The sequence below is a fragment of the Glycine soja genome, chromosome 8, assembly GCF_004193775.1.
Source record: "Glycine soja cultivar W05 chromosome 8, ASM419377v2, whole genome shotgun sequence".
Lineage (NCBI taxonomy): Eukaryota > Viridiplantae > Streptophyta > Magnoliopsida > Fabales > Fabaceae > Glycine > Glycine soja.
This window is the reverse complement of record NC_041009.1, coordinates 2,542,149-2,661,854: the sequence shown is the minus strand read 5'-3', so window position 1 is coordinate 2,661,854 and position 119,706 is coordinate 2,542,149. Positions and strand designations below refer to the sequence as shown.

Here is a 119,706-nt window from a genome sequence, read left to right as displayed (position 1 = left end):
ATATTGATTAACATTTGTCTCAAACTATATATCAACATTGACTAGTGTACGTTTTCTGAAAAAGGTTAGCTTTGGGATATGCCTTGAATTTGAGAGGAACTACTTTTTTCCTCAAAAACTTTGTCGTACCTAGCAAAAAAAAAAAGAAGAAGATATAATTATACCTTTACTATTTGATTGCAACTAAGTAGCCAAAATTTGAATGGCGTTGGATAAATCATAATTACTGAGGATATATTTAACTGGCTGTTTTTGGTTCTTTATCAACCGAGAATTATAAATACTAGGAGAGCTGTATTAGAATCTGCAAACTCACTCATCCTATTTATTTCTTGAAAACTCGTATCCGTCACTCTCTCCGCACCGGCGCCTACACTCTTTTATACATTTTAAAATGAAAATATTAGTCAAAAGTCAATTTTAAAAAAAAAATACATATTCAATATTATACACTTTCTAAAATTCAACTACATTTATAATCTCGGCGAAGTCAAACAAGACATTTGCATAATCTCATATTTATAAGTCGTAATTCAAATTCTCACTCGTATTTTTTACATGAGGTAAAAAAATATATCTTTCATTAGTATTTTTTGAACTTGGAGGCACTATTTCCCCCTCCCTAAATTTATTTCAGCACGCAAAAATTTTAACCAAATTTTAATAATACCACTCTAAATTCAATGGTAATAGAAAGGTATTTTACCAAAGTAATGTAATTTGATTTAAAAATTAATAGTTTTTAATATAATTTTTAAAATTTTACTGATTGCGTGTGTAAATGTGTAAATCAAATTTTAGATGTATAATCTAAATAAAGGTAAGTTACATATTTTAAATACGATTTAATAAATTAAATTTATATATATTTAAGATACTATTATTTTTTAATCAACTGGCACGGCTTATTCTATAAAAAAAAATTATAAGTCATTCACTCATTCGTGTCGTATATAATTCTTATGAATAGCAATTATCTAAGCCGTGCATGGTATATGACTTAAATATTATTTTATTAAAATAATACATGTGAGCCGTATTCCAAACTTAACATAATAAGCAGTTGATTTATATTGATAATTTTTTCTCTGAAGTAATAAGGCCTCAAATTCAAACTTTATACATAAAATAAATTTTTGTTAAGATACTTAAGTGTTATTTGGATAAATATTTTCGTAAATATTTATGGTATAAAAAATAAAAAAGGTAAAATAAATTTATTTTTTTAATAAATAAAATTAAATTATGCACTTTAATTTCTGAAAAAGTTAAATGAGAGAATTTTTACAAAATTTATATACATCAATTGATTTTTTAACTTATAGGTTAAATTCAGTTTATTGTACCTTCTATCTTTTTCTCTCTCTTATAAATACTTATGGATAAGTATATTCAAGTTGTTCTTAATCTTATTTTGATGTGAATGTTTTTTATTCAAATAAGACTAGTTCTCACAAATGAAAATTATGATCTTAATTAAATCGAAAATTTTCTATCCCACGCATCAATACTCAATTTCAAACACCTAGCTAATAGACACTAATATTTTGTTATACCAACTTCATATTTATTTTTATTTTTTTCTTTCTGTATTTTATCATATTATATCTCATGATTCTATAAGTCATACATTCCATATAAGTGCATGACTTATATTTTAAAAGTTTACATCGTAATATGACTTTGTGCAAGATCAGATATTCCATATATATACAATTTATATAATTAAATTAGTGATTTTAAAAAAACACTAATTATTGGTATTTTCAATTTTTTTAGACGATAATTTTGAAATTAAATTATTTTGGGACAAAGATAATATTTATTTGAACTCTTTCGTACCTAAAAAATTATATATTTATTTAAAATGGATACACTAAACATACCCTTCCTTAAAAAACAAAAAACTAAATACACCCTAGAATTCAAATCTAAATGAGTTATGACTTTTGAAAAGTGAAGTTGTAACATTGTCTTTGACATTATCCCGATAAAGTCAGCTAAGTGACTCTCATTTATTTGAAATTTGATCGATCGGAGGGTAAATAAAAAAGTGTTTATTAACACATTCTGTATTCAATCACTTTATTATTCAACTAATTTTTTTAATCAATAGTTATTTCTTTCTTACGTATATAATTAAAATATCTATTTAACGTACAATGTTATAGCTCTCGCCTCTGAGTTGAATTAATTCATTTTTTCTATAATCATATGGTGGATAACATATTAAGAATTTAAGACGACATCAGAGGAGATGACACAGAGGTTTGTGCAGGCCTGACGACAACATTTTAGCTTTGCGAGAATTGGATTGATTGCATGGTGATCCCTAAAAAAATTAGATAATGTATATAATAATTATTTTGGTTTAGTAAAAAAAATAGTTCATAAAAAACAACATAATTATATTAAGACTTGACTTTTTTTTTTTTGAGGATCTTGACTATGTTTTTAGTTCTTGCCTGGGAATTGTGGAATTGGCTTGTACTCTTTCTCAACTGCAAAATATTTACATTTTTTTTCTTTTAAAAGAATAAAATAAATTAGTTTTAGTATCTTATAAATTGTTCTATTATGTTATTGGTATGTGTCTTTAATTTTAATTGTTAAGTGATCACGTAATAAGCATAAATTATAAAAAAAAGATTGTTTAAGATCTAACGAGTTTGAACCATTGGAATTCTAAGATTGCCAACAAAATTTCATATTCAAATTCTACTCATCACAAAATCACTTAACCGTTGAAACTAACGTTAGAGACTAAAATTAAAACTGAAAAAATTATGAGACTAAAAACAATAAAATAAAAATAGGAACTAAAAACAGAAATTAAGATAAAACGAGAGACATAACTCAATAAATAACTGATTATTATAAAATTCTCCAACAATCAATAAATTTGGATTAGAGAAAATTGATGGTGTATATGAAAAAGCCCATAATTAAAATTGTTATTCTTTCCGAATTAGAATATAAGAAAAAAAATATACACGTGATGGATTAAAATATGATTTTTTTAAACTATTTTTTATTTATTTTTCCTTATATTTTAATCTTTTGATCCAAAGAGTATGAAAGAGGATTTGAAACCGTTCTCTTTCTAGAATATATATAATGCCGCAAGTAGTATTTCTCCCAATCTAGGGACAGTTTTGAAGGTTGTGAATTTGCATAATTACAACAGTTACACAGTAATAACTAAATTTGAATTTGGAGGCTCATGGTCGCTAGCTAAACCTAGCTACACTGCTAGGCTGCTAGCTACAAGATCTGATCTAAAGTGCCAGAACAAATTAGGGAGGAGCATAAGAAAATCAAAACATTGCATCATTTTGCAAACGAGAAACAAATTAAAGCTAAAGGAATGAACTGGCTATAGACAACATCATTTTGCACCATCATACTTCTCACGTGGCTACCCTTTTAGGCAACCGACCCAATCCTCTCAATTTCTCTCGAACCACAACCACTTTCTTTGTCCCCTTTTCTAAATCTTCATTTTACCATCCATAAACTTTTTGTTTTCCTATCGATCCATGCCTTTGTGCGTGACTTCGTGATTATTACATATTCTTCATAAATAAATTAAATGAATGTAAAGAGTAAGAAAACTCATGCACACATCTTCATAAATAATGTTAATATCTTGTTTTGATCAGAAAGTTATATACTCTAAACAGTTTATGACACAATATATATATATAGAATAAAAATAGTTATGTTTAACATCTTAAAAACAAAATAAAAATCTTAAAAATAATAGAGTTATTCGATCTCAATTTTGTCACGAAGCAAAAGAAATATTCCATTTTTGTCTAGAATATGGATCATGAGTTCATCAACAACTAAGAACCAACCAACCCATCATGATCGCCATGCATGCGGACCCTCCACATCATAACTGTCTCTACTCGAAAAATAACCCTACATATATATAGCTCTGCCATGAAAGATACACACACAATATATAGCTAGCCCACAGGAATGGCCTCTGTCCACCCTGCAAGTAACAAATTAAGGCACAGGCATAGAATATTCTTCTCTTTCACCATACAGGCAACCTATCTATATATTATAGCTAGAGGTATATGATAGTTTTATAAAGGGCTATTTTACCACCAAGTGGTTGTATCAATTACGTTGGAATTGTTAGTATTTTGAGTTTGAGTTTTAAATATGTAATTACATTAAATGTTTAGAATAAGAATTTTGTCTTGCATAATAATCTTGCCTAAGTTAAGAATAATTTCCTTCAATAAAGATAACAATGACCTATACAAAAAAAGAGAGCTGATTTTTGATGATTTGCTCAACCAACTGTTGGCTTTTATTTCTCAAGTTGGTTTGACATGTCCCCCTAACCCCTCACAAGTCACAAGGGTTGATCCTTATGCTCCACGCATGGGCTTCAGGCAATTCCTAATGTGTGCCACCAATGCTTTCATACATGGCTATAACAAGAGATAGGGCTCACTTGCCCACCCATCATTCTCTCCCACCTTTAAGGTCTACACTTGGCGGGGCCACACCCTTAATTTCTCAACTCGTCGTGGGTATCATATCAGTTAGTCATGCATGCAATGCCCATTATATATACTCTATACATGTGTTATTGGAGAACTCATATTGAATGATATGACGAAAATAATAATGCATATAAATAAGGGATAGTATACTTACATCATAATTCATAAGTTAGCTTTCACTTGGCGGGGCGGGGTCGGACCCATGTAGGAAGGAGGGGGGCTTTGGTCCCCCCTGATTTTTTTTACAATTTTAAAAAATAATATATTAGTATTTAAGTTATATTTATTTATTTTAAAGAATATTGATTTGTTATTAAGTAAATAAATCTAATTTAAAACTGAATATTATATTTTTTTCAAAATTTAAATTATTGTAATTAGTTTTTACCTCTTAATATTATTTTTAAAATTATAAAATTAATAGTAATTTTTTTTAAGAAATCTTATGTCAATATATTTTATCAAATTTAGTTATTATATAATCAATTTTTATCTCGTAACTTTTTTAAATTATAAAATTAATGGTAATGTTATCTTTTTTAATAAACTTGGATTTAAATATTATATTTCATTAAATTTTAGTTATTATATAATTAATATCTAATTTTTAAACTCTATTTTCTTGTGACTAAAGGAATTCTTATTTTTTAAATCTTATATAAAGAAAAACTGATAAAAAAAACTCATAAACAAGTGTTATTGATTGTTATAAGTGTTAAATTATGAAACAATAACAGTTGTTATACTTACAAATTGTCAAAGATGAAAAAAATACTATACCACACGAAAGAAATATATTTTTAATTTTACATATTTTATTTAATATTTTAATAATGATACCACACTTCCTAATAAGATGAAAGATGATTTTTTTATTGAATGTTTCTTAGTATAAATTGGAAAAAAATTGTTGAAAACTTAATAATTATTAATTATTTTTGTAACATATAAAAAAACGTTATGTGTTTTTTCTTTGGACAAAACGTTATGTATTTTAATAAATTATTGATATAATCTAACATGTATGAAAATTAATGATATATAATTATTGGATTGTTTTTTTCTATTAGCCCCTCTCTCATGGTCCGCCCCTGGCGGGGCCACATCCTTTTTTTCACACATACATATATGGCTTTCTTTTACTACAGCTCCCTCCATTTGGTATGGTGTGAAAGGTACGATGGGTACATTGTAGAGATTTTGAATGTGCATCATGTACAATTTTAAAATGCCTTTTTCCTGCTGATGTTTTCTCAGGGATAAATGAGTTGAAACTAAGAAACTTTTAAAAAGTAGACTACGTCCCCACGGACACAACACAATACCAAAGTTTTATTTACAGATCAATGAAAAGGAGGAATGCTATATGTTATGAGAAATTGTTTAAGAAGCAAAGCATGAAAGGAGTTTGATTTTCATTAACATTGGTGATGTCTTTTTTGCTTGGGTTGACTCTCTCTTTTATAATTTTATAATTGTTGAAGTGAACTTGACTTAGACTTGATGTTAAAAATCTTTATTAGTCATGTTTTTTTATATTTTCTTGATTTTTTTTTTTCTTTTAATCTATTCTTTTTATATTTGCAAGCCATAAATAATAAAAATATCAATTCCTATTATTTAAGTAAAAAATAAATACTAAATAAATATTTTTAAAAATATTTTCAATATATTTTATTATAAAAAAATAACTAATATTTAGTCGTTTTTAAGGAAAAGGAGGAATGCTATGTGTTATGAGAAATTGTTTAAGAAGCAAAGCATGAAACGAGTTTGATTTTCATCAACATTGATGATGTCTTTTTTGTTTGGGTTAACTCTCTCTTTTATAATTTTATAATTGTTGAAGTGAACTTGAACTTGATGTTAAAAATCTTTATTAGTCATGTTTTTTATATTTTCTTGATTTTTTTTTCTTTTAATCTATTCTTTTTATATCTGCAAGACATAAATAATAAAAATATCAATTCCTATTATTTAAGTTAAAAATAAATACTAAATAAATATTTTTAATATATTTTTTTTATAAAAAAATAACTAATATTTAGTCGTTATTAAGACTGATTCATTGCTATTCTTTAATCAAATCACTAGCTGCGATAAATAGATTATAACAAAAGTAGCTGATTTTTCCAAAAGAAAATCCATTTTCTCTCTACATCTCTTTTTTCAACTTGTTTCAATGTTGTTGTTTTTTGTCTCATTTAACATTAAGATTTCATTTTTACCCTTTTATGATGTCAGCGATAAGCTACATAGGTTTAGTTTTTGGTCCATTGGATTTGGTGGTAACGTAGTTCGTTTGTAGTAGACCGAAACAAAAAGGTAGGTAAGCCCAAAATATAGGCGGAATATAGGTTTATGGTTTCGGATTGCCGTCGGCTTAATGAAGTCCAATCCGAAACGAAAAAGGTTCGAAGCATGCTTACTACATCTCCAATGGGAGATATCAATAGGAAATTTTAATTATCTTTTTTATTATTTAGTATTATATCACTCTTAAGATTTCTAATTTTTTTTATTCTAATATTATATCTTATTTTAATATCTTAAACTATTTTTTAGATCTTATAAAAAACTTATTTTTTGATATTTATGTTAAAATAATTTAAAAAATTAATTAATGTTTTTTAATTTTATGTGTCCCCTCTCTTAGTTTTTTTTTTCCCTTCATTCTCTGTACCATCCTCTCTCCTCCTTCATTTCTCATTTTTTTTCCTTTCCTTCCCCAACCCCTTGCTCCTTTTCTCCCTTTTTTCTTTTCCGGTCCTCACCCTCCTCCCACCCATTCCTTCTTCCGCCACCCACCGCCCTCTCTGTGTGCCCCTCCTCTTTCCCCACACCCCTCCCCTCTCCGTGCATCCCTTCCCTTTGTGCTCTTTTTTGCGTTGATGAATAGGGAGAGGAAATGGACCTAAGAGGACATCACTCCTCCGTTCTTTCGAAGACAGTGATGTTTCCTCTCTATATTTTTTTTTTCATTTTTAATCGTTCGTGATTTGAGAACTATGTTAGTGTTGTTGTTGTGTATTTGGTTGTTTTTCTCTTTCTTTTTTTTTTTTCTGCTGCTAGCAGTTGCTTCCTACTAGTATAATGTGGGGAAAGAGAGTAAAAAATAATTTTTTTAAAAATTATTGCAAATCTTGAAAGTTTTTATAGAAGAATTGGATCTCCATGTGGAGATCCAACGAAATTTTCCAACAATGGATTTTATTAAGATAAACAAATCTTGAGGGTAAAATCTACTTTTTATTGGAGATGAACTTAGAACCTCATAAAAAAAAAGTATGATTAGGGGAAAAAAAATTCAATTAAATCTCTTGATTTAGTATTACAGAATTTACAATAATTTATACATTCTGCTCAATCGAAATAGATCATTCACATCACAAATAAAATGAAAATATCCCTATAAAACTAAATTTGTTTGAAGAAACCCACTTTAATGAACTCTAAGTATCCTGTTGTGATGACTCGTTAACTAAAAATAGGTATAAAAAAAATCTTTTGACTTCACACAATATAATAATGTATTTATAGATAATGTCTTTTCGAACTCAAATTACACTAATTTTTAATTGGACTAATGCCACCTAGCATATCCGGATTTAGTTTTAGGTATTCGATTTGACTCACTAGAAAATAACGATATATTCATCCTTAATTTAGAATGAAATATTTTTCTTTATCCAAAGTCATCCTGGCATCCTAACACATCATTTGCGAAAGTGAGAATAGTCCCTACTCATGACATGACATACCATCCAGGCATCCACCCGAACTCATGTATACCTCAAGAATAACAAAACATGCATCCGCAATTCACGTGCCCAAAGGTGTCAAGTCCATCGCGTTATCCACAAAGCCCATTGCGATCTGAACCCAGGTGGGTTCACATGGAAAGTTTATTTTACTCATTCTAATTCCTAATATTTAAATCATGCTCTCATAACTCAATTGATTATCCCATTATTAAAAAAACATGATTAAATTACAAGAAAACATATCCTTAAATTCTTCATCCAAAATGCATTTAATTGCATTAGAAAAATAAGAGATATTGACATGGTGTTTAAAATGAAGAATGATTTATGTATCACTATTCTTTAATAATATATAAAAAGTTCAATTTTTAATTCTTGTACCTAAAAATGATTCTATTACTAAATTTTTTTTTGTAGTATGATATTGTAACCTGTTTAAAGGTAATTTCTTAACTCTTTAAAATTTTTTTAGTATAAAAGTAAAATTTTAAATAAATTTACAAGATACACCTTAATAGTCCTAATAATCATCAAAGAAACTTGTGTTATACTAATACGAAACATACAAATACAGAGGACAAGGACACATGAAGGCACAACGCACGAAGTGAGAAGGAGAAAGAAAGAATACATAGCAATGAAATTCGGAATGAAAAATTGACTTATTGGTCGCCATAAATACAAAAAGGGAAGGAAAAAGAAAACTAACTCGGAGGTAACTTGGAAAAGGGGAAAGAAATATGGAACAATGTTTAGAGGTAGCGTTAATGGTAGGTGTACGGAAAAAGTCATTTCATGGAATAATGTTAGGTTGTTCCAAAACAAAGAAAAGAAATATATGGTCCTAATAGCCATTGCCATTGCCGAGAGGGTGTTGGTTTATGGTGGGCACGCAATGGTACCTATACTAGCGTCTTGTCCAAATTGGAAATACAGAAGGTCATCAATTCAATTCTCATAGTCATATATAGGTGGAACTAGTAGCAGTGCTATGATGGGCATGTAATGTAACCATACCAACTTTATAAAAAATGGAAAGGTGGAACTGGGAACAGTGCTATGATGGACTTGTATCACCTGCAAGAACAAGGTGTGACAAGTATACGGTTTGTGTATTCTATGTGGGAACCTTTTCCATTTTAGACTTTTAAATGTCACCAGATATATTTCTTTCTTTTCATAGGAGTCCTGTTAACGTGTGTTGATACTTGATAGTATAAGTTAAAAGAATTAAAACAATAAATGTTATTTACTAATTAAAATGATTCCATCTAAAAAAACAAAATAAATTTTGTGAGGTTTGCTAACACACTTATACGAGAATGAATATCTTAACAAATTATAATTAGATATTCTTTTAAAATATATTATACCCATACTTAAAAAATAAATATGTATACTTTAATAAATTCATACATATATATACATATATATATATATATATATATATATATATATATATATATATATATAATATTCTGATTTGTTTCTAATTCATGAACGGAGAAATTATTCCCCAACTTTAACCCTCGTAGTTTGTAATAAGTTTTGTTCTGAGAAGACTTTTTTTTTCTTTGATCATTTTGTTCATGGGCCTTTTTGTCTGTTTTTATTCTTAATTTGTACATTAAGTATTTTTTTTCCATATATACTATGATACATTATATTTACATACGGGCTTTTGTCTGTTTTTTGTTAGGCCTTTTAATTTTTTTATTAGTCTCTTTTTTATTTGGACAATAGATTTGTTTTTTACGTGTATTCAAAATCGTGTCACTTAGTCCAAATAGAAAATTAGTGGCTCGATTTAATAGTATTCATTAGACAGGTTGTCGTAAACAAGTTAACAAACATGCTTGTTGGTTTTTTTTTTTTTACGAGAGCTTGTAGGCATTGTTGATTCCTCTGTGGAGATAATAATTTCTTCGCAAATTGGTTTTTTTAAAAAATAATTTTGAACTCGTGTTATAATTTTTAATTTATGGGTTTGAAATTTAAATTATGCGACATTAAGTTTTTCTCCTCTGAAGAGGAAATTAATGAAATTATGAGTGGTTAGATAAGTTTCTTTTTTAAACACAAGTTTCTTACAATACATCATTTATCATCTTGATGCATTTTAAGCTATACTGACAATAATTTATTTAAACTCTGAAAAAATAATTAGCATTGAATAAAAATGTCTATGGTGAGTGGTGACATAGCAGGATTCGATTCGTAAATTCGATTCAAAATGATATAGTCAAAGCCGTATGTATGTGAGTAGGATTTCCGTAAATGTTTCAATTTCTGAATTTCATGACCTCAACGTTGATTCTCTCCCGCGACCAGCTCAGATTTCCGAACTATGCATCGAAGAGTTTAACTGCATGTAATTTTAACATAAATTTTACACATATAATTAATCAGAAGTCATATTTAATATATAACTTTTAAAATAATTATTATACAACTTAATAAATTTATTAAACATGAGGATTTCTAATTGAATCAGTATAATTATTTATTCATATTATATTCCATCAAGTTCTTTGATTTGAGAACTTGATAAAAAATTGGCGGTAAGTAATTTGTTTGCAGTTAGTAGACATGAAATTTTAGGGAAGATGATGAATGGCCTTTAACCCTGAATTGCTGGAGTAGTATGGTTACTAGATTACAAAATGGCGCAATAATCGTAAATAGCGACGTGTTCAGGGAAATTTTGTTTTCACCTGGATCGTTCCAGTCAGCCAAGTACTGGAAAGCCTAGTACAGCTAAGTTTGTCTTTGTAATTTTGATTTTGAACACCCAAAGTTTTTTATAATTTTGTTTGGTAAATACAATTCCAAGTTTTTAACAATTAACCACATTTAATCAATCATGGAAAAACCAAGCTTCTCTGCTACAATAAAATATACAACATATTGGTAGAGAGAATAGAGAGAGGACCCTATGATTTCTAAGTTGCAGAGAAACGACAGAAAAAACAAAGGGGGAGCTTGAATTAGTACACAAATAATTGAGGAAACAGTAAAACGAAACAATGAAAGAGAAAAAAGGGTGAAATAAAGAAAGAGCAAAGGGTTGCAGAGAACAGCATAGGTAGCTGTTGGGTGAGGAAAAGAACAACATTAATTGAACTAAAAGCTATCTTTTTATTGGCTCAGCTTCAACAGGGCTTCGTGCATTATTATTCGGTTTCTTTTTACGAGTGAAGAACATGGCCTATTGAAAGCTGAGAAAAATATAGAATGACACTGGTTTCATTCATTGGCTAGGAGTTAAACTAAGAAGCCAGCAAAGGAGGGTAAAACAGTTGCAGAGCGCAGAGGAAGTTAGGGAATGCCTTCACGAGACACGAGTGTGTCAGATGTTTTGGGACACTGAGGTATCTTTCTTTTTGAGGATACGTCGCTCCAGAGGACAGATGAAGATAGAGATTTCACTATGGGGCTCTTCTCTTCTCATCTCTTTCTCCCACTTTTGAATTTGATTCTACCAAGGTACTCCATCCTTTTACTTTTGTTAATTAATTAGTTTGCAATGTGAACCCCAACACCACAATGTAGCTCTCTTTTAATTTTTATATTCCATTATTATAATGTTGTTTTGATTTTGCTCACCATGCCTCCTCCAGATGCATGTTTTTTGTCATGTAATGCAGATTTCCACTAGGCGCTTTTCTTGTGTCTTGAAAAACTGTGTCTGTGACTGGGTTTTTCTTCGGTAGGCTTCACTTCTTCAACGTTCCCACTTGCACTAATATTATTCAAAGACCCAAGTAGTAGTAGCATTTGCATTTCCCTCACGCACCCAATGGGTAGAGCCATCAGGTGGTTGAAGGGGTTGTTTGGGATAAGGACAGACAGAGAGCGCAAAGAAAATTCAAATCACTCAGACAGAGATTCCCGAGGTCTATGTCATAATCCAACCACCATTCCACCCAATATTTCACCTGCAGAGGCCGCTTGGCTTCAATCCTTCTACTCAGAAACTGAGAAGGAGCAGAATAAGCATGCTATTGCAGTTGCTGCAGCCACTGCAGCAGCCGCAGATGCCGCAGTGGCTGCAGCACAGGCCGCCGTGGCAGTGGTTAGACTAACCAGCCACGGCAACAGCAGAGACACCACGTTTGGTGGTGCTGGACAAGAAAGGTTGGCTGTTGTCAAGATTCAAACCGTGTTTAGAGGATATTTGGTAAGTTTGCCTTTCTCCAACTACAGAGACAAAAAAAAAAGGACTGTTTTTGGCTGAAATTGAACTAGTCATATGCAAATTCTAGGCTTTTAATTAGCTTTCAGTTAGATTAGATATAGATCATATAATTCTGTAACATGTTCAGACCAGAGATATTTTGATTTGATCAAAATATTTAATTATTATGTGAAATGCACGTACTAAGATACTAATTATACTGATACAAGAGACTGTTCTTTGGGTTTTCTAAATAGGCAAGGAAGGCATTGAGAGCCTTAAAAGGATTGGTCAAGTTACAAGCACTTGTGAGAGGGTACTTAGTGCGGAAGCAGGCAGCAGCAACCCTGCATAGTATGCAGGCTCTAATTAGAGCTCAAGCAACAGTAAGGTCTAAGAAATCTCGCAATGAAGCTCATAGGTTTCAAACACAAGCGCGAAGATCCATGGTACTAGACAACATAGATTTTAGATGAATTCCTGTCCACTGTTATGTAAATTGCATAGTTATGTTTATTATTTATTGGTTGGAATGTTTTGCAGGAGAGATTTGATGACATAAAGAGTGTGTACATAGCTCCCATCCAAAGCAGAAGGCTATCATCTTCTTTTGATGCCACAATGAACAATGCAAACAGTGTTGATGGGAGCCCCAAAATAGTGGAAGTGGACACTGGCAGTGGCAGGCCAAAGTCAAGGTCTCGCAGGAGCAACACCTCAATGTCAGATTTTGGTGATGACCCATCATCATTCCAGGCACTTCCTTCTCCTCTCCCATTTGCTCATTTGTCCATACCAAACCTCAGGAATTACCACAACTCAGAGTGGGGCTTAACAGGAGAAGAGTGCAGATTCTCCACAGCACAAAGCACTCCACGCTTCACCACCAACTCTTGTAGTTGTGGAGGATCTGTTGTTGTTGCTGCACCTACGAATATGAGTATGAGTATGACACCTAAAAGTGTTTGCACCGAGAACAACTTCTTCTATGGGCAGTATCATGACAATTTTCCAAACTACATGGCCAGCACTCAGTCTTTCAAGGCCAAACTGAGGTCTCATAGTGCTCCAAAGCAACGCCCCGATCCAGCTGGGCCAAAGAAGAGGCTTACCCTCAACGAGATGATGGAGTCTAGGTGTAGTTTAAGTGGGACTAGAATGCAAAGGTCTTGCTCTCAGATTCAAGAAGCTATCAGTTTTAAGAATGCTGTCATGAGTAAGCTTCAGAAGTCTGCAGAAATTGGAAGGGACACAGAATTGAACTTTTCCAACCAAAGGAGGTGGTGATTGGTGAAACTTAGTGATAGAGTTAGCTTTCTTTTCACATTGTTAGTAATAGTTGTGTTCTGTGTGTTTCTGCGCCCCATGATTGGCAATTTCAGAACATATGGTGGGTAGGAAACAGGGGAGTCAAGACAAAATAGAAGGAGAACAATTAGAAGGTCCCCAATGTAATTTGCTTATGGAATTATCTTCATATATTGTCATTATAATCAAATGCTACAGCAATTAATTTTCATCTTCATAGTTGAGTTTGTTTTGTTACACCACGTAATTCCTCGATTTAAACAAGGTTTACGAACAGAAAATATGGATGTAAAAAGTGAGGTCATTGGATTCCCAGGTTTAAAAATAACAACTTGTTATCCAAATGGAGGGACATTCAGTTTGAACAAGTCAACTCGATTCTACCCATAAAACAGCAAAGTTCATATGGAAGTGTTTGAGTGGTTCGGATCTACGCACACCCCTAACTAACAACATTTTACACTAAATTTTGTTGACATTGACATATCATTGAGATCAGGAATGCTTTACAACAAAGCTAAATTGTTTTTTTTCCCCCAACAATTTATTAGTTCAAGATTTGCCTAAAATGGTGATTGTTAAATAATTTATTTCACGAAAAAGCAAAGATTTATAGTAATTTATAAATACTAATAAAAAGTCATGCCTGTGAGATTTAAACTGCACAGTGTGAAGTTATTTATAATGATTGCAGAGGATCCTTTTCGTTAGTTCAACCTATTCAATCGCAACTATAATTAACAATTAATGATAGGGAATCTTGAATGTCAGGGAATGCAGGTTAGTGGTCATCTCTTCTGATTCATCGCATTCACTCGTACTATAATTGGACGTTAGCTGCCATATGTGGTATCTTCATCTTCAAATTTTTTTTAATTGTTTTGAATTTTACTGTAGGGGTAAGGGTGTGTCTTCGTTTTTGATTGCTTGTTATGTTGATGCATGTTGCTTAGATAATAATCCCCAAAATTGTACCGTTCTTTCCAAGTACTATAGTACAGTATTTTTTTCTCCTTAAATCTCTTTTTAACTTCCTTCGTACACACTGCAGCCAGTAATTCTAACCTACTAGTATTAATTAACAGCTAGTTGTAGCAGAAACGTTACATGCATTCATTGGCTACATTCGGTAAATGGAATGCACATGCAATCAGTAGCAATATTGAAGATGTGAATACATGTCTGTAATCCGTTCCTGTTCCCATTCGTAATCCGTTTTTCTCCGTTGCGATGCAGATTCATCCGATTATTTTCACTCAAGTGAATGTCTAGGTAACACGGTTATACCATAAAAATTCCTTCTAATTACTATTTTGGATGGTACAAATAATGGGGTTAAAGCATTTTATTCTCTCAAATTATTACACCTATTCATGGCAATTTTTTTATCTCTCTAGTTGAATTTTCCAGCCTCACGTGTTAAATGACGTATAAGATGTACATGCTTAGAAAATAAATAGGATCATTTAGTTCTGTTTTTGTTTTTTGTTTAAAGGCTTTTTTGTTTTCACCTTTAATTATAAAATTGTCATCTTATTTTTTTAGTTTTTTTTATGCTTTCAAAGGTTTATATATAGGAAACAGAAAAACTAAAAATAAAAACTATTTTCATTGTTTACTATACAAATATTTGAATTCAAGAAATAAATTGAAAACAAAATGTACTAATACATCTTATTTTATAAAATTCATTATAACTTTTTCTTTTCATTCAATTTCATTAGTAGTTAATTACTTAATTTTAATGAAATCATCTGCACATGGTGTGCATATGGCTTTTGGTTAAAAAAATGTCTAAAAGACAGAAAGGTACTACTGTCAAAATTTACCTTCGAACAGGGAATATTCCGTTGACAAATTGGAGAAAAACAATCAGAAAAAACATTAGGATAACAGGACAACTAAAACTAATTTTGCACGATTCAAACATACTTAAGAAAGAATAAGAGAATAGGCTATGCATCGATTACAGTTTATTTTAATCACTGAAAGGAAGATTAAAATGAAGAAGAATATTTGTAATATATCAGCCATTTATTTGTTTGAATCGCAGTTTGGTCACGTTGAATGCCAGTACAATGTGAGAAGCGGATTGTATTCAACGTGTATTGGAAAGAAATGAAGCGTCTTAACTTTTATATATTATAAATAAATAGTATTAAATTAAATATTTAAGAGAAAAAAGTATTACTAAAGTACATTTAATGTAGTACTTTCTATCCAAATACTTATGGATGAAGTCAGAAATGTTTTTGTAAATAAAAAAAAAAATTTGGTGAATTCAAAATTGAGACAACAGAAAGTTGGATTTTTTTTTCTGCACTTCTAAGCAATATGGGAGTGCAGCAAGTAATTCGAGGAGCGCGTCTGTTCATTATTAATGTCAGCTACTCAACATAAGTGGGCCGAACCACTGCTAATTTAAGCCCATATTTCAAGAGCATGACCCCAAGGGAATTACTATTCTCACCCATTCTTTTCAACAACTGGCTAAAGGATAATTGTGTCCCTCCCTCCTTTTTTTCCTACACCTCCTTCTCCTCCTCCCTTTTTTCCCTACACCTCCTTCTCCTCCCCCCTACCCACTTTCCCCTTATTCTGCTGCACCCCCTTCCCTCTTTGACTCTTTCCCTATTTTTTTTTTTGCGATTCTACCTTCACACATTTTTTTTTATTATTATTTTTTTAATTTTGAATTCAATAGAATTACGATTTTATTGTATCTAAATCCAAATACAAAACAAATAAATTTATTTTATATTATTATCTAATCACAAACTATCCTAATATAATAATTTTACTAATTTTTTCATGAATACATTAAAAATATTTTATATTAATTGATCGTTTACAGTTACAATGCTTAACACTTAAAAAGTAGAAAATATTCGATGGTAATAGGCAGCAGTGCTTCATATTGATACACCAGTAAAGACCAAGTTTTTCAAGAGCGGTGGAAGCCTTATGAATTCTACTGGTTCAACCTATAATTTACTACCGTGATGGAGATGGCAGTAGCTCATTGATTAAAGATTTCATAGCAAGTGAAATTTTTCCCTCCACCAGTTGCTGACTTATGCATCACTTGTTAGAACCTTAAGCAATCATAAATCAGAGGCCGAGGCCATCAAAGTGTAATGAGAGAAATCCTTCCGGTTGAGCAGGGAAATATTTCTTGAACACAAAAATAGAATAATAAAAAGTTGCCCTTTTAATTTTATGATACATACGAAAATGATAAAATATAAGTGGCCGGGAAATAGAAATAATGATATATGATATCACGTTCATTGTCAAATTTTAATGAAGTGTGCCCAAAAATATTGTGGATCCCCCTCTCGGTCCCATTTTTACCAAAAGAAAGGTTAAAAAAAATGTGAAGCAGCTGGAAACTGCTAACGGCCGGAAAGGAATTGTGATTCTATAAGTGAAGCAACCGGGACACTATGAAATTGTAATTTATATATTTATACCTAAAAATTGTCTATGAAATCAAAGAGAGAGATTGATCCATTCAGAGCCATCAATATAGCTAAGTGAAATAAAAGGCTTAGCTTCCTCATCACTGAGCTCCCTTGACCATGATACTCTCCCCGCGTAGCTTGCTCCTGGTCCTGTGCATTTGTACTGTCCATAGAATACAGTCCTAGTACGTGGACCCAATAAACACCAAAACACATGGAAACAAATTAGAAACGCACTCACATGCGCATGCCAATGTGTCAATAGATCAAGCTGTGTCTGAGATTAGGTGGCTTTTTTAGACCCTATCTGCCTTATATCTATATAGAGAGACTTGTATGTAGTTTGGGGGTAGGAATCTCCCTATATTTACCTACCCTTTTTTCTCTTAAAACTGCTACAAATTTCTTATACTTTACAAAAGTTAATTTTCTAGCATTTTGTGTATAAGAAGGTTCATGAGCACAACACGTAGATTTCCACCACACATGACACGTGTTATTAGGTCACTTCTCTTCCTTATGCTGGTGGCACACTACTTTATACTCTAACTTGATATAACCAACAATGCCCTTATTCTAACATGAGAGAATAGACTCGTTCATTATTCTGATGTGGTACAATGGATAGGTGGAGAGTGATACAGGATACTAGAGGCTGACTAAGCATAAAACCATTGAGAATTTTTCTGCATAAAGAGCAAAAGGACAAACATTGGTGCCCCTACTAGTTACTATTGCAAAAGGTAATCCGGAACGGAACAACAAAACATACTCTTTCAACCTTATACTTTCCGTTAGAGAGAGAGATGACTCTGGTGAAATATACTCTTAACCTCACTTTTTTTTTTACTCTAATTTGACATTTTATACGAAACATAAAACAAAAGTGATTTGAGACAAATATTACACCAGTGCCTTTACACCATAGACTACTTTTAGTTAACAATTAATTAACTATTATGTGCATACACGTGTGTCTATACTCTGTGCGTGTCAAGATGAGAGATAGTTAAAAAAAAAAACTTACATTTCACGGTTAGGGTCGCCCCAGTTATACCAGCCTTTGGGAATGATGATGTTGTCCATGTAAGTGTAAGCAAAGACAACGCGAGAAAAGGGACCCCAAGCCCTTCCAAGGTAAAGTGCCCCTGAGCCCGTGACCTTACAGTGAACAAACGAGAAACCCGTGTCTTCTAATAAACTGTTCCTTCCTTGCGCTGTTAAGGCCCCTGTAAGTTGTGCTATGGCATGCACGTGACATCCCTAGTAATTAAGAGTTACCGATGTAATTATAACATAACATAAATAAATGGAATGGATATAGGGAGGGAAGAAGGAACAAATTAGATTCCATTTCAGGTTTATTTTATCGAATAATATAAGAAAAAATTGGTTAGGTTGTACTCCTTTGGCTTAAATTAATACCTACTAGACTATACTACAAATTCTCAGATTATTTAACAACAATAATTCAAGATCACAGCTGTACAATTGTGGAGAGAAAAATCTAACCTCAAAGAGAGAGAGAGCGTTGCCAAATATGAAATCAACAGAGCCTTCAATGTAGCAATCCTTATAGTAATGCCTACCAATATGATCATAGAGTGTGTCCTGTGCTCCTAAGAATTTGCAGCCTAGGAATACTGCTGTGTCTGCTGAAATTCTCAATGCCACTCCCTGCTTTCCAACTGCTCCTGGTGCTGGAATTGGGGCAGTGTTCTGTATGCAATTTGCACATTTATATTTGCTTGTAAAACACACAGATAGAGCAAGATTGGATTGGAGCTTGTCACTTACTTTGAATGTGATGTTCTTGGCTATGAAATAAGGTGAATTCACAGCAAAAGTTGCAGAACCATAGGTTCCTAATGGCTGGCTTTGAGCAGTGTCACCCCATTGAACAATGGTCTTATCTGCACCTTCTCCTTGTATTGTTACGAAGGATTTGAAAGGAGAAATATTAACTTTCTCCCTGTATAATTAAAGAAAAAAACACAAAAAAGAAGATATTTTCAATCAAATGTAATTCACAATTTGTTGACAATAAAACATAGAAGAAAACTTGCAAGTTGTGAAATAAGAATATAAAAAGAGGACAAGTGTGAAAGAAAGGACAGCTCATTAGGTGCAAAGTCTTCTGTAGTCCAAAGAGCAATTCTCGGGGCATTAGAATCACAAGGAAAAAGACACCCAAGTTATTATCACTCCCCTATGTACCACATCACACACACACAAAAAATTAATAATAATGAACATGGACAGGACAAACACCAAACCCCACGTCTCACATGAACAAAAGACCATAAACAAACAACACACAGCAAAAAGACTAGAATGTGGCCGAATTCAAGTGGTATAACAAGAAATATAATACTAGTGCTTACGTGTAAACCCCTGCATGCACCTTAATTACCACTCTCACTACATTGATGAATGGAAGGGAATCAATGGCTGCTTGAATTGACGAAAAACCTCCCTTACCATGCTTCTTAGAAACGTGCAAAGTGTGAGAAGGAAAAAGCTTATTCTTTGCTGTCCTAAAGACAGAATGTTTGAGGCCACCTACAAATTTCACCCATTTCATGAACTGTTGTTCTGAAAATTCGACTCTGGTCATGTTGGTGGATAAACCATTCCCTGGCTTAGGCCGAATTCCCTTGGTATGGCATTGTGTTGCACTGGGATTTTGTAGAAAAAGAATAACTACTAAACCATAGAAAATAAAATGCAAATTTGACATTCTCGAAGAGAATGTGAGCAAAAGAATGATACTAAGGTGGGGAATGTGGTTTGGAACTACAAAGTGCCGTGTAAATTGGCTTGTGTCACGGTTTATATACAAGTTAATATTACTTGTTTATAGGTGGGACTGGAAAGTGAAGCTGAATCAGAGAATCAATGACAGAGAGAGAGTTCACGGGTGCTTCTACTGACATCAATTGAGAGAGAGAGAGAGAGAGAGAGAGAGAGAAATGAACAATCTAAACCACAGGACAGGTTGCACTTTTTGCCTATAGAAATGTTGTTTGAATTTTATTTTTCATGTTTGGCCACTTTTACTTTGTTGTAATTGTTGTTGTTTGTTTGGTGCTGCCCGTGAGCCCCTCTCTTTCTGTTTGTGTGTGATCGTGAAATTATTCTTGTTGAGATGACGGGTCGTTTCAGATTGTGCTCCTAAGAATAGCATATCTTGTAAAATATATTTTACTCTGCTAACTTTTGTGCAGCTGCCTGCTTATAGTACTACCTACTTACCTTGAATCATCGCCGTCCAATTGTATATATAATTAAGTGCTTGTTCTTTAGTTCATTATTTCTATTTGAAAACTTCTAATGGCTGAGCTTGATTCCCAATTCTAAACTCAAAGTAGTTGGTGAATCAGAGAAGCACCATGGATTCCCAAGGAATAATTAGCAAAAAGTAACAAAGCAATGTTGAAGCCATAAGTTACAACTTCAATGACGTGATAGAACTCACTATAAGGCATAAATAGCCACTATTTGTTTGTGTTTTGGAGGACTATCAAATTTTGTTGTAAAGAAGTACTGGTTTTCTTTTTGGTAGATTCTAAGTGTACTTTATTTTTAATCCCACTATCATCAGTTAAGTGGCTTCTCTTGCTGGATCATTTTTGGTTCTTTTAAAAGTTTTTGTACACTATTAGCAAATCTTATCCAAACACAAATTAAATACTGCAATGAGAACTCTTCATTTTTTATAGGATGATGATTGCGGTACATTTTTTTTTGGTTACATGTTGATTGCGGTATATTTTTTTTGGTTACATGATGATTGCGGTATATGTACGAGAAAGCACTTATAATTCAAAGAAAGTGTTATTTTGTTACTTATAAAATAGTGCAGAGATTAAAGAATATAAGAGCAAAAACCGTATTAACTATTCTGATATAAAAAGCAAATTATATTTGTATTAACAGAATATTCGTTCCCCCAATAGAAGCCAACAAGCATTCAATGCGTGAATTAATTGATAATTATTTTAGTTTAATTAATAATATTGAGTTTAAGTCTATTATATGCCGTACAACTGTTTTAAATATTAGAAAGAAAAACTTTGGTATTTATAGTCATCTTACTCTTATGAGGATGACACCTCTAATCTGTGAAAAAAAAAATGCTAGCTAATAGCAAGAAACTTATGAAATTTCTTTAAGAAATAATACAGTGAAATTGTGCGAAGTATTAGGACGGCTGGAATTTATCCAAACCTTTAGGAAAGGAAAAGTAATCAAAGGGTTAATTCTTGATTGAAGGGCCCACTAACTAATAAGAGACAACTTATAATGCATTATGCATCATTCCAATGATTCCAATCACAAGGCGAATTACGCTATCTGTACCAGTCTATCAATGCTGATTTTGTTTTCTCTACAAATCCATTCAGACTCAACAGGTTTTTGAGTTTAAAAACCATGATCGAAATATAAACCATCGAAATTTCTCATTAAAATTTAACTAATTGGAGTGTTTGGGAATCATTGTTTTTGTTAAACTCTCTCAACGGTAAAAAAAAAAACTTTTTGACCTTTAACATGTTGATATCTTAAGCAAAGTTTTAGAGTTCTAATTTTGTCAATAAAAAAATAAAAGAATAAAATTGAAGAGAAGACATACTCTACTAAAAGTGCCAGCTAAAATTGATAATATTTTGTACTTATAATAATTTTTATGATTTGTAAATAGATACATCTAATACTCTTTTCTTTTTAAGAATTTTTTTGACAGATTAAAAAAAACATAATACTATTTCAGTCTAACTAATCCATTCTTCAACAATACATACACAGATAAATATTGGATATAAGTCTTGTGTAAAATAACCACACTCATTTGTATCTCTTTGTTTACGACATTATAAATAAATAGAGAATTATCCAAATTTAAAAAATATATATATATACTGATTTCCCAAGTATAAAACAAGTAAACGACCATATGATCAACAAATTGATCAAGTTACTATAGTAACAATTTAAACGATTAGGATTTAGGAGTTGAAGCAACAAGGTACGAATGTACCATAATGGCAACATGAGATTGCTTTTCAAAATCCAATGGCCACAAACTCCACTAACAGTATAACAGCAGCTACCTTTATTCTAAAAAAAATTGAATACTTTGAAGAGAAGCTAATCCACCAGAGTTTAGAAGGCAATCCACGGGGATAACAGAAGAGGCTGACTGATCTGAGTAGAGAAAGTCAAAATTTCTGTCACCAATGTTTTAATCAGTTATATCACACATTTAAGCAATTCCCAGATGGCAGATACACAGAAAATTAAATAAATAAATACTTGTAAAACCATCAGGGATCAGGCCTTTCTATGGGAGGACAGATTTGGGAATTGCTTTCCTCGTCCTCATTAGTGCTATCTAGACCCCCATTTAGTTTTAAAACAAGTTTATTTCAAAAATACCCTACGATAGAAATTCGTTTTATCAAAAAAAATATATTTTCATTGTGTATTTTTTCTCTCTCTCTTTTATACAACGAAAATATACAATGTTTTCGTTCAGGTTTTTTTATAATTATTAATTAAATAATAGATAGAGGATAAAAAAAAGTGGGAAATAAATTAACAATGTAATAAAGAAAAGTCATAAATATTTTAAAAAATAATCATTTATAAATCACTGAAATAAACCCCTAATTTTGATTGGAAAATAATACAATTTTTTTATAAAAAAACTTCATTTAAATTTTGTACTTAATTTATTAATTTTCTCTTACACTCATATTAAAACGCTAAAATATTTGCAATAAGCATCAATTTATTGTCCTTCCAATTCCAACGCTTTTGAAATTTGACCTCTTTTATTCAAAGATGAATGCAAAGTTCAGTAGTGAAAATAATAATTTTAATTCCAATAATATTACACTCCAATTTACAGCATATTAAAACCAAACATATAAATTGTCTTTTCCAACATATTTGAAGTTAGAGAATACTAGGCTTCTAATAATAAAAATTAATAATAAGGGTGGGATTAGGCTTCTTATAATAAAACTAATAATAAGTGGGTACTAATATTTATCATCAAAGAATCAATTAATTAAGTTAAATATTCATAAAAAAAACCTCCATTGCTATAATGATAGATCCAGAACCCTGAGTCAATGAGGGAAAATTATAAAAATTAAAACCAGTGAATTTAAATATATAAATATAAATGAAATAAAATACAAAATTATCAAGATTTTATTTGTTTTAAAAAACTTTATTTGTGAATTTTATAAAATGGTATATCAATGGTCTTATCCAACTAGAATATAATTATACTAATTGAAGTACAGACGTGATAAGAAGTCCTACAGATAAACTACATGTAATTTATAATGAAAAAGTGACAATTTGTTGTGTCTTATAGTTTGAATACATCTGGAACCAAAAATGAATGTAACATACAATTTCCACTACATTAAAAAAATAAAAGTATATAGGTTCCGTCCGTGACTTGCGATCTCCTGCTAGAGTGCTCCCTTATGCATGTGTTTCGTTGCTGAAGATGAGTCGTTGGAGACGCAACAAGGTCGCATCAACGAAGCTTGCAGTTTCCATCAGGAGCTGTTCACAATTCAGAATCTGAATGGTAATAAGGAGTTTCTCAAGTTCATCCAGGACTCAGTTTGTAGCCTTTGGGTGCTTTTGGCCGATATAGAAATTAAGAATGAATCGATTCGCGTAACATTGTTGCTCAAATTTAACCACTGGGGACACGTTTCTTAATAGGCAGCCAGTGCTTATGAGCAACCTCTCACATACTCACATACGTTATGTTTATTTTTATGATCGTCCTAATGATGTCTCCACAATTGTCCTTAAGTATGCCCGTCCGTAGGACCTTGTACTTATTTTCTTTTTCTCTACATATTCTATGAACATGGGGTGCTGTAAATCTGTAATCGCTTTTTTAAAACAAAAAACAAATTCAACCAAAATGATTTAAGGTCACAAATCGTTCCTATTTTTGCTATTTCGTGCGAATTTGAAATCAAGTAATACAGCATCATCTTCGTAGAATATTTCACATTGCAAGGCTTCCCATGTTATCAACATTAGTGAAGATATCTATTCAGGATTCCATTCAACCTTACATTAAATAAATGTTGCACATTATGAATATATTTAAGTTCGTAAGGGAAGTGATGCTGGGCTCAAATTTCACTATTTTTGAAGGAAATCTTTGACAGTATATTGTTTATAAATTATTTAAAATATACTCCAGCTTAAAATTGTTTCACTTTTAAATAGAACCATAAGGTAATTAAAAATGAAATCATATTTTTAAACTTAAAAGACTATGGTTGATTTTAATAAGTAAACTTTGTTTTTAGTAACTTCTCAATAACTTATAGTATTTCTTATATTTTCTTTCACTTCTATCATCAATATATTTATTTATTTTTCTTATTATCTTTCTAAAATAAATCATAATTTTATTATTTTTCTATGATTCACTTATTCTACACTTTTTAATTACTTCAATAATTAATTTCACCGGACACTTTTGATTTAATAACTTAATTTTTCGGCTTCTATTAACTTTCTGAATTCATCTAATTTTGCCGAACATAGCCAAAATGGCAACATTTCGATAATCCTCTTAACCTCACCTCATTTACTTGTATTTTCATGCCAGAACCGAAACTTCAGCATTCACAATTCACGTTTATACGAAGAAAGCACAGATTCATTTACCATCCCCACAAAGCATGCACAAAAAGTTACCATAAACTAAAATACATTGATCCAGAAATAAACGGCACCTGGCCGGCTAACGTTCCAAAATTCCCAAAATTAAAGAACATAAACACTGTAAAAGACTGTTTTCCAATTCTCCTGTTTCTAATACTCATTTATCGTATATTTGGATTTCAGGTGGGAGCCCCCTAATTGTCATGTTTGAGAATAAAATCAATTCGGAATTATGTTTGGTTAGACCCAAAAATATGTTTGAGTAAAATTTTGTCTACCTTGAGTTTGCAAACTTTAATCCAAACATGCACTTAATCAACTTCTTCCATCTTGCTACCCTCAGCATCGGCATCCTCCAGAGAAGGCGTGTCAGCATCAGCATCACCAGATCTTCATCAATGCTCAGTCCGAGCTTCAACATCCAGTGAATCCTGTTACCAAAAGTGTTGGGATAATCAAGGCTGAAGCCAGAAGTTAAAAGAGCTTTCTCAAAGAGCAATAGCACGAGATCCTTCACAGATTTGTCATTCTTGTCAGCATCTGCTCGCTTACTCAGCTCCTCCATGATGGGGTTCTCAGGGTTAATCTCCATTGTCTTCTTGCACGACATGTATCCAGCCATACTGCGGTCCCTCAATGCCTGTGCTTTCATAATCCTTTCCTTATTGGCTGTCCACCCATATTCACCAGTCACGAGACAGCAAGGAGAATCAACATGATCAGACACTACAACTTTTTCCACCTTGTCACCCAACACATCCTTGATCACATGGCAAAGACCATCAAATTTCTCCTTCAATTCTGCCTTCTTTTTCTTCTCATCTTCACTCTCATCAAGTTTCAGGCCTTCCTTGGTGGCAGAGAACAACTTCTTTCCCTCAAATTCCTTAAGCTGACCAACAGCATATTCATCAATAGCATCAACCATGTAGAGCACCTCATACCCCTTCTTCTTAAGCTTTTCAAGGAAAGGGGAATTCTCAACAGCTTTCTTGCTTTCGCCAGTAATGTAGTAGATGTCATTCTGTCCTTCCTTCAACCTGGTAGCATAGTCCTTGAGACTGGTCATCTCATCACCACTCTTAGTGGAATGATACCTGAGCAATTCGGCTAGCTTTGACTTGTTCTTAGAGAAGGCTTCATAAAACTTATTATAGTCCTTGTTCTCAGCAATTTCAAAGAACATCTCAATGTACTTCTTGACCAAGTTCTTCCTGATGACTTTTAGGATCTTGTTCTGCTGCAGCATTTCTCTAGAAATGTGGAGAGGAAGATCTTCAGAATCCACAATACCCTTAACAAAGCTAAGATATTCTGGCATCAACTCCTCACAGTTGTCCATGATGAAGACAGGACAGACATACAGTTTGATGTTTTTAGGCTTCTTCCTTGTGTCAAAGAGATCAAAAGGTGCCCTCTTGGGAATAAAGAGGATAGCCTTAAGCTCCAGCTGACCCTCAACAGAAAAGTGCTTAACAGCCAAATGCTCTTCCCAATCATTGGTAAGACTCTTATAAAAAGCAGCATATTCTTCTTTTGTAATCTCTTCAGGTTTCCTCCTCCAAATAGGCTTCTGCTTCTTCACCAATGACCACTCATGAGATACCTCCTTAATTGTCTTCTTTTTCTCCTCCCCCTTGTCCTTATCTTCATCTACATCTTCAACTTTACCCTCCTCATCTTTCTGCTCTTCCTCATCCTCATCATCAGAAATCTCGTTTTCAGTAGTCTTCTCAATCCAAAGAGAAATTGGATAGCTAATGAATTCAGAATGCTTCTTGATCAAGTCCTTCAGACGGTGTTCCTCAAGATACTCAAGTTGATCCTCCTTGAGAAACAAAGTTATCTTTGTTTTCCTACCAAGGTTCTCAGCAGATGTGTCCCTTGTCACAGTGAATGAGCCACCAGCATGGGACTCCCAGACATACTGCTCATCATCATTCTGTCTAGTGGTAACAAAATCCTTATCAGATACAAGATAAGCCGAGTAGAAACCAACACCAAACTGTCCTATCATGCTGACATCAGCACCAGCAGCCAGGGCTTCCATGAATTCCTTGGTCCCAGACCTTGCAAAGGTACCCAGGTTATTCACCAAATCTAGAACATAAAACGCACAAGCATTAGAGAAAACATACTAACATACACAGTGGGTGATAATCTGACTGAGACTAACAAACCATATAATCTTACCAGCCAATGTCAATACCGCTGTCAATGATAGACAATGTGTTGTTGGTCTTGTCAGGAATAATGTGGATGAAGAACTCTGGCTGAGCGTCAAGCTTGCTCTTGTCTGACAAACTCTCAAGTTGAATTTTGTCCAAAGCCTAAAGGTAAAAAATATGACAGGAATCAGATATAATGCTCAAAGAAAACCTAAAACAGCAAGCATTCCTATGTAACTCACATCCAATCCAAACCAACCAAACCACTACCTTCCAATTAAAGGAATATATTACCGCATCAATTTTGTCTAAAAGGCAATGAGTACAATACAGATCTAATCCAACTAAAACGCCACATACTACCCACATAATTCTCACAATACAGGGACGTTATGTTACGGAGCAACAATGGAAAAACAGAGTATGATAAACATGAACCCTATAATATAAGAATCTTAAATCAGAGGCATTGCTGATGAGCTCACTAAGGAAAATCTCCTTGTTGCTGTAGAAGGTGTTGATGATAAGACTAAGGAGCTGGTTGATCTCGGACTGGAAAGCAAACGTCTCAGTTTCTTCGTGAAAGAGGGAGAGTTGCAGCGAAGAACAAAAAGGAAGAATGCAATCAAGAGACGAAGAGGGTCTTAAGTCTTCTAGATCCTTCTACGGTCTAACTAATATCGCATTCCGCGGTCCCACTGCTATATTTTGGGGTCCACCTTATTTTCAACCCTTTGGCCGTGAATCTGGTTATTGCAAAACTTTATTTTTTTTTATTTAAATTTAAATTGCTCACCAAAGCATCCTTATTACATGGAGATTTTTTTAAAAAAATTAATTGAAAGTATTTTCAAATTAAGAGGCCTAGTATTTTAGTAAATGGAATATGTAAGATAAATATTTAATTTTATATTTTTCTGCCCAATCTCACCCGTGTTTAATGAATCTCGACCTCTTGATCCAAAAATGAATGTTAGCTTCCCAAAAAGAATAACATCACAATTTACTCTACATTGAAACTTCAAATTCAATTACTATTTCAAGTTCCAAGCTAAAAAATACCATAGGGTCTTGTATTTTGTTATTCGTGAATTAATGTGGCATTAGTTGGTTTGCATTTGCCAAAAATATATAGGTTCAGTTCAGGTGCCTTCAAAATTTTGAACCAACCTTTCCCCTGTTTTGTCTTTGTCTTTGTTTCGTAATGGCACTGGCGTCGTGGTTCCTGAAGATGAACCTATCGATGCTTTTGAGTCGTTGGAGACGCATCAACGACTGGAAGACGTTGTTAGATGTTTTGACTAGGTCTCGCTTTAGTTTACTATCAATTTTTTATAACTTCGTCAGAGGGTAGGAAGGCGTAAGAAATTGGCTGATTATGCTGCTGCTGCTTCTAGGAAGCGCGATCGTTCCCATATTGTTAGTTTTATTTTATAGTAATATTATATTTGTACTTAAAATTAATCTTTAACTTAATTTCAGAAACTCTAGGTTAACATTTATCAAACTAATTTCATGACTAAACACTTAATTAATTTTCACAACGTAATAAACTAAAGCTTGATTTTCAGTTAAAGGAATTGTCCACGTTTAATGTTTATCATATCTGAAACATGATTGTTTTTGAAAGAAATACAAGAGGATTCTTATAGGAAAACAATTCTTAACTAATTAAAAATAAATTAAATACTAGTAGCAATGTCAATTTGGGTTATTCTAAATTCTAATGCAACTTGTGAACTGTCAGTTACTATTGTGTTTGTTTCTTCTTTCCAATTATTCTTTCTGGTTACCCTGATGTCTTTAAGACGTGAAGCAACCTTACAAATTGATTGCCATATGAATACGACGTACGGGAGAAAACTACTTTTGTTTTTTAAGTGGAATCCAGATCTATTAGCCAAATATAACCGCAACATAAAATAGTCCACACGTTCATTTAGATAATCGAAGCCAGCACATGAGATAAGTATAAATGTTTGACTCGAATCAAACAATAAAATCTGGGATTATAAAAGGTAATCCCGCTTTATAAATACGTGCCTTAGATGCTGGGTTCTAAGATATAATTGTCTAAGGTCGACTATTGTATTCATTTTCATAACATATTACATTTTAACTAGAACTATAAAAAGTAATCCCGCACAAAAATTTGTTCCTTGTTTGATTTTACTATATATGGAACCAACATTTTTGTGATGTGCTGTACTTTTTTTTTCACAAAAAGATAATTATGATATTTCGTTGATAATCAAATTAGCAATACTTGCACGTAGAAACATGATCAAAATATTGGATATAAGTAAAAGATGAGATTACCTTAAGTACTAAAGCATCAACAACCCTATTGTCTTGTCTCCTCAAGAAACCTAACTTGTAGGTATGATTTCTGGCCAATAGCACCTTGCATTCACGAATGAGATACACCCACTTCAGATTCATCAAGGTTCTTCTGCTTCACTTTGTCAATAATTGCTTTGTTATACATCTCAAGAATAGTTATAATTAGGTGCCCAACTGTCTAACTTGTAATAATAGGAAGAAAAAAAACCATATAACACCTATGCGTACAAGGATCCATGGGGTTATTTTAATTTAATAAATGATTTCAGGTTTAAATCATAAAACTGTTATATATATTTTTATCCCTAAAGATTAAAGACAGTGTTAGGAATTTATAATAATTAACATATTTATTTAACCAACTAAACTAGATTTTCTTAATGTTATTGTCATGCTAAATATTAAGAGTTTATCACTTATAATTAATTAATGACTTTGAGTATGATTGACCTAATTGGAGGATATAAAATAATTGTATATAGTCATCAAATTATAAATTATATATATATATATATATATATAATAAATTTATTAAATTTTTCGTTAATTACTTAAAAATCATACAAATATGATTTATGGTTGGATGTGTATGATGATTAAATTTTTTATTTTATAGTTAAAAAAAATAATTGTAAACATATAGATTAAAAATGATGAGGCATAATATTAAAAATTGAATGATATGCAATTTATTTTATACACCAGAGCATTGCTATCTTATCGCTTGCAAGTTTCTTAATTATTTTAATTTCTCATTTTTGTTGCGCACTTATCTCTTCTTTTTTTGTTTGGACCAACTGATGGAACGCCAAAGTGATTGGCAGCGATTTTTGTTATTAATGAACAGAAAATGAAGCTCTCAAGGCTCTAGAGAACGAAGAAATACAAAGGTCTCCCAAGTCCCATCCCAATGCTAATTAAAACAAAACAAGCATGCCAAGACTAAAGAAAGAAATTATATATCATCATGACGAACCGTAAAAAACAGAAGATAATTTCTAGTATCACATCTGTAGTGCTGCTGATTATTTAGCTGTCAGCTTAACTGGATATGTATATTTATGATAATTTCCCATACTGATTAATGTTATACGTACGTTCTTGCTTCAGTTTTTTATTTTGAAGTGATCAATGATCAGTACAAGTGTACAACTAATGATCATAAACCTAGAATGTTTTGATTATCATGTGTAAAGCTCAAATTAACCCTCTTATATATCGTTGGCTGATTTTATCATGGTCTCAGTCTCTCATGTGAACTAATTTCGCACTTCATATGTATTCTACAGCTAGCCTGTTTTTCAATTATCACGAACAACTAACTAAAAAAGTCCTTGCATACATGTGCTAATTAGCAATCATATCATGCTAGTAATAATAATGAAACACAGGCCTGCTGGATCCTATCATCATGAAAAACAAATCAATTAGCTAGTAATAATATATACTAATGAACCATATGTATATTAATTAATTACCAACTAACAATACGACTTCATGTCAGAAAATTAAGCTGAAGGTGAGGGACTAAAAATTTTCCCTATTCTGTGCATGAAATAATAACCAAGCTCTAATTAACAAGGTTGGAGGATTTCAAAAGTTCTTCTGTATAGAAAAGGAAGTTCTGGAGCCTCCAAGGAAACTCCCTCTTTTAGTTAGCACTGCAGATACAAAAGTTGCTCTCGAAGCTTTCTTTGATATTGTAGCCTTTGGAGTGAACGATATTATTCTGTGGCAGCTGCTATCCAAGCCTCCCGCGAAGCTTTTGCATGATTTCATTTTCTTCCTATAAAATCTCTCTTTCTTCTTAGGAAGATCCTCTATGCTCTCCACGCTAGCTAGAGAACTGAAAGACTGAGCCTTGCCTTGATAAAACATAGACAAGCCTCTCCTGCACATGTGATAATATATATAAACTATTAATTCAACTCACCAATTCATAACATTAATTTCCAAAGAAGCTAGGAAATTGAATACAAGTTAAAACTAACAAGGCCTGCACATCATGCAGGAAATTGCTTACTTTATAGGGAGTTGATTCATTAGCTCTGATAGTTCAAATAAAGGACCGTTTGAATGCGATGATGAAGATGAAGTTGACAAATAAGATGATGCATCCTCAGCCAATTCTGATGAAGAAGATGGCCACACAGAGTTCATTGAATCTTCTGAGATTGATCCAATGGATATCGAATCGCTGATCGCATCATCATTCACATCCTCCTTAGCAACACAATTGGTGTTCCCAGCTTCAATATTACCATCCATGATACCCTTCACGTTCATTTGTACAAGAAGAAACAAAGAATAGAAGAAAGATGAAGAAGATCTCTCGTCTACTTTATGAAACGGAATAGCCCTTCAATTCATTGAGGAGCTTATCTATATATAATCTCACAGATTTGATTGGAGCGGTTACATTTAACATAAAATACATGGGTGGTCATATTTATAGGATTGATTATCAATAATCATGAATAAGTGGATAGCATTATTGTTTTTTTAAGTTTATCGATTATAACACTCTATCCTAAATATTGTCATTGTCAGATCACGTTATATCGTGCAAACTTAATACCCTTCTCTCACTTGTAGGGGATAAGGACTAAATTTGAAGACATCCATATCTTGAGTCACCCTGTTAACTTCTTTTCATTTTTGGCGTGTGAAACTGTGGTCCCCCCATCTCGCCAACTTTGCTTCTTAAAGCCATGGCAGATGGGTATATTCCTACCTTTTAATGCATAGTTTATCACACCATCCATATATTTTCATTTTATATAACATTATTAGTAAATTTTATTCTACTGCTATATGGCCTCAGATCATATGCTTGTAATGGTCACGTTGCCCTTTTTGCTGATTTTGGTTCTCAACTTTGGTTAGGAATGGGAACATAATGGTGCACGGTGCACCCACATTTTAAATATCATACAAGTAAAAATGTTGCAGTGTATCTTCAACTTAAATATAAATAAATATAATTAATTTTATTCTTATTTGATAACATTATTTTTAAAACATCATTCATTTAATTAATTATAAGACAAAATTACAAATTTGGTTTCCAAGTTTATCTTTAGTTTCAAATTTGATCTTCAGTAATTTAATTCACGAATTTGGTCCTCCTGTCTTGTAAAATCATGCAATGTTGATCTTTCATACCATAATTAGACGTTGACCGTTAACAAATGATATTGACCGTCACGTGTCACGTTCTTATTGAATAATGATTGTCACATGTCATATTCTGATTGAATGTGAACTCCATGAAAGATGAAATGCATTGTTATTTTCATTGATCAATCACAACATGACACGTGACAGTCATCATCCAACAAAAACATGACACGTGACCGTTAACATCACGGTCAACATCCAATTGTGACATGGGGAACCAACATTGCACGATTTTATAAGATAGGAGGACCAAATTGATAAATTAAATTATTGGGGGACCAAACCCAAAACTGAAGATAAATTGGGGGACAAAAATGTAATTTTGTCTAATTATAATTCTATTTTCAATGATTATTTTATATTCATGATAACAAATTATAATAAAAATATTTTTTATTTGAGATTAGTATGTCAACTAATTTAATTTTTTAATTAGTGTGAAATTAATTATTTTTATATATATATATGAGTTGAGAGAAAGTATAAATAAGAAAAAGAAATAATTGGGTGATTAAAAATATAAATAAATAAAATTAATTGTAAATTTCAACTTCCAAATATTTATAACAGCTTAGTATTAATTAATTGGTCATGCACCGTGTGTGCCACTGCTACCTGGTAAAAAGTACTCCCGAATCCCAGCTAACAATATTGTTTTGGCTTAAAACCTTCCTCTCCATTTCTATATTATCATGTATCAACCAACATCACATCTTGTTTCTTTTTTAAAACTATATACAAATAGAAATACTTTGACCTCGGACGTGTGAACTGTTCACGATAAACCTCACTTCTTCCACTTTTTTAGTTTCAAACAATACTTTGACCTCGAATTCTGTTTCTCTTTTTTGGTAGCTCAGTCATATGCTGCTGCTTACCTGACCTCTAAAATTCCCTTTACTCAATTTTCTTAGCTAACTAACTATTCAATCCACGTGTTTTACGACCCTTAAAACTCAAGGGCTGTATTGGCATATTCGAATTGGTTGAACGTTTTCCCCATCCCTCAGGCAGTATTGTGATAATGTAATAACCTTCATAACTAATACATTAATTATTGCTGAATAAACATAGATAAATCTGACAATTGATTTTAATTACATACTTCTGTTAGACATTTGATTATTACAAAATGTTTGTTAAGAAAAACCTTTCCTATTTAGAATGAGCTGGATTGGTACGTCCAATAAAGATATGTGAGTTTGTGAGGATAAGAAGGTTGACTTGGGTACATGTATGATGTGGTGATATTTGAATGGCAATGAAACGACGACCACATGATGTTATTGTATTGGCGCTGACAAGGGCAGGTAGGCCTCACAATATCTTGTTTAATTCAAGGGAAAATAGTATGATGTTTCTTCAGAATCCTTCATCTGCCCCACCACTGATTAGATTATGACCCTTTTCTCATTTTAATCCAATCAATTTAAAAATTTCTTAATAACAGTGACAAAGTTATTTAAATTATATTTAATAAATAGTCAAATTATTAATATTATTTTAAGATTATCACTTTTTATAAATACTTATTTTATGTTTAATGAATATGTTTTATTTTTAAAAAATATTATAATTTAAAATTATGCTAATAAATTATTATATTTTATTATATATTATTAATCGGGTCAGCGTCGAATTAAATGGGTCAAACCCAAAAAGATTAGGACTAATTTTTTTTTAGTTCAGAGCTTGATTACGGACCGATCTATGAAAAATGGTCTATTTTGCCAATCCTAGTCCAGGTTACAACCTCCCACGCAAACCAGACATCAAAATCCTTACAACGTACATATACACTCACGAATTTCGCTATCGATCTTAAAGTTTTCTTCATCATTCATTATTCGTTGGTCAGAAAATACACCACTAAGCTTTATTCCCCTTCTCCTGGAAACTATGGGCTGATGGATAAGATTCACGTACTTTTTTTATTCAAAACCTGTTGCCAACCAGTACCATATATAGTGATTAAATTCCAACTGATAGCCGGTTCGACCCAAAAACTGTTCATATAATAGTTCAAGTAACATGAGATATCGATTATCTTATCAAATCAAACCGAGTGGATTGGATTTAGACTCCTTTAAAATAAACAAATTAAATGTATAAAGTAAAAGAGTATGAATGCATTTAATTACTTATTTAAGATTGATCACTGAATCAAAAAAAATTAACGGTAGATCGATACAATATTAGTTTCTTATTTCACTCATTTATTCATTTGTTTCATGAAGGAGAAATAGCTGGGATAGTAAGGAAATAAATAAATGAGAAATAAAAAAAGTATAGGTCACTAGTTATTTCTATTGTATTTCTCAGCTCTTTTTATTCTCTCACACAAACACAAGCAAATGCATGTTAAGGGCTATGGGAATAATTGTTCGCATGAAAAAATAGGTTATTTTTTAAATGAATGTATAAAATTATGAGAGATAAAAGAATAATATGATATCAATTTTATCACTTTATCGGTTGTTCTTCTAGTTTTTACTATTCTACTCCTCTGGAAAAAAAGGTGGGTGTATACATTGCAACTTATCCATGACACAAGATTCACTCTAGCAATCTCACTTCTAATGAACGACCCAAATATGCATATAGAGATTGTCTTTTCGTTCGTGAATATGGTCGATCTAGCTTCCTCAATTTAATCCATGTAATATCAAAACAACAACTTACAGGCCCACTCACTAAAAATTTGCCTTAAAACCAATTTCAGTTCTTAATTTCCAAGTTAGGAATCTAAACATTTCGAGGGGAATATTATAAGTTAGTTAGATTATGGTTGGGTTAGTCAATTAGTTGCAATTAGTCAATTGGTTCTGAGATTCTTTGGGAAATTTACATAAGCAGGTGGTGGGCGTGTTCTTTCTGTAGATAACATGAGATAATAAAGGAATTTTATATATGGTTCAGATGGAAAAGGCATTTTTTGTTGCAGTGTGTTGCTGCTGTGTCTTGGATGCATTTCCGCTGCATATTGTTGCTTTGTAGCTTTTCGGTGAATGGTTTACACATTGTAATGGATGATATATAAGGGTATAGCAATTTGTTTGGGATGGGTAATTTGTTGGGCATGTCTTTACGGTTTTATTATTAGGCCAGCAAAGAATTGTTTGCTTTGTAATGACTTTGTGATTGCTTGCACACCTTGTGCTTCAATCACCTTCTTTTTTTAAAAAAAAAAAAAAAAAAGTAATTGTAATCAGTTTGTTAAGAATTGTTTTCTGTTGTAGCTATTATCTTCAGTTGCTCGTGTGTAAATATGCATACAGGACCACTTGGTGTGGGACTTAGGCTTTCACTTCAATAATGAAAACCTTCTATTATCTTCTTCTCCCGATCATGATATGACCAATGGTTCATATTTAAATTAGAATGTGTTTTTATTAATAAAAATAAAATAATTGTTTTTTATTTCTCGTAATAAATTATTAAAATAATTATAATTATTCTTTTATAATAAGTTAAATCAAACACATAATTTATTTTTATTAGGAAAATAACTTTGTAAAAGTTTTCTCTTTAAATATTTGGAGTTGTAGACATTTAAGGTGAGTTTAATTTAAAAGAATTAAAAATATGTGAAAATGAATTAAGATGAAAAAAGTGAAATACTTAAATTAAATTAAAATAAAATATAAATGTATGAAACTTATATTATTTTTTATCGCAAGTATTCCAAATGTATAAATTAATCAAACACTACCTTAAAGCAGAAAAGTAACTAACGAAAAGAACAAAAATGATGCTGATTGGTCCATAAATAAATAGGACTTTTGTCCTTTGTTCGAAAAAGGCTAAAGGCATAATTGAGTTTTTCACTGTGCTGTATATCATCCACCAAAGTAAACAATACCAAATGAACTATTCTGAACAGATCACCAACGACTACGAGAATAGCCATGGCCGTTTCCTGTAAAATTGTTCTTTGCCTAAAAACATAAACATGGAGAAAGAAAAGAAATGTTTTTTTTAAGAAAATAAATGTTGTCAATTAGAGAAAAATAACGACATTCTAAAATCCTAAGATATCTCAAACAAAATGGTATCATGTTAATCAGGGATTGTTTATTTTCTCTGACATCACAGCATATAGATTAGAAAATTGTATTTTGTAAATTTGACTCATACTCAATCGAACGATCATTATGCTTAGTCTAACAACAACAGTGCCGCGGGCCTAGGAGAAAGATTTTGAGGTTTTTTTTTTCGTAAATACATTTTTTCTTTTTTTTTAATCTACACTATTTTATAATTTAATTTGTAGTGTATATTATTTGAGACTTTCTTTTTTTTTTTAATTTAAAATATAAATATTATATTATATAATTTTTTTAATTGGTTTTAAAATTACTTATTTATTAAATTAAATTTTATAATTTTGTTTTTTAAAGAAAAAATATACAGATAAAAAAAGATAAAAAGATTAGATAAAATAATTTTTAAAACCAATTAAAAAAAAATATAATATAATATTTATATTTTATAATATTTTAAATTAAAAAAATAAAAAAATAAAAAAAGTCTCAAATAATATATATTCAAAATTAAATTGTAAAGTAGTATAGATTGAAAGAAAGTAAGAGAATAAAAATGTATTTAAGAAATCAAGATTTTGATTTTTGACTGAATCATCACTAGTAATCATAGCTTAAAATAAAAATTGCGATTCCTAATCACTAGTAATCTAAATACCCTTGAATTGGGATGTTAGATAGTAGTTGATGGGTAATTTTTGTTTAGATCAGCCGTAGTTGATGGATAACACATTCTTATATATTGTGTGTAGAACTGAATACGCGAGTAAGTCTGTTCCATGAAATCCGTATTTTTAACGGGTTTATTTTTTCGAGCCCACATAGTCTGTGAGTTTAACGGAGCATTTGATAAATAAAAAATAAAAAAAAATTATATTTTAAAATGTAAAATTTGACCCATCTTAAAAACTAATTATAAATTATTTAATAAAAAAATTATTTCTCTAAAATAATAACATGATTTACCTCTTAAGCTAACTAAAAATGATTTTAACTTTTTTTAAGATAAATGTATGTTGATGATTTCTTTTCATTCTTTTAACTTTTTTACGATATTTTTTAACTAGTTTAATAATTATGATCACAATATAAAATAATTTTATATTATCATTCACTCATAAATTTTTATTAGTATGATTTTTAAAAAAATTATTATAAAAAATAATATATTTATCATATATAATTATTTGTAATTTGATGATAATATAAAATTATTTTATATTTTTTTTCTCTTAAAATGCTGATTAATGTTTGTCTCTCTCATAAATATATATATATATATATATATTAAATGAGTTTAATATTTATATATAAAATAATTTTATATGATTATTTAATTATAAATTATTTTAAAAGTTGATAAAATTATTATATATAATGAATAATGATTGGGTTAAAGTGAAAGCCCAAAAACTGGAGAAATTCTCTCGAAACCAATTCACTTGTGAGACAGAGGAGAGTGAAATTTCGTGTGTAGGGGTGAAATCCGAATCAATACGTAAAACCAGTATCAGTTCATAACCATTTTAATCGTATTAAATACTATATTCTTTGATAAATGTATATTTCCAAACATCAAAGTATAAAAGTAAAATAATATAAGACTGCATAAAAAGAATTAAAAAAAATCATAAAGAAAAGCAGAGAGAAGGAACAAACATGCGAAACTGCGGAATCGAGAAAGATGTATAAACTGAATTGAATAATAAAACTGAGGACCGGCGCTTTTTCGCTGACACCCCAAGCAGCCTTGTATTGTGTTGCAGTCACATTATTAATTTCTCTGTCGCCAGCAAAATGCAAACGCAACATATAATTCAGAATAGCTGTTCCTTTACGTATTTTATTCCATTTTGGATGAGTTTGGTAAAATTAATTTTAATTAAAAGTGATGTAATTTAAGTTTTTATGCTTTTATTATGAAATTAAATTGTGAATAAAATTTAATATAATTTTTTTTATATAATATAAAATTATTTAATTCATAATTAATTATAAATAATTAATTTTGAAATCTTTAAAATGTAAAAATTGATTTAAAATCAATTTTAAATTTAAAATTAATTCTCGTGAAATCAAGCAATTACTTAATTCGTTCTAAAATTTACCCAGAAAATCATTCTAAAGAGATAATGAAATAATGAACAAATATTAACTATTTTTAAATATTACGATTACATAAAATAAGAATAGACATCATAAAAATCATACAGATTTTAAATAATTTTTTGTAATTTTAACGTTTTACAAATTTTAAATATAATCATTTGAAACAAGGAGGAAAACAATTTAGTTATAGAGTAAATATTTTACAGATTTTATAAATAAGATAATATATCACTACGGAATTTATCATATTAAATGTCATTAAAAGAAATTTGAATATTAAAAATTAATATTTCTAAAATTATTCAATATATAAAGTATTTGAAATGATTAAAACATTATTATTATTATTATTATTATTATTATTATTATTAAAATTAATAATAATAAGGATAATAATGAAAGTTCGTTTGGTTTTGGAATGTACTAAAAATTATCAATTTAATTTTTTAAACTTAGCTTTTTTATTTATCTATATTGTTATCCATTTGCTCGAAATATATAAATACCTTTCCAAAAAAAAAAGTGTGAAAACATTTACCTTGAATAATTATATTCAAAAATAAGCTAAAGAAAAATGAGAATGCCCAACATATGTTAGATTCCAAAATAAAAAATATTATCAATATATTCTTCCTTAATAATTTGTAATGTACTTTTATTATGGTTTAAAAAAAATTATAATTAACTGAGAATATTTTTTACAATAAAATTATGTTAGTATAATTATGTGGAAGATAAAAAAACAAAAATTTAATGTGATATTATAAAAACATAATATTATTATTATATAAATAATACTAGTAATAACAACTATAATTAATGAAGTTGTTCCTCTCATTTATTTATTTATGAATAAAAAGAAAAGAAAAATGTGCATTAGTGGACAAAACATATAATGTCCTCCTCGCCACTCTCGAGCTCCAATCTCTAGGCAGTAGACAGAGAGAAGCAGAGAAGAGAGACAATAGCCGTCACTTTCTGAACATTGGAACGTTAGGTTAATGGGTTGGGTTCGGTGAAACACCAACCTTTCCCAAGCCAAGTTTCACTTCACAACTCCTCAACACAAGAACTAAAGTTGTAGTAGTAGCTTCACTTCACTCACAACACAGCAATGCCCACTGGCTTCTCTCTCATCTTTGCGGCATCACTTTTCCTTTTGCTTCTCGGTTCGTACCTTCCTAATCCTAACCTTATGCATCTCTTTTTTCATTCCTACTCTGCTTCAAACAATGTCGGTTCTTCTATGTTTTTCCTTTAAATCAAATATACTAATTGATAACTCACTCTATTTCTGATATTTAACCGGTACTATTAGAAACTAGGTTTATGATTATGCATGCAGTTGGTGGAACTACCTACTTTCTTTACAAACCAACAACCATTGATTGTACTTGAGGGATGATGGAAAATGCTTGTTATTATAGAAATCTGTTTTAATTGACTTCTTCTTCAAAACCCTACTACCTTTCAACCGAGCTTGCGCTTCTTTTCAATCCGTGATACAGCTCATGTGTAAAGATCACTTGTTACCTCATAGTTTGCTTTATGTGATATCTTACCCCACATTGTGTTGTCTCGATTATAAAAAGACAAAACTTAGATACAGTTCCTTATGTCTTTTTTGTGATGCTCTCCTATTAGAGTTCAAGTTTCACCTCTCCATACCATTGATCTTTAATGCAAACCCTTATTATATACATTATGGGGGTTGAAACTCCAGTTCTGATCGGAGAACAATGCCAAAATACACATGGAACTGCATCTAAGTTTTGTCCTTGAAACAATGTAATGAGTAATGACCGAGTGTTTGGACTTGCAGATTGTTGCTCTGGGAGTTTTGTTGGGGTCTGCTATGGAAGAAGTGCTGATGACCTCCCTACACCTGACAAGGTGGCACAGTTGGTTCAACTTCATAAAATCAAATATGTCAGGATTTATGATTCTAATATACAGGTTCTGAAGGCCTTTGCAAACACTGGAATTGAGCTTATGATTGGGGTTCCAAATTCGGACTTGCTTTCATTCTCTCAGTTCCAATCTAATGCAGACTCTTGGCTGAAAAACAGCGTGCTTCCTTACTATCCGGCTACAAAGATCACATACATAACTGTCGGCGCCGAAGTCACTGAGAGTCCTAACAATGCATCTTCATTTGTAGTGCCTGCCATGACCAATGTGCTTACAGCACTCAAGAAACTTGGGCTGCACAAAAAGATTAAAGTTTCCAGCACCCATTCCCTTGGGGTTTTGTCGCGATCCTTCCCGCCTTCTGCTGGGGCTTTCAATAGCAGCCATGCACATTTCCTGAAGCCAATGCTAGAATTTCTTGCTGAAAATCAGTCACCTTTTATGATTGATATATATCCTTATTATGCCTACCGTGATTCCCGGAGTAAAGTGTCTTTAGACTATGCCCTGTTTGATGCATCCTCTGAAGTAATTGATCCAAACACTGGCTTGCTGTACACAAACATGTTTGATGCGCAGATTGATGCTATTTACTTTGCACTGATGGCCTTGAACTTCAGAACAATTAAGGTCATGGTCACTGAGACAGGTTGGCCTTCCAAAGGGTCTCCTAAGGAGACTGCTGCAACTCCTGATAATGCACAAACATATAATACTAATCTGATAAGGCATGTTATCAACAACACTGGTACTCCTGCAAAGCCTGGAGAGGAGCTAGATGTTTATATTTTCTCGTTGTTCAATGAAAATAGGAAGCCTGGTTTGGAATCTGAGAGGAACTGGGGATTATTTTATCCCGACCAGACAAGTGTTTATAGCCTAGATTTCACTGGACGGGGTGCAGTTGATATGACCACTGAGGCAAATATAACCAAGTCAAATGGAACCACATGGTGCATTGCTTCGAGTAAGGCCTCACAAATTGACTTGCAGAATGCCATAGATTGGGCCTGTGGTCCTGGCAACGTGGACTGTACAGCTATCCAGCCTAGCCAGCCTTGTTTTGAGCCAGATAACCTAGCTTCACATGCATCTTTTGCGTTTAATAGCTATTACCAGCAAAATGGGGCTTCTGATGTTGCGTGCAGTTTTGGAGGAACAGGTGTAAAAGTTGATAAGGATCCAAGTATGTTCATCACAACTCATCCCCAATACTGCATTTTATTTTGATTGTTTTTGTCATGTGCTGTATTTCCCAGAAACTATTGCATACACATGCTACATATGATTTGAAGAAAGCTAGTCAAAATGCAATTCATTTTAGTTGAAGAAAGTATTAATTTGTAGAGGGGCGTGTTTTATATGGGAGTGTTGTTTGATATCTGTCAAACAGGCTGCCATCATTGTTGTTGGTTGCATTATCAATGTTTCTGAAGGTCGTTTTATTTAATTGTCTATTTCTTTTTCTTGTCTGTTCTTAACAAAGTGTTACCATAGTCTGATAAACTAATTTGTCAATTCTGCAGGCTATGACAAGTGCATCTACATGAGAGCTGGGTAAGTTCAATATACGACATGATATTTAGTTTGTTCCTTTTTATTTGGATGACGTTAAATTATACAAATTCAATTTAGGACCTGATATGACATTTGGGTTTTTCTTCCATTTTGCTTTTGCAGAAGTAATAAAACTGTGACAAGCAATACAACAGCAATGTCCACTTCATCCTCTTCACTGAATGGAAATTCTTCGTCAATTTTTACTTTTCTTCTTGTAACTTGTCTCTTTGCTCTAATGCATATTCAACGATACTGACAAGATTGATTGTTGAAATTGCAGCATGATTTTGCTTTGTTGACAAGTATGCTGCGTTTGAAATGCATGGGGAAGGTAATGATTTAGTGGAGAGCTTTCATATGCTCTATGCTATGCATCAGAAAAGTGTAAACTCCGTTGCTGTTATATAAGAATTGTTTTTTCCACTGCATTAGAGCAATGATAGGCCAAAACTCTGTGGTACTAGTTTTGTGTGTCAAGTGATAAAAGAAAACAGCATGCAAAGATAATTGGACTTGTCATCGATAATTTATTTAACTATGCATGTGTTGCTGCACCTTATTGTCTCGTATTGTAACTTTGAAATATAAAAACTACTTTGTTCTTGAGATTATCTCGAGTCTTAGATAATTCCTAATATCACCAAGCAAGTAGATTAAAAAATTCTTGTGAATCGGTATCCCCTCCTCCTAATTTTTTTGTAACCAAAACTTATGAATCACCACATTCGTTAATTTAATTGACTAGTATGATTTTAAAAGCATATATTTATACTTATAACTACTTAGTCATTTTCTAATAGTGTTTCCTGATCTCAGTGGTTGGATTGTCAATAGGATGGCTCACCCTATTCTACCTTAACCTACGTGTAGAAAGATAGTCGTATCATCTAAATTGCATCTATTCAAGATAATACCAAACACATTTGTAAAAAAATAAAATGCATGCGCTTAAGTGTCAAGTTCAGAAAATAGAGTTGGACGTATAAGTTGCAGCCCACTAGGGAATAAGGTTGGTAAGGGTAAAGTTCAAGTCTATTTAAAGGGATAAACAAAAGTTCAAAGAAACAAATTTATATTTCAGAAGAATGTAGATTCAATTTTTGTTGTCAATTTGAAGACACGTTAGTAGATAATTTATAAGTACCTTTGGATTTTTCTTTGAGTCTTCAAGGAAGCTCCCACAATTAAACTCACCTAAACTTTCATATTTTAGAAAAATAAAAAAGTCTGTTTAAAGGTTCCACGAATTTGGTCTACAATCTTAATCACGTAAATATGAATGAATAAAAACATTTCAAAAAATATTTAACTGGTTTTAAAAAATTAAATTAGGCTGGCCAATACAAGCTAACCCACAAATCAAGTATTTTGATTTTCTTAATTTTAGTAGTTATATGAAGCGATTTATTTTGCCATGGTCGGCAGGTTTATACACACTCGTTGAATACAAGTTCATTTAAATGTAAACCTGTAGCGGGCTTAAGTAAACTGGGTCAAGCCAGTCTACATGTTTAACTTTAATGGGAAGACAATTTTTATTTTTATTTTTATTTTTTTAAAAATTCAAATAAAAATGTATATTTAGGAAAACAAACAATAAAATATAAGAAAATTAAGTTTTTGATATTTATTAATTTAGTTCTTTAATTTTAAAAAAATATTAATTTTAATAAATATTTATTAAAAAAATCAATCTACCTTTCCTTTCCCTCCAAAATTCAACTCACAAAACACATTTAAACAAGACATTGCATCGTTTGTGTCAATAGTCTTAACAACAAAACTAGATTTTAAAATGGAACACTACCAAGTATTTAAAATGGTTACTATGCTTTCTTTTTTTCGCTTAAAAAACAAGGTCATATCCAAGCCAAATTCCTCAACAACTTCAATAAGAATTGCCAATGCACAAACTCGTATTTAGGAACAAACCACGTAAGAATCCACTACACTTTCTTCTTACCTATACCAAAACCTCTAGCACAAAACAGATCACAATTCTCAGTATTGCACTTACTAGAGGTATGGAACAAGTTCCCTTGGATAAGTTTTAATGATAACAGCGATTCGGACATGATACAGGAAAATATTACTGATAACCTTACATACATGATCTCTACGTAGAACAATGTAGTTAATAACTTCGTTAACTAAAATAAAATTATTTGCATTCAGAGAAAAAGTAAAAGGAGTTAGGAGTACGGAGATATAAATATGAAGGATATCATCTGCCAGATAGATAAGAATCTGAAGAATTCTGATAAATGTGAGAAACATAATACCATAACATTAAAATTTTAAATCACTAATGTATACAGGGACCCCGCAAAGAAAAGTACAACGATAGAGAGTTATAGTCATAATTTCTCAAGCACCAAAACACTTTTTCTTGGCAACACGCACATGCCGTGACTTTTGATACCCACCCAACAATATTATTACACTGCAATCAAAGCATTACAGTCGAGGTCGATGCAAAAACTTGTACAGAAGCCAATGAAATATGCACGATAGCAAGACATAAATAGAGGATTAGAGACCCTGTTCAACGAGATAATCACCAAGCCTTTCCACTACCATGTTGCACTGACCCGGAGCCATTGGTTCGTCATAAATGCCAATGATCAAGGCCGCACCGGTCTTCTTCACAGTAACACCACCAGGACCCTAAATGATGGGGATAATTAAACACTGATATTACTTCTATAATGGCCAAGATATGCACTGAGAAGATATTTGCACTAACATGATCATCTTTCACTATTGAATAAAAAAAATTGAAAAAAAAAAGTTACTAAAAATTAAAATTGAAGGTAATGATTTTGCATCAGACGATTCCGGTACACAGTATTTAATTGTTGAGAGAATGCATATAATAATTACTCTGCACAGAGGTGTCTATGCACATAGGCATTTGATCGATATTGAAATGCAATTCTCAAACACATGGATGGATTCCGAAAATGAATTTTACATCAGATGGATTCCGAAAATGTGCAAAGGTTTAGAAAAGAGAGATATTTTGCTTATAAAATAATATGCAAGATACGGTTGCATAACTAAATTAGTGTATGTAAGTTCAATCCATGCTCATGTTACCCGAAAAAAAGAAAGAAATTTTGACTACATTATGGTGGTGAGAATTCACAATTATAAGGTTCCAAGTCAGTCTAGAGTTTATTGCAGGATTCTAATTCTATGAATCTATATATTGTAAAAAGAATAGAAAATGCATATCTTGTTGCAAGAGTCTAATTCTACGTATTACAAATGATAAGATAGAGAGTAGTAGTTACCTTCTTGCCTCGAATGACGGCACCAGGCTCGCCCTGGATGACCATGTATTTGGTGGCAGCGAGAAACAATCCAGTTGGAGCAAGTGATCCAGGCTCGTTAAAGTCATTCATGATAGCAGTTATTTCCTCAGCTTTGAACTACACCAAAATCAAACATAGTTGCACAGTATATAATCAACACTCTCAGGGATCGGCGAATCTAGAAGCGTTACCTGAGGGAAGTTGGCGCTCTGAGCCCAAACGCTGCCGTCGTGGCCGATAATAGCGGCGTGAGTGAGGTGGTTACCTTCGATTTCACACAGCAGGTGATCATCCACGTACGCTTGCCACGACATGATTCAGATTTTCTGATCGGAAAATCAACTGCTTCTCAGCTGCGTTCATATTACGCAACTATCTCTGCCTATAAATCCCTGTACACTGTACAGGAATCTCCTTTTCATTGTCCTATTTTCGCTCATTAAATACAAAAATGTGACATTATTAATTTAAACAACATTTCTTGCAAAAAATTACTTTTTCTTTATAATTTTAAATATTTATATTTTACCAAAAATGGAAATAAGTAATATAAAATTCACCAAAAAATAAACCGTGTAATCTCAAAACAATAATTTAAAGAAAAAGCTTAGTAGTGGCCACTGGCCAGCAATGGAATTGCCACTGTTGTGGCAGAGAATAACAAAAGAAACATGATAGGCGGTGAATGTAAAAAAATAAGAAAATGTTAAGTTTCTGAAATAATAATTGAAGAAACATATGGAAAAATTAACAATCGAAACGAAAAAAAAATGCGAAATAATATTTAAGAAACATTAAAAATTATTCAAAGATTAAATTAATCAGTAAGTTCTGAATTATTTGAGAATTTTTAATTTGATCTTTAAATTATAAAAAAAAAATATAATTAGGTTCTTCATCTTATAATTTTTTTATAAAAAAAATTAAATAATCATTTTTAAACTAATTCAAAGGATTTGATTATAAAAAACAATACAAGAGCAAGGCTCAATTATATAAATTTAGGAACCTATTTTAAAAAATCAAATTATTTGAGATGTGCTGATTACATTAATCTTATTAAAATAAACTATTTTTCTTAATAATTTTATTTAAGTTAAATAATATTTTAGTGAATAAAATATTTTTTCATGTAAGTTAAAAGTATTGGCAATAAAGTTCACATTAATCGAATCGAGACTCAAATGTGTTTGACAGTTTCAAAGTTAAAAAAGAAAAGGTTATCATTTTCTTTCCTTAAAAGGTTCAATGTCGCTTCACTTCCAATATTTTTTGTCTTTTCTCTTTACGGTTCCTTCCTTTTTCAAATAGCGACGTTCTATTATTTGCTGCCAGTAATTATCACTATCATTTACCGCGTTTGTACAATAATTTTTGGGTTTAAACCACACGATTTTTCTAACGAAAACAATCTTATTTCAACTAAATAAGAGGTCAATGTACAACAGATATATATATTTGAATGTATAATATTACATTTAACTTTGGTTAAATTAAAACAAGTTTATGTTAGATTATCCACGCGCTCCATGATATATTTGTATTATAATTCTAAGGCATAATTCCATTAAAAAAATTCCAAGGTGACTAAAGATTCATAAACACGAATACAAATATTCATACCTTAAGATTTTTATTTTAAGAGCGTTTAGTAGAGGAATTTTTTTTTTCATATTCAGGAATTGATTTTTGGGATTCATAAATTCTGAAAATTATAATTCTAAAAATGACTAAAATTTATTTGGTTGATCATAAATATATATTTTTACTGAAAATCATTAATATTCTTGAAAATGTTTCCATGTTTGCTTCCAATATATACACGTCAAATTTCATACAAAATAATTATAATTATATGTAAAATCATTACTCACATTAATAATTTCTTAAAACATAAAATATCTCTCCAACATGTCATCTATAATTGAAACTACAATAAATTTTTTAACAAATTTTATTTCAATATATACTAACATATAGTCCATAAGAAATTCATCCTTCTTTTTGTTGCAGAGTGTAGTATTGATTTATAGCTCAAAAGGATATATATATATATATATATATATATATATATATAAAGCTGTAGAAACAAAATTGTAAGAATAAATGTTATTATTCTATATAAAAGAAGATAAACATGTGATTGTCTAGTTTTTGTCAACCGATGACATAAACCAGAAATAATTTCCAATTGTATTGTTTTGCTTTGAACCTTGATGATTAATTATGATAATGATTCCCCTTAACATAAAGATTGTTGTTTACATTCTGTTTATTTAGAAAACTATTTATACTTGGGGGGCTTATTACTTATCATCTTATTATTTCTGATTAAAATTGCTTTTTATTTTTCAATTTCAATTCGAATGCTTCTCTCCATCAATTCCCATTATCTAATACTAGTAGTAGGAGGTTCGAGGGCTTTGGAAGGGGAGACCACTTTAGGATCTTGCAAGCAATAAGTATTGTCTCTCTTGACTTTAATGATTGAGCTGTTAAGCCCACCTGACTCACTTAACTCTACCCGTGTGTGGAATAAAAGAACGATATATTTATTTCCTCTGAATTACAGCTATTCAATATCAAACACATTTTAGTTACAAAAAATGTATGTACTATATACGCTAAGGTACATTTATTAAATAAATTGTCAACCCACCCAAACAGCAAGCATAGGGCGGGTAAAGTTTTGACCCGTTTAACTGCGGGACTACCCGAAACCTAATAACATGACAAATTAAATAAATCATTTTAAAAAGTTTTAACTAAATAATTTTTGGAGAAAAAGGGTCATTGTTCGCTGGAAACTGTCCACATGGACCACCTCAACTAAGAAAGTCCCAACCCGAACAAGCTTGGATTCGGGAACATCCATCGCTTTCTTTTCTTCATATGCCATAACGTCGAGCACAAAACAGACCACAATCCTCCACATTGCAATTTCCAAAGGTATGAACAAGTTCACTTGGTTATCATCTTCAAGCAATAATGATAATAGAGATTCCCACACCTTACATACATGATCTGCCATGCAGTACAATGAATGAATGACGGTGTCTGAATGTCTAAGAGCATCTTTTTGGAAGATGTTAAGATGAGATCTTGAGTTCAAGATTTGATCTGGTATCTTTTACTAAAGAGAGACATGGGATCATAGAGGATGAGGTCTTAACAGATTTTTTACCGTCTCTCTTCCTAACAGATTCTGAGGAAAGGAATAGAAATGAAAAAGGAAGAAGAGAATGAACTCCAAAATCCACATCAAACAATAAACAACAACAGCAACATATCACAGTTGAAAAACAAGAAAGTAAATAAATCCAATTACAAAATAATAAATACAAGAACAAATAAAAATGGAATCTTGTGAACATTGAGGTTCGTGGAGGGCATTGTGGAGCACAGCAGAGGTGGAGTGTGGTGGTGCCGCACGCTGCAGAGGAGGAGATTGGTGGCGCTGTGTGCCGTGCAGAGGTGGAGGTTGAGGGAGGGAAAGGGAAGGGCGGAGAGAAAATGGATTCTTGAAGAATATTATACACAATGATAACATTGATGTTAATTATGATGATGTAGATCAAGAAATTTTGTTTATGCATGTTATAATATTAGCTACTTAATTTTAATTTTAATATTAGTTATTTAATAATTAAAATATTTATAAATAATTACTTAAATTTAATTTAAAAATAATTGATAAAATATATTTAAGTGAAATTTATTATAAAATCCACAAAAAGTGACTCATTTAAATCTACCATTAGAAGGAAAAAATTAATTCAAATATGATCTTATAAGACCAACCAAAAAGTAATTTAAGATATTAAAATGAAATCCATCATTAAAAATGCTCTAATAAGTCAAACCAAGTTTGATTGTTGAAGGATTTCTAACGGCGGTTTCTTAAAGCAAAAGAATTTTGTTTTCACCAAACCCAAAGTGGGTGTTTGGATCCCAAACACGTAGATTCAGTATGTGAAAATCTGATGCAGTAACTTCAGCCTTGACGTGAGAATAAGGCCTGATTTTTACAGGCTAGACGCTCAACCAAACACACTATTATAAAAGAGCTTTAATGCATAAGTTCAACTGAGAAAATTATTTGCATCGGGGAAAAAGGGGGGCCGGAAGGAATACGGAAGTATAAATATGAAGGCTTTCTGCCAGATAGAATAAGCAAACTTTTGATAAATATGCCAACCATTATAACATAGCATTAAAATTTTAAAACCACTGTAATGTATACAGGTACCCCACTAAAAAAGTACAAAGATAGAGATTATAGTCATCATTTCTCAAGCATCAAACACTTTCTTCACTACACGCAGATCCCGTGACTTTTCATACTCACAAGATTATTACACTGCAATCAAAGCATTCCAGTCCAGGTCGATGCAAAAACTTGTACAGAAGCCAATGAAATATGCACGATAACAAGACATAAAGCAAAGATTAGAGACCCTGATCAATGAGGTAATCGCCAAGCCTTTCAACTACCATGTTGCATTGACCTGGAGTCATTGGTTCATCATAAATGCCAATGATCAAGGCCGCACCGGTCTTCTTCACAGTAACACCACCAGGACCCTGGATAATAAAGATAAAGACTGATATTACAACCATAATGGTCAAAATATGCACTTAGATACTGTGCAAGAAACACAACTGTTATATGTTCAGCTTTACCATTGAATCAAAGAATTTGAAAGGAATTATTAATTAAGATTAAAATTGAAGGTAACAATTTACCCAAGACAACCCCGGTATTTAATTGTTGAGACTTGAGAAGATGCATACAATAATTACTCTGCACAAAGGTGTCGTCTATGTATATTTGCATTTGCTACGCAATCCACAAACACATGGATGATGGATGGATTCCAAAATGTGCAAAGGTTTAGATAAATCATATGCAATATACAGGTGCATAATTAAATTACTGCAGTATACCTGCAATCTCCACCCCAAGTTCATGTTGCCCTTGACATCAACCCCAAAAAAAGGGCTGTAATTTTTTTCAATTGATTGTAGCACAGACAATGCTTTATTGCGTGATTCTAAAACTAATAATAATTTGAAATGCATATCTTCACAGATACTGTATCATCACATGAGTATATCAATTAGTAATATCGCATATTTGGATTCACATTGATGATCCAATATGACATTCAAATACCAACTTTCGTAGTTTTAGATAAATGTTCACATGTTTAGTTCCATGTTGAGTTATTGATTTTGGATTCAGAACCAGTTTGCATTAGATCAAAAAATTTATACTGAGTTTTACTACTGAATAAAATCATCCAAATATATATCATATCATTTCAGAATCAACTATGCAAATGCCCACCAAAACACACGTACTATGACACACAACACTACACAATCTGCAAATCCATGATCAGAATTCAAGCAAAGATCAGAAACAGTGGTTACCTTCTTCCCTCGAATGACAGCACCAGGCTCACCCTGGATGACCATGTATTTGGTGCCACCGATATACAATCCAGTTGGAGCAAGTGATCCAGGCTCATTAAAGTCATTATTGATGGCAGTTATTTCCTCAGGTTTGAACTGAATAAAAATCAATACATTAGAACAGATCAAGAAAAACAAAAAACAGATCCGTTACCATTGTTGCTGGCAAGTGGCAAGTACATAATCATAATCATCACAACTAATAATCTGCTTTTGTTGTTAATTAGTTAATTGTTAATTATCGGAGAAGATGAAGATGCAGTGAACTTCCATTGCTGATTGAGAAACAAGCCACAAGTTGAGAACTATTGTGCATGTTGAATATCCATAACAAGTGAGCATAGATCGGCGAATCTAGAAGCTTCCCTAAGGAAATAACAATAAATCGCGATCCGATTGGGAAAAAAGAGTTAAAGGAAAATGGAAAGCTTACCTGAGGGAAGTTGGTGCTCTGAGCCCAAACGCTTCCGTCTTGGCCGATGATAGCGGCGTGAGTGAGGTGGTTACCTTCGATTTCACACAGTAGGTGATCATCCACATACGCTTGCCACGACATAACTGAGAATTTCAGAGTGTTTGGCTACGAAGAAAATGGGTGAGGATTTTCTTTTCTTGGCTGCGTTGATTCCACGGAGCTATATGCCCCTATATAAATCGGTGTAACCGCGTTGAAATTACGCAAAGGCCCTCTACATTACCCTATTTTCGCTGTTCCTGGCTGGCAGATAAGAAAAGAGAGAAATAAATAAATAAAGATATGATTTTATAACTTTTATCATTATTTTTTCTATAAAAAAAAAATTACTAATAAATATGCGATTTGGAATGAGAAAGAAAAAGAAAAAGGTGTGAGGTCATTGAAGGGTAAACTTTCTCCTTTTCCTTTTTGAAATAGCGACGTGCTAATTCTAATATTTATCTCCTATGATTTGTCGTGTTTGGCGTAAAACACATAAACTCCAATCAAAATATATCCATACGTTAAGATTTTCACTTTTATGTGTGCTTCGGATTAAATTTGAAGAGTTGTAATTGTTTTGACATAGTGTTTGACTTTGAATGGAAATTTTACACAAAAGGACCCGGCAACTACTAAAATCCTAAAACAATTAATTATTTTAACTGCTTTTTGACATGATGTATTATTATACATAAAATGTGTTTAGATAAATTTTTAAATATTTTACGGTGTAATTACTTATTTGTGGAAGTTATTCTTTTCTTTATGGAAGTTTTTTTTTTTTACCTTCGAATGGAAGTATTAAAACTATTTTAAATTTTCTTCTAAAAACTTTTAAATTGCTAAAAAAATAACTTAGTTAAAAAAACTTTAACAAAAAAAAAAACTCATTCATATGAGAAATATGAAAAAAAATGAGATTTCAATTAATAATTAATTGTGAGCAATTAAATCATTTGAAGAATTAGTTAATTCAAAATCTTTGAGATTTATATGTGTTTTCTTACGAATATCTATCACAATCCAAAAAAAAAAAAAAGGAAACACCGCTTTTAGAAATCTAAAAATTAGTTTTTTATAAGACGTCTATAAATTAGTTGAGCTTTACTGGAAAAAAAAACATCTTTTAACAATTAAAGTGGGATGATTTCATTATTTCTTTTGATTTTAGGAGAATATTTTAAAATATATGTATAGAAATATTAAAGAGAAAACTGAATGGTATATCAACTCTTTAATTTTTAAATAATAAAAGTTATAGAAAATATAGTACAAAAATGGTTCACCAAAAAAATATATAGTAAAAATATTGCTGCGTGTCATCTAAAATAAGAGCAACTTATAGGGGGAAATAGAGTTCCTCAGTATTTCTTTAAAGAGAAAATAGAATAAAAAACAGGAAAAAAAAACATAAAAAAGGTTTTAAAATTTTAAGTTTTTATTTTATTTTCCCGTCAATCAAATTAAAAACAACTTAATGCAAATATATGTCTTCTTTTAATCAATTCATATATTCCATAAAAGCTCATAAATTATCTTACATTTTTATTTTTCTCTCTCTCTTTCTCATGCTTTTTCTCTTTCATTTTGTAACTCTTTTTACTTCTTTTTGAGCTAGTAAATCTAGAGAAAGGGAAGAGAGGGATGAAAAAAAAAGAGCCTAAATTAGATATTCCAGCATTCTTTTAGTTTCTTTTTTATTTATACAAACGTTTGGTCCCTCTTTTTATTTTTTTTAAGTTACATTTGATCCCTCTTTAAGAAGGAATGAATCATATATTTATATATATATATATATATATATATATATATATATATATATATATATATATAAGAGAAGAAGAAAATTAAAATTTCCTTCCACATTTTTTTTACTTTGCTTCCAAATTGTAAAGGTAGGTGAAAATATTTTATAAAATTAAAATACCAAAATGTCCTTGTAATTTTTTATCAAGGATATTTCTGTAATTTTATGTACATAATTTCCTCCTTATTCCCAATTTGATTAACAAAAAGAAATAAAAAGTTTAAACTTTCATTCCTTTCATTTTCTTTTATACCAAATAACTTATGAGTTTAATGATTATGATAATTTTATACTATAATTTAATTATAAATTATTATTGATATTATTTTTAAAGTAATTATATAAAGCTGTTTTATACTCTCATTATACAACCTACTTTTTCTTACCTTAAAAAATCAACATATTTTTTACTCTTTTTCTTTTATTTCACTCTCTTATATGAATCAAATATATATATCTTTATTTATGTGAATCACACCTAAAAAAATATATCTAATGTTATATATCACAAACGAAAAAAAAATGCCTCCTTTTGATAATTGATATCAAGATTTGTTTGTTAAGGTATACAGAAAATAGGGGTAAAAAACAAAATTTTGATATTTAAGTTGAATATAAAGTAAAAGAAAGAAAAAATTGAATTTTATTTCTAAAAGTCATTTGTCCCTTTTGTTATCTAAGTTTTTTCCCTCTCTACTTTCATTTGAACCAAACATATCATAAAAAAAATTAATCTACCAAGAAATAAAAAAAAAGCACCCTAATCCGATTTTCTAAGATAATTTGCAAACTAATTTTTATATTCATTCCATATTCTATCTTGTTTTTAGAGAGAGACGGTTGGTTCTAATTGTAAATTTTAGGTTATCTATTTATTTTAGTAATATATTCTTTTATTATGGTCCTTATAAATAGTTTTTTTTAAAGAAATTATAAAATTTCTTTTTAGATTATTATATTTTTTTATTGAGTAAAGTTCTTGTAATAAAGATGTCCATATTTAGCTTCCAAATAATTCAAGCAAATTTATCTCCTGTGTATGGACGAATCTATAAAGATATTAAAGGGAAGTCAATTCATTTCTCGCTCACAATTATTTAATAAATAATAAATTTTATAAAAATAATTACTATTAATTTTATAAATAAAATTAGAAATATGAACCACTACCAAAAATAAATAAATTAAGCAAACATTCTATATATAAAGGGTCTTCACTCCCGAGGAGGGGACCTACCCTTGGCCCCCTAGAGTCACTACTCTTATGATGCTTGTTCAAAACTAATTAAATAATGTTTGAAACCAAGGTGGCACAAGCTATGACTGAGGAAATTTGAAGCCGGGGGAGGAAGACAACAAGTTAGTCACTCATTTCCTCATCCCAATAAAAATAAGTACTTCTAGCAACATAGAAAAACAATTTTAGCATTTTGTTAACAATTTGTTGTTCTGATTTTCTTTCCCCATATGTTGTATGCATATGTTATTTTACCACCAACTTAAGAAGTAAGAAAAGGCAAATATTTTAAGAAAGAGCCGGATGAGTATTTAAAGGCATAAAGGGAAATGAAACTTAATCCAAACAACAACAAACAATTGCTTAATTCTCGTATGGTTATTGTCTGCAACAACTCCCAATTTAGGGTTGATATATAGTAGATACAATTAAAAAATATGAAAATAACAAAAGTATAGTATCCAAGAAACAAAAATGTTCCAAACATGATATATAAATCTAGCTAGGTCTAAAGACCTTGTTCAATGAGGTAATCTCCCAACCTCTCAACAACCATGTTGCATTGTCCAGGAGTCACAGGTTCCTCATAAATACCAAAAACTAAAGCTTGACCAGTTTTCTTTATGGTGATGCCTCCAGATCCCTACCAAAACAAACCAAAGATATTAGTTCCCTTAAACTTCAAAAATAATCCAAACTAAACATAAAATTCTACTCATCCAAATCAACTGTAACATAAATGTATAAAAAAGATTTAAGTCCTTTAAAGTGAGCAAGCGAGTAAAGTAAGAAAATTAGGGTATATAACTTTTTATTTTAAAAACGACTAGTTTTACAAGTTATTTTATTTTGTATTAAGGAGTAGTGTGCACCTTACAATCATACTTTACACATTTGTTAAAAAAAGGACACATTTATGTAAACAAATTATATTTATGGTGTTCAATACATAAATTTATTTTGGAGTCTTGGAAGTACATTTGAAACCTTGAGTATAGGTAGAAGTAAAGAAAAAAAACACATTAAATTTTTGCACATGAAAGTCCAATTATCAATAAAACGTACAATCATATATTAAAATATTTATAAAAACTCAGAGATAACAAGAAAATTACAAGTGTAAGATGGCATGACGTGATACCTTCTTTCCACGAATGACAGCTCCTGACTCTCCTTGGATGACCATGTATTTGGTTCCTGCAAGGTGCAAACCTGTAGGAGCAAGATAACCCGGTTCATCGAAATCTTTCATGATATCAGTGATTTCTTGAGATTTAATCTGCAGAAGAAGTAATAGATGAAAATGTTGTCGCAAGATAAAAAATAATGTTATATATATCAAAGAAGAGTAATGTTTGATTCACTTCATTTTGCTTTTTATTATATCCTATGTTACATGTAATATAGGGTAAAAGGAGAAGGAAATAAAAGGTTTTCTTACAATGGTTATTAAAAGAAGTATAATAATCAAGAATATGTAAAAAAAATCATCACACGTCAAATAAAAAGAAAGAAGAATGACAATAGAATACTTTTTAATACATTCTTTTAACATACAATTGAAATTTATTGAGACTCACAATAATATGAAGAAAAATTACTAAATAAGAGGTGAAAATTATGTCAATTTATGAGCATCAATTTTTTTAAACTAATTCTAAAGAGTGTGATTGCAACTTGCAAGTAGTAACTGTTAGATAAAAATAAAGCTAGAAGATACAACTAATAGCTTTTACTGAGATGAAAAAATTCACATCAAATTTGTCTCTAGACAAGGTTGGATATAATTATAGGCAGATCAACGAATGGATCCTGGTAGAATGAGCAAATAAAATGAAATGAAAAGTTATTACCTGAGGAAAAGAAGAGCTTTGAGCCCAAACAGAGCCATCATGGCCGATGATGGCAGCATCGGAGAGATGGTGGCCTGTGCCATCAATATCACACATCAAATGATCATCAACATAAGTTTGCCACGACATCTTGTTCTGTGTTTCTTCTTCTTAATTGTGGTGCTAGTATTGTGTTGTGTTGTGTTGTGATGCGTTTTGTATTTATCAACTTCAAATTTAGTTTTAAATAAGGGTTGGATCATGGATGAAGGGTGATGCCTCGCTTTACCATTTCTTTACCTCCATTCAAGTCTTGCCACCCATTCACATTCTCCTTCATTCTAGGATCTAACTCTCTCTATTTTCGTATTCCTATTCCTTTATGTCCACAAATAGATTAGAGATAGTTAATTCATCAACTGAATTACTCATCATCATTATTATTATTATTTAAAGTAAATTAATATGTTCATAAATAATTAAAGAATAAAATGCTACGAAGTTTATATTATGCCATGCAAAACAAATATTAAGATATGTGAATTTAATGTAGTGGTTCAAGTTATATTTCATTTGGACACGAGTTGTGATATTTATTTGTTTTTAATATGATGTTCCAATACCTTAAGTTAAGTATTTAAATGTTTTAAGTATTTCATATGAAAAGAGAAGTAAGCTTAAATGATTTTAATTTTATTTAAAGAATTAAGCAAAGACAAATATAAACAAATAAAAAATAAACAATGTAAATAGATGTCTTGATTTTTATTGGTAAGAAGAAAGAGAATAAAGACGATGAACTTCAATATTTTATGTGATAAGATCTTATGTTAATATTAAGAAATAAGAATGTAAAATGGGTCAACCCAATCCAACCTCTCAGTAATCCACCAGAAAACGGGTTGTGTTGAACTTATATTAAAAACTCATTAATAAATTATAAGATTTTTATTTAGATTTAAGGTAATGCATAGTATAACTGTTTTAAATTATTTTTAAATTATATTTTAAAGCATATTTTTAATCTTAATTTTGATGATTCAAGTCGGCCCAACGATTAATTTAGTCACAAGCGACCTGGGCACGAATCCAAAATTTAATCAAATTAAACTTATCAAACGGGTTATAGTTAATATAAACAACCTGTCATATAAAGTCTCTTTTTTTTTTTACCAATGACACATAAAGTCATAAACACTGATCCTATCACAAGTCCAGAGTTATGGCCCTAAATCACAGAAAGTGACTCACTGAAGACATTCATATCCCAATTTTAATAAAGAAAAGAAGCCTAACAAAATTTGGATATAGTTGAAACTTTTTTAAATAAAAAATACATGAAAATTCTATTAATTTAAACAAATGTAAAGTGCAAGTAAGAAGAGAGAAACCCCGTCAAAATTTTGAATATGCACCATTATGCTATCTGATCAAACTTTGCTTCATTTTTTAGCACTTGCACAGGGGCATGGATTCAGGAGTATTAAGAGTTTGAGGTGAAAACTGAAAACTACAGGGACTAGCTTTAATACCGAATACGAAAAAGTGTACATATCTAGAAAGAGAGGACAAAGTAATGAATTCAGAATCAACATTCGGCAATTAATTCATTGAAAACTATAAGGCTGTTCTCAAAAACAAAGTTCGATTTTCAAGGAACTGTCCAGCTTCATTTGTCAGTGGTGTCATGTCTATAACCAATAAGTGAAGATGAAACAGCTGATCAGGTAATTGCATCTATCCACCAAGTCGATAGGATCTTCCCCTGAAAGCAACTCCCGAACCCCTCTCTTGCTGAGGGTTATTAGCAGCCGGCCCACGGCTAATTGGTTGCACTCCAATTCTCCATCTTGCAATTAATTTATGTCTGGAAAATAACAGTTAAGGATGCAACAAAACTGGCTTCGAGTTTTTGGTCAAAAAGGAGTTAGAAATCATTGACTAAAGAATAAGAACACTGCTGTAGGTCCTGCCCCAACAATGCTGCAAAGAAGAATTGAGGAACAACCATCGAGTGTTTGGATGGAAGAGCTTGAAGAGGAAGTATAGGGTTTATGTTGGGTTCAGCTTCCCCAAAAAGTAAATAAATAAAGCTACATGAAAGTACAAACTAAAAATACTTAAAATGACAACAGTATACGCTTAACACCTTAAAGAACAGTAAACGAGAAGGATACACCCACATTGGAGTCTTCAAAATGTTCTTTCCACCTGCTAGTGGATGCAACACTGTAAAGAAGTAGTACAGATGTCCTGCAATGATACCTAAGAGGTCAGGTATAAGAGGCGATCCAAAAATAACATCCAAAGCCAGCATCGCCCATGGAAGATAGAAGGCCTGGGGAAAAAAAATAAGAAAAGGGTCCTATCAGACAATGAAAGATATACCTCATAGAGCTCCTGTAACAGATGCATAAGAACAAGACTAACTTACAGAAGATTGAAACATACCTTAAGTGCAACAAGCCCGTATATGTTGATTTGGGCATTTGGAAATTCTCTACTCCAAACATAAAGGAGCATAAAAACAAGTGGTACTGCCAAAAATGGGGACCAAAATATGGGGATAGCAGACAAAACCTATAATTGAGGAAATAAGATTGCAAAGAAAGAAATAGAAGTCAGGACACTAAGTTATAAATGAAACTACAAAGAAAGCAACTAGGAATGGAAAAATGGAGATAGTTTAATTTTAATAACGATTAAACACTTGATAATTTATCAGAACTTTGTCTCACCAAACCAGAACCACTAGAATAGATTCTACAAAATAAAGCTGCCACCATTTTGAAGGAAAATTGTTATATAAATAATCATAAGATGAAAAAGAAATGTAGATGATCACACATACCAATAGTGCAAAGGCACCAAATATCATCATCCACAAGAAATCAGCAGTCCGTCGATCAAATGGTCCTTTCTCAAGTTGGACACCATACCTTACTCTGTAGAATTTAAGAATTAATTCATTTATATAAACTTCTTGTTCAATATGCAAGAAAGCAGAGATTGTTGTTGCATACATTATCCTTGAATTACTTACATCATTAGGAGACGGATCCCAAAATTGATAGAGAATGGTCCAAGGAAAAATAAGTTTGTGAACAACCTCCAAACCTACAGATGATGTGAAGTTACAAAAGATTTACTAAACAGTTCAACTCAAAAAGAAAACACTAAATATTACACAAGGTTGTCAACAGCAAGTAAGCTTAAGGGAAATCATAAAATTCAGCAACAAAACTCTAATTTACTACTTATTAGTCAATTAGTCAAAAAGTCTCCCCTAACAATCTGCATCCTGTCGGTTACCAAAGGATTAAATCCTTGCCTGCTTAATGGAGCAGTGTAGTGAACAGTATCCACAGTGCCTCATTTACTTCTCCATATGTATCAGAAAATGTAGCCAAAAGTGATGCTATTGATTAGATAGAAATTTTCTACAGCAGTCTATAAAGTAGAGAGCATCTCTATGCAGCCCAAACAATCATTCGATACACATAAAAATAAAATAAAAAATGGATTGTTGACCTCAAAATTACATATATATGTAGCAAATAATATGATATACAAACAATCACGAAAATCTAGAATAATCTGGTTGGCAATTGGAGGGTAGTCTTTGGCTGAAAATCGGGTTATGTTACAAACAGTTCAGAGTAAAAATTTGGCTAATAACGTTTCTTATAATTTGGCAAATAACAAACACAAAAAGATCCTCAATCTGTCTTATAAATAAAAATTCTCCACATCAAAGACAAGCAGATAGGGATATCAAAAGGGGAGCTTCGGAGAATGAATGCAATACTTTGCAAAAGCATCAACGGCATATTTCTCATTTTTCTGATACTGATATGATGGAATTCTCACCTGAAAACCGTAGAACACTTTATCGTAGAATAGTGCAATGTAAGCTGGATGATATAATCCAAGATGGTAAGTTGCGGTAGCCAACAGGCAAACGGTGCCATATGCCTTCGTTATTGGCGGAAGAGAGTGATAAAACCTGAAAGCATGCAAATTTTGAAGCATTAAACAAAGGAATTGAAACAATTATAAAATGAACACCTAATCCCAGTATATTAATGAATGGAAACTGGTAATAACACGGTTAACTGATTACTTCTGTCACTACTGAAGCTGGAAAGCGCTCAAATTAGGTTTGGGAAAAGAGAAAACGTTCATACAAAAAACCTCTTCATCGACTTAAAATTGGTTATAATTAGACAGGAAAAGTTCGATAGGTCAAATTAATTATAATTAAAGAGATTCATCAACATTATATTTATTTGGACAATGATAAAAAGAAAAATGAAGGATCAAGAGAATTACTCCGCGGGAGAAGACATTGCTTACTGAGGAAGATAATGAAAAAAAACCAAAACCCTGATTCCAGTTAAGAATTCAGAATTTCAGATCTTCCTTGTAAAATCGTCTCCGTCTCCCTCAGACCCAGAAGCTTCCGTCCACCCTCCTCTCACGTGACCGCCGAAACCCGCAATGGCCCAATTTTATGTGGGCCGTTTTAAGACTACCACTTTCAATGGTACTTGCGTTTTACACCCATTCCCCCCTTTTTATGTTTTAATTGCCCATTATAACTCTTTTTTTAAAGAGATACACCCCTTAAAACTCCTTTTTGTTTTCTGGAAATATCTTTCTAGAATAAACATATATTACTCCATAAATGTATTTCTGGAACTATGTATTTATAGTTCTTGAAATACATTTCTAAAATAAGTATATATGTTATTTTGAAAAGACATTCTTGTATTAAAAAATGAACACTTATCTTAAATCTCATGTTTGTTAGTCTTATCTTTATCCTATCATTATTAATTTTTCAATCCTATTTAAAATCTTATTTTCATCCTATATTTATGTTTCTTAAAACCCTAATTTTGTACCTCATTCATTATATAATGATGTATATATTACATGTAACATTGCATATTTTTCTTCAAGTGGCATTGGGCAATTTTTTAAATGATTAGAGTATATAATTTTGGGGAGAGTTAGCAGCGCTCTCTAACGTACATTATTTTTTATTATTGCTTAATCTTTGTTGAAAATTACAATATTATAAGTAAAAAAAATGAAATTTACATAATTTTTTGAATTTCAATAAATTTTATTTAAACTAAAGGGTGTGTTTAAAGAATTGGGCTAGAGAATGTAATGTTAAACATTTCTCTGTGGCCCAATGGGCATCCATTATTGGTGCAATACACTAAATAAAACTAGGTCATTACATAAGGCGTGTTTTGAAGGATTACGAATGCTAATCATAGTTTTGCAATGGATTCAGTGCCACTGAAATGTCGTTGATTAAAGGAGTAGCATGCAAAGTAAAACAATGGTGGATTGGTGGGTCCAAGGAGAGGTGTTGTGTTGGACCCACACATGACTTATGAATCTTGAAGGGTTAAACCAAAGAGCAATGTGCAAAAATTTCAACCCAAAATAACCTGTCCATGGGAATGGGAAATTGTCACTGTAATGTATGTGCTTGCTATATAGCACCGCCCATACATTGATTCTCGACTTCTCGTATACGGTATACAAATCATTTATTCAAACCCTCGTTTTGGCATGCATTTAATAGTTGCGCTTGCTTGCAAGATATAGATAGGGGAGCTTTTCATGTCAAAGAGCTATTTCAATGATCAATATCTAAAATTAGTATTACTATTGATTAAAATTTATTTATATGCATGCCTAATATAATTTTTTTTATACTATTAACCCGATCAGAAATAATCGTTGTTGTAATTTTTAAAATAATTGTTACAAATTTAAATAAGTACATTATCACAATTTATGATTAAATAATAATATTAATTATTTTTATAATGTTAACACACATTTTATTTACTCTTTATGTTTAGTGAAGTTGTTTTATTATTATTTCCATTGAATTCAAACTCATCTTTAAAGAATATTAATTTGGTTAACCAGACAGACAAAGTAAGATACGGTTCGAATAAATAATGTATGCACTAATAAGATAACATCGAAATATATATTATTAATTATTAATTATTATGTAGGATAAATTTATTGATGTTTATAATAATTATTTTAAAAATTATATAAAAAATCATTTTTTTATTGATTGACAATATTATAAAACTATTATATGGCCGGTGCATGTCTCTTTTTTTGTTACAGTCTGCATATATATCCTCCAAGATAAATATGTTTTAGTTGAATATGATTATTTATGAATATCAATATTTTTCTATACTCGAGTCTTGAACTTGAAGTCAAAATTAAAATTAACTTAAAATAATCACACATTAATTGATTTACACAATTAATAATATTGATAATAAAAAATTTATTAAACTCATTACTCATGTGTTTTTTATTTTCTAAGTTCTATTTTTTAAAAAAAAAAAAAAACACTAAACTCAACTCAAACCAAACCAGCTTATTGGATTGGTTCATTTTAGATTAACATAAAAAATAAGTAATCCAAACTAATTAATTTTGATTGAATTAAATTTATGAGTTCAATATACATGCATCATCAATGTAAAGTTATTATATTATTAATCAATTAAAAAATATTTATTATATGTTATAAGATAATTATTGTAATATAATTATATTTACACTATCATTAGTTTCGTGCTTGATTTATATTGAATTTTTTGTGATGAAGGCGACCCCATTACAGCAAAGTGTGACCTGGACGGTGGAAATGAATTTGGGATGGGTTATTGTGTGCATGAAGATATTCATATATTTTGGTAGCGTAAAAAGGAAACAATTAACAAAGCGCTGAAAAGAGCCACACAACACGCTTGCCCCATTCTCAGTGACAGAGGCCCCCACAATTATTTGCAATGCAACACACTGCTCGCCTTCAATCAAAAACACAAAGTGCAAAAGTAATCATCAAAACAAAGAGATCAACTTAATTTTAATTTTAATTACACCCACATATAATTTATGTAATGGTTTTCTTCACAAATAATTCGACTGCTGGGACCTGGGAGTTATGTTAACACCATAATATTAATGATTTCAATGTAAACTAGTAAATCATGCTAATAATTTACCTCTGTTTCGATCAATTCTCTGTAAACATTAACGATAGAAGAAAATAAAGAAGTCAAATGAATTAATCATTTTTTTTATAAATTAAATCAACTTATGCATGTTAATTTTTATAGAATTTTCCATTTATTTTTTTCAGAACTGATGTTTATAAACTGATTATAACTTATAAAGTTAATTTATTTTACTTTCTTATTTTCTTCTTAAAAATTTATCCAATCATGTTCTCATTCTTTGTCGTTTAATTTGGATGAATTTCATTCAACTACCTAACAACTTAAAGACATGCTTGACTGTCAATCAATGCATATTATACGTGATACATTATGAGTAGTAGTTAACATGCGTCACTTCAGCCTAGGTTTAACTAATAATGAAAGCCAATAACTTGTTTCACTTGAAGAATATCCTAATTCTTTTTTTGGTTTGGATAAATTTAATTCAATTTCCTATCTACTTAAAAAGAAATTAATTCCAATAATAAAATCAATATTTGAATGTAATGTGTTATATGAATTGAATATAATTTATCTCTGTTGAAAATCTCACGTCGGGTGATTAACAAATATAATAAATGTTTATATAGCTGGATAAGTCATCCGTTTGTGAGCCGATTTTAAGAGGATCTTTCTTATGCTTTTGTTGCACAGTCTCCTTATAATAATAATATATAAAGATTACGTTATTGATAACCATCCCATATTGCCCCACTAAAGACGTGTGCATATGATACTGATCGGTTGGCTGAGGCTGACTACCTGGGGTCTGAGGTAGAGTACAATTTTTATTTTAAATTTTGTTGACTAGTAAAGATATTTATTTTAGGAGATCGACTAGTAAAGAATTTAGTTTTCAAACAAAAAAAATATATTGTATTTCATTAAAAGAGAAAGAGCAAAGTAGGTTGCCTGCAATTTATTTTAAAGTAATAATAATGAATAGAAGATACAGGATCTGAATTGGTGGATTGGTTTGTGGTAAGATTAAGAAGAAAGTGATGAATGTAAGAGAAGAAATAAAGGTGGGCGGGGTGGGGACAAAAACAGCTTGGTTGAGGGTGTCATCCCGTTGTCACTGCAAAGAAGGAAGACCTGCTTCTCTGGCTGCACTTACACTTTCTGTTTCTTTCACCAAAATTTAAGACATTCATTTCAGCTAATAGTTTAGTTTCCTCTACATTTTTTCTTTTATATATTTTAGTCAAATTTCTTTATTTGCCGATGCTATATATCTTTCTTGTTTATATTTTGTTAAACTTTGAGTATTTGTTTATTCGCACAATATCAGAAGATTTATCATATTCTAAAATTTATATTTCTAAACTAATTAAAATGAAAATGAAAAATATGTGATTAGACTCATTTTCTCGTACCCTCCTGACAAAAGAAAAAAAAAATATATACATATATGTGGAACTTGGTTGGTGTATCTTAATAATACCATTGTTCAATTGGCTGCGTCAACTCTTTAATTTATATGGATGTTCTGTCGATAATGAAGAATCACGGGGTGACTTGACTCTCGAAAAATAAGTTAAGAATCACATACAGGTGACAATGCGCAAATGATTGATCCAGGCTGTGCTGGGCTCATCGGATCTCATATCTAACCAGATATCAAAGAAAGAATGTCATCAACTACAAAAAATAAAAAATAAACAAAATTCCTTTTATATTATTTTTTAATATTTTCTTCATTTCTTAAAAAGTATCATATTATCACACAATTAAATAAAGAGAGAATAAACTTTTCTCAACAGATACAAAAGTAGGTGTTAAAAAAGATTATGCAAAATAATTAGAGATAATTTAACTTATTAGAATTGGATGGGTAATTGAGAATTAATATTCAATACTAGTTTACACTTTACACAACTCTTATGTTAAGAATTCATTGGCGCCGTGGTTAACAGAAAAATTAATAATACATGAATAAATTCCTAAGCTACGTGTATTGACAAATTATATATGTATTGTAGGGGTAATGTGATGAATAGTTTTGGAATTACTGAATTAGTGATGTAATCAAGGTTTGTTTATGATTTTCAAAATGTTTAAAAAGAACATATTGCTTAAATTCAAAATTTTAATTAAGGTAAAAAGTATTAAACACACTCTTTTAAATGTTTTAAATCATTTTAAGAAAACAAAAATATTATAATTTTTTAAAAATTAACATACTAAATATAAATTTCTATTTTACTTTTTTGTTTTCTTATCGGATACAATTAATGTATAAAATAGAAAATTAATATACACATATGAATAAAAAATTTATTAATTAAGATTTCATGAGATGGCAAAAGCCTTTAAGCCAGTAATACAATCACTATTTAAGAGGTCTAATTTTTCCACTATAAGATAATAAGTAATTATATGAATCTCATCTTCAAAATAAAATTATATAAATGTCATAGTAATGTAGATATTAAAAAAAATGTATTCATAAGTTAGAACACATTCAAGATAGAATGATAAATCTAAAAAAAAAAAGATAGAATAATAATTAAATTAAACTTTAGTCTAAAATGTTAAAGGGTTTTTTTACTGCTAAAATGTTAAAGGTTGATCTCAATAAAATTATGTTTGTTTTGGGTAAGGGAAGATTTAGAAAGAAAGGATTCAACAGAGATATTGTTTTTTTTTTATTATAGGGATTAGGGAAGAGAAGTTATAAAAATCTGTAGACCCCACTATATAGTATTTCCACTCACTCTCTCCATAAATTTGGACGGAAAGCACGTAAGAGGTGTAGCTTATATATTTTTTAAGAAAATACTACAGATTTACTTTAAAAACAACAAATAAATATTTTTAAAACAGAATCAATATTTTTTAATTAAAAAAATATCATAATTTTATATATATATATATATATATATATATATATATATATATATATAGTCCATTTATTTCCCTTTACTTTTTCATTCATTTAAACAAGTGATGCAATTTTTCTTTTTCTTTTTTATTCCTCCAAACAATTTTTTCTTTCTTTCTTTATTATCCGACACTTAATTATCCAAACATAACGGAATGACGTGAGAGAAAACTTTAGGTAGAAATAGACATGTAACTGTTTTATTTTAAAATGATAACATGTGAATATATGGTTGGGAATTGGGATAGGAAGAGCTGCTCCATGCTAAACTACCCAAGTGAGAATATAATTTTATAAACGATATTTTATTCAATATATTAAAAATATTAATAAAGGATCATTAAATATATTTTTAAATATTAATAATTAATTAAAATAAATTTATAATAAAATTTTGTTTTATTATAACAAAAAACTTATTTTCATTTCTTATTTAATGCATAAAACTTAAAAATCATTTTACAGTAATGAGACGATGATGAGAAGGAGAACGATCCTATCAGTTTACGAAAAATGGGAAGACCAATATAGAATATAGACCTTTGTCTATCCAACATTACCGATGCAAGTGGAATTAAGTTTAAATTCTTTAAGTAATGCAATGGAAATAAAACTTGTAAATAAAAGAATGTAGTTTAATGAAAGACTTTATTAAATACAAAGAAGATATTTTGTGTATACTTTATACAATGCTATTTTTTTAAATGAAGAGGCTAATGAATTACACAACAACGGTTCGAGGATAAAAACAATATTTTATACCTTTCTTAATTGAAAACTTTAAAAAATCACAGACCAATTTTTTTGGTCTAAAGTCCTTCTAAATAACATACATTAAGAAATCCTAAAAGAAATAAAAAAAAAATACCTTAAGAAAACAGACACGTCTTCTCTATAATATCTTACTAATTCCTTATTTGTGGTTGCATGCCTTACTAATTTATACTAATAAATAAAGGATATCTCTTTTAGTAATCACTTTTTGGTCTTCATTTTTATAAAGATTATTTTATCCTTTAAAGTTTATATTTTTTTTATTCATGTAATCAGCTGTGTTGTATAAATGACTCGTGAAAGTACTCACTTTATTATAAACTGTTTACTTCAAAACATAATAACTACCTATATTTTTAGTTTTTACAAAGCCACAACAAATATTTTACACTGCAATTTGAAGTAAGTTTTGGCGCAGCGTGCCAGAATGGCGGCAGCACAAGAAGACTCCAGTAGCATGGAGATGAACGATGCGAAGTCCTATTGTAGGAGCACCGAGGAGGATGACAAAAAAATGTGTATAAAATATTGTCTTTACAATTTTTGGTGGTTTTCAAGCAAAAATGATTTGTGCTAAAGTAATTAGCAAAACAAATGGAAAGGGATTGGATATTGGTGATTCACTAGTTTCTCGCTACTTTATCATTCTTTTTTTGGATTTCTCGCTACTTTATCATTCTTTTTTTGGATGGTAAGACAAGTAATTTTTAATTTGTGTTAATATCTTTTTTATATAATTATTTTTATCTCTTTTCTTGTTGTCATGTTCTTCTTTTGACAATGTACAATCATCTCTACAAAAGTTTTACATTTATTAGGAATTGTTTTAATTTGTTTACATAGTTTGCAATTTTTTTAAAGGTAGTTTGCAGTTTTTAAAAAAAATACTATTTACCTTTTGTAGAACAAAGAAAAAGAAAACAAAGATCATACATGTGTCATGTGTTATGTGTCATATGTCATGTCATTGTTTTGATAATGCTAGAATAAAGACCGGTTGTGTTATAAATATGGAAACAATTGACACAAAAGGAAAACAAAGATAGAGGATAACTAGGATAAAAAAAAAATAGTTATTGATTTGAGTTATTTATCTTATTTGAAAAATTGTGGTACATATTTATTGTGTGTGATATTCACTTATTTAAATTTACACAAGCTGTCACATTGACATTGTAGTTAAATTTAAATTGTTACACCAATATATGCTATATTCTTATTGTATTTGAATTTAAATTATGTTATCTTACTAGTTTGGAACAATACGTCTAAGCATATAAAAAGAATCATGTCTCTAAATTAGAAACAAACATAATATTAATCAATAATCAATAAATATTTTACAACATATCCAACAAACTTATAAAAAAAATATATAGTTAAAATATGAATTGAATATGAGAAATTATAAAACATCTCACGGTTCAATATTTTTTCTTTAAAATATTAATCATGTTCAAATTCATCAAAAAATTTCATGTGTCCTAACATAATTTAGTAATTTATGCTATTTTGTTAAAAATATGAGAAAAAAATGAGGTTTTTAAATATAAAAAAGGAAAAAAATATCAAGAATTAAATAATGAAATAAAGAAAAAAATAACAATAGAAAAATAAATTTTGAAAAGTGATATGAGATATTTGTGATAGAAATTATTGAGTTAGAAAAAAACATATAAATACTATTATATTATCTATTTACAATTTTTATTATAAATGATGATAAATAGTAGAAACATAAAAGTATATTCCTTTCATTCCTATTTAAAACATCCAAGTTCACATTTAGTAATTAATTTTTAATAAATTAAATAGTTCTACTACTATTATGTAGTTACAACGTATAATAGGAAAAATCATTACAATATATTAAATTTAACACAACAAAAATGTATTAGCATAATAAAAACACATTAAATTAGAAAAAATACCTCAAACTAATATACACATCATTGGAATATAATATATTAATTTTAGCATAATAAAAATTATATAAAATATCAAATTTAACATAATAAATTTACAAACACACATACGCGACGGTGTTTCCGCTAATAATAAATAATAGTAGCATTATTATGATGAGAAACGAGAAGGAAAAAATAATAGTAGTATTATTACAATTCTAAAGTCAGATTCTAGCACAATATAGATCGTCTGCCTCTCCAAATATGGATGGGTAAACATTTTTATAAAATATTTAAGTATTATATATTTTAAATTTTGTATTCATTTTTTTATAACTAAACTATTTTTTAAATTATTAATTTATTTCGTCTATTATAGATATATAGTTAAAAATATAAAATATAATTAATCATTTACAATTTCAACAAAATAAAAATTCATTTTAAGGATAAAAAAATTAATTTAAAGAAGGTGTATATAAGATAAGGTGGCATTATTAAAATAATTCTTCTTAATTTCAATGTCAGGTAGCAAAATATATTTTTTATTCATAGAAATGAAAGAGAATTTATATACCGCAAAGAGTGGGTTGATTGTGTGAATGCGAGAAATACTAGTTAGTGTGATAGAGTGATTTTGCCGCGAAAAGAGAAAAAAAAAAAGAAGATGGTGTTTTTAACCCCGAAGCGAAGCCAACAGCCATATTTGTAGTCCAGAAAGGTAGATGTTCCCGAAGCAGATTTGTAGTATCTGAGTCATGGATCCTTGCCCCTTCATTCGCCTCATTGTGGAATCCCTCGCTCTCAAACTCCCTTCCTCTCCGGCCAAACCCCCACCCCTCTCCGGCGTCCACCCTTCCACCACCCCCTGCTTCTGCAAAATCCGCATCAACACTTTCCCTTCTCACACCGCCATCCTCCCTCTCTCCTCCTCTGCCTCCTCCCCCGACACCACCACCTCCGCCCCCGCCTTCCACCTCGACCCCGCCGCACTCCGCCGCCTCTCCTCCAAGCCCCTCACCCTCACTCTCTCCGTCTACAACGGCCCAATGGGCCGCTCCTGCGGCGTCCGCGGTGCCAAGCTATTGGGCCGCCTCCACCTCACCATAAACCTCCCCGCTGCCCTCTCTCGCTCCAGCGCCAACACCTTCCACAACGGCTGGCTCAACCTCGGTGGGGGTGGGCCCCACAATAACAATAAACCCTCCGCCCAGCTTCATCTCGTTGTCCGGTCCGAACCGGACCCTCGCTTCGTCTTTCAGTTCGGAGGTGAACCGGAATGCAGCCCCGTGGTTTTCCAAATTCAGGGAAATATAAGACAGCCCGTTTTCAGTTGCAAGTTCAGCGCCGATCGCAACTACAGATCCCGGTCAGTCACTTTTTTGCTTGGGCCACGCCTTATTCAACTAAATTCATTTTCATGTTCTTTCTTTCTTTTTTCTGTTGAAAACTGACACTGCCGCTGCCCAATTTTCCTTCTCATCTGTCGTTTTCCTTTGGCTGGATCGTAATTTCAGTTTTGGAAACGGTAATTGACGTTACAGTTTTGACCTTTCCTTCACGTGAATACTGTTCCAGTTTTACAATTTTCATGCTTCAATTAAGTTGCCTTTAAACTTTTCTTTTCTTTTTTTGTTGAAAAGATAATACATACTATCGCTTTTATCTTTTAACCCTTCTGGTTTTGCCAAATTTTATGACGATTAACTTAAGGATTACGAACAAAAGACAATCTTCATTGAGACGACTTAGTGAAGACTAACTGCCTCCTCCACTTGAAACATAGTAATATCTATCTCATGATTTTAAACTAAACTCTCTTATTGACTTTTCTTTTCGTAATTACCGGCTTAGCAGTTTTTCGTGCAATTCAAGAATCCACTACTCAAATTTAATTTTGCACTTCTTTTCCTTTTCGCTTATACAGTTATACTTTACACTTTTTTGGTCCTTTACCTTTCAAGTGAAAAGCAAGCTCACATCCGAGACTACAACTAAATAATTCCATTTTAGAGCCAATAAATTAATAAATGGAATTTCCACTAACTGTTACTGCATGCCCATGTTCGGTAAAGCAGATAAGTTAAGATCTTCCAAACTTGAAAAGTGAAAACATATACTACCTAATACCTAGGATTCCTTCCCGTGCGACAGCAACTAGGCAGCAGTTACTGTATCTTACTGATTACAAGTTGATTAATTATCCTATCACTGTTTGACAATTTCATTATGTTTGTTAATCAATAATTATATACACATACACCCATTTTTCTCCTTCAGCTCTTTTTTTTTTCTTTCTATTTCTGTCTTTTTTTCCTATTACATTTTCTTTCTATTTCATAATGAGAAATTATTATATGTTTCAGAACTAGGTATCCAATCTTGTTGAATGACAGTAATTTACTTTTCTCTAATTGAAAACTCAGGTCTCTTCCATCAGATTTTACAAAGAATCGAAGTGGGTGGAGAAGATCCTCCACAGGTGAGAAAGAGCATCAAGGAAGGGACAGAAAGGGTTGGATGATAATGATTCATGATCTCTCTGGCTCACCAGTTGCTGCAGCCTCCATGGTGACACCGTTTGTCCCATCCCCTGGCTCGGATCGCGTGTCCCGATCGAACCCGGGTGCCTGGCTCATTCTCCGCCCCAACGGCGCCTCAGAGAGTAGCTGGAAGCCATGGGGTCGTCTCGAGGCGTGGCGAGAAAGAGGTCCCGTTGATGGCTTGGGCTACAAGGTTGAGCTTTTCTCTGACAATGGACCAGCCAATAGAATACCCATTGCCGAAGGCACAATGAGTGTCAAAAAGGGTGGCCAGTTCTGCATTGATTACAAGGTCATAAAGGATGCTGGATTGGGTTCAAGGTTGCCAGGGGAAGAAGGCTTTGTGATGGGTTCAACTGTGGATGGTGAAGGCAAAGTTAGCAAGCCTGTTGTGCAAGTTGGGGCGCAGCATGTCACGTGCATGGCTGATGCTGCTCTCTTCATTGCGCTCTCTGCTGCTATTGATCTTAGCATGGATGCTTGCAGACTTTTCTCACATAAACTTAGAAAAGAGCTTTGCCATCATGAACAGGATTCCTTTTCATAGCTTGCATCAAATGAAAAATTGGGTAATGTTCTTTTTCTTGCTAGTTGAGATTCATTTATATAAGAGATTAGTAACTCTCAACATATGTTACACGACTTAAGGATTCTGATCCTCTGACTACATTTTAAAGGGACATGGTTATCTTCCAACCCGTCACATGGTAGCATATGTTCCTAGCTGCTCTAGAGTGTAGAAGTGAGTTGTTTTGGTTTGAGCAGTCCAAAATTTCATCCCTCCTTCTGATTTTGTCTCACACATATATCTTGAACATTCTTTTTGCCTTCATCTGTGAGTGCTTGAAGTTGAAGCTTTAGCCGATTGATTTGGGTTGTTAATGTTCTTAGGCCTACCTCTACAGTTTGTTTCCTTGTAGCTAATCACAGTGTTGCATAAAGATATCGCAGGCAGTTGCTATAGTCCCTTCAAGTTGGGTTTTTTCAACAGGTTGCGTTAGGGGTGTGTGTGTGATTTAACAGCTGAACAACATTGTCCGGTTATTGGGTGTATAGATCTCAACGGAAGATTTGAAATGTACAAAAAGATTAAATGCACATGTCTGTTTGTAAATATTCGTTTAAATATCTGATTATAGTTCCATGTATTCTCTTATTAGATATTCAATGATTATGATTTATTTATTTATTTTGTACATCATTCTTATTTGGTTTGTATTGGTTTATTTATTACAAAAAATTAACCAGATTTTTTTTAAAATTTTTTTTATCAGAGGTTTCTAATATTAATTGAATTATGTAAAATATATTAAATTATTAAAGAAAATTATTTTTATAATATTAAATTAAAAATCTTGACAATGCTATTATATATAAATTTATGATTATTTATTTAATACTTGATAATATATATATTTTTAATTTTAAATATCAAGAATTAATTTATATATAAGTTTAATTAAAAAAAACATGTAGTTTAAGGTTTATTTACTACTTTTAAAAAGTATAAATAAAAAAATGAATTTAATTTAATAATAATGAATTGAATTGGATCCGATTATATTAAATCTTTTGGTTAATTCTTTTATATATGTAAAAACTTTTAATAAAAATATTTAATTAATATTATAGATTTTTTTTATCAATATGTAAAATTTATAATTATTTAAATAGAACTGGATCCGATTATATAAATTTAAAATTTAATTTAATCTAATCCATAAATATCTTTAGACTAATAGAATGTTACCGATGACGTTTAATTAAGTTAGTTGAATATAATATGTATATGTTATAAATTCTGGTATAGTGTTAAATTCAATAACTAATCAACCAGTACGTCATATAAATAATTGCTTTGAAGTTTAATAACCTTAGTTGTATTTTTTTTAAAATTATTATTTTAGTAAATTTTGTGTTATGTTTGCTCAAAAGTGGTTTTGCATTCATTCTTATATTATAAAATAGTTTTTTTTATATATTTTTATTAATGGATAATCCTTATATTTTATTTATCCTTATGATATATTAGTTCAGAACTGTTTAACATATTTTTGGTGAATAGTGTGTTTTAATCAATTGTTGAAGATTAATATTTTATACACATTAATTCAATATTTATTTTATTTTATTAACTCTCAAAATATTAGTTATTTTATTTTTTTAACTAATCATACTCTTAAAAATTCATATTTATCTTGAATTTGTTTTGTCATTCTTACATCTCAATTACTTACAATCTCAAATTATTTTATATTAAAGTTTGTTTGTCTCAAATTTTAGCTTCTCCATACTTATGTATATATATATATATTCACATTTTTTATGCTTTAAAATTATTTTTTGTATTTAACCATTCATATTGATTTATTGATTTAATTTTTTAATATGTATGTATATAAAATTTTATTTGAATCTATTAGGAAACACTTTTTATTATTTTAAAATATTTTAATTGATATTTTAAGTTTCTTATAAAAAAAAATAAAACATACAGTTTGCCAAACAGCAAAAGGCCTACTAATTTGTTATTCTTTTGTCATGAATATTCAGCATTTGCGTTGTAAAAAGTTTTCAATTTTGTCCCCTGAGGTTAAATATGTGTTTAAGTAAGCGTTTGTAAAATTATTTGTTAATATAATTAATTTTATTAAATTGATGTTAGTTAAAAATTAATTTTAAATTGAAGTAATTTATATTTAAATATTTTTATAATAAAAACAATAGTATATATATATTATTTAATTTAAAAATGATTTTAAATTTGTTTAGCTTAAAATTGATTTAAAATCCCAAAATAATTTCTTAACCTAAAATTAAATATTTAAAAGTTTTCATATATCACACTGACTAATATTTTAACATGATTTTAATTTTGACTTATGAACGTGAATCTATATATGAGCTGATGAACTACAGTTTTCTTTTTCCAGCCGAAAATATTCACGCTTGAGTGCTGACTACTGAGATGATTTTTGGTCTGGCCGTTAATGTTGGGCCTTGCCACGTTTCGTGTGCGCGAATGGCTGGCGGCGATTGTTGTTTCCATGGTCGAGAGTCGAAACCCATCCTAATTTTATTAAGAATTAATTAGGTGTTTGGAAGGAAGGTGGTAAAATTTATTTTATGATGTGTTTTACTATCAAATTAAGTTAAGAGTAAAATTTATTATAAAATTTTGTATTTATTCATAACTATTTCTATTTCAATTTAAAATTAATTTTTAATTCTTTTTTAATGTGAAATTAAACATATAAAAATATATCTAAAATTAATTCTGAACTTCAAATAAATTCTCCACTCCAACCCAAACAAGCACTAGATATTTTTTTTTTAATTTATTCATTTTTAATGGCATAAATGAATGTTTGGTTGCTCTACTATTTCATATTTTAATTCTTTATTTTTGTAAAAAAAAATCTATTTTTATTCTGTCAAATTTTAGTTAATCAATTTTTTTTTATTTTTAATTTCTCGTAGCAAACCTAAAAATGGAAAAAGGGCGCAAATTCAATTTCACATGTTAAACCATAGATAAAATTATATTTTAGGTAATTATAAATTTGGGTTAATTAATTAATTTTAAATATTTAGTTAACAATTAAAATAAATAATATAATAGTAAAAGGTAATCTATTAATAATAAAAATAGTGTAATCATTAAAACAAATATTTAACTTCCCTTTAATTTCATTTTATCATATCCCAAAAGAGCTATTATTATAAGCTAGTGACATAGGTTATAAGTTAGCTGACATTAATTTCTTGCCAAACATAATTTTAGTCGAATTTTGGAACCCATGAATGTTGCTGCTTTCAAAATCCATAAGCTCCAGCTTCATGTGATTACTGCAAAGCATCAAGCTTAATTAATGGAACCAGAACTAATAATGTCTTAATGATTTGCATGCCTTTTGACCACGAGAGATCATGCATAAGTTGGTTTGGCAGATTAATTTCATTGGCAAAGAATGTCTGATACTAAAAAAAAATAGTGTGAATAACTCTCACATATATTAAGGCAACTCGTGACGAAAATGACATCTGTGTTAAACATGCATTTTATTTACCGAGTTTTTCCATTTAAATATACGGTAGACTGTAGAGCATTAAGTGTGGGAACCGCTACAAAAGTATTCAAGAATCTGTCATATACTGGGGAACTTCAACAGCTCAACACAAAGAAGGAAAAAAAAACATAAATTCACAATCTGCTTCAACTGAATTCATCGAATAGCATAACCAACACATTTGTTTATATGAATTTTCTTGCTTATGTTCATCATGCTTAGTATCTTGTTTCACATCTTGCTATGTACGGATGATAACTTGAAATTCCTTGTTAATGAAAACAAAGACTATACGGATTATTCAAGAGAGGTTTGGGGATGAATATAATGGCTTGTCCGGTTATGAAGTGGTCACACGATCTTTCAAAATCCTAGTTCAAAACTTGTACTCCTTATCAGTGAAATTACATTTTCAGTTATGAAGAATGAAGATCATTGCTATCGATTTTTTTTTTCTTGACTATTAGTTGTAGAAGCCCTCGATAACTGTTTATGGGAAAACTACGTCTGCTAAAGTAGGATTTAGTTATTAGCATCAAGAGATTTTAGTGGCATTAGTTATGTTAGAGATACGACTTAAACTTTACCAGATTTTTTTCACTCAATACAACTTAAGCTATTAAGTAGTTATCTGAATCAATGATACTTCTTTTGAAATGTAAATCTATTCTCATTTTTATTTGCATTAGTTTCTGTCTAAATGTCAATTGTGTTACATAGCTAGAGCGCACAACCAAATGCATGTAGCATGTTGACAAGCCAACTCCTGGCAATGTTTTTTTGGCAAGGTAAAAGAAGCATTGACGTCACTTGCGTAATTTAGGTAACTTGTGAATTTGGTTAAGTAGTAGCCTATAGCATAAATGTGGTGTCAAGTTTCAGTAGTCACAACACATGAACACAAGCAAAGAAGTAGTAGGGCGTTGTCATATTTATGAGGGGAAAGAATCAGAATAGCGAATACACAATCTAAATTAAAAGTAAAAACCAGTGGCAATCAAATGAAGCAAGCAAGCATGCCACGAGACACATAAATTATCTTGTTTGTTAACACCATCATAGAAGTTTCTCAAATCAAGGCACATCTTATCCGTGCGGGCCAAGTATACCGAATCCATGAAGATCGAATAAAATAAGCAGAAAGCTGTGACTGTGACTATATATGAATTAAATTGATAGCAGCATTAATTAATGTAAAAGCCACGACCAACTAACCAAGCTGTAGTAGCCACCCAGCATCAGGGAGAAAAGGAACGTGAATTTGTGTGCTTAGACAAAGTTGCAGCCAGAGCAGCGCAAACAAGAGGTTTTGGAGTAGGAATTCTAAGACAATTGAGACTACCACCAGGGATTATAGAGCAGTCCGGTTGGGGTCTTTGCATATCCCTTCCAGGAATACAATTATCCGAGAAATCAAACCCCACACTGAATAGCCTTGAACATTCCTGGCTCAGCCCAGAGAAGAAGTTGTAAGCAACAGTTAGATTTAATAGGCTTCTCAAAGAGCATACCACATCGGATAACTCCCCAGAAAGCTTGTTATGTGCCAAATTAAGAACCTCTATGTCTTGCAAGCAACTCATAGTGTCAGGCAAATGGCCCATGAGTGAGTTGAAGCTCACATCAAAAACTTGCATCTCAGTGAAGATCCCTACTCCTTGTGGAATGCAACCTGTTAACTGGTTGTTAAGGAAGAGAATCTCCTTCAGTCCTGAACCCATGAAGCCAAAGCTGAAAGGGATGCTTCCACTCAACTTGTTGTTGGCCAAGTTGATGACTGAGGCAGGTGAATTTCCCAAACTGTCTGGAATTTCACCTCCAAAGTTGTTGTTGTTGAGGAATATAGCATCAAGTTTCTTGTTGAAGAGTTGATCAGGAAGTTGGCCTGAGAAGTTGTTGAATCTGAGGTCCAAGTAGATGAGGCTTGGCATGGAGAGAGTGACCATGGGGAAAGGGCCTGAGAGCTGGTTGTTGCTGAGGTCCAACTCTTGGAGTGAAGTGAGGTCCCTGAATGTGTCAGGGAGTGAGCCAGAAAACCTGTTACTGTTGAGATGGAAAAGAGTGATGTCAGAGAGCAAAGAGAGATCTTTGACAAGGGTCCCTTGGAGGTTTGCATGGTTGAGATCTATTCCTGCAACAATAGAAGACTCAGTTGCTGCTGTTGTGACAATTCCATTATCATCCTGAGAGTTTGCACAGAAGACACCTCTGTAGGAACACACATTGGGACCAACCCAAGTATCCAGAATCTTCAATGGGTCATCGGTCATGGCAGATTTCCATGCCTGGAGTGCTGTGAAGGCACTCTTGAGGTTTGATCCAGAGGGCCCTGGGGTGTTAACACTGCCCCCAATGCCAATGCCAACACCTATGCCACCTCTGCCACCAACACCAACACCAACACCAATGGCCCCTTTTGCTGCATTTGGATGGAGCAGGAGGAGGAGAAGGTGAAAAGTCAGGATCCAGGTGTTCTCCATTTGGAGCTCAAGACACTGATGGAATGCTCTTGAGCTTGTCCAAATCAAGTTTCTACATTGAAGACATAAATGGGCTCTTTGTTCATTCACCATTTTCTTTTCGAATGACACATAAATAACTCATTTAAATTGTTACATAAAGTTTGTTATTTTACTTATTTTATTATTACACACTTTCTTCTTCTTTTTTCTTGTTTCTCAATGTCAATGGTGTGAAAATAAAAGTGTTACTAAAAATTTAGTGTTTACATTATAAAATGCGTTTCGGCTGTAGCTTTAAATAAGCACAGGCGATGTTGACTTCTGTTGGATTAATATTTGTGGCTCTCAAACAACTACCAGTAAAATAAAATTAGGATACAATCATGTGCTAAGCCCTTTAATACATTTCGAAATGTTTCTAAATTGTACTAAATAATTTACCAAAAAATTTAGTAAATAATAATAATAATAATAATAATATGATTACAAATTTGCACTTACTATTAATTATCACTGTGAGATTATGAGAAATCTAAAGTCATGAAGAGCATAAATTTAAATATATGGACAATTTTAATATCACTTTTTTTAATAATACGTGACCTTTTAATATAACCTTTCGGGTTACGACTACTCACATCAATATATCATATAACATTAGGATGCTAAAAAAAATTAGTTTTAAAAAATAAGTATAATTATAATTAGTTTTATACAATTAGTTCTATAAAAGTAGGTATAAAATTATAATTAATTTTATGGTTATCGGTAGTTTAATCAGAGGTTAATGTTTATTTATTAACTGTATAGTTTTAAATTATCATTTAATTACAAATTATCATTTGATTAACTTTAAAATAATTATTTTAAAAATTAACAAATTTATCATATATCATAAATTGTGATTAGATGAATGTATAAAAAAATTTAGACTATCAGCGTATAACCATATAACAACTATGTTCCTCTCTCAAATACCTTATTTTTATCTAAAAATAGTTATAATTATAAAATTATAATTAATTTTATAGAAATAAGTATTTTAAATAACTTATTTTTATTCATCAATAACTACTTATGTAATTGATTTTAGATATAAGCTGTTACATAATTAATTATACAGCTAGTTTATTTATATACCTATATTTTAAAAACAATAATTAACTATATCAAATTATACTCATGATTTAAAAATTAATTATAATTATAATATTTACTTATAATCTAATTGTTTATTAGGGATAATTATAGTCATATAAATACTCAAATTTTGAGCACCGTAAGTAACATTGAACAATTAATTAAAATTGAAATGGATAAAATGATCAGAATAAATCACCCTTTTCTCTAAGTGCTGTCAAATGGGTTCTAAAACAAAAGAAATAATAAATAAATCTTTTAAAATTGTCAATTGTGTTATTTAAGTTTCTAAACTTATTATTTGTTGTGATTTTTGTCTCTAAATCAAGTGAGACGTTTCACATAATAGTTAAATTAATGTGATTAACAATTTGCAGTTTTAGAAACTTTTAAATTTTCTTAATTTTATGAACAATGATTATGATTATGAGCGGTGAAGGTTTTTTGTTTTCATTTTCAACACAATTACATTTACTCAAACTTTTTTTACTGAACATTTATTCAAACTTAACATATCAAACTAAATTAGAAGAATAGTTGATGTCCTGTAAAAAAAAAATAGTTGATGTATGCATTGGCGGGTGCAACTCTTAATATATATGACCTTACATAAATAAAAATGTGTACCTTATTTTAAGAAAATATAGGGTGTATAGATACATTTACTTTACTAGCTCATACATTTAATGAAAAGCTGGTATGTTGTGCAGACATAGCCATCAATATTTCATTGATGTTACGGCTACGCTTCCCATTTGAATTAATTAAAGATGGGGATAGCAATAAAGATTAAAAGCTTTGGTTAATATATATTGCAGGGAATAAAAAAGCAAAAAATATGACAGGCTGTGTTGTAGGAAAACCATGTCCGGTTCTTTTTTTCTTTTTTCATTTGAAAGGAACATGCCTGGTTACAGTCATTAGTATTTATTTTTATGAGTAAATATTAGTAGTTAGTTTGAGGAATTTAACATATCACATCTTTCCTTTTCCCTTCAACCACCACTGAGTTAACATTATAACTTTCTCTCATTAGAAATTAAAGCTAGCTGATGCTGCTTAACTCTAGACAGCAGAGTATAAAGATTGGGAGGGACGTAATTTAACTAAACCCATGTGTATTAATTAATTAATTTACTCAAAAACATATTATGAAGTAAGGGCGAGTCATCTAACCAATGTTTCTTCACACTTGGTTAAACTTGAAAGAGACGCCTACTGACTGCAGCTTTGGGAGCTCTTCTACTTTCTAGTCCTCTTTGATTTGCACAACATAAATCCTTCTCTACGAGCCTATAGCATAATTAATACACATAGGTTTGGTTAAGTTAGGTCACTCCAGAGGTTGAATCCTTCAGATTTCCACCAGCAACAAGGAGAAAAGGCAAAGGAAAAAACACACAAAATATTTGTCCTTGTAACAGCGGCAATTCAAGTTGCCATTAATGGTTGCCAGATGGTAGTTACCAGCCAACGGCCGTTAAAAGTTGTCTCTTAATTTCTACCTCTTAACTTTTCAATGATAATGTAGTCTTAAAATAATCGATCAAACATTTCAGGATGTAATCAAAGACTTTTTAATAGAGAAAAGTCTTAAAATAATCGAAATACTTTCACAAGCGCGTGCTCCTTAAAACATCCCAACCACTGAGACACATGGTACAAAACTAATTATTGGTGTAACGGAATTCGGGCATGGTTTATAGCGTTCTATTTTCAAAAAGTGTTGTATTTGAAGTCATATTTTTTGTGAATTCTATATTGGGCTGCAATACGTACAGTTCAACAAAAGTTAGTGGGATGTGCAGTTTCAATTCAATTCCCTTGCCTAAATAATGGGAGAATGGTCCACAAATCAATGATTAGAGAAGTGATGTTGGCTACAAAGGTTGATATGGTCCAATTGGGGTAAGCATCATACTCATATTTTATTAAAATATGAGTTCGAATCTTGTTAGCCATGTAAGAAACTTGTCATAAAATTTTTTTAAAAAAAAACTGAGGAGCTAAATCTAACTAACTAAAATTTTTAGCACCAACAAAGGAAAAAGAGAGAGTGATCTTGGTGTGAAAAAGGATAGGGAAGAAGAGCGCACGCCATTTTGATTTTTGACCACTAATGGAACAGCTAGTTTCCAAGTTCCATGGCTGGTCATGAACTATTGTTCCACTTTACAAGAAAAAGGAGGAAAAGAGAAGCAATAAAAGGTGATCGCAAAGGAGAAAGATTCCTCTTCCCTATTGTTCCACAACATAAAAGGAAATTATGTTTTTAAAACATAGCCACCAAAGCTTATAGCAGTACATTATATATATAACCATGATGCTACCTACCAACCCACCCGACGTAGGACGAGTCTAATGCATTTTCTTAAGTTAGGTATTCATCCGTTAATTCATTCTAAACCTTACTTGAAGGAAACAAATGAGAAACTGAAAGTGACAATTCCAAAAATAAGATCAAACTCGGGCTAAGTCTCGTCTCGGGGGTTGTTTATTGCAAATAAATCACCGTAACATTAGAATATTTGGCCTCTTTGAATTCTTTCTTTTGAGATCCTCACATTCCATGTGCTATCGCCAATAGGAATAGGACTGGTGTGGTCACCTTCTGGAATTATTGTAACATGGGTGTGATTAGAGGAAAGTGACTACTTTAGTTAGTTCTGGTGTTCCAATCAAAATTAAAGTTTTATTTTGCTAATTTGGACATTAAAGGTTAATAAGATTATAATTTTAACTAGAGAACAATATCATATAAACATTTTTAAAAAAAAGTAAAAACACAAATTATGTGCCACCTTTAATCCTTGCTAAGATTTTTTGGGTTAGTTGCTTGCAATGCATAAATGTTGTCTTGCTTGGTCTTTACGACTACTCCCTCCTCTCTTTATCTCATCCGAATGTTGGTGTCCAACATTTGTACCATTGTTGGCAGGGGTGGACCCATCAAAAGAAATCAGGCCCAAATATAATCTTTATAACAATACTTTATATTAATTATTTATTTTATATAAAAAATTCCATAATATACTAAAATTAATTTCAAAGAATGTATTGTACAGCTTAATATTTTTTATTGTTATATTATGTTATTAATATAAAATATTTCTCAATTTTATTGATGATTAATATTTGCTAAAAAATCTAATTAGTCACATTTAATAGAATTTTTTCTCTTAATCATATTTTTTCTATCCATAATATTTTAATTCAAAATCTTACCAGGGTACTGAATTCACTACTAATTATACCAACAATTTACTAATATACAACTTAATATTTGGTTTTTTTTTCAAAGTTTATATAATGATGTTTAAATTCATAAATTCAAAGTTAGGCTTGTACGCTTGAAGGCAAAAATAAATTGGAACCTAACAATGATAAGAACAATGATGAAATATATAAGAGAAATAAATAAAAATAATATATGAATAATAGTAATAAAAATGGGTAATAATTATTAATATGTTTCAAAATTCAAGTTAATTATAATTTTCTTATATAGTATAAGTTTATCTCATGGAAAAATATTAATTATGAATAACATTTAATTTCTCAAATCAATTATAATCAATGCAAATATTTTTAATTTTAAAATAATAATAATACATTATAAAAGGAAAAGATATTAATAAAGCAAATAAATAAAATCAAATATTTTGTTTTAAAAAAATGTAATTATTTGAATTATGAACACTAAAAAAATAATATTTATCTAAAAAAAGAGGGAAAATATCATTATTTTGTAATCAATACTATAAAAAAGGAATAAAATAATTTACCAAAAAATAAATAAATAATATATTTATACGAATAAATTAATTAATTAATTAAATATTAAAATATAAAAAGTTTCAAAAAATCGGGGGGGGGGGGGGGGGGGGGGGTGGGGCGACCCCCTCAGAACGTACGTCCACCTTTGATTGTAGGATTAGGACGTGAAGAGGAAATTGATAGTGTAGCTGTGCAGAGAAAACAATAACCTTTTATCCACAAATTATTTTCAATGGGTTATTTATATATATATTGTCTCAAATACCATCCGCCTCATTATATAAATTAGAATTCACTAGCAGAAATATAAATTAGAATTCATTATTAAGTTTAAAAATTTCAATCTCTTTGCTATTCTTATTCACATTAAATTATCTTCTCAAGTTTTACTATGCAAATATAGACTATAGTGTACCTCGCACTATCACTCTCTTCTCTCCAACAAATTTTCTAATATTTAAGCTCTAACCAAGATTTAAACTCTAATAACTTTGGTTAACTTCTCTATTTTACTTTATCATTATTCTTTTATTTATTACAGAGATTTTATCATTATTTTTTCTCTTGCCATGGAGAGAACAAACATTGTTCCTTCATTTTAAGTTTTACTTTCTACTTTATATCTACTCACAACTTATATCATTCGCTCGTATAGAAATCATAAGTTTCTTATTCGTAAAGGTGTTGAGGGTTATTTGTCAACCTTACCTTCATGGGAGGTGACACTCACTTTAATCAATCAACTAGGTTTCTCAAAGAATATTAGTCATCCATAAATACTTTCACAAATGTCTTGGTAATAAAAAAATCTTTATTGGATGAATTTGTTTAAACTTAAAAAAATAATTTTAAAATAAATATTTTAAAGAAAATGATTTTCTAATAAATAAATAGGATTTATTTCTTAAAATAAACGGAAGACTTCTTATATGAAATAAAAAAAGATTAAACAAACATATTGAGAAAAGGATTACTTATTTTATTAAAATAAATATTTTTTAACAAAACAAATTAAACAAACCACCGCATTATAAGGTTGGACTGTGATTGATTATGTCAATTTTGGGCTCAAAAGGCTCAGGCAACTGAAAATTGATCACCCACAAATTAGGCCCACAACTGACCATTTGGGATTTTGGTTTAGCTGAGGTTTGGGTAAGGTATGTGATGGTTAGTACATGTAGGTTGTATTGATTGACCCTAAACCTAATTATCATTCTGGATAGACTCAAATATTTTAAAAATTTTGCGTGTTTTCGGCTTTGGCCAATTCTTTAAAGAAAATGGACAAATAAGACTTCATTCTTTCATTTAATTTTCTAATTGAGATAGCCTAAATATACCTACATTTATTTTAAATTTTAACACAATAGCCAATAAAGCAACAAATCCAACATATCCCAAAAACGACAATAGTCAATGAAATTATTAATTCATTCACGAGTCAATGGATAATTAACTAGCAATTCCCTTTGCTGCTTCTTTTGTGATGTTACTAAATAAGTGTTTAAATTAACTAACCCGCAAAAACCTAAAGTTCCAAAATGCAAACTTTTTTTTCCCATTCTTTCAACACAATTTATATCATTTTCAACAATCTAGAGGTGATATTTACTCCTTTTTGTGACCGGTATTTATTTGCTATAAATACTAAAAAGCATTATCGTTAGTGTTTCTTAACTATAAATAGTCTGTTTCTACCATTCCTATTTATCAAAGCCCCGTACATGAATAAAAGAAAAGCCTCGTATAATAGCTTTGCAATGTTACTAGTTTGTGTTGTTACTAGGAAATAATATGGACGAAATCAATGTTGTCAAATTTGTTTAATGTATAATGATAATAATAATGATCGAACTTAAGTTGTCAGGCATTTATTTCAAGTATCAAGTAGTAGTTGGATGCATAGTTTAAAATTATAGTCCTTGGCCCTTGTATTTATAAAGTAAAAAAATTATCTTATGTTAATAAAAATGTTCAACGGTAAAAAAAATTCTTTTAAAATTTATTTTGGTCTCACTTATCATGTTAATTATTGTTGTACATCATTGCATATTTTTTTCTGAATAAATAATAATAATAATAATAAATGAGTGTTCTTTTTCACATCATTGCATATTAGCATTCATTTATGGACAAAAACAATAATATAGCACAACACATCCCTGCATAAAAGAAAATAATAATAATAAATGAGTGTTCTTTTCCCATCTCGATCTCTTTCTATAAAAAGAATAAATCTCTGCACTCTTGGTATTCTAAGATATTTTTTCAATTATAAATATTAGATTGATTGCCAACATTTGAATTACACCGATCTTAAACTAATTATCGACATCGGATCCATCCTTATTGAATTCTTGAACTCAATTTGATCTTCAAAATCAGGAATTCAAGACGGTAATTATAATCAGATTCCATCTTAAAAATTCACCAATTATATTTTGAAAAAAAAACATAAAATTATAATAATTTAAAATTTATATTTGAAATACAATCAATTATAAGAAAACTATATTTATTTAATAAATAGACATATCAATATATTCAAAACAATCAATGGCTACTTTTTCAATTAGATGAAGATCCTTCTTTTCTTTTTCCTTACGGGATGATCTTGTGGGGACTCCAGTCACCTTGTCCTGCCTGGTAATGAAGTTTCCTTTTGTTTTGTTTGGTTACTAACAAAAAAAAAAATCAATCACTCTTATCCGGTAAAAGTACAATTGGGCATATATATAAATATTTATGAATATATATTAATAACCATAACCATCATATATAAATACATGCTTAAATGTAATTTTTGTCCACAATTTTTTTAAATTTATAATTTTAGTCCTCTTATTTTTTAATGAAAATATTTTATTATTTACTTTAAAAAATTTCATAATTTTAATTCTCATATTTTTTAATTGAAACATTTTATTTTTGACTTTTTAATAAATTTATAATTTTAATATTTTTGGTCAATTTCAAACTTGACTTGATACTATATTATTTTTTTTAATAAATTAAGTTTGTTAACAATTAAATAATTCATATAAATAATAAATAAATATGCATTAGTTAATATTTACGAAATACATACATCAATGTTTAAAATTAATCATATAAATTAAAACTCATAATTTTTAAAAAGTATGAAATAAAATGTCTCAGTTAAAAAATAAGAGATTAAAACCATAAATTTTTTAGAAATAAGAATAAAATATCTTAATTAAAAAATATAAAAATTAAAATCATCAATTAAAAAAAAAAGAGAACCCAAATTACATTTTAGCTTAAACACTGTCGTGTGTATAACTTCTTGTTTTTTGTTTGTTTTTTTAACAATTTAGCAGCTAAATACTTGCTGAATAACTTTTCATTTAATGATTTTATTTATTTTTGAACAATATTTAATGATTTTATTATAATATTCGTGATATACATTTACATAGCCGAGTCACGTGTAGAAACTTGAGAATAATGAAATCATATCTGTATTTTTTTTGTTGTTTTGTTTTGCTGATTATCATATCTATCTATATTAATAACTATATAATGAAAGTTTTTTCTTTTTACGTGTACCAGTTCTCGAAGAACCTTTTTTTCGCCCATTCATTTATAGTATATTTTTTTATCATCAAAGATATAAATTATGTATCCATTTTATTTATAACGATTTTGTTAATTACAAATTACTTTTAGTGAATCTTTTATTCAAATCATATATTTTTTATACACAAAACTTAAGTCTTAGATAAATACTAAAAAAAAATTGAAACTCAATATCTTATTTAAAAATATTCAGATATCATCTATGAACCATGCTTACATGTAATTAACATAGTTGTATCATTCTTTTTGATTTATCTTATTTTAATTACAATTTTTTCCTATTTACATAATTATCTTTTTCTTACTATTTACATGAGCTAACATTATTACATGAAAAATAAATATGTTAGGTGAAAATAAATAAATTTTGATAAATATAATTTATAATTACATTTTAACTCTTGTTTTATTAGTGTAATTTTATCCAAAAAGACATTTAATTAAAAGTGTGTATTTTCAGATTTTAACAATTAATATTAATTTATTTTACTTGATCAAATTTGTTGATACATGTATTATTTTTTCTATTTTTTATATATTTAATTTATTATGAGATATATCAGTGAAAGTATGAGACACTCATCTATTTTTCGTATGGGTTAGATCCAACCTATGAATCGGTCTTAATTAACCGAATCTAGATAGATTATTGTGTGTTAAATTAGATGATTGGATTTGATTGCTTTTAATTTAATGAAACTGAATACAACTAGATTAGATAAAAGAGTTTAAAGTTTTCGATCCCACCAAAATCTAAGCCAGCCCACATAAAATTAAATAATTATAAAAGAATTAGAATTAGATTGTTCGTAAGTGATTATTATATTTTTTTGAGTTGCAAAATAATTTTATGTGTTTATGATTATGATTGACTTAAGTATTTTGAATTCTAAATAAATGTTATGTTTTATCATTATTGAATTTTATTAGTCATTAGTATTGTTTATCACATATGAATGGTATAATATTTAATGAATTTTTTTAAAAAAAAATACCTTACTATTATTATTTTTGAGTTTGATGGTTTTTTTTCCAAAACTTCAAGAGATGATAATTTTTTTAATGTCTTGTCTGATATTTAACGTAATTCAATCCAATTTTAATGGGTTGGTAAAAAAAAAAAGTAAACCTAATCCAATTCAATTAAGTTAAATAAGATTCGGTTGAAAAAATAAATAAAACTTAATATGACGATATCACTTACACGTTTATATATTTTGATGAATGCCATACTTGTAAAAATAAAATTAATATAAGAAATATTTTAGATTTAATCTTTTTATTTGAAATAATAATAATGTAAAACCATTTTATATTATGAATGTAAAACTATTTTTTTCATAATAAAGACATGAGGTGAGGTAGTAAAATTTAAATTTATGAAATTATTAATTAAAATTAAAAATTTAATTATTTGTTTTATACATAAAGGAGTGAAGATAATGCTTTGTAAATTGTAGAACAATTAATAAATTAAATTTCTTCAATGAATGGAAATAAATTAAATTTCTTAAATGAATGGAATTAATAATTAATAATTCATTTCATGAATTTGGACCATTGAATAATAATCTAATAATAAAAGACACTTACTAAAAAGCACACCCTTTAGGCCTGGTTTCCAGCAATAATAGAAGGGCAATTTTGTCGAGTAGCAAGGGCATTTTAGTCAAGGCACCTTCCACACTCTACCACTCTTTCTTATGAACATCTTCACTACTCTCGGCCCCCAAAATTTGTGCTTTTCTCTTTTTCCCATCGATCGTGTTTCTCGCTAATTTGCGTCTTCCTTCGTTTCCAAGTCAGCGTTAAGGTACGATTGCTTTTCGATTCCCTTCAATTTTTCATGTATCTAACCGAACAAAATTGGGATCGGTGTTGCGGTTTTAGGGTTTAGTTTGGTGCGTGCGATGAAGATCGAGGAATTGGACGATGGAGAGTGTAGTAGGGACGAGGAAGAGAAGTGTGAGAGGCAGATTGTGAGCGTTGATGCGAAGAGAGCGTTGGTTGGAGCTGGTGCTCGGATCCTGTTCTACCCCACACTCTTGTATAATGTGCTTCGTAACAAGATTGAAGCTGAGTTCAGGTGGTGGGATCAAATTGACGAGGTTTTGCTCTCTCTCTCTCTCTCTCTCTCTCACACACACACACAATCCTACTTGATTTCGTTCTTGATTAATCGTGGTTTTGTTGTTTTGAATTGTTGTATAATTGTTAGGCGAGAATCGTAATTGGGGTTTTATTGAAATTTTGTTTGTTATTTATAGTTTTTGTTACTGGGCGCTGTTCCGTTCCCCAAAGACGTTCCTCACTTGAAGAAGCTTGGTGTGGGTGGTGTGATTACTCTCAATGAGCCCTACGAAACCTTGGTGCCATCGTCGTTGTATCATGTAAGCCATATCCCCTTTCCTTTTTTGGAATGCCTGTTTTTTGCGTTTTGTGTGCAGTTGGAAACTTGTCGAATCTCTGATGTTTGTGTGTTTAATTGATACATGAATAATGAATTTCTATATAAGCAAAATAGTTTCACGATATATTTAGCCTATTTGTTTTAGGAGAAATAACCATTGATGATATCTTGGTTTGTTTGCTTGATTTGTTTCAGGCTCACGGGATTGATCATTTGGTGATTCCCACCAGGGATTATCTCTTTGCCCCCTCATTCGTGGATATTAACCGGGCTGTGCAGTTCATTCATCGTGGGTGTTTTCTTTTCAATTTAATTTCGGGAAAGTGGGGAAGGGGGTTAAATGCATCAGTCATTGTGGTTCTTTGTAATTTTTTGGTTGTTGGTGGTGAAATATAGTCGTGTGTGTATTTCCTTTGTATTATGGCAGAGAATGCAACTTGCGGCAAAACTACTTATGTTCACTGTAAAGCTGGGCGGGGGAGGAGTACAACAATTGTGCTTTGTTATATGGTAATTGATGATCTTTATGATTGAGTTGTGGCATCATTGAAGGCTTGAAGGTGCTGAATGTTTTCCATACTTATGTTTTTCAGGTTGAATATAAGCACATGACACCTGCTGCTGCACTGGAATATGTTCGGTCTCGAAGACCTAGAGTGCTACTAGCACCATCACAGTGGAAGGTATAACCAAATCATTTTTGTGTGTCCCCTTCCTTCTACAAGGCTACTGATTCAATGCAGCTACTGTAGTACTTTTTTTTGGTAATTATTTCTTTCCTCGGCATTTGGATTTTTTAATTGTTGCTTGTGTTGTAAGCAGGCTGTTCAAAACTATAACAAGCGAAGGCCTTCTCCTTTGCCATACTCCCCCTCTGGGGATGCAGTACTTATAACCAAAGCTGATCTTGAAGGCTATCATAGCACATGTGATGCTGGGATGGAACTGGCGATTGTTCCTAAAATGCCGAAGACTAAGCCCATGATTGCAAGATTATCTTGCCTGTTTGCATCCTTAAAAGTATCTGGTAGTAGTGTACCAATGACCAGGCGGCTGCCAGTTTCTGAGTCACGTGCTTGCTGAGCCAGCTTGATTTGCTGTCAAGCAGGTGGCTTGTACAGAAGATGACGATGAAAATAAGTGAAGTTTGATAATTTCCCAAAGTCGGTACAATTGTGTTACATGAAGAGAGGATGCATAGAAAGAAACATAGGAGATTAGGTTTCTCCAATGTTGTGTTACAGATTAAGAGGAACATGTTGTAGTTTCTTGTACATATATTTTCCTTTTGAATGTTTGTTAATCCAATGGAATCCTCGTGCAGGTTATAAAGCATTATTTATGTGAGATCAGATGATGACCTAATGATTACTTGTCGTTACTGATACTAAACCATAGCCGATTCACCTACCTAATTTGTAGGCCGAATACTCTGCAGCATTGTTGTCAAACTCTCTAGAGTTAACCCATTGACTCTCAAAAGAGTTTTTCAATTCTAGATAGAGAAAAAGAGTTAATTCTCAATTAAACTCTCATGGATAAATTTAGTAAACATTTTAAACTTGTATAAATTCTCGAGTCAAGAAGAGTCAATAGTTTGAAATCAAATTCTAGTTATAGTGTTTTATGCCACTCTTCCATTGTTTTTGGCTGTGTTTGACTGGTTTAGTTATACCTACGATTTAAATCAACGCTTGATCTGGACTAGTGGCTGATTAAGTTGGATTGAACCAAATAATAATAAAGAAAACGGTTAAACAGCTGGCTTCTACAATCGAGCCTGAAATCTGTGAAGTAATTAATACTTGCTAATGTTGTTGCTCAATGGTCAATATGTCAATTGGTTGCTGCCCCTTAATTTACCCTCGTGTCTCTGCTTGGAATGATTGTGAAAATGTTTAAAACTTTTTTTTCATTCTCTTTTTTGTTAGGAAACTACTCATGCTTGCACATTGCTATGGCATGTTTGATTTTTTCGTTTTTTGTTTTTTGTTTTTGGAGCACTAAATTTAATTTGGACAGTAAACTTACTTTGGTGGCATGTTGGGTTACTTTCAAAAGTAAGCTTGTAGATGAAAATTTGAATCTAAATATTTATGGTCATTTTTAATTAGTTGATTATGTCTTTTAAATCGAAATTGTATAAAATTTAAATTCAGTCAAATATATATTTCATTCCAAAAATTGACAACCCACCATTTTAAGCAAATGACAAGACACCCGAGTATTATAGCCACACGTATGTGGAATGGAGTATATCCTTCAGGCATCAGCATCTCCAAAAGGTTCAACACTGAATATTTAAACCTCTCTTCTAAATGATTCCACGTTTCACTGGGATTGGGAGGTAGATTCATGAAAGAAGGATAACTAAACAAAGTTCTCATGAACAGCGAGAAGAATTTATATTCTGGATTAGTGGGCAGTGTGAATCTTACCATTCGCTGCAAACCATGCATTTACCTGCGCTAATTTGGGCCTAAAATATTATTTTTAGAAACATAAAACAAACAGAAAGGTGCAAGATCTTAGTTTTGGTACAAGAAGAATTACTATTAGGGATATGCGAACAAACAAAAACAAGTCGCACTTGAACAATAAGGCCTAATGTTAATTTTCTTTGTGTAACTTGTTCCTGTTTTATACCAAATTTTTTTCTATACAATACAATAACAACAACAAAGCCTTATGCCCTTATCCCACTAGGTGAAAAAATGTTGGTTTTTTGGGTCATAAAATAAGTTTTTTTTCTTTCTAAAATACCTCAAGGTATTAGATTACTATGTACATATTTGATTATACCTTTTCCCAATAGAGTACACGTTATGTGGCAAAACTAACTGTTAAGATCTTTGAAACACAAATTATGATACACATTTAAAGGGAGCAAAAAACCCAGAAGCTACGATTGCTTGCTTAGCCCGTGGGTCCAATATTGTGAAACATTAAACTAGACATGCACTAAATAAAAGGAAAAAAATTATCGTTGGTGAAACTCGATTGAGACCCATACAAACAAACTATTATGATACACTTTCTGCTATTTAAATTTTAAAGTGAATATATTCTTACTGGTTGATTTAAAAAATAAATTCATTTTAAAAGAGGATTTTTCTTTTATGCAATACGGACAGGAAAATTTTGGCAAGAGCATTGTGAATGGATATTATTCCCATTAAATCTTAGTACTAAATTCCAAATTTATTATAATTTGAACTAAAAAGTTGTGGGAGGAAGGAAGAGATGAATTTCATTAAGTGATTTCCAAGAGAAAAGAATAAAAATACAAAATAGAACACAACACAACAAGTCTCACAGTAATGATAAAAGCTTTTAACTCAAGTAGTTATTAATCAATTAAATATCAAAGACAAATTCAATATAGTATTTATCCCTTTGTTCTAACAAAAAACCCTAAATATCCTTCGTTGTACTAACCAAAATAAGCATTAATCATGAGAATTTTACAAGATTACACAATTATTAAGGAGTGGACTATTTCCCTGAGTACTGGTTTCCTGTTGAGGTCCCCTGAGTGAGTGAGGGATATATTAGGTCGTTCCTGAGAATGCTGACTTTCTGAATTTGTCATAGATTAAAATGTGTGACAGGTGCCCATAGTATTAAGCCAATTCATTGATTTGCTATATTTGTTATTAAAGAATTATGTTCATAATCCAATGTTTCTCGAATCATAAAGGACGTTGGGGTTATGGCCAAATAACAAATAATTGGACTTAGTAATATTAACATATTAACTTTTTTTGCTTACAGACGAATCTAAGTAGGCTGGACGGGGGCAGCACAGTTTCTAAAATGGCTTAACAATATACGTTCGATTCAACATCTGTACAGGAGAATGAAGCACAAAATTGAAAAACCAATTGGTGGGGTGATCTGTGTGGAAGAATCTGAAAAAGGTCGATAAGAGCATGCCGTTATATTCGTCCTTGCACTACCACCATTCCTCCTGCGACTTCTTTACGGGACCAAATCTAAGGCATACCAAGAAACCATAACATTGGTAGTACACTTATACTCTCTCCATATATGCTCCTTTCAAAAGCATCCAAAATCTTCCATAAAGAGAAAGAACTGAATATCACCTTTTTATATCTTCTTTAAATTTTAAATTATAGATCATATGAAAACAGATACTTTATCTAGCTTGTTAATTTCGTCTAAACTCATCCTCTCTTTTTATTAATTGTTGTTTATTTTTAATAGAACATCAATCTAAGAACAATAGTTTAAAGATTCTCCTAGCATTTGATTGTAAGAGATCCAAAGCTATATAGGTATCGTATCTTTCACACGACATCACACACACACACATATATATATTTAAGTGTAAATAAAATGAGATATATAATTATAGTGGCCAGTGGATTGTCTTTTTCTCTCCTATATATAATTCTGAGAGAAAGTATGGGTAGCTAGGAGTTTAGGTATGGTACGCAGTTACTTAAAAAGAGTACAGGAATAAAAGAACCGAAAAAGTTTATTCTTGTCTTCTCATTCTCTATTTAATCCCGTCTTTATTCCCTTCAGAAACTACTATGAAATTACCCTTTCTTTCACCTTCAGTTTAGCTTTATTGCATGCATGTCCCTTTAAGTTTAAAGCATTAACATGTTACTCTCTCTCTTTCTCTCTCTAAGATGAGATAAGCACATCTTTACTCTAATAATTAATACCGCAGGAAAAGCTCGAATCCAACTCAGGATAAAGCAATAAAGATGTGTCTTTCTGAAAAACCAAATAAGAGAGAGCCTCTACTCTCTCTCTCTCTCTCTATATATATTTATAATGTCTAAAGCTCAAGATATTCAATAAGAAACTGAATTCCCTGTCCTTAATTCCCTAAATATGACAGGCACAAAAGTCGTACGTACATGCCTTTAGAAAGTAACATGCAGCTTCGCGAAATCATTAATTGGCAGAAGTTGATTAAGAATTTTCATAAGTGGTATGTGCAATTTAAAACATGAAGGGAGAAGAAAAAAAAAAAAGATTGTGCGTTTTTTGTGTATACGCTGCGGTTCAAACTTGAAACACAGAGTACTCTTTCGTCAGTTTAAGGGACCCATCAAAACTAAAAGATTTTCTTGAGACTCATCTCCTAAAGTAAATTTTCTTTTTGTTAGGCAGACATCAGCACAAGTAAAAGCTCCAAGGAAGCAGTGATATTTACTGCAAGATTTCTTTACATATATGATATATATGGTCGTGGCGCAAAGAAAGCATGCATAGATGTGAATGCATGACTGGACATACAAATTATTTTAATTCGTTGCATCCATCCTCTATATATTTATTACGTGAAGTACTGCACTCGACTAGACTACTACTTAACGCATAAAGAGTAATCTAGCATATATGCATATATGTTTATGGGTAAGGGAATTCTTTCTACTCTAATAAAATTCCTTAAAAAATAATATGAAGCATATATAAATGGCAATATATAGTTTATGTTTTTTTTTTGTTTATGTATCTCGATCACTTTATTTTTACGGTTATATATATATATATATATAAATATAAGAATAGTTTTCTTAAACTTATTTTTTAAAATAAAATAAATAATTTTATGGCGTGTTTATCTAAAATTGTTTTTATTTAAAATAAGCAATTTCATGCTTTTCTTAAATTAATAACCCACTAGAATCAGCCTAATTGTAATTTTTTTTGCATAATTTGTATTCAAACCTTATTGTCTTTGTATATAATAAAATATAAGCCCTTAATTTTTAATTCGTAATCAATTTTACAAAGAAAGGACTAAACAGATTTTAACAGTAATAAATTGTATACACAAATTTTCAAGATGATCACTTAGGGGAATGGAGTTATATGTATTTATTCCATTAATTTTAAACATAACACTTAACTACTTAGCTGATACATAGCATTAATTCAAATTGGAAAATCAAATACTGAATTAATTGTATACATATATTTCATAATAAATTCTGAAGATAAGAAATTTTTGATAATAAAAATGAAATTAATTTTAATTTCCATGCAAACAAACCAAAATGAGCATCTACCTGCTGTATTTTATGACAGGACCAACAATTTGAATTCTGAATGAAGGCCACGACACGAGTAACATAACCTTGGTCCTTGGAAATCTTACAGCGCTATCTAGCTTGAGGTTCCCCCTAAAGTTCTCGATAATAAATTCTAAAAGAGAAAGCAAAAGTTATATGATTCCTCTCTAGCCTTTAAAAAATGTGGAAAGCAGTACGTAGAAAGTGACCCGACGACAAACAATTACTTTACAGTACATAATTTAGGAGAAGAATATATATATATATATATATATATATATATGAGAAAATCATGTTTTATGGGATTTACGTCAATGGTTCAAATTAATTTTATGTAGTAAAATTTAAAATTGCTTGTCGAATGAAAAATATCTGAATTGTTTGGTGTACAAGATTCTAGATCAAACGATATACTGAATTGGTTTAATGTAAAAATCTCACCTCATCTTATCATAAACTACAGAACACTAGCTAATTCACTATGCAGCACGGGCAACAAGGTGGTCCTAAGTTTGCTCAATCTCACTGGTATATTTCTTGTGTAAAAAATAGGAAAAGTGAACTAATACAAACATCTTAAAATAATAAAATAATATGAAATATAATAAGCAAGAGAGAATGATACTGTAATCATATTAGTGATGATTTTTGTGCAGCTAGCAGGATGCATTTAACTTTGTGCCTTTGGTCGTTCTCCCTCACCATATGTGTCAGAGGTGAGAGCAGCTTTGCTTGGATTTCTTTTCTTTTTTGTTTTCTTTTCCCTTTCTTTCCAATTTGTTCCGTTGCACACAGTTATATATATAGTTCCTCTGAGAGCCACCGAAGCTTATCACAAACTTGCACCATTGGAAAAAGAAAGAAAATGAGCAAACCATGGATCTGATTACTTGGCTTTTTGTTGAAGCATTAATGATGACGACGATGATGTTGTCTTGTTTGTGGTTTTTTTCGTCTTATATATTCTCTATTTTTTGTTGTCTCCTCCTACTCACGATGATCCTGCATGTTGGCAGGGTCTGGCCAATAAGAAGAGTACTTCAACCATTCAGCTTGTGGGTTTGCAATAGATGACTCCTGCAAGGAAATTGCAGTTATTGAAAAGATTAATTAGGGTTTGTTTTGTTAAATGGAAATTGATTGCCTCTTCCTTTTCCATCTCATATATATAGTCAAAAGCCATTGAGCATTTGTAACCTAATAATAAGGTCAGGAATGAAAATATAAAAGATATTTTAAGTCACTTTTCAAAGAGATTAAAATTTTCAAAAAATATTCAACATTAGGAGTGTTTCAATGGGAGAAGATGTTAACAGAAGTTTTTCTATGGTGTAATAAAGAAAGATATTCTACTGTTCAGATATGCAAACATGATAAGAACAGCATAAAGTAAAATAAAGAGAAAAAGATGAAGGCTATTCGGCTGCAATTAAAATAAAAATAATGAAAATTGTTTTCATTATATTTCTTTTAATTATTTACCTATATTAAAACTAGTACTTTTTATATTCCTTAATCATTATGAAAATACTTTTTCTATTTCTCTTTATCAAATCCGGCCATCATGTTATTACATGTTTTTCTCTCTTCTCCTATATATCACTCTTTAGTTTGACAAAAAAATTTTTCCAATATTTATTCTTATTGGCCCTCTTTTTCTGTTTCCTAGTCCATTATAGCAACAAAGTTCATATATTTCAGAGTCAAAAGGTTCTTAATTACCGCTTTGATATCAGTTGAAGTGCAACCCATGATGAGTTCCTCCAAACCAGACGCAGACCTTCCTCCAAGTTTATAATGTTGTTGCTGCTGTTGCTGCCATGTGGATATATATATATATATATATACATTAATTCATTTAAAAAGACAACAATAAAATTCAAAGACCGCATCTCAATCGTCATGTTTGAACAGCATTCCAAAAGTGAAAAGACAGTTTCATGCTCGTAATTTAGCAAGCACTTATAAAAGATTCCTCAGTTAATGAATCAGCCTCTTGCACCATTCCATGCAAAATAGTCTATTTTGGACTTAATTCAGCACTTTTATTTAGTGCTCCTTTGTTTGCACTACCCCAACTTTAATTTCTTTTTCCCTAATGTTTATGAGCATGTGCTATATATATACAATATGGTAAGTAACATTAATTCTTCCTAATAAAATCATTTCATCTTTGCCAATGTGAATTGAGTAAGTCTACCGACACCTTTTTCTTATTCAGTCTCTATTATTTAGTATTATCTATATTTAGATCATGAAAATTAAAGGAAATCGAAAAATGAGTAAACCATTACTACTAAAATTGTATGCGACAGTTCCCTAACTTCATTTTATTACTTGATTTTACAAAATATCATTCTCTCTAACCGTTTTAACTACATTTTTTAATGTCATTAAATACTAAAGTGAATAATATTTCTTTTTATATATAAAATAAAGACTAAAATAAAAGTTTTGTAAAGTCAAAACTAAAGTGAAAAATGACATTTACAATTTCAAAAACCAATGTGGGGATTTACCCAGGAAAATATTATCAGCAACCAATAATGAAGTGTAGTTTGGTAGATGATTTACCTGGAAATTTTCATTTTGGAGCATTATTCTGGAGACATGGTACGAGTTGTCGTCTAGGATGATGGATGCATGGTGAAGGGGTGGAGGAGAGATGATGGTGGAGATTGGAAGCGAAGGCCTACTGATATGGGAGGCTGTGGTTGCAATTTGTTGCTGCGCATGCTGATTTTGCTGTTGTTGTTGATGATGATGTACTGCATGCCGTTCATGCACTTCATCGCATGACCCTGATGCTTGCACTTCTCTTGCTGTGCAAGCTTCTCCTATTCCAACCTGCAATGGTCATCATCATCATCATCATATATTCTAAACAATCAATCACCAAATGGTTGATCGAACTAGCTAGTAGCTAGTCTTTTCAACTTCTCATCTTTTTGAGACTCTCTGCATAGCTCTAACTATTAACATGCATGCATGTGACCGGAATTCAGTCATCAATAATTTAATAACATGTAAAGTTACCTTTTTAAGGTGGGTAATAAACAAGGCGGTGGTTGGCTGACGCTGATTTATTATCAGGCCAGGTCCATTCAATTTTATTTATGCGGTTTATGCAAGCAATGGTTATGTCAACGCCTTCCCTATAACCCTTTCATGTCTACCAAACTTATGTTCAAATCAGGGAAATTATATATATAGTAAGAGAGTCATTTTTAAACGAGAGTAAAAAGAATAAATCTGACTCACACAATATCTGCATGTAATGTAAGTGAAAGTGAAACATGATGTTCATTAATTGCTCTTAAGCAGAAAGTGTTGGCTATAAATTAAGATAAAAATGTTTGTACCTCATCGAAGCCTTTTCTGAATGGGATGAAGCCAAAATGGTCGGATTTTAGTTGTTGAATATCCAAGGCAGTGTTGAAGGTTGTTATGGGAGGGACCCCAACAACAGCAGACATTTCATCTCTGTGAGTAACATTAATTTCCTTAGAAGAAGAACAAGTCCCACTTCCACTGTCTCTTCTTCCATTATTGTTGTTGTTGTTGTTAGATTGTTGTTCTCCACTTCCTTCACCGGTTGTGGCACTTCTATCTGACCAATTGCATTGCCTCGGTTGTGTCTGGTAGAATATCTTTGACACCACAAGCTCTCCTTCTCTCTCTTCCTCGTACTGACCCAGATGGTACTGGTGCATCACCCAGTTGGTCTTTTCAGGTTTTCTGTTCTTGCCGAAGTTGGTGTAGAGGACTAGAATCTTCTTGCAACCCTTTTGTTTGCCATTCACCATCACTGGTCTTGTCTTACCTGTCTTGTGCCACCGGGTTTCCCCCCCTTGCAAGTCGCATTCGTTTTGAATCTTTCTCCTCTTTCGCGTTCCTGTTGTGTATGCCTTTGATGGCCTGTGGAAGAAGTGTCTGCTTAAGCCATCTCTTGTCACTCCTGAAAAACCAAATTCAAAGTTAGCTCAACTTAGGTGAACTACATGTAACACAAAACCCCTTTTGACTAATAAGTATCTAAGTTCTGCACAATTTTCAAGCCAGATTTTCTACGGTTAAATAAAATGAACTTTTATGTACTCACACTCTAAACATCCTGAGTGGAAAAGTGAGAGTTAGAGGCTATTTCTATTTTGCTATTGAGAAATGTTAATATTTTAATTTTTAACATACTCATTTAAACTGATGTAAAAAAAAATACCCATTTAAATAAATTTTTTGTCATTACTTAAAATTTATTAAAAAAAATACAGGTGTACGTAATCTCATTCTTAATTGAATGAGTTTTACTCATCATTTTATAATTTCTAATAAATGTTAACTACTAATAGAAAACGTATTAGAAAAACTGTACTTTGAAAAATCTGTATTGGTAAGACTTTTTCTTTATCATATTTCAATATATCTCAACCTGGAAGTTTCTCAGGATGGGTGTAACAAATCCCATCTTCTCCTTCAATAGTGGGAATGAACTCATCTATGAGAGGGTGTGATTTCATATTCTTTGCCTCTACTTTGGCTTCAAGGTGTTCTATGAGTTCTTGGTCTGTTGGATCAAACTTTACTCCCGCTGGTAGACCTAGCCAGTCCTGCCGGTCCCATTGAAATTCAAATTAAAACAAGAAAGCAAAAGCGATCGAGAGATAAGAAGAAGAGTTTATATAAGAGAGAGAAAGAAATTAAAGAAAGAAGACGATAAACTTTAACATATATGCAATAACTTTAGTAATAGGCTAAGGCTAACTAATATGTAACTGAGAAAAGGGATACCGATATACATGCATGTACAGCATTAAATTAATTGAACTAGTCCAATTAATGGTAGACCAGCCGTAAACATGTGAATATGGTATTCTTTTGTCGTTTGATTCTTCTTCATATTGTCAAAGGCTTTTCGTTGAAGGCAAGAATATTACTGAGATTTTTTTTTTTCTTTTTCCGTACCGGCTTCCCTTCAAATTTGTGACCACAACCGGGGCACTGTTTGGATCCACACAGTTGATGCTCTTCAAGCTTGGCATCTATGAGATCAGAGCTCCTAACACAACTCAAGTTGCCGATCTTGTTCATGGATATATAGATATGATGCTATAATTGCTATTCCTCTTGATGAAATCTTATGAGGCCTTCAATTGGATTTCTCTCACTGTGGAAACACAGCATCTCTCTCTCTCTCTCTCTCTCTCTCTTGTATATAACAGGAGCTTGATTGAGATCAAAACAAAAACTTTCCTAAAAGATTAAGAGAAGAAATTGGATGGCATGTTACAATCATAGTCACTGACTTGAAAGAGAAAATAAAAACAATTAATAATAAGAAGTGGGATTTGGCTTTCACAAGTGTATGAATTAGCCATCGAGAAATAGATGGTTGATCAGGCGATGATATTCAATATAATTCAGAAACTAGCTGAAGAATACCAACATATAAACACTAAACAAAGAATAAGAAAATAAAAACCTTGAGTATAGACAAAAGGAAAAAAAAATTGAAAATATTGTTTCTCAAGGATATGATGAGGCTAGCTATTTCAGGGAAAAAAATCAAATCCATAGCAATAAATTGTGCAGAACATAAGGATGAGAGTGTGAAGACAAAGGAGGAAACAAGAAAACTGTTCGAATACGATTGAGCTATAAACCTGCTTTAACCATGGAAAACAGCAGAATTCCCTCTAGCTAGATAGCTACTTTAACTGAAGCTCAGTGAGAAAAAATAAATAATAAAGGAAAAGTTGTCTTCTTCAACCACACACAGCAACTTTAAGGCTTTGCTGATTTATGAACCGCATGTATGTAGGCGGTTTATGAGAGAAAAAGAAAGAGAGAGAAAGCAAGAAAACCCGGTTTGTTTTTTTTTTTTCTAACTAAAACAGCTCTCTCCTCTATCTTACTTACATGTTCATCCTAATATACTGTAGCCACACTACGGCCTACACCTTTCTTTCAGCCTTGACTGCAAAAGCAATAAAGAAATAAACGACCACACAGCTGTTATTAATCACGGAAAATTACAGTGCAACCAAAAAAAAAAAGAAAAACTAATATACGTATTAAAAAGGTAAAAAAAAAATCATACTTTTGTCCAATCACAAATATTCGTCATACACATTATATATAAATTTATCAACTTTTAAATAATATTTTTTATTATAGTTAATTACCCCTGCAATATATGTCTATATTAAACTCAAAAGGAAAAAGAAAAAACCCTAATAAAAAAAACTCTACTTAACAGATTATGAATAAGTACTTTAATAATGCTATGGTTTTTTATATCAATGGTTACAGTTTAACCCCTCTGAACGTGAAAACTCACTTTCTGTTTTTTGGTTAGAGTTTTACAAGGTTACAGGAAAAATCTCACTTTCTCTAAATACGTGTCAGTGTCGCAAAGCCTAGAATATAACAGATTAATGTCGTCAGAGATTAATAAAGCCAAATTTTTTATAGATATGTTGTGATAGAGATAGAGATAGAGAGTGATCAGACACCAGGATAAAAATACGGGAAAAGGGATGATAGAAACCCACATGGGTTTTGAGGTGGAGTGCGGGAAGATCATGATGCTTTTGCCATGAATGTTTTGTAGCGAGAGAAAGAGAGATGGGTTAGGAGCTTGCTTGATAATCAAGGAAAATGAGCAAACGTACTTGATGGACCACCACCTTCTCTTCTAATTAATTACTTCAATTTATGTTATATAAAACATGCATAAACATATATATCATCAATAAAGCCCATAAGTTAATAACATATATGAAACTAGCTTGGACTAGAAGCAGCCAATAATTTACTGTTATCTCTGCAGAAAATCAAATTAATGGACAGTTATAATTTTTTTTATTATTACTATTGTGTTCCCTCTTTTTTTGTCATCATCATTTTTGCCGCCTGTGTTATTTCTTCAGGGTCTGTCTAAAGTATTGGTCAGTCGCACAAAACTTATGTAGTTTCACATATTATATATAAGAACTAACAAGTAGTATATCTTCAGCATTATGTGGGTCCAGGCTTCAGCATGAAAATCTTTGTCCCTCATAAAGTAACATAATCAGATAATGGTAAGCTAGATTTCACGTTTATAACTACATACTCTTTGGTGTAGTCAAGATAAAAATGATGGAGGGGCCCTAATGATGTTTTCAGTATACATAGATGGCGATGATGCCTCCTTGTCTTTGCAAATTTCAAACTTCGATTTCATTTCATTCAAGGAGCTGAAAATGAGGAGGGGGATCAGAATTTTCACCAAAAATGTCAAGAGACAATCCGTAGGAGTAAGGAATATATCCTATGTTCCTATGTTGCGGGTAGATCTAAGTTAAACTTGGGCCTAGAAATTACCAAAGGGTACCAAAAAAATATTCTAAGACATCGTTTCAAATATTTCTTCTTTTTTGACAACACCATTGATATCTTTCATCAATGATAATTTTACTCTAGAAAAATAAAATTATTATAAATAATAAAATTCTTTTTTTGAATATTTAAATTATTAGTTAATATAAAACAATTAACTTATTCATTCGGTAGTTGTTTCAAATATTTCTCTTTTTAACTAAGATTTAAGAGTAAAACGAAAAAAGAAAATAGGAGAATTGAATTGCTTTATTATCCATTTAAATTGACCTTTGACGAACCAATCCATGGAGCCCACGTGTTAATAAAGTTCTACGTTATCCCCCGGTTCGCGAATACAATGCATAAATATTCCACTGTTAATTTATAATGTTTGTTATTTATATATAGTTGGTAACACAGTTCCGGGAGAATATAACCAGTTATACTAGTTTTAGTTATTATACTCGGAGGATTTAGTTTTATACTCTGCATAATCCATCTTTAAGAATAATTCTTATAGGAGTGCAATTATTGACACGGTGTATATGTATATTCCAGATTACACAAAGATTTAAGTATTTAACTATAAATACTTTGTAAATTTGGCAATTCTTGCACTTGCACGGGTATTTATTGCTGGTCTACGTAGTTTATTGAATTCTAAAAATGTGATTATTTACACAACATAAGTTGTTATCATCATCATTAATTAATCTAATATGGGAGACAAAAAAAAGTTGCATCATGAGGGTTCTCATAAAATAAGTATAGAGTAATTAATTACAAGGTAAAATAAAAATAAGAAAACATTGCAAGACAGCAAAGCAGGCAATACAAAATTGGGGACACATTCATCTTTTGCCATCCCTACCCATGCCCACAGGCCTTAACATGCATGAGGATTGAATCTGTGTTATGAGAAATAATATATGCATTGTTAATTATAATTTCATACTTACGTTTTAGTTATAACTATTGCATATAAAAAAAAAATATAGTAGTGTAACCATTCTTAAAAATTATAAGAACGTTTTTTTTCATTGATTACGATAAATATTTAGAAAACAATTATATAACCATTACTAAATCACATAAGAAATGTTTTCAGATATAGTTTGTGACAAATAAATAAATAAGTAGGAAATAGTTATTTAATATTTTTTAAATAAAGAAAAAATTGGGGATAAAATAATTGTCTAGTAGTTTTTTTTATAAATATTTTTAACTTTTGATCATTGTTCTTTACAAAAAAAAATTTATTGTCCTTCATTTATAAAAGTGATAAAATGAGTTTGACTTGATGGATTGAAACACATGAATAAGGTCGAGTTGGATTATAGAATTTTGTGTTAAAAAAAAATTGGACCAATTAGGCATAGGCCCATAAAATATCCACTTGAAAATAATTCGTCTATTTGATTAGTATTATTTATTATTTTGATTTTTTCTCGATAAAATTTATATAAATTTAGACTTGAAATTTGACACAAAAAGCCAGGCCAACAAATCTCTAACCCATAAGAAATTGAAGTTAATTAGGCTTGTTTTCACTCCTTGGCCCAACATGTTCCAGTGGGCTGTCTTGATTTGTCACTTTTATTGTTTTATTGGAATAAAGGTTATATATATATATGTGTGTGTGACATTTTCATAAATGAAAGAATATAGTTTTTAAATTTATTTTTTTTAGTTTTTATAATTAATAAGTGAATTTTTTAGTTCTGAAATATTCATTTTAATTTTTAAAAGATTCCTGTTATGAGTTAAAAAAATTTAACAGCAAGAATCTTTTAAAAATTAAAATGTAAATTTTAAGACTAAAAAATTAACTTGTTAAATTTTAAGAACTAAAACATTTATTTGTTAACCGTAGGAATTAAAAGAAAAAAATTTAAAAATTATAAAAATTAAAGAAGTAATTAAACATTTTTACAACTATTTAAACACACACAAAAGTTATACCATCGGAGACAAACCCAAAATCTAATAATTAGTATATGATTTCTTTTTTAATAGTATCTTCTTGACGCTAATCTTTTTACAAAATTGTCAAGCAGTTTTAAGTTTTCTCCATCACCCAAAGATCTCCAAAAGGTAGGAGATCAAGTACTTCTCTAGCTTTTGTTGAGAACTTACAATGATTTTGACAGGGAAACAACATGATCTCGTTTCATATTTCATATAATATGCCTAATAATATATGTTTAGTGAGCGCCCTTGTCGGCAATGGGAAAGGAATTATTATAAGGGCCTCCATACTCATTATTTCTTTTTGCTAAAAGAGAGGACATGTAAATAATTTAATCCATTTATGGATTGTTTTTGACATGGACATCTCTTCGACTTTCCTTGTGAAGTGTAATTCTTTGTTGGGTGAAAGGTGTAGATGAAAAGTTTATTAGGGAGCACAAGTTCACAACATTCGAATTAAGCCTCCACTTGGTTAAGTGATCCAATTTTCTAATTAAAATTAAGAACATTTATTTTCAAAAGCTGTCTTCTGTAAAGAAAGAAAAATGGTATTGGTAACTACAGAAGTGGGTATGACCGCATAAAATATGGTAAAGAATATCTGAAAATGCTGATTGGTTTATCTGATACCAGATAGCTTTCTTCTATATTACTCGTCAAAGTATTGTTCTGACCAATTGGAGCCAAGGTACCTTCTCGGCAAGGGCAACATGTTACAAGTACAACAGAAAGAAGAATAACAAAGATATGACATGCTTGGCAGGATTTTAACCATAGTCTTAGTAGACTTTTAGCAATGACATTTATACGCACATGTTAAAGAGAATCAATCATCAAATCAATTAATTTGGCAATTTATGTGTAATTGGCTATATTTAACATAATTATTGTTCAAAAATGTTTAAAACAATTAATCAATTAATTTTTCTTATTTCAGTAAAATAGTTGAATGTAAGTAGTAAAATAAGGTCTATTTGATTTCTATAAGATACGCAAATTATGTGATACTACTATGATAATCTACACGGAAAAAAAAAAAAAAAAGGTAAAATTGTCCAAATCATGCAAACATCAAGTTATATATGTTTTGTAAAGAACAGTACAGATATGTGAAACATACCTAAAGCCTGTACTATTTGAATATTTTACAATAAATAAAATGTAGTCCAGTGAAATGAACGTAATTATGATACGGAACATTGAAAACTATGGTGCCAATTACATGGATAAGTTATATAGACATCCAAATAAGCTTTCATTAATTAGCCAACATTGATGCCGACGGCACAAATCCAACTCATGGGAGAATCAAAACTTCAGAAGCTGAAAGAATCTAATAATCTAATCTAATATCTAATAATATAAAATTTGTGAAATAGTGCTTCGAATGGCACATGTCATACTATAGTGTTTTATAATATTTGTTTCAGTTGCATATCATATATATTATTTATATTTAAAATTAAATGCATTGTCATTAATTTCAGTAGTAAATTATCATTTGAATAGTTCTATTAATTACATTAATTAATTTTAATTTTAAAACACAAATTTGGATATAATAATTTTAATCTGTCCTTAATTTCTTTCAATTTCTCGGATTTCAGAGTCCTTTAAATTTCAAAAATAAAACATATAAGTTTAATTTTGAATGATATCTATATTTGTGACAAAAAAAAATTAAGATATTACTTATTAATGATGATTAACGTAAGAATACAATTATTATAATCCTGATATAATAATTATAATCACATGTTTGTTGAAATAAATATTAATATTAATGTAAAAATACATTTTGAAATAATAATTTTTATACATTCTACTAGATTTATTATTCATTTTTACGTAAAAAAATATATAAAATTATTATTAATATTATTAGATTGGTCATAACATTTAATGATCACCTACAAAAGTATTATGTCACACTATACTAGTGATAGTGTTATAATAATGATTATTTTCATTAGTGATTTTTTTTTATTCATATTCACTCTAAAGGTGCAATTAACGTGAAAACATTTCCTTAATTAGATTTAGCGTCATATTTTTATGGGTCAATGAATTTTAAATATATTTTTTAACACATATCATTATTTTTTTTACTGAACACATATCATGAATTTATCTCAATTCTTATATGATTAATTTTGTCTCTTTCAAATATTTAGTAGGCTAGGCCACCCAGTTAACAAAATTTATTAAAATCAATTTTGATAAAAAAAAAGATTTTTTTATATAAATTAAAGTTTAGATGAATTAGGTTTCAAGGCTTGTCAGGGTTAGGACAGACTTCAAAATATTATTTATCAATAAGATTTTCACATCAGTAATAAGAATCAAATTCATATTTAAAAAAATATATTTTAAGCATTAATTAGATAAATAAATTTAAATTTCAAATATTTTTGTGGTTTAACTAATTAAATTGTGCAGTATTACGCAATTAATCCATGCATTAATTTAATTTACACAAATTACTCCCATAATTAAAATTCTGCTAATAAATAGTCAACGTTTAGTTTCTTCTTTCATGTACCTATTTTTTATTTTATTACATTTCCTCTTCTTCTCCTTTCACTACGCTGTTTTCTTTTTCTCTCACTCATGCTTCACATAAAAAAATAAAAAATAAAGGTTCTGACAGCTTTGAAAACTTTTTTTTCTTTTTTCTGAAAAAATCATCGTTCTTTTCCTTCAAAAACCGGAAAGCTTTAACATTAGTTTTTTTTTCTCTCTTTTCTTATTTTTCATTTTAAAAACTATTTTTTCAAGTCTTATAGATAATATTTTTGTATTTTTTTTAATATATATATATATATATATTTTTTTTTTATTATTTTTTTTTTTTTGCTGCTACGCTTGCATTAGGTAAAAGGAAGAAGTTGTCCATAACGTGATGCAACAATTAATTCACGAAGACTGCATGATATATTGACCGAAAATTGGGCTGATAATTGGATATCCTACAATCCAAAAAGTGGTTGCAACATGGGAATTAAACTCCCATCTTCCCTTGTGCTTATGGTAGTTTGCTCACTACTCAAATTTGTTTCATTTATATTTCAGACTTGGTTTAGTATTTTCGTAATTTGATTTTTTCAATTTCAAATGTGTTTTCATTTTAGAATCATCATGAAGTAAAGTTTTAGAGAAATAAGCGAAAATAAAACATTGGTGGCTAACTGGCCATGAATCAAGTTTTCTTTTAACTTATTTTTGTTGTGTTGTATCTTTTATTATTGATGTATTTTTTTACTTCCTTTTTCATGAAATTTGTGAAGATATTCTTTTATGTGTTTCTATATGTTGTTGTGCATGTAATATGGGTCTCTCAGAGACAAAAAATAATAGAGTAATAGATATTCATTTTCACTCTCTTTAGATACTAATTTAAGCCAATTTGTGTTTTATTGTGTTAGTCTATCATGTTGTTAATATGACTTTTCTAGATTTTCAAACAGTACTATTTAGTACGAAAACCAATTGTGCCCATTCTTACAAATTTAATAGTAACCAATTAAATTGGTGGATAACAATTCAGGCAAGAGAAAGAGTATTATCTAAATCTAATAAATTTACCTTATTTAAAATTCGTGTGGATTCGTACATATATATATTTCGTACTAATTATATCAATTGTTTGGAAGAAAAATAACAATATTAATTATAATTTTATTTGACTGTAAAAAAAATTATAATTTTATTTGATATTTTCTTATAAAATTTTATATTATAATTTAGAAATTAATTTATAAGTGATAAGTTATCTAAATAAAATTATGAAAATAGATAATTTAATGGGCACATGCGACCTACAAATAAAATAAACCATTTTTCTCTGTTTTTTTTTATTGGCGAGACATGGGTAGGTATTAAGGTACTTATATCTATGAGTACTTATAATTTGAAATTACTTAAACAATTTTAATTATATATAAATTAAGTTGATTCAATATGATTTTTATATAAATAAATAAATTAATATTATATATTTTTAATATTAATATATATTTTAAAAGTTTTTTTTATAAGTATAATATTATGCTTTAAAAAATTTGGTTGTTTTTTGTTTAATTAATTTTTTTTGTTTTGTTTTTTTAACAAATATTCACATACTTACGTGAATATACTTACAAATATTTATGAAATTCATTGAAACTCATGAGTAATATAAAAATACTTTATAAATATTAATAAAATAATTATAAATAAACCTCAAAGTGGATTTTCATCCAACAAGACGATAATGAGAATCTACTACATGAAGTCACCTCACCTTATAATAATAATTTAATTTGCACAATATCAGATCATGTTTATAAAAGTCATTAATATTTTATATAATATGCACATATAAAATCGATCATCTGAATTCTGAATTATGTATTAAAAACACAAATAGTACTACTTACACGAAAGTACACGTCATCATTTAAAAAAAGTCATACTTAATGTCATTTATATTGTTAAAATTTGTAGTCCTTTTATTATAATAAGTATTATAATAAATACATTTAGAAATTTACATATTAATGAAAGACATTCTTTTTGTAAAAAAATTAATATTACTTATCAATTAAAATAATAATATATTTATATTAATTTCCTATCGATTGCACAGGTTTGCTTACTGATTTAAACAAAATAGAAACATTTTATTTACAGTTAAGTGTTATCAATAATATTTTTTTGTAACGGTTGTGTGTGTAATGATTTTAAATTTTAACTAAAACAAACATGCAATAATTATCGTAACTTCTGTGGGGCTATAAAGAAGACAGCATAAGATAGAAAGAGGTATACTTTTTTTTTCCTGGCTCACGGTCAAAAAGATTGGATGAAAATTATTCAATTCACACAAAGAAGAAGCCAATCTACAACAACCTTTCGGGAGATGGTTGTCTCAAATTCGTTAGTTCTCTCCATGTCAAATTGTAGAGGATCTACGATAAAGGACAGTTTAGACGATAAAATTTAGTTCACGAAACAAATGCAGTTGAATAGTTCTGATATGTATCTTCTAAGAAAAACATCAAAGTAACCATTTTTTATACATTTTAATTCTTTGAAAAACTTGTCTAATGATCATTAGTTTTTTAGGGAAAAAAATAACTATTTTTCTTTAAAAGAGCAGAGCCAAATGTGGCCAACAATAAATAATCCCATAATATAATCACCATAAATTAGAATTTCAACTAGCAATACAATACACTTATTCAAAACCAGTTCCTGATCCATTGATTATGATTTGGTTTTTCAAAGGGATTCAATCCAAAAAATAGTCTGTGAGAACTATCAGATCAATGTTTATGTACCCCGAAATAATGAGATGTGCAAATGTGGCTAGTGCACAATCACTAATTTATTGACTACAACAAGGATAGTTAGGGAAGTTTAACTTAATTTTACACCTTTCAGCCGTACAAGACTTGATTGTATACAAAGAAGACTCAATATGATGGATGGAAACAATCTCATTAGGAACGGAACTTGAGGCTCACTGATTCATAGCTTGGAACATAGAGAACTGCAGAAAGTGGGGAGGTAAGATTACTACTCAAGAACAAGATAAAAAAACAATCAAGGAGAATTTTTCACAAAAACAAGGAAATACCATCTCCATATGATGCCATTGTGAGAGGGGAAGAAATGAGTTTTTGCGAAATTGAAGTGATATCCTTTGAGGTTACTTCATCCACTGCCTTCAAGAAATCCTCCACAGGTTTCCTGAGTAGGGAAAAGACATCCTTTAGCTACAGGCACTAGAGCATTTCTAGTAAAAAACAAATGCAAGCAACAATAGGCAACATTTAATACAAAAACTTAACAGTTCCCCTTTTCTGTTCTTTCCAATCACCATTTTAAAATGGTGTCAATTCATGCTCAGCATATAACTTCCAATTCCGCATGAACCGGAACTGGCACCAAAGATGGAATCTTCAATCTAAAAGAATACTATAGCAATGGCCAAGACTAGATCTTTCTATAGGTGCAATAACATGTCCAATGCTAATTTTATTTTTTGAACAAAATCAAACATATTTCACCATCATGTCCCCATTCTTATACTCATTGTAGAACAGCATTGCTATACACCAAGATACTAAGAGCATGTTTGGATTTCAGTTTGGTGGCTTCAAACTTCATTTTGGATCATCAAATTATGGCTTTGTTTGGTAGCCTCCAAAAGCAATTCTATTACCAACCGTTTTGCTCTAAACTCAGTTTGAAGCGGAAGCAACTGAAAGGCTCCTTTGGGAACTTTCGGTTTCAGTTTGTGAAATATATTCCTATTTTACCTATGATGACAGTGTTACTACTGGGTGGTTGGGTCAAGTTAATTGTTATTCACGTTGTTGGTCAAATGGTTGGTGTGCCGAGAAGCATGGTTCATAAAGTTGGATGCAATTTTTACTGTAATCATAATGCTTCATCTCAAATATGATTACAACAAGCAAGTGTGACGGTGTGCTGAGTTTTTATTTTTTGGTAATTTTGGTGGATAACTGCATTCGTTTAATTTATATAATTTCTTTTTATTCTGTATTTTAAATTTGGAGAATTTAAAATTTAATTATTAATGATTATTTTTAACAATATATTACTAGCTCATATTTAATATTACATTATAAACTTCATGCCCTTTTCAGTAATTTTACATTTAAAAGTACTTTTAATTAGTATTATCCAAAAAAAAATTATTTCATGAAAATACTTTTAAGCAAAGAAATATCCAATCATAAATCACGTTATGTAAACTCATTTTTTATCAAACTTAAGTTTCTAACATAATTTTGATTCAAACTTAAGTTCACCAACTTTAATCCAAACATGCACTAAACCACCTAAGAAAATAAAATGCTGAAGAGGAAAACAAACAGAAAAATTCAGTATACAAGTAAGAAAACATTTATGCAAGTAATTCATCCAGAAACAAAAAATACCAGTGAAGTAATTACTAAAGCTCAAATTAACTGAAGTTACAGAATGTCATCATTGAGCCATACCTCTCACCATATGTCAAAATTTGTCTTCCTATATCTTCTGAAACAACCATCTGAAAAAACATTAAGTTCAGTAAAGATAGTTACCAAAAAAAAATTCCATTGTAATTTACAAATAAAATTTTCATTTGAGATGTATTTACTTACTCTTGATTCCAAATTCATCAAAATTGCAGATTTGGTAGCCTGTTTGGCTCGATTAAGCTGTGCCTGGTCAACTGCAGATAGAAATCAAAAGGATAAGTGAAAAACTACCAATCTAATCCTTTGTTTATTTGGAAATAGAGATGAAAGAAATGGAATGAAGGGAAATAGAATAGAAATACCAAATTTCTACTCTTCGGTTGAAAGGAGAAATGGGAAGGAGGGAAATTTTCTATGAGGCCCACCAAAAAAAAACTTTTGCTCTAAATTGGCATGAAATGAGGAGGAGAATGGAAGAAATGATGTCTCTTTTCATTTTTTTTGTTTTAATTTCTAAAAATATAGCATAAAAAGTTTTTAAAAAAATTATGTTAAGAGAAAAAAAAAATGAAGTAAAAAACTATTTTTTTTAATTAGTGTAAAAATATTTCATACAATTTATTTATTTCTCCTCTCTTTTCCGTCAACCTGAGACAAAGATAAGGAAAGGTCTATTTTTTTAGTTATTCAGTTAAACCAATGATTTATTATTGGAGCATATAGCAACAACTATCTCATCAGGGGAAAGCCCTCTTCTTCTCAATGATGTCTGTCATTCATCCAAACAAATGAAAGAGAGATTTCTTCACTTGTTTTCTTATTTTTATCCATCCAAACGGCGCATTTTTTCTAGTTTATTTTTCTATTATTTCTATCCTTATTATTCTTTTTTGCATTATACTTCTAATCCAAATGAAGTATAAACGTGATAATCAAGAAACAAAATACTAGTCAAGAGCATAACAGCAAACCTTGTCCAGGAGTAGCAACACCAAGAATCTCGTTAGCAGCTATATCAATGGCTTTTGATACAAAATCTGAGCCCTGATGCATAAACACAAATGGGGTAACAGATTATTAAAAAAAAAATATGATACTAATGTAGATTGTATAAACAGTGATAGTCAAGACTCCAGCAAGGAACAGATCAGAAGGATCATATCTACCATATATATAAACTCAACAATTCCAGGCATTTTGGCCAGTATATAAGTCCGCCAAGTTGAGTTGTGAGTATATGGAAAGTAGGGAAATGGTAATTTTGGAAAGAAAAACATTTTCCACTTTCTTAGCAAGACAAAAATGTGAGAAGATAAAAAATAAACATATTCATTTTCACCAGTGAATAACTTTGGTTGAAAATGATTTTCATTCTAACTTCTATTTTCCACCTTCCTACTTGTCATTGTCACCATGTTATTCAAAGATCTATCCATAGCATGTGACATACAAGTTGTGTATGGATATTTATATATTTACTGTAGAGATTCCAGGATTGATAATTACGGATTGTGCAAAAACTCGTCTAGTCTAATCAAATCAACCATACATAAGAAGCTGAAATCTAGCCTAAGTCATGGCACAAATCTGTTAAACCTAAACCTGCCAAGCTCATTCGTAGAATAAGGCACCAATTCTTGTTCATCATTATTACTAGTGATTTAAGGGGAGTTAGAATTATTATACAGTTGTTGAACTTGAACTATCTCATAGCTCCAAAACATGTTGAAAGTTTGATTCTGATCTCTTTCATTACAAGGGTTTAATAGAAACACCCTTAATTACAATAATACAAAAATTGGCTGGTATAAATGATGCAATATATCCAGAAACCATTGTTTCATAATGGACAGGATTCAAAGGGGCTTACTGTTGTAACTTGGATACCAAAAATGCCAGTGCCATTGTAAATATTGTTGAATGCTGAAATTGAATGAACTTGTGGATATTCATTCAGAACATTGAGATCTGCTTGTGATAAAACCAAGAATGTTAAGGTGATACAATTTAGGAACAATCAATTGAATACAGTTTCGGGGGGGGGGGGGGGGGGGGAGGGAGAAGGAGCACATAAAATGCTTAGTTGCACAAAGATTGTGCAATAGAGAAAAAGCAAGTACAACAATTATACATCAAATATTGACCATCACAAATAATAGTTGTCATGTAGTGCAGTCTTGTATGTAACTTAGTATCAGTTGTTTCATTCTTTGTTCCTAGCTTCAACTCCAAAGTTAGAAGAGACTGAACATTTCAAGATAACTTACATAGCCGTGAATACATCCCTTTACCAGGTCCACCAGCTGAGAATGATCCACCACCTCCCAATAGCATCTATAGTAAAATGAGGAAATACAGTTAAATACAAACTTAATGAATCATATTGTAAAGTGTAAACATACTTTAAGAAACCAACTAGAACATACAGTCCATACTCTGATATATTTTAAGCCACCTTAAAAGAAGGAAAGGTGATTTCAAGTGCAGAAAAGCAAGAAAATGTAAGACATTATCAAAACCTGAAGAACAGTCAAAATCATAGCATCCTTCAACTTATGCCAGCCACCAGGAAGTTCAAATGCTAGAGCAAAATGGGTCCTCTGGTCATTCAAGGAATGTTAGACTTGACAAATTTCATCCCAAAAAGTAAAAACCTGATGTGTGAACAGAAGCTATATTTTTCTATTGCATACCCCTGATTCACTTTGACATCTATAATCACCACCAGTATACACTGATTTTGGCTCCTCTAGACGTGGGACACTGGGTAGATCAGACAAGAGAGGTTCTGCAACAGATAACAATTCCTCATGTTCAACACCAGATGCTGCAAGTACTATCCGAGGTGCTGTATAGTTCTCCTGATGTTTCATAAAAGTTCAAGTCTTATAAGAAAGGTAAAGAACATCTTATAAAAAATCTTTAAATTTTGAGAGACAAATGAACACGTATTAAGTAATTAAGTAATATATAAAGATTAATTTTGAAGACTTACAGCAACAAACTCCTCCAGAATTGTACCATTTAGTCTATTTAGAGCTGATTCTGAAGCTAAAAGAGGATTTGCCAAGGCACCAGAAAAACCAGCAGAATGAATTGCTTCCAAAAGCAAGTCTTGGGGATTTTTGGAAGCTTCACCAATCTCAGCCTTCACTTTCAGAAGCTGCTCGTTAACCTCCCAATCAAGGAAAACAGGGTTCCTGACACAATCAACAAGTAGCTCGACCATTTCAGGAACATAGGTTTTCAAGGCATCAAAAGTGTAACCCATCTGCTCTCTAGAAGCGGAGGCCTGCACATTGCCACCAATTGCCTCTACCTCACGAACAACCCGAAAGTGACTCCGGTTTCTAGTGGTCTTGAAAGCCATTCGTTCTAGCAGATGTGTAGCCCCAAAACTTATCGGAGTCTCGTATATTGAACCACAATCTACATATAAGCCAACCGACGCAGTGGGAGTCTGAAGAACCAGAAAAAAATGTGGTCATTATAATAATATTTAAATTTTAAACTTTTTGCAAACATAAGCAACAATTCATTCATACCGGTGATGTTTCAGAGGCCACTTTGAGTCCATTTGGGAGTGTAGTAATAATAGTTTTTCCGGGCGCAACAAAATCAGGCAATGAAGGGGGAAGTGTAACGCCCGGAAGCGGGAAATCCAGAGATGGTAAAGAACTGGATCGGTCTCCAGTGAGCCATCCAAATAAACCACCCAAACCAGAAGAGGATTGTTGTGTGGCAACGGAACTTGCAAATCTGGCACTGGCAGGTATCCTGCTGCTGCTGCACGAACGGGCCTATCCAAAATCCAAAACTATCAGACAATCAAGCTCAAAATCTAAAACGGGGATTAAAATAATTTTCTAGGCACAGTAAATTAAGTGATAACATTTGAACAAAAAAAAAATCAACAGAATCATAGAATATAAATTGTTTTAGACTTTCAGCCTGAGGTACTACACTAGCTAAAGTGGTTAACAAGAATTTCGAATCGTAATGCAGTAGTTGTTAAACACAACTCCGAGAATACAGGAAAGAGTAGCAGTGGAAGTTGCATCGGGACTAATCAATTAAATAAAAACCAGCGTTGTAATGAAAAGTGCAGAGTATGGTGAGATCTAGGGCGCGATAATAATAAATGAAAGACACAGTAAATATGAATAGAATTTGGGAAGGAGAAGAAAGATAGTAACTAACACTGATGACCCTAAGACGTGAAGCAGCGTTCCTGTACATGTCTGGCTCAAGGATATTTGATTCTTCTTCTTCTTCTTCTTCTTCTTAGACAGAGAGAACAAAGAGGTTCAGCCGTCGCTGTTGGACTAGTAAGTGCTGTCTGTTCTTTGCTTTTCAACTCTGGGCTCTAGCACCAGCCCATAAAGGTTATCCATTTTTTCAATCTGAACAAAATATCTTTGTTTTTTTATTTTATAATAATAATAATAATAATGTAATTATATTTTTTTATTTATATCAATAATATCAGTAACAATTTAAATGCTTCAAAATAGATAAATCTAATTGATAAAATAAAGTTTTATATATAATTATAAAAATTCATAAAATACATTTTGAATATTTATCGAGAAAATTTATAAATATGTGTCAATAATTATGCCGTCAATCATATGACTCAAAGTATGTATAATTATTTTTAGGTTTAAATATGTTATTTTCTTGCAACACACTAATTTAAACTAAAAGTTGATGGGATATAAACTAATTTATTCATTCCTCCGTTTCTTTTTTTTTCTGTTATTTTTATTTCAATTAGTCTAAATAAAAAAAGAGAGCAAGCCATGGTGCAGCGGTAAAGTTGTGCCTTGGTGACCATGTTGGTCATGGGTTCAAATTCGGAAACAGCCTCCTTGCATATGTAAGGGTGGGTAAGATTGCGTACAACATCCCTCACTATTTTTTATTTTATCATCAAAATTTTAATAATTTATATTGGATTTATTAATTTACATTTACTCTTTTTATTTTTATATAACAATAATTCTGTCTCCAAAATAAATTATTTAATAGTACAATTTACTCCATCGAAAAAAGAAAAACACAAAATAATGATCTTTAAGATTATAAATATATAATATACTTCAATCCTTTAGTCATCATATTAGATTTTAATAACGATTTAATTAAATTATAATTTTATATTTTTATTTAGTATTATTTAAAAAATATGTAATTAACTAAATTTATTGTTTTTTGGAATATTTAACTTTATATTAAATATAATTACATTAAAATTAAGTAAAAAAACTAATTATATTTTTAATTGAGATGATATTATCTTAAAAAATATTAAGCCTATTGAAATTAAGTTTTGATCAGATAAAAATGTTGAAGTAAATTTTAAATAATTGATAATTGTTACGCATATTTAGTTGATGTACTTAAATTACATGAAGTTTATTTAATTTCTTCTCTTTTAATGCTTCTTTTGACTTAAAAAATAAGAATTTAGATTTTTTTGAGTTTTTATCCTAAGAATACTAAAGTTAAGGAATTTATAGTATTTTTTGTTCTATCTTGTAGAGTTTTGATACATCAACGCAGGATTAAAAATGGTTTGAAGGACTGGAATTGGAACATTCTTAGCATGTCCATGCACGCTTAGTGTGAAAAGTCAAGCTGGAAGCTAATTGTATCGTGCATGGGTGCTAAACACGTGTTTGAAGGGCTTAGTGCATGATTACTTAAAGCTAGTTGTACTATTTATGTGTATTCAATGCCCACATGCAAGCTTATCATACAATGATTTTTGAAGAGAATAGCACTCAAGTGTTTTGAAGGATATAACAAGGAGGCATTGTGCTTTCTGGAGGGAGTTGGCAGCAAAGGCATGTCTAAAGCAAAACATCCACTTCACAGCTCTTATTTTTTTATCTTCTTCCATTTTCTTTGTTTCATCTCTTATTTTGAGTCTCTCGTGGATATAAAAGGTTAACTTACTCATTGTTGGGAGCTTGAATATCAAAAACTCTTTGATGTAATATTTTTTACTATCCATCCAATGTTATTTTAGTACTATTGTTTTCCTTTTATGTTTATCGTTTGTTTATAGTTTGATTTTCCATATGCATGTATGTTATAAGGTTTTAATTATTGAGAAATGTTTATACTTTAAGAACTTGAATAAACTTATAAGTAACCCATGTCTATAATGGAATGGTGTTATTTAGTGTCATTTATGCATCTTTATTCTTAAATCAAATCACATGATTTAGCTTTCTAAGGAATTATGGATGAAATTAGGTGATTTAGACTCTTTCACATGAGAGATCATGGTTAAGATAGTTTAATTGACAAAGGTAATAGTTAAAATAACTTTTAAATAATGAAAAATCTTTAACATTACGTCAAAAGTACTCTTAGTATGCCCAAACACCCAACACTTCTACAAAAATCTACATCAAGTAGCATTTTCCACATTCAAATGTTTGTTTTTCTTGTCTCTTGCATTTTGCTGTACTTTTATATGCTTTATTACTGTCGAAGAAGTTTACATTCATGAGCTATCACGGTGAAAAATACTTATTTTTAGTTATTTATTTATTTAAAATTTGGTATATAGAAACTTTAAGTACAATCAAAGTCTATGTGGACTCAAGACTTGATCTTATCGTTTAATATTACTTTTGACAAATTGGTAATGTGTCAATGAGTTAACAATAATTAAATATGATCAACAATTATTATGAAATAAAAAAATTTAATCTAAGGACTCTTAAAGGTTCAAATCAAATTATATATGAAGAGAGATCAAATTACACCGATGTAACTTTAATCATTATCATATCATTTTTATAACTTAATATTAAATATTGTTTTTATTAATCCATCCGTTAAATTATTGAGATTATTTATGTCAAGTACAACTACTCACTACTTAAACTTATTATCGGCATGGCCCCTTATATTTCATGAAGTGAACTTGCTTCTAACATTATATAACTTATGTTGTGTGTGAACTTGAACTTGCAGACTTTTTTTTTTCCTGGTTTAATTGTAAATTTTATCACTTAATTTTAATTATTTTATAAATTTTATTATCAAAATTTTTTATTGTTGTATATTTTAATACTCTTGACGAAAGATAAATAATTTTATCTTTTGACATCGATTTTAATTATTATGGATGTAGAAAGTGATTTTTTTTACACTAATTATAATCACAATCATTATAAAAGATCACTTTTTACATTAATTATGACAACAATTAATATAAAAAATATAAAAAAATGATATTCTATATCGATTTAATAACAAGATGATGATAAAATTTAAATTGAAATTTTGAATGATAAAATTTATGAAATATTAAAATTTGATGACAAAATTCATGAAAAAGAAACTTAAATAATAAAATATGTAAAATTATAAAAATTAAATGATAAAATTTAACAAATAAAACTTAAATGATAAAATTAATAAAATAATAGAAAATTGATGATAAAATTTATTATTAAGTCTTTTCTTTTTGCTCCATGGCTAGTCAAACCATGGGATGATTGCATTTTCTTAGCGCGTCATCAAGTTGATGGGATTCGGTGCTTTTGGGCTATTGTGCTGTCAAAGCCAGAGTATTTCCTTGATTGAAAGATAGAGATTAACTTCTCAGTATATTAAAATCCTTTTCTTTTTTGTGTGGAAAAAAACAGATACAGCTCTTTAAATATTTTACCTTAGTCATTTATGCAATGAAAGTTTTCATTAAAGATCAACGAAGATTATCGAGATGAAATTTTAATTATGATGGAAGAATATTACTTTCCTTCTTGCATTATGATGGTCCAAAGAAAAAAAAAATATAATTATTATTTTAGTTTCTCAAATGTAATATTAATTATTATTTTTCACTGATATCTATTATATATATTTTATAAATAAATTAATGACGATATAAATTAGTTTTACAAATTATTTTTTTTCATTTATTATATATATATATATATATGTATATATAATCACTATTATTTTGAGAAAAAAAATACTAAAAGTAAAAAGAAATTGAAACTGTATTTAATTTTTTTTTCCTAAAAAAATTCAACATAAACACTTATCAATCTATTAGTGACTAGTGTCGATATATTTACACCAAAAAAATAGGGTTTTTTTATCAATCATTACGATGATGGCGATTAGAGTTTAAGAAAAAGTTGGGTACGATATTTGTTTCTATTTTTTAATTAAAAGTAAAAATATTTTTTGTCAATAAAAAATTATTTTTCAAAATTATTTATAATTTAATTTTTTAATTTCATAAATTTAATCTTCCAATTTTTTTTCACGAATTT

The 119,706-nt window shown here is 30.5% G+C and overlaps 13 protein-coding genes and 1 pseudogene across 15 annotated transcripts; 4 read left to right on the top strand and 10 right to left on the bottom strand.

The window, feature by feature from the left end:
• Positions 1 to 11,305: 11,305 nt before the first annotated feature.
• On the top strand, positions 11,306 to 14,002 carry LOC114424287 (protein IQ-DOMAIN 14-like). The gene is made up of 4 exons (XM_028391125.1): positions 11,306 to 11,779; positions 11,914 to 12,473; positions 12,728 to 12,919; positions 13,014 to 14,002. Exons 2-4 carry the CDS (start codon positions 12,093 to 12,095, stop codon positions 13,755 to 13,757), a joined length of 1,317 nt encoding a protein of 438 aa, XP_028246926.1. The 5' UTR covers positions 11,306 to 11,779; positions 11,914 to 12,092; the 3' UTR covers positions 13,758 to 14,002.
• Positions 14,003 to 17,036: 3,034 nt separating this feature from the next.
• On the bottom strand, positions 17,037 to 20,200 carry LOC114422753 (probable pectinesterase 53). Its single transcript, XM_028389271.1, has 5 exons — positions 19,627 to 20,200; positions 19,040 to 19,214; positions 18,755 to 18,961; positions 18,270 to 18,505; positions 17,037 to 17,424 (listed from the first exon to the last, which is right to left on the bottom strand). Exons 1-5 carry the CDS (start codon positions 19,980 to 19,982, stop codon positions 17,271 to 17,273), a joined length of 1,128 nt encoding a protein of 375 aa, XP_028245072.1. The 5' UTR covers positions 19,983 to 20,200; the 3' UTR covers positions 17,037 to 17,270.
• Positions 20,201 to 24,934: 4,734 nt separating this feature from the next.
• Positions 24,935 to 27,428, bottom strand: LOC114424727 (annotated as a pseudogene).
• A 3,363-nt stretch (positions 27,429 to 30,791) lies between these two features.
• Positions 30,792 to 31,919, bottom strand: LOC114423096. The gene is made up of 2 exons (XM_028389717.1): positions 31,496 to 31,919; positions 30,792 to 31,363 (listed from the first exon to the last, which is right to left on the bottom strand). Exons 1-2 carry the CDS (start codon positions 31,756 to 31,758, stop codon positions 31,066 to 31,068), a joined length of 561 nt encoding a protein of 186 aa, XP_028245518.1. The 5' UTR covers positions 31,759 to 31,919; the 3' UTR covers positions 30,792 to 31,065.
• A 7,779-nt stretch (positions 31,920 to 39,698) lies between these two features.
• On the top strand, positions 39,699 to 42,886 carry LOC114421139 (glucan endo-1,3-beta-glucosidase 13-like). The gene is made up of 4 exons (XM_028386950.1): positions 39,699 to 39,973; positions 40,627 to 41,901; positions 42,242 to 42,272; positions 42,396 to 42,886. The coding sequence occupies exons 1-4, from the start codon at positions 39,919 to 39,921 to the stop codon at positions 42,529 to 42,531; spliced, it is 1,497 nt and encodes a 498-aa protein (XP_028242751.1). The 5' UTR covers positions 39,699 to 39,918; the 3' UTR covers positions 42,532 to 42,886.
• Positions 42,887 to 44,511: 1,625 nt separating this feature from the next.
• LOC114422300 (profilin-1-like) lies at positions 44,512 to 45,999 on the bottom strand. The gene is made up of 3 exons (XM_028388589.1): positions 45,784 to 45,999; positions 45,572 to 45,709; positions 44,512 to 44,942 (listed from the first exon to the last, which is right to left on the bottom strand). The coding sequence occupies exons 1-3, from the start codon at positions 45,904 to 45,906 to the stop codon at positions 44,808 to 44,810; spliced, it is 396 nt and encodes a 131-aa protein (XP_028244390.1). The 5' UTR covers positions 45,907 to 45,999; the 3' UTR covers positions 44,512 to 44,807.
• A 3,756-nt stretch (positions 46,000 to 49,755) lies between these two features.
• LOC114421138 (profilin-1-like) lies at positions 49,756 to 51,785 on the bottom strand. The gene is made up of 3 exons (XM_028386949.1): positions 51,504 to 51,785; positions 51,029 to 51,166; positions 49,756 to 50,176 (listed from the first exon to the last, which is right to left on the bottom strand). Exons 1-3 carry the CDS (start codon positions 51,624 to 51,626, stop codon positions 50,042 to 50,044), a joined length of 396 nt encoding a protein of 131 aa, XP_028242750.1. The 5' UTR covers positions 51,627 to 51,785; the 3' UTR covers positions 49,756 to 50,041.
• Positions 51,786 to 54,923: 3,138 nt separating this feature from the next.
• On the bottom strand, positions 54,924 to 56,744 carry LOC114421432 (profilin-like). Its single transcript, XM_028387340.1, has 3 exons — positions 56,428 to 56,744; positions 55,716 to 55,853; positions 54,924 to 55,217 (listed from the first exon to the last, which is right to left on the bottom strand). Exons 1-3 carry the CDS (start codon positions 56,554 to 56,556, stop codon positions 55,083 to 55,085), a joined length of 402 nt encoding a protein of 133 aa, XP_028243141.1. The 5' UTR covers positions 56,557 to 56,744; the 3' UTR covers positions 54,924 to 55,082.
• A 1,082-nt stretch (positions 56,745 to 57,826) lies between these two features.
• Positions 57,827 to 60,900, bottom strand: LOC114421582 (derlin-1-like). The gene is made up of 7 exons (XM_028387586.1): positions 60,739 to 60,900; positions 60,277 to 60,412; positions 59,450 to 59,523; positions 59,258 to 59,351; positions 58,858 to 58,986; positions 58,584 to 58,744; positions 57,827 to 58,273 (listed from the first exon to the last, which is right to left on the bottom strand). The coding sequence occupies exons 1-7, from the start codon at positions 60,753 to 60,755 to the stop codon at positions 58,144 to 58,146; spliced, it is 741 nt and encodes a 246-aa protein (XP_028243387.1). The 5' UTR covers positions 60,756 to 60,900; the 3' UTR covers positions 57,827 to 58,143.
• An 8,718-nt stretch (positions 60,901 to 69,618) lies between these two features.
• LOC114421168 lies at positions 69,619 to 72,771 on the top strand. Of its 2 annotated transcripts, XM_028386990.1 has the most exons (3): positions 69,619 to 70,401; positions 71,459 to 72,144; positions 72,253 to 72,771. In XM_028386990.1, the coding sequence occupies exons 1-2, from the start codon at positions 69,791 to 69,793 to the stop codon at positions 72,120 to 72,122; spliced, it is 1,275 nt and encodes a 424-aa protein (XP_028242791.1). In that variant the 5' UTR covers positions 69,619 to 69,790; the 3' UTR covers positions 72,123 to 72,144; positions 72,253 to 72,771. The 2 variants fall into 2 exon arrangements, with proteins under 2 accessions (XP_028242791.1, XP_028242790.1); XM_028386989.1 differs by having other exon boundaries at positions 71,459 to 72,771.
• Positions 72,772 to 76,542: 3,771 nt separating this feature from the next.
• Positions 76,543 to 78,297, bottom strand: LOC114423222 (leucine-rich repeat extensin-like protein 6). The gene has a single exon (XM_028389893.1). It carries the CDS (start codon positions 78,216 to 78,218, stop codon positions 76,884 to 76,886), a length of 1,335 nt encoding a protein of 444 aa, XP_028245694.1. The 5' UTR covers positions 78,219 to 78,297; the 3' UTR covers positions 76,543 to 76,883.
• A 9,992-nt stretch (positions 78,298 to 88,289) lies between these two features.
• On the top strand, positions 88,290 to 90,402 carry LOC114421137 (putative dual specificity protein phosphatase DSP8). Its single transcript, XM_028386948.1, has 7 exons — positions 88,290 to 88,440; positions 88,518 to 88,735; positions 88,895 to 89,017; positions 89,233 to 89,326; positions 89,465 to 89,547; positions 89,631 to 89,720; positions 89,860 to 90,402. Exons 2-7 carry the CDS (start codon positions 88,538 to 88,540, stop codon positions 90,118 to 90,120), a joined length of 849 nt encoding a protein of 282 aa, XP_028242749.1. The 5' UTR covers positions 88,290 to 88,440; positions 88,518 to 88,537; the 3' UTR covers positions 90,121 to 90,402.
• A 5,093-nt stretch (positions 90,403 to 95,495) lies between these two features.
• LOC114423053 (NAC domain-containing protein 75-like) lies at positions 95,496 to 101,008 on the bottom strand. 2 transcript variants are annotated; one of them, XM_028389660.1, is made up of 7 exons: positions 100,754 to 101,002; positions 100,056 to 100,343; positions 99,523 to 99,700; positions 98,456 to 99,051; positions 97,668 to 97,940; positions 96,816 to 96,908; positions 95,496 to 96,170 (listed from the first exon to the last, which is right to left on the bottom strand). In XM_028389660.1, exons 2-7 carry the CDS (start codon positions 100,179 to 100,181, stop codon positions 96,081 to 96,083), a joined length of 1,356 nt encoding a protein of 451 aa, XP_028245461.1. In that variant the 5' UTR covers positions 100,182 to 100,343; positions 100,754 to 101,002; the 3' UTR covers positions 95,496 to 96,080. The 2 variants fall into 2 exon arrangements, with proteins under 2 accessions (XP_028245461.1, XP_028245462.1); XM_028389661.1 differs by having other exon boundaries at positions 96,816 to 96,902; positions 100,056 to 101,008.
• Positions 101,009 to 109,592: 8,584 nt separating this feature from the next.
• On the bottom strand, positions 109,593 to 115,760 carry LOC114421136 (mitochondrial-processing peptidase subunit alpha-like). The gene is made up of 12 exons (XM_028386947.1): positions 115,601 to 115,760; positions 114,946 to 115,200; positions 114,396 to 114,860; positions 114,094 to 114,261; positions 113,920 to 114,000; positions 113,668 to 113,734; positions 113,271 to 113,368; positions 112,372 to 112,444; positions 111,584 to 111,654; positions 111,440 to 111,489; positions 110,047 to 110,159; positions 109,593 to 109,959 (listed from the first exon to the last, which is right to left on the bottom strand). The coding sequence occupies exons 1-12, from the start codon at positions 115,637 to 115,639 to the stop codon at positions 109,910 to 109,912; spliced, it is 1,530 nt and encodes a 509-aa protein (XP_028242748.1). The 5' UTR covers positions 115,640 to 115,760; the 3' UTR covers positions 109,593 to 109,909.
• Between the last annotated feature and the right edge of the window lie 3,946 nt (positions 115,761 to 119,706).

Bases quoted from the DNA above. Each gene is read 5' to 3' on its own strand.
- LOC114421139 (XM_028386950.1), top strand. From the start codon at position 39,919: ATGCCCACTGGCTTCTCTCTCATCTTTGCGGCATCACTTTTCCTTTTG. The intron at 39,974-40,626 runs GTTCGTACCTTC...TTGGACTTGCAG, and splicing joins ACTTTTCCTTTTGCTTCTCG to ATTGTTGCTCTGGGAGTTTT. The intron at 41,902-42,241 runs GTATGTTCATCA...TCAATTCTGCAG, and splicing joins AAAAGTTGATAAGGATCCAA to GCTATGACAAGTGCATCTAC.
- LOC114421137 (XM_028386948.1), top strand. From the start codon at position 88,538: ATGAAGATCGAGGAATTGGACGATGGAGAGTGTAGTAGGGACGAGGAA. The intron at 88,736-88,894 runs GTTTTGCTCTCT...TGTTATTTATAG, and splicing joins GGTGGGATCAAATTGACGAG to TTTTTGTTACTGGGCGCTGT. The intron at 89,721-89,859 runs GTATAACCAAAT...TGTTGTAAGCAG, and splicing joins TAGCACCATCACAGTGGAAG to GCTGTTCAAAACTATAACAA.
- LOC114422753 (XM_028389271.1), bottom strand. From the start codon at position 19,982: ATGTCAAATTTGCATTTTATTTTCTATGGTTTAGTAGTTATTCTTTTT. The intron at 18,962-19,039 runs GTAAGTGACAAG...AATTGCATACAG, and splicing joins CCAAGAACATCACATTCAAA to AACACTGCCCCAATTCCAGC. The intron at 17,425-18,269 runs GTAAGTTTTTTT...TCCACGTACTAG, and splicing joins GGCGACCCTAACCGTGAAAT to GACTGTATTCTATGGACAGT.
- LOC114422300 (XM_028388589.1), bottom strand. From the start codon at position 45,906: ATGTCGTGGCAAGCGTACGTGGATGATCACCTGCTGTGTGAAATCGAA. The intron at 45,710-45,783 runs GTAACGCTTCTA...ATTTTGGTGTAG, and splicing joins AGAGCGCCAACTTCCCTCAG to TTCAAAGCTGAGGAAATAAC. The intron at 44,943-45,571 runs GTAACTACTACT...CCCATCATTTAG, and splicing joins CCGTCATTCGAGGCAAGAAG to GGTCCTGGTGGTGTTACTGT.
- LOC114421168 (XM_028386990.1), top strand. From the start codon at position 69,791: ATGGATCCTTGCCCCTTCATTCGCCTCATTGTGGAATCCCTCGCTCTC. The intron at 70,402-71,458 runs GTCAGTCACTTT...TTGAAAACTCAG, and splicing joins GATCGCAACTACAGATCCCG to GTCTCTTCCATCAGATTTTA.
- LOC114421432 (XM_028387340.1), bottom strand. From the start codon at position 56,556: ATGTCGTGGCAAACTTATGTTGATGATCATTTGATGTGTGATATTGAT. The intron at 55,854-56,427 runs GTAATAACTTTT...CTTCTTCTGCAG, and splicing joins AAAGCTCTTCTTTTCCTCAG to ATTAAATCTCAAGAAATCAC. The intron at 55,218-55,715 runs GTATCACGTCAT...TTGTTTTGGTAG, and splicing joins CTGTCATTCGTGGAAAGAAG to GGATCTGGAGGCATCACCAT.
- LOC114421136 (XM_028386947.1), bottom strand. From the start codon at position 115,639: ATGTACAGGAACGCTGCTTCACGTCTTAGGGTCATCAGT. The intron at 114,001-114,093 runs GTATGCAATAGA...TTGAATGACCAG, and splicing joins GATGTCAAAGTGAATCAGGG to AGGACCCATTTTGCTCTAGC. The intron at 113,735-113,919 runs GTTTTGATAATG...ATTTTACTATAG, and splicing joins TGATTTTGACTGTTCTTCAG to ATGCTATTGGGAGGTGGTGG.
- LOC114421138 (XM_028386949.1), bottom strand. From the start codon at position 51,626: ATGTCGTGGCAAGCGTATGTGGATGATCACCTACTGTGTGAAATCGAA. The intron at 51,167-51,503 runs GTAAGCTTTCCA...ATTTTTATTCAG, and splicing joins AGAGCACCAACTTCCCTCAG to TTCAAACCTGAGGAAATAAC. The intron at 50,177-51,028 runs GTAACCACTGTT...TTTATTATCCAG, and splicing joins CTGTCATTCGAGGGAAGAAG to GGTCCTGGTGGTGTTACTGT.
- LOC114424287 (XM_028391125.1), top strand. From the start codon at position 12,093: ATGGGTAGAGCCATCAGGTGGTTGAAGGGGTTGTTTGGGATAAGGACA. The intron at 12,474-12,727 runs GTAAGTTTGCCT...TTTTCTAAATAG, and splicing joins CCGTGTTTAGAGGATATTTG to GCAAGGAAGGCATTGAGAGC. The intron at 12,920-13,013 runs GTACTAGACAAC...AATGTTTTGCAG, and splicing joins CACAAGCGCGAAGATCCATG to GAGAGATTTGATGACATAAA.
- LOC114423053 (XM_028389660.1), bottom strand. From the start codon at position 100,181: ATGAACAAGATCGGCAACTTGAGTTGTGTTAGGAGCTCTGATCTCATA. The intron at 99,701-100,055 runs GTACGGAAAAAG...TGGGACCGGCAG, and splicing joins ACAAATTTGAAGGGAAGCCG to GACTGGCTAGGTCTACCAGC. The intron at 96,171-96,815 runs GTAATTAAGAAC...ATTTCCTTGCAG, and splicing joins CTTCAACTGATATCAAAGCG to GAGTCATCTATTGCAAACCC.
- LOC114423096 (XM_028389717.1), bottom strand. From the start codon at position 31,758: ATGAACGTGAAGGGTATCATGGATGGTAATATTGAAGCTGGGAACACC. The intron at 31,364-31,495 runs GTAAGCAATTTC...TCACATGTGCAG, and splicing joins ATGAATCAACTCCCTATAAA to GAGAGGCTTGTCTATGTTTT.
- LOC114423222 (XM_028389893.1), bottom strand. From the start codon at position 78,218: ATGGTGAATGAACAAAGAGCCCATTTATGTCTTCAATGTAGAAACTTG.
- LOC114421582 (XM_028387586.1), bottom strand. The intron at 59,352-59,449 runs GTAAGTAATTCA...TAAATTCTACAG, and splicing joins GGGATCCGTCTCCTAATGAT to AGTAAGGTATGGTGTCCAAC. The intron at 58,274-58,583 runs GTATCCTTCTCG...GTTATTTTCCAG, and splicing joins TTGAAGACTCCAATGTGGGT to ACATAAATTAATTGCAAGAT.